Below are 144,179 nucleotides of genomic sequence, written 5' to 3'. Positions count from 1 at the left end.
ATGCTTTAGTTTTTCCCACAATTAGTGAATTAGAATGCTTATGGATCCTTGATACTTCTGTTGCATATTGTTTAACTCTTTCAATTGGTATCAGAGCATCTTTTAAGCTTTCAATTCGATCTAATTTTGACAAGGTGGGTGTTTTTTCATAAGATATATGAAACGGATGCACTGCTATGGTTTTCTCTGTTTTGGCATCTTAATTCTCTTTAATTTCTCAATTAAATTTGTAATTGGCTCTTGTTTGATGAGAATTTATGTGTTAGCAAGAGTTTGTAATTTATTTGGAATCATTAGAGTTGAAATTAAGATGTAATTGAAGAAACAAGTGAAGAAGGTCGAGCTGCTGTTCCAGATTTTTCAGCTTCTGCTTAAATTTGTTGCTGAGGTCCAGTTGCTAAACGATCATTTAGCTCCAGACGTTACACGATGAGAAGAAAATCTAGACGATCGTTTAGTAATATGCACTAGTCGTTGTAATGTTGAACGCTAAACATGTACCTGCGGAAGCTAAGTGATGCGTTTCTTTGCTATACGATAGCATTACATGATCGTTTAGTTTTGTCGTGGGAACTAGACGATACGTTGATTTTTCTAAACGATGACGCTATACAATCTTTTAGCAATGATGCGCGCTAAGCGATGCGATGAAGTGCTATGCGATAGCACTGAGCGATCATTTGGTCGCGAAGTTAAGCGATCGTGTAGATAAATGCTATGCGACGCGATGATGATCTATACGATGGAGCTATGCGATTGTTTAGCTAGGGCAGATACTAGATTACTTGAATGCATTGGGCGATGGTATTATGCGATGGAGCTAAGTGATTGCATTGTGATGGAATTAAACGATCGTCTAGTCCTATGCGATAGAGCTAAACGATCGTCTAGCTTTCAACAAACACTATGCGATCGTGTACTTCCTCTCAACCCAAGGCGATGACACTAGACAATTACCTCCAAGCATTACACAATCGACCTTAGCAGTATATTGAGGTTGGACCGAGAGCAACCAGTTCGACCGGTTTACTCAAAGTTCAATCCGGTTTAGCCTCAAATGGTTGTGGTTGGTTCAGTTCAGACTTTGTTGGTCCGGTTCAGAATAATCCAGCCCGGTTCAAGTTGTTTTGGGTTCGGTTTGGAGCAGTTCGAGCAGTTCAAAGACGGTTATGAAGTTGTTTGTAATAGTTAGCTATCTGTTTGCTTGCTTATGCTAAAACGAAAACCATAACAATTAGTATTTAATTGTTTATGCATGAGATGTATGTGATAATTAAATAAATTCATGTATATACATATAGTAGACCATGTAGATTTAAAACCCCACCGTAAGAAGCATGTGTTGGGCGTGAATGCCCTAGTTTATTGTATTCATATGTTTATTGTACTCATATGTAATATTATTTCTCACAGTTAAATTCAGCATCGTTTGATCCTACTAGAAGTTTTAGTCCAAGTGGGAGTTTGTTGGATTTTATATCCAAAAACTCGTAGTTTGTAATATCATATTCTTGTTCAATAAAGTTGTTATTGAAAATCTTTAATAAAATTAAATTCTATATTCATGAATCCAACAAACTAAGGATCCGAGGCTATTAAGTTTCAGTTTGAACTTTATGTAGTGACATAAATGTGGATCAAGTTCAAATATATAGCCAAAATGGTCAATAGTATATGAATAAGATTGGGCGCCTTATTTTGGGGACACTATGGATGCAGCCCATTTTGTAGTTAGTACAAACGATGTGATCCTAAACCGTTCATGTGGAGACATAAAAGTGGGGGCATCCTATGTAAAGAGTTTACATAAGACTGAACCATGAAATAGTCACTTTTTACGTTCTAAACGCCGTTTTATGTATAAAATTGACTATTTCGTTAATTGATGACCTAGGTAACTTAATCTTAATCCTGAACTAACTATGAACTCCTGTTCACTCGGAATTATCCTTAAATCTACATAGGTGAGGGCAGCTCATTATCGCTGGCCCAATAAGCCTCCCATTTCAGGGGTAAGATCAGGTGGATAGCTGGGAACATAGGGTGCAAGACGGAATTCACTCCTACCCGTTATAGGGATAGTAGATAGGTTGTTCCTTTTAGTACTGAATCCAGGTCTTGAACAAGGAGTCCCACCCTCTCCTTGGCCTGAGAGGGGTTCGGTTAAAGGTTGGACCTTAAAACAATTGTTCATTAGAGGATCAGTGGAACTTAAGGAATAAGATGTAGTCTTGGGGGTAAAACGATTTTTATGACCCAGCCGAGGTTACGAACAACCTGTGAAGGATAAGCTAACTAATCATGGTTATATCATATGGACACAAATATACTATAGTGAAAGGAGTGCAACTATGGGACTATAGTGGAATGACCCGTTAGTTAACGAATGTTGATTAACTCCGTCTAAAAGAGTTTAGCCAGCTAATCTCGGATTGTTGGAGCCCATGATCTATAGGTCCATTAGGTTCCCCTACTAGCTCATATGGAATAAACTTAGAACAATATGATAGAATGATTCGAATTGTTCGAATTAGGTGAAGAGAGAGAAACCGACAAGTATATGTGATATAGTGGTCGATTTTCAGTTTAGAGATTTAGCTTTAATGATTAAATATGATTTAAAAATCAAGAATATGGATACGTTCATATTCGGAAGCTCGAAAATAATGGAAATGGTCAAAGATGTAAAAAGTCAAATAATTGACTTTTGACTTTGAAAAGTCAAACTTTGACCGGCTTTATATTCAAATGTGTATTGAATTTCGAGAAAATGAAAACGGATTCATTCTCGGGAGGTCAAAATTAGTCAACACGAAAAAAATCATAAAAAGTCAAAATGTTGACTTTTCGGTCAAAATTTGACTTTGACAAAACGACCATTTTGCCCTTTGACTAAAGTTAGTGGGAAAATCCAAACTTTTTGTTAGATAATTCTACTAACAAGATAGTGGGCTAGATGTTGGCTTATAGTTTCGGGAGCTTCAAAGGTATGATATGATACCATATGATGTTGGCTTATACCATATGATAGACAAATAGGCATGCGCAGCAGGATTGATGACCAATTTTACTCTAATTGCACAAAAATAACATACAACCTTAAATTAATTAATTAGAGTTTTTAGAAATATTACCTTTGAAGCTTCTGAAATGCTTCTATCTCCACCCGAACACGAACCGGACAACCACTAGAGCTGACCTACAATCCTCTGGACTCAGAATCGGGTTGTGGGACCCGATGGATGAAGAAATCGAGAGAGAGAAAGAGATGGAAATATGAGATGGAACATTCGCTTTCCGCCGCATGTCGTTCGGCCTCAGCAATGCGCCAAGCACGTTCCAGAGGTGCATGATGGCAATCTTTTCAAATTATCTCGAGGACTTAGTAAAAATATTTATGGATGACTTCTCCGTTTATGGGAACACTTATGAAGTCTATCTGGCCAATTTGGAGAAAATTCTAAAAAGATGTGAAGAGACAAACCTGGTGCTCAACTGGGAAAAATGTCACTTCATGGTGATAGAGGGTATAGTGTTGGAACACAAGATCTCTCAAGAAGAGTTGGAGGTGGACAAAGCAAAGATTGACGCAATTGAAAAGCTTCCACTTCCAACCAACGTGAAGGCAGTACGAAGCTTTCTGGACATGCTGGATTCTACAGACGATTCGTTAAAGACTTTTCTAAGATAGCAAGACCATTGAGTGCATTACTAGAGGCAAACAAAAAGTTTGAATTCGACAACAATTGCCTTAACGCATTTCGAATTTTAAAGGATGTGTTGATTATCGCACCCGTCTTAATTGTGCCGGATTGGACACTGCCATTCGAAATCATGTGCGACGCAAGCGGGTATGTGATGGGAGCCGCACTAGTGCAAAAGAAGAAAACAATTTTGCACCCCATCGCATACGCGAGTAAAACTCTGAACCCTGCTTAAATTAATTATACCACCACTGAAAAAGAGCTTCTGTCTGTGATCTTTGCGTTGGAAAAATTCTGGGCATACTTATTGGGAACCAAGGTACTCATTCATACTCATTACTCGACAATCAAATATTTGATGACAAAGAGGGATACAAACCCGAGATTGATCAGATAGGTTCTCCTCCTTCAAGAATTTGATATCGAGATAATTGATCGAAAGGGGACAGAGAATCAAGTTGCGGATCACTTGTCCAGACTGGAAAATCCTGAGGTTGACCACAATGAATCTGAAGTGAGTGTCGTGTTTCCGGATGAGCAACTATTTCACATAGAAGAACTGCTCTGGTATGCGGACATCGTTAATTATTTGGTCTGTGAACAATTTCCTGAAGATTACACCTACCATTAACAGAAGAAGCTCAAGAATGAATGCAAGCATTATTATTGGGATGAGTCGAATCTGTATAAAAGACGTGCAGACCAAATCATTCGATTATGCGTCCCAGATGCTGCTCAACAACGTATATTATCGCAGTACCAAGATTCGCCATATGGAGGGCACTTTGGAGGACAACGTACTATAGCCAAAGTTTTACAAAGTGGATTCTTTTGGCCTTCATTATTCAAGGATGCTACTGACTACACAATGAAATGTGATCGGTGTCAATGTACTGGCAACATTTCATGGAAGAACGCAATGCCGATGAATACTATCCTGGAGCTGGAACTATTCGACGTATGGGGGATTGATTTCATGGGACCACTCCCTCCTTCAAACGGTAAGCACTATATTCTATTGGCTGTCGATTACGTTTCCAAGTGGGTAGAGGCAATTGCATGCGCCGCAAGTGATGCGACAGTAGTTTCCCAATTTCTGAAGAAAAATATTTTCACTCATTTTGGCATTCTCCGTGCCATCATAAGTGATGAAGGATCACACTTTGTCAACCACAATATAAAGAAGCTGTTGCACAAGTACAATATCCTCCACAAAGTGGCCACCACATACCATCCGCAAAGAAATGGCCAAGCTGAAGTGTCCAATTAGGATATTAAATTGAAACTTGACAAGGTAGTCAAACCTTCGCGAAAGGATTGGGCAATGAAGCTTGATGAAGCGTTATAGGCATACCGGATCGCATTTAAAGCACCTATAGGTATGTCCCCTTATGCGTTGGTATTCGGCAAAGCGTGTCATTTGCCTTTGGAGCTAGAATATAAAGCATTGTGGGCGATCAAGAAACTGAATTTCGATCTAAAGAAAGCAGGAGAAGCGCGGAAACTGCAGCTGGTCGAGCTAGAAGAATGGAGGATCAACAGATATGAGAATGCGAATATTTATAAAAAGCGCACCAAGCGTTGGCATGATAAATGCATATGCGCTAGAAACCTCCAAATCAGACAAAAGGTCTTACTCTTCAACTCAAGATTGCGGCTCTTCCCAGGCAAATTAAAATCACGCTGGTCCGGTCCCTTCATCATCAAAGAGGTATTTCCACATGATGCGATGCAACTAATCACTGAGGACAGTAGTCAAACATTTAAAGTTAATGGACAACGGATACAAGCATATTGCGGAGGAGATTTTCAGCCAGAAACAGCCTCCAGAAAGTTGAAAAACCCAGACTATCCCTTACTCAACTCTTGAACATTTAAATCTTCATCACGTGACTACTATCTGTATTTCACTTACCGTTCTCTAAAAAAAAGAAAAAAAAAAAAAAAGAAATACTTGTTGTTTTGTTTGGAAATCATTTGACCCTCTCTTTGTTTGTTAACAAGGATTAAGGCACAGGATTATGGAGATACTACAAGAAGAAGCAAATATTCGGATTCCATCACCGCAATCCACAGCAGCAAAGATTGCCGCAGGGATGGATGCATCAATACTCAATGCGGGCGACAGTGCAAAATTTGGGACTGTATTCTTCCTTATCTTTATTTCAAATTTTGCGCTATCACATTGCATTTTAATTTTCAAAGTTTTATCACTACATCCTCCCTGATTACCGCAATCATTTGCCGAGTAGATAAATTTAGTAGTTTACCGCATGTTGTTCTTCACCAAGTATGATTTCAATGATGAAAAATATGCTTCTATCTCTTTCGTCTATACTAGAGTCAACTTAAATCTTAAGATAGTCACTTCATAAAATATTTCTAGAAGTTAGGAGTTTGCTAGCCTTCTATCAAACTCTCTTTACAACACATTCTATGCCCATTGCATGACTTATTTTAATTTCTTTTGGCAATGAGGACATTGCCGTATTTTAAATTTGGGGGTGAGGTATTTATTTTCGACCTTGCTATTTTCTATTCTTTCTCTAAAAAAAACAATTGAATAACAACTCCACTGTCAATGCAATGGAAAACCCATGTTGATATAAGTTAATTTGTGAAATGCCTTTACCCGTAGTTGGATGTCTGCATGACACGCGTGGGGGCAAGCCAAAACGAAAGTAAGTTACCAGGATCAACGCATAAATAAATGACCATAACTCCACTGCCAAGTTGGTATGAGTTTAGTCTGAGAAAGAGTGCATTGCTCGTAGTTGGATGTCCGCATGACACCCGTGGGGGCAAGTCAAAACGAAGGCAAGGCACTCGGATCAGCGCAAGGTCAGAAAAAAATAGCAATGAAGAAAATTTTTTTTGTGCAAGGATAAATCATTTGACACCCCAGTGAAAATTTTTCTTTTTGAAATAAATCATACGATGTTCCGGAATTCAGTAAAGTCTTTTTGAAAGATAAGCTTGCAATCCCTAAGTCTTAGAGTATTTTAAGAAGAGATTTGAATAAGAATTAAGGAAATTGTGGCATATAGGATTTGAACGAAGTATCCTTGAGAAATCTAGGGAAAGAACTTTGCGGCTAACTTGCTAAAGGAATCCTTAGTTTATGCTTGAGGACAAGCATTGTTTAAATTTGAGGGTGTGATAACGGGCAGAAATGCACATTATCATAGTGCTAAATCCTTAAACAATATTGGATTGCGTTGATGAAATATGTTAAATTGCGTCTATTAAGCATAAATTCTATAATTTGTGGTCGCATGCGTCCAACGCATTAGAGCAGTTGATCTTTATAAAATGACGAAATAGTCAGTTTTATACATAAAATGACGTTTAGAATGTAAAAAGTGACTATTTCATGGTTCAGTCTTATGTAAACTCTTTACATAGGATGCCTCCACATGAACGGTTTAGGATCACATCATTTGTACTAACTACAAAATGGGTTGCATCTATAGTGTCCCCAGAATAAGGCGTCCAACCTTATTCATATACTATAGACCATTTTGGCTATATATTTGAACTTGATCCACATTTATGTCACTACATAAAGTTCAAACTGAAACTTAATAGCCTCGGATCCTTAGTTTATTGGATTCATGAATACAGAATTTAATTTTACTAAGATTTTCAATAACAGCTTTATTGAATAAGAATATGATATTACAAACTACGAGTTTTAGGACATAAAATTCAACAAACTCCCACTTGGACTAAAACTTCTAGTAGGATCAAATGATGTTGAATTTAACTGTGAGAAATTAATATTACATATGAGTACAATAAACATATGAATACAATAAACTAGGGCATATACCCAAAAGTTCTCCCACTTGTCCTAGTTTACAAAACACCATAGACCTAAACTCTATAGGTGGCCCTCAAAAACTTTAGCCGTGAGGATTTTTGTAAAAGGATCAGTAATGTTTTGCTCAGAAGGTATCTGGGTCACTACAACGTCACCACGATGTACGATTTCCCGAATAAGGTGATACTTGCATTCGATGTATTTTCCCCGTTTATGGCTTCAAGGTTCTTTTGAATTTGCAACTGCACCGCTATTGTCACAATACAAGGTGATGGGTAGATGCATATTTGGAATAACTTCCAAATCTGTCAAGAATTTCCTCAGCCATACTGCTTCTTTTGCTGCTTCGTAAGCAGCTACGTATTCAACTTCCATTGTGGAGTCAGCTATACATGTCTATTTTAAGCTTCTCCACACTACTGCTCCTCCGTTAAGAGTGAACACTGATCCAGATGTAGACTTTCTAGCATTTTTATCAGTTTGGAAATCAGAGTCAGTGTATCCAGTAAGGATCAGATCCTTAGCATGATACACGAGCATGTAGTTCCTAGTTCTCCTGATATACTTTAAGATGTTCTTAATAGTAGTCCAATGATCACGTCCAAGATTAGACTGGTACCTATTGACGATCCCTACTGAGTAGCATATGTCAGGTCTAGTACATAATATTGCATACATCAGGCTTCCAACAGCGGAAGCATAGGGAATATTTCTCATATCCTCAACTTCTTGAGGTGTCTTAGGACATTGTTCATTTGACAGATGAATTCCATGTCTGAAAGGCAACAGACCCTTTTTGGAATTTTGCATTTTATATTTAGACAACCTTTTGTCTATATAAGATGCTTGAGACATGGCTAGTGTCCTGTTCTTGCGATTTCGAACAATTTGGATCCCAAGAATATACTGCGCATTTCCTAAATCTTTCATTTAGAATTGTGTATCTAGCCATTGTTTAACATCAGTAAGATATCCTACATCATTCCTAATGAGTAGAATATCATCGACATATAAAACCAACAACACTACAATAGAATTAATGATCTTTTTGTAAACACAAGGCTCGTCAACATTATGTTCAAAGCCATAAGATTTTATTGAAGTATCAAACCTTATATTTCAAGATCTAGAAGCTTGTTTTAATCCATAAATGGATTTCTCAAGCTTACAAACCTTTTGGTCTTGACCCTGAACTATAAACCCCTCTAGTTGAACCATATAGATACTCTTTTCAAGATTGCCATGCAAAAAGGCTGTCTTGACATCCATTTGCCAAATTTCATAGTTATAAAAAGTTGCAATGGATAAGAGTATTCTTATCGACTTTAACATGGCAATGGGAGAGAAAGTTTCTTCATAGTCCACTTCTTCTCTCTACCCTTTACCACAAGTCGAGCCTTAAAAATCTATACTTTACCGGCTTGATCTCATTTTCTTTGGCTCTGAGACCTTTTCCTGAAAAAAAATCTCTTGGTCATCTTTCCTTCAAGACAAGATTCACATAGAGGTAAAGAGTTATCTTCTAACTGACTTAAAAGTCCACTCTTGACCAATCTCCCAATCTTATTAAGATTTATGTGACCAAGTCTTAGGTGCCATAGATAGGCATTGGAAGAAACCTTTTGTTTTTTTTATTCTGAGTTTCTAATGTTCTAAACATTTCAGTATTTTAAACAAAAATTTGCTCTAGTTGGTCTTAACTTATATAAGTTGTCTTCAAGTGTAGCAAAACAAATTTGAATACCTTTACAAAAAATTAATACTTCATTTATATTAAAAGATATTGTATATAATTGTTCTATAATACAAGCGATAGATATCAAATTCCTCTTTATAAGAGGTACATACAAAACATCTTTAAGTACTAGATACCTATCTTCAAAAAACAACTTTAGATCTCCCACTGCTTCAGCTGAGACAACATCTCATGTTCCAACTTTGAGGGTTATCTCACCTTCTTCAAGCTTTTTCCAAGAACTAGTTTCCTGAAACGAGAAACAAATATGATTAGTGGCTCCTGAATCTAGTATTCATGTTTAAGTATCATATTCCACTAAACATGTCTCAACGACCAGTAAATCATATTTACCTTGTGCCGTTTTGAGCTTTAGAGGGTCCAGCTTTGTTTTTAGAGGATGATCCTCTTATAAATTTTTTCTTAGTGGTAGCAACATTTCCTTCCACTTCCTTTCCCTTACCTAAAGTAAGGTTTTGGAATCGTTGGAGCTCATTAAGAAGGGTAGTGAGGTTAAATTCTATCTTATTTAAAGACGTATTTGTCTGAAAAGGTATAAAACTCTTCGGAAGAGATTGTAAGATAAAGCTAATATGATTAGCCTCATCAATGGGTCTGCCATTTACTTCAGCGATATTGAAGTGCATCATCATGTCCAGGATATGTTCTCTAGTAGAGGTCCCCTCCTTCATCTACTTTGTGTAAATGTGCTTAATTGCCTCGTGTCTAGGGACCATGATGGTTGCCCAAACATTTCTCTTAATGAATCTATTATCTCTTTAGCCATAGCTAAGGATTCATGTTTCTTTGCCAAAAATCCAGACATGCTGGCAAGAATGTAAACATGGGCCTTTTCATTGGCTTTGACCCATCGATCGGATGCTTCCCGAACAGTTCGGTTAGCATTTGAGGCTGGGGCATGAGGACATTCCTCAATTAAGACAAATCTTAGATCATCAACTACCAGTATTGTGTTTAGATTTGATTTCCATGCCGAATAATTATCGCCGTTTAGTTTCTCGGAAGCTAAGAGTTGAATTATCAAGTTATTCATGCTGAAAAAGATAAACATATTCTTTTAGAAAAACTATAATCACAAAGAAACATATCTAATTTAGTAACAAAAACTAATAATGTACCCTTCATTATTATATTTTGCAACGATATTTCAAAAGTTTAGAGTAACCTCCACCGAAGGGCAATCGGTTATTCCTCTTTTGAACCAAGAAAATCTTGACTAGATGCTAAACCCAGAATAACTCTTTATTCTTATAGCACTTTAGTTATCGCTACTTTGGTCGAGAATATACTAACATCTTAGTAATTCTTGTAAGTGTAACCTTCCATTTTTGGATTTCAAAGACAAGAATCAACATGCTCTCGAAAGTGGGAAGTCAATATGAAAACTGATCTAAGAGAGCCTATCCAGATTTGGAGTTCGTGGTGTTTCGAATCCTATAATATAACCCTCCAAAGGGAAAGGTCGCTCTAGGGCAGACATGCAGGCGCATTATAGGAATCCCACGGTGCGACCTAATGGAAGAGACCATGGGAAATGTTATTACATACCCCTCACCCACTTACTATGAACTACTTCCCCTATTCACTTTGATATTGATCCATGCAAACACTCTCCAAAGGAAGTATGCTCCTAAGCACAGCCCAAAGCCCTACATGGACCTCACGATGTGAACTCTTAGGGACGCTAGAGCTAAAAGTACACTACTTCTCTTTAGCTGAAGTGTTCTATAACGGTTTAGGGTATAAAGTACACTACTTAGAGATATATTTCGGCTAAATTAAACATATCCTAAGTCTAAGTGATAGATCCATGTATAACTCTTATACTGGATTTTAACCTATGATGTGTAGGTGATAAACAAATTTTATTACCTCACATCTCTCACGCATGCTCATTAAAACTAGGGTTGATTGACTTAGACGCCAATTTGATCTCCAGGTAGGAGATATTCTGTAAACCGTCATCTTAAGAACCCCCAACCTTAGACAAGATCTCCCCGGGTAAGTAAATAACTCTTTGTTTAACAAATAATCGACCTATTCTAACTCTTTAAAAAAGCCGATTAAAATTGTACCAATTTAATCCTAGGTGAGCATGCAACTTTTATCTTTGTTATAGATTTTAAAGTCTAGGTTATTTTATAACAATTAAAAAAAAATTATAAGCATTATAACCCTAGAATCATACATCTATAACATATATCCATACTCAATGATCATGCTTTTAATATAACACTTTATATTAAAAAAAAAAAAAAAAAAAAACTTAACATGCATACTATATACATTATAACAATTATAACATATATCAAATGCATGTACATGTTAACCTATGGTGATATTTTAAATCTATATAGCATACTATATGTACAACAAGATTCAAAAAATAATTAAAACATACATCAACATGTATAATTAATTAAACACCCTAAAATAGATTGGTTTTGGCTCTTAAATTAAGCCAACAACTAAATTATTACAATAATAATTTGGTGTAGTACAAAAAATCGCTCTCGTACCAGCTTCAAACACTTTTGAATCAACTCGAACCAGCCAAAAAACTCTCGAACCGGCCCAAAAACTCCAAAAACCAGGTTGAACTGGTCAAACCGGCTCAACAAAACCGGTCCAGACCATCTGGACCGGCTGGTCAACGCTTGCAGAGGCGGTCAACGGACGCTGGAGTGTAGATCGACTGGAGCGGGCGGAGCGCGCGAGTCGGATCCAGGAAACGAGTCAAGTCTGGGAGCATTGTCTCGGGTCTGGTGGCAATTTCGGGTCTATGAGCTAATTTTCTCCAAATTTAAAGCTGTACTCTTTCACGTAATCAAGCAATTACAGCCTAATTTCAACTCTAATAACTCTAGCAAATTTACAGACCCTTTGCCATACATTAATGCTCATAAACATGTGAGCAATTACAAATTAATACTACAAAAAAAACTTAATTTAAATGCCAAAACCTAAAAACTATTTTAGTTTACAATCTCAATTTTATCTAATAAATTGATACCCACTACATGCAATTGAATAAAATTAAAACATGCTTTGATACCATATGATAGAAAAATAGGCATGCACAGTGGAATTAAGGACCAATTTTACTCTAATTGCACAAAAATAACATATAACCCTAAATCAATTAATTAGGATTTTTTTTTGAAATATTACTTTTGAAGCTCCCGAAACGCTTCTATCTCCACCCGAACACGAACCAGACAACCACTAGAGCTGACTTACAACCCTCTGGACTCAGAACCGGGTTGTGGGATCCGATGGATGAAGAAACGGAGAGAGAGAAAGAGATGGAAATAGGAGATGGATTTTTTTTTTTTTATTGGGTTTGGGTTTTGATATTTCTCAAAAAATGATTATTTTTTTCAGCCCATTTATAAACTAATTTTGGAAAAATTGTCAAAAGTTCTCTATCCAAATTGAAAGCCCAAATTTATAGAAAAAAATCATGCAAAAATTGCATGAAACAAATTCATAAAAACCCAACACCTCAAAATCCACTATCTAAGTGTGCTTGATGTCTCCACTATAAGCCAACACCTAGCCCACCATCTTGTTAGTGTAATTAGTCAAAGGGCAAAATGGTCATTTTGTCAAAGTCAAATTTTGACCGAAAAGTCAACATTTTGACTTTTTATGGTTTTTTCCATGTTGACTAATTTTGATCTCCCGAGCATGAATCCGTATTCATTTTCTCGAAATTCAAATCACAATTGAATATAAGGCCAGTCAAAGTTTGACTTTTCAAAGTCAAAAGTCAATTCTTTGACTTTTTACATCTTTAACCATTTCCATTATTTCCGAGCTTCCGAATATGAACGTATTCATATTCTTGATATTTAAATCACATTTAATCATTAAAGTTGTATCTCTAAACTGAAAACCGACCACTATATCACATATACTTGTCGGTTTCTCTCTCTTCATCTAATTCGAACAATTCGAATCATTCTATCATACTGTTCTAAGTTTATTCCCTAGTAGGGAAACCTAATGGACCTATAGATCATGGGTTCCAACGATCCAAGATTAGCTGGCTAAACTTTTTTAGACGGAGCTAATCAACATTCGTTAACTAACGGGTCATTCCACTATAGTCCCGTAGTTGCACTCCTCTCACTATAGATATATTTGTGTCCATATGATATAATCATGATTAGTAAGCTAATCCTTCACAGGTTGATCGTAATCTCGACTAGGTCATAAAAACCCTTTTACCGCCAAGACTACATCTTATTCCTTAAGTTCCACTTATCCTCTAATGAACAATTAGTTTAAGGTCCAACCTATAACTGAACCCCTCTCGGGCCAAGAAGAAGGTGGGACTCCTTGTTCAAGACCTGGATTCAGTACTAAAGGGAACAACCTATCTACTATCCCTATAACGGGTAGGAGTGAATTCCGTCTTGCATCTTATGTTCCCAGCTATCCACCTGATCTTACCCCTGAAATGGGAGGCTTATTGGGCTAGCAATAATGAGCTGCCCTCACCTATACAGATCTAAGGATAATTCCGAGTGAACAAGAGTTCATAGTTAGCTCAATATTAAGATTAAGTTACCTAGATCATCAATTAATGAAATAATCAGTTTTATACATAAAACGGTGTTTAGAACGTCAAAAGTGACTATTTCATGGTTCAGTCTTAGTTAACGAATGTTGATTAGCTCCGTCTAAAAGGGTTTAGCCAACTAATCTCGGATCGTTGGAGCCCATGATCTATAGGTTCATTAGGTTTCCCTACTAGCTCATATGGAATAAACTTATAACAGTATGATGGAATGATTCGAATTAGTAGAATTAGGTGAAGAGAGAGAAACCGACAAGTATATGTGATATAGTGGTCGATTTTCAGTTTAGAGATACAGCTTTAATGATTAAATGTGATTTAAATATCAAGAATATGAATACGATCATATTTAGAAGCTCGGAAATAATGGAAATGGTCAAAGATGTAAAAAGTCAAAAAATTGACTTTTGACTTTGAAAAGTCAAGCTTTGACCGGCCTTATATTCAAATGTGACTTGAATTTCGAGAAAATGAATATGGATTCATGCTCGGAGGTCAAAATTAGTCAACTCGAAAAAAATCATAAAAAATCAAAATGTTGAGTTTTCGGTCAAATTTGACTTTGACAAAATGACCATTTTGCCCTTTGACTAAAGTTAGTGGGAAAATCCAAAATTTTTGTTAGATAATTCCACTAACAAGATAGTGGGCAAGGTGTTGGCTTAGAGTGGAGACATCAAGCCTACTTAGATAGTGGATTTTGATGTGTTTGGTTTTTATGAATTTGTTTCATGCAATTTTTGCATGGTTTTTTCTATAAATTTTGGCTTTACATTTGGATAGAGGACTTTTTTGACAATTTTGGCAAAATTAATTTCTAAATTGTGTTGGAAAAAATCACCATTTTTTAGAAATATCAAAACCCAAACCCAACCCAAAAAAAAAAAAAAAAAGAAATCCATCTCCTATTTCCATCTCTTTCTCTCTGTCAATTTCTTCATCCATCGGGTCCCAAGACCCGGTTCTGAGTCCAGAGGATAGTAGGTCAGCTCTAGTGGTTATCCGGTTCATGTTCGGGCGGAGATAGAAGCGTTTCGGGAGCTTCAAAGGTAATATTTCAAAAAATCCTAATTAATTTATTTAGGGTTTTATGTTATTTTTGTGCTATTAGAGTAAAATTGGTCCTCATTTCCGCTGCGCATGCCTATTTTTCCATCAGCATGTTAAATGCATTGACAGTATGTTATAATTGTTATAATATATAGTATGCATGTTAGGGTTATGCTTAATATAATGTTATATTAGATACCTTTGTTGAATGTTGTGGATGTTAAGCATGTCTAAATTTTGTAAGTTGTTATAAACTTGGTTAGATGTTTAAAATCCATAACAAAGAACAGTTGCATGCTCACTTAGGTTAATAACTAATTTTAAACGTTAAAATAGATTGTTGCCTTATAAAATACGGTTACAAACTCATATCGGTTCATAAACCTGTCAAGGCTGGGGGTACTTAGGTGATGGTTTACGGAACATCTCCTACCTGGGGATTATGACCGAACTATTGAGAGTTGTTAACTAATTTCATGAGCTTGCATGAGCAATGTAAGGTAATAAAATGGTTTATCACCTAGAAGTTATAGGTTAAATCCAATTACAAGAGTTATATTTGGATAAACCACTTAGACTTAGGTTGTATGAAATTAGCCGTCATGCCCAAGTAAACTATCCAAACATTTAGAACACTTCATCGGGAGATTAACAATATATTTGATATATAGTTATTAGCTCTCACGTCCTCAAGAGTTCACACCGTGAGATCCATGCTCAACTTCTTGTCGATTTTACCTCGACTGCTCCATACGGAAAGTGTTTACATGGGTCAATAACAAGGTGAATGAGGGAAGTGGTTCATAGTAAGTGAGTGAAGGAAATGTGTCAACATTGTCCTACGGCCTCCTCCATTATTTTGAACTGTGAGATTCCTATGGAAGGTTGTAACATAAGATTTGGAACAACCCAGGCTTCAGTAAAATGAATAGGGTCTTATAGTTCCGTCTTGGATATTGTCTTCTCTCTCAGAGGCATATTCATACCGTTCTATAAGATCTGAAAATGGCGGGTCACACTTACAAGAATTACTAAGTGTTAGTAAAGATCTTGACCGAAAACGATAACCAAAAGAACTATTGGGATATAAGTTATTCTTCTGTAAATGAATTCTTGACTGCCCACGATAGCACTTGTTCTAAATCACTTAAGTATTGTTGCAAATAAATAAAGATTTATTGGGTACTCTATTAGTTTTTCTAAAATGGATTTAGATGTATATTTAATAGAATTTGTTTAAGATGTTTCAGCAATGTCAAACTCGATTATACAACTACTTTCTTCTGACAAATTTAAGGAAGAGGGTTACTCGAATTGGAAATCAAATATCAACACAATATTAGTAGTAGATGACTTGAGGTTTATGTTAACAGAGGAGTGTCCTCCAGTTCCCAGTTCAACGGCGACCCAAAATGTTCGGGATGTTTATGATAGATGGGTAAGGGTAAACGAAGAGGCTCGGGCCTATATCTTGGCGAGTATATCTGATGTGCTCAACAAGAAACATTAGGTCATGCCCACAGCTCGTGAGATCATGGCATCATTCCAGGAGATGTTCGGGCAACCGTTATCGTCTATTAGACATGAAGCCATCGAATATATGTATGTGACACGTATGAAGGATGGGACCAACGTAAGAGAACACGTTCTCGATATGATGGTTCATTTTAACATCGCAGAGGCTCACGGGACTATGATAGACAAAACAAGTCAAGTGAGCATGATATTAGAATATCTTCCTAAGAGCTATCTGTCGTTTAGGACAAATGTTGTCATGAACAAAATCACTTATAACTTAACAACATTGTTGACTAAATTGCAAACTTATCAATCGATGATGAAACTCAAGGAAAAGAAAATAAATGTTATTTCTAAACCGAAAAAGTTTTACAAAGGATCTACGTCTGGTACGAAACTCGTTGATGATAAAAAAGCTGGTCCTTCATCTTCTTCTAAAGATAAAACCGTACAGATGAAAAAAAAAAGGAAAGGGAAAAAGGAAACTGCTGCAAAGAAAAACAAAGACAAAACTCCCAAGAGAAAATATTTCCATTGTGGAAAGGTTGGGCATTGGAAGCGTTGTTGCCCAAAATATCTGGCTGAAAAGAAAGTAGAAAAGAATAAACAAGGTAAATATGATTTACTAGTTGTTGAAACATGTATAGTGGAAAATTCTCATCTTACCTGGATATTAGATTCAGGCGCCACTAATTATGTTTGTACTTTTCAACCTTGTTATTTTTATAAACTTCAATTTTAAAAAAAAAAAATTATATAACGTTGAGATCGGATCCTACTCATAGTTGGATGCCCGCATGACATCTGTGAGGGCAAGCCAAAACGAAGGTGGAAATCTGATCAATGCAGAAACCAAGTGATCGCAACTCCGCTGCCAAATAGAGAGATGGGCAAGAGTTTTGACTGAAAAAGAGTGTCTTGCTCGTAGTTGGATGTCCGCATGACACCTGTGGGGACAAACCAAAACAAAGGTTGGGCATTCGGATCAGCGCAAGATCACAAAATGAATATCTAAATCATGCGATGGTTAAAATCATTTGAACACCCCAATTTCATAAAGTTTGAAATAAATCATGCGATGCCCTAGAAATGAGTAAAGATTTTTTTGAAGATTAAGATCGCGGTCCTAAAGATTAGAAATATTTTAGGAAGAGATTAGGATAGAAATTAAGAAGACATTAGTTCAGCAATTTTAATAAGGCACCTTAGGAAGCCTAGGTCAGGTGAAGGAGATTGAAATTTTAAAGAAAACCTTTAGTATATGCTTGAGGACTAGTATTGTTTTAAATTTGGTGATGTGATAACTGGTAGAAATACAAGTTATTGTAGCTCAAATTACTAAAACAATGAGAGAAAACGATGGTAAAAGAGGTGATATTATGTTTGAAAGCACCAAACTAAAAGGAATTGCGATCGCCGATGCTCATCGCATAAAACCAGTTAATTTGCCTATTCTATGTAGGTACAATGCGATGGCGCATATGAAATTGTGATCCAATGGCATAATATGACAACGCGCTTAAATTTGTGATCGTGAGAAGTTTCTCAAAAGCGATCGCATAAAGACATTGCATCAAGGCGATAGCTATAAATCATGATGGGACGTAAAGTTGATAACGGTCAATTTCGAAATTCAAGTGATAGCCATTAAAAACCTTATTGTTGCAAGTACATTGAACTTTCGGTGACTTTCAGACGGCACAACAGAGTAGGGAAATTAATGCTACCCATCATTGCAATCATTAGTAAGAAGAGCTACTTCACCTTAAAATCTATAAATACCCAATGCTACCAAAGAGACAGAGGGTCAATGAAGAGAGAGAAAGGAGACGAGGCGAAGTCGCAAGATCGAGAGACTGTCAGAAAACAATACAAAGAAGAGAAGTCCAACCCTTGTGAGAGCAATACTCCGCAAATCAAAATAGAGATGAAGTGATAAAGAGCAGTGTAAAAGGCCACGGAAAGAAAGACATTGCTTACCTGGTTTTTTATTTCTCAATCCATTTGTTGTTTCGTACTCAACACTTTATTTGCAAAAATGAAAACTTCATTTTGATTTATGTTCAGTCTCTCCACACCATGCATGAGTAACTAAATTTGTGAATGGGTTGAGAAGTACTTAGCTAGCATGACTTAAGCTATGCATTTTATGCGATCATCTTGTCTTATATATGCGTCATTCATCATTTGGAAGTACTTGAGAAAGTAGTCTAAAGATGGAATCTAGGCTTGAGAGAGTCGGATTAGATCGCATATGCAAGAGTAGAAACTTAGAAAAAAGTTCTATCTACTGCTTTCCATACACATTGCATGCGTCCTAAAAATAGGAAATGTGGCATTATACATTGAGAAATGTAGTGCTAATATTTATGTATATCATGATCGCATGACTTGTACACAATCTTGAGAAATGTTAGCTAAATCTCTTCTCAACCCCTTCATCGCATACTTGTTATAACACTACGCTTTCATCACTCCGCGCTCAACTCCATCGCATAGAAAAGTCTAAATCAAAACACCATCTACTTCTTTATCACCATCGCAATAGAATCAGAGAGTCTGTCGCATATCTATTTAGTAGTCCCTGTGTTCGACCCTGGACTTACCAAGAACCTAAGAAGACTTATACTTGGGCTTTGTTAAGAAAACTTGTACGATCATCACATCCACACATCATCACATCCACACACCATCGCATGATAAATCAACGCATCAAATTTTTGGCGTCGTTGCCGGGGACTACGGTATAGATTGCGCTAACATTTGTAGCTTTCGACTCTTTGTTGCATTGCCATTCCATCTGTAGAGAAAGAAGCTAACATCGCATGAGCGAAGGATATACTCTTGAGCCCAACTACGACCCATCGATCGAAAGAACCTTTCGCAAAAGATAGAAAAACAGACGTAAATGACAAGGAAGAGTTCACAGAATGGTTGAACAACCTGAAGAACGAGTAGCAAATGAAAACAACATAATGGCAAATCCTATCCTACTGGCAAATGATCGCAATAGACCCATCTAGGACTATGAGTCACCAAACTTGTATGATTTCTCCCAGGAATCATGAGATCAATGGATGGATCAAGGTCCAAGATGAAGTCAGTAATGTTATAAATGATACAAACAGCAGGACAGTTTGGAGAACGACGTGGTGAAGATCCGCACGCCCATCTATGAAGCTTCATTGAAATTTGTAACACTTTTGTGTTCCCTAATATTTCCCCAAAAGAGGTTCGACTCACGTTATTTCCAATTTCACTATGCGATAAAGCAAGAAAATGGGCTTACTCTCTTGAACCAGGAGATATAACTTCATTGGAGCAAGTGGTGGAAAAGTTTATGAAGAAGTATTTCCCTCCTACAGAGAATGCCAGAAGGAGGAAATTGATCACCAAAGTTGAACAAGAAGAAGATGAATCGCTCAGTGACACATGGGCAGATTCAAGAAACTAGTACGCGACTGCCCACACAATGGATTGTTAGATTTTCTCCAAATGGAGATTTTCTATCATGGACTCAATTCTGCATCGCAGACAGCTGCCAATGCGGCAGCAACAGGAGGTCTGCTGGACAAAAATATGATGAGGCAAGGAACATTCTTGATCGCATCTTGAAAAACCATGAAGATTGACAAGAAAGTGATCAAAGAGCAAAACCCAAAGAAGGTAATGCAAGTAATGGTGCCATCACATCATTGCAAAATCAGATGAATGTGATGATAAATTTGTTGCAAGGTATCGCAATAAACAATTCAGGAACTCGAAGTGGGCAAGTTAATGTGATAGATCAAACAAGCACCAGTTGTGTTACATGTGAAGAATCGCATTCTGTTGAGGAGTGTCCACGAAATACTCAATCAATCTACTTTGTCAAAACCAATCCTTTTTCAAACACTTACAACTAGGGGTGACGAAATCTCTGGAAAAACAACCAACAACAAGGCAGTCAGCCTATGGCTTAGAGAAAGGGACCACTAGGATTTTTCCTAAGAACTAACGGACAACAGCAACAGCAAGCTAGCAGCTCTCAAACACCACCATCATCATCCCTGGAAAACTTGTTAAAAAAATACATCAATAAGAATGAAACAGCCCTTCAAAACCAAGCTACATCCATCAGCAATTTGAAAATTCAAATAGGACAAATTGTAGGAAAGCTAAAAAACAGACCCCAAGGGACATTGCCCAGCTCAACTAAGCTTCCACACAATCCAGGGAGTACAGGGAAAGAACATTGCCAAGTCGTCACCCTAAGAAGCGAAAAGGCGGCGGTAAAAGTCAGGAAAGAGCCTAGCAAGACCAATTCAAAGGAGCAACCTGCGATTGAATCAAAGAAACTGTTGTCGCAAACTAAGTTAAAGGAGTCCGTGACTATGGAACCTGAAGATGCGATCACCTCTAAGCCTCCAGACCATGGAATAGTGAAAGTACAGCTACCTTCATTTCCTCAAAGACTGAAAAAGAAACAAAATGATGAAGGTCAATATCATCGCTTCTTGAAAATATTAAAACAACTACACATCAATATTCCATTTATGGAAGCGATAGAGCAGATGCCAGTGTATGCCAAATTTTTGAAGGACATTGTTTCGAAGAAGAGAAGCACGGAAAAATTTGCCACGGTGGCATTAACACAAGAATCAAATACTATAATCCCACCAAAGATGCGCAACCAGGCAGTTTCACAATAACTTGCTCAATAGGAGGGATCCACATTGGTCAAGCATTATGCAATCTTAGGGCAAGCATAAACTTAATGCCCTTTCAATCTTCAAACAATTGAATGTAGGACAGCTAACACCCACAACGGTGACTCTCCAACTTGCAGATAGGTCCCTGGTACTCTGAAGGAAAATAAAAGGATGTCTTGGTAACAATAGACAAATTCATTCTAACTGCAGACTTTATTATCCTAGATTATGAGGCGGATAAAGACGTTCCAATCATATTAGGACGACCATTCTTGTCTACTGGTCATGCTCAAATGGATGTGCATAAGGGAGAAATCACAATGAGCATCAATGAAAAGAAGCTCAGGTTTAATATTATCAAGGCAATGAAGTTCCCAGAAGAGGAAGGCTTATCAGATTTCGACGATGAACACACTTGCGTTGAAGATTGGGAGTCCGAGAAAGAAAATGAAGAAAGAGAGTATGCGACAGCATCCTTATAAACCTGCCATGCAATAACAGAGACGGTGAACAATGAAGAAATGATGAATTTGGATGAAGGAGAAAAGCACAGAAGCCCTCCCTAGAGCAACCACCTACACTGGAACTAAAAACTCTACTAACCCACTTGAAGTACGTTTTCCTTGGCCAGAATGAAATCTTACCAGTCATCATATCCTCTGCGTTACCTGAAGAAAAATAAACTGCGCTGCTCAGTATTCTAAAGAAATATATTAGAGCAATCGGATGGACACTCGCAGACATCAGAGGTATTAGCCCGACATATTGCATGCATCGAATTCAGCTTGAAGAAAACCAGAAAGGCTCGATAGAACATCAACGCAGACTGAACATTACGATGAAAGAGGTTGTTAAAAAAGAAATCATCAAATGGTTAGATGTCGGCATTATCTACACTATCGCAGATAGCACGTGGATTAACCCCGTGCAATGTGTTCCCAAGAAGGGTGGGATGACAGTAGTCCCTAATGCAAACAACGAGTTGATCGCCATGAGGACTTCACAGGTTGGCGGATCTGTATAGATCACAGGAAACTCAATGCGGCGACAAAGAAAGATCATTTCCCCTTACCTTTCATTGATCAAATGCTCGACCGACTAGTAGGGAATGACTATTTTTGTTCCCTTGATGGGTACGCAGGCTATAACCCAATTATGATCGCACCAAAGGATCAAGAAAAGACCACATTCACATGTCCATATGGAATGTTCGCCTTTCGTCGCATGCCTTTTGGACTATGAAATGCGCCTAGTACGTTTCAAATGTGTATGATGGCAATCTTTTTCGAGTACCTTGAAGACTCAGTTAAAATCTTTATGGATGATTTCTCAGTTTATGGGAAAACATATGAAATCTGTCTGCAAAACTTGGAGAGAATACTGAAAATATGTGAAGAGACTAATCTGGTGCTAAATGATGACGTAAAACTAGTGAACGCAATATGCGATGCATGTCTTAAGCTATGCATTTATACTCATGTATCGGTGGTCATGCGTTGGAATGGAATGTATGCGTTGATCTCATATGCAATGACCATGCGTTCCTGCCACAAGTTTTCTTGCGCTCTCGCCAAGTATAATGGGAACGCAAGTTTCTCAAGTGATCCGAGGTCGAACTCAGGGACTTGTAGCTAAATAATATGTGGTGATGTGCTTGCGGTGGATAAATAAAAGAATGATGGGGGTTATAAGCTATAAACCACTCCTACTTCTAACTAACAGACAAAGCAGTGGGAATATAAATGAGAGGTAGAGACACGGAAACTGTTAATGCGTAGTACAATGCATGGAAAAACATATGAAAAGGTGAGGATGTCTTCACTGCAACACTAAGCTTGACCGCAAGAGCAACCCCAGCCAGCGCAAGCTATGCGATTATGCTACATACACTTGTGCCTAATTCTAGGGCGCATGCGATGTATATGCGATGGTGTCGAGAGGCCTAATTTCTAAGTCTCTACTCCTGCTCATGTGCTCCCACACATAAACAAGATTACCACATACCACCGTATCCTACTTCTGGACGCATGCAATATCCTATCCGTAAGGTGCATACGATGTATAATAGCAAACGAAACTTATCTCTAAGTTCCCCATTCTTGCTTATGCAATCTAATCCGCTCTCTCGAGTCTTAGATCTAGTTTTTAGACTACTCTCCGAAGTATGCCTAAATGATGAATGATACGCTCATAAGACAAGGTAATCGCATAAACCTAGCTGACGTAAGATTATTCCTATCTCTAGTGAACACTTGCTTACATTGCTTAATGCGACCAACCACTTACCCTCCCGGGCAGTTAGTTGCTGCTAATTCTACTCATAGACAAGCATTGCGTCCGCCTATAGACAAGCGTTGCTATAGCTTCACACTAAGCAAATAAGATTTTCTCACAACACTCATGCAACACACACCTCCCGGCGGTTTGCTACATGCTTCATATCCTTAATCCGCATGATTAAGTATGTGATAAGTCTCACTAAGTGATGCAATGAAAGTTAAGGATGCTAGTAAATGAAGATGGAGATGGAGTCGAAAGAAAATATAGAAATGTATTGATCATAAAATGTATTAATTTCTTAAGCCAACATGTAATACAATACAAGGAAAGAAGAGAAATGGAAGGACCAGCTAGAAGGAATGTCTTGCTTCCAACAGATGTCTGTCAAGGTTGCCGGTGGTGCCATGGATGGGTGGTGGAGCATATTCTCTCAAGCTCTAACTCCGGTGTAGGCTCTGGTCATCACTCAGAATCGATGAAGGAGATGAAGAACTCTCAAGCTATCTTCTCACGCTTTCGTCTGGATCAAAAGGATCTGCCCTAAGCCAGGGAGCCTCAGGCGAAAAACCTTGGATGATCTGAAATTTCACTTAACGGCTTCTATTTATAGAGCTTGATCGCTGACAGCATTTATAGACCTGCTCTGAATCTGACACTCACGACGTGATGGTCCTTTTCTGAATCTCTACTGCTAACAGCGTGGTAGGTGAAATATCAACATCATCTTTTGATACTCCCGAGGTATGTGTTCATGTTTGCATTCCACCAACCTTGCGGTCATCCCTCTATTATGGTTATTATTATGTAGCCACAACCTCTCTGCGATAACCACATTCGCTTGACAGCCGCAACTTCTATGCGATGGACACATTCGCTCGACAGCCACAACACCCATACGACTAACGTATGTGATCACTGCATGCGATTAATGGACGCAATATTCATGCTTCGAACGTATGCGTTCGCCTCTACGATGGAGAGATTCCCCACATGCAGTCGTCTTTGTGATAGCCTGGCTTCCGCGCATGCGATCGCTTTCTGCGATTGCTACAAAATAGACAATTGAACGCATAATGATGCATAATAGTGGGTTAGCCGAGATTCTTAATGTCGATCGACGCAAACTCATTTTCTGATGAATTCTTAACATAATCGCCGCATATTTTACTTAACAGCCCTCATAATTCTAAATAAAAGGCCTATAATGACGTGCATTTCTGGCCGTCATCACACCCACAAACTTAGAATCATGTTTGTCCTCAAGCATGTGTTATACTCAAGAAATTCAATATTCACCCTCTGCCTTTCCTTTGCGATGACCAGCCTCTCAGAATATAATTTACTCATACCTCTAACCATAACAGCAATGCTCTCCTCCACTTTGGTTGCTTTTTCAAAAAGATCTTTTCTAAGCTTAAATTCGGAAAGCCTTTGCTCAAAAACTTTTTATTCATTCCCCGCAACTATGCGTTTAGCTTTTAAGAATGCATTCGTTCAAAAAAATTCAAAGCTTTGCAATTTCTTATTCGAATGCGGCGTTGAACCTGGTTACGCTCTTCGGTTTGGCTTGTCCCCACGTGTGTCATGCGGACAGCCAACTTCGGTTGTGTACCATATTTAACTCCACTCTTGTCTTGGCTTAATTTGGCTTGCACCAGACAGAGGAGTTGCGCTTATGCGTTGATCCTGGCGACTTACTTTCATTTTGGCTTGCCCCCACGTGTGTCATGCAGACATCCAACTTCGGGTAAGTGCCTTTCACAACTTAACTCTTATCAACATGGGTTTTCCCATTGCATTGATAGTGGAGTTGTTGTTCTCAAATTTTTTTTTTTATATAGAAAATGATCACAATGTAGTGAATGCATTTCTCTGGGATCGCTGCCACCCCCAAACTTAGAGGTTAACAGTGCTCTCGCCACAAAGCTAAAGACAAACTTAACAGGAATGCGGTAACAAATGTTTGAACAGAGGTTTGCTGTAAGATAAAAATGGAATGTTGTTATATTTTGTATGTTTTGTATCGCTTATGCACACTACTGATGGATGAATGATACAAGCTCATGTTGCCATAAACTCGTAACCAATATTTAATATCTATCTTTATCTATTGCGCTGTTTATGAATGAAATTGATGATGTGCTATGCGCTCAAGTGCTTTGCGAGAAAGATATTTTGCGATACTACATTCTAAGTGTATGCGTTGATGATAATATGCTCGTAGTATATGGTGATGTAATGCATGTCACAAGTTTCTTTGCGCTGGAACCAAGTATAATTCTAACGCAAGTTTCTCAGAATGACCTGAGGTCGAACACGGGGATTGTTTGTCGTTTAGATGTGATACTAATGTGGTAAATGCGACCGATTTTCATAAAGAATAAAGAATTTGGTTTGACAGAAATGTAAATTGTGTTGAAAGTAAAATGCGTTGCAAATAAATGTCTAAACCTACTATGATACAAAGTGAGGACTGGCTGTGAAGTTGTACAAAAGAATCTAATGAATGCGGTGGCAAGTCTTGTGAATGAAGCAGAAAGAGAATGAGTAGAGAGAAAGGACATCGCAAGTTTGTCGATCTTGTTAAGGACGCAACTAAGGTTCCGCTTTCTCTTGACATACACCTTTCAGTGATTGGTCACGTTTCCATATGTCTATGGTGAAACAGAGATGAACATAATGAACACAAGGTTGTTTCTATCTCTGGAAATACTTCTCGCTTTAGTTAACACATTCTTAAAACCTTCTCTCGATAGGCGAAATAACATCTTCACTTCCGCTCTCACAGGTGAAGATGTCGTCGAGCATGCTAAACTTAGCCGATTACCTTAACAAAGATTAACTCACTTGCTTAATTCTTCCTTTTTACCTAGGGGATTAAGAACACATGATGGAGAAATGGATGATAAATGTATAGAAAGGAACAGAGAGATGATAATGATGACGATAATAGCATTTAAATCTAAAGATAAGCGTTTGATACATGATTTATGAATGAAAGATTAAAGAAGATGAATACAGTAGATGAAATGAAAGATTAAAGAAGATGAATACAGTAGATGAAATGAAAGAATAGAAACAAATACGGAAAGAGTGTCAACATCTTGACACAGATCCCGATCGGAGACTTGTGCTTGCCGATGTATGGATGAACTGGAGAGGAAAGTTTCCCTTTCAGGTTTGCTTTCCTGGTAGAAGTGACCTCTTGCACAGAGCTTCACCTTCAGGAATCGGAAGAATTCCGTGCTCGGAAACTCACTTTTCTGCCTTGTCTCGTCGTTCTCCCAAATTTTCTCTGTAAAGTCTCTTCAGACAAGCCTCCTTTGTAATAAATTTAAGGAAGCTATTTATAGACAAGACCTTGGCTCTTTGAATTGGTGGTCCCACTGTGTAATTCTGATAATTCCTGCTATGATGTAGTGGAAACGTCTGCTCTGCACCACGATCAATCTATCAGAATCGTACAACAGAAAGCTGTACACTTGTCATAATCGCCCGCGAATGCATTGCTCTTCACATCTTCGATCAATTGCCGCATGCGGTGTTGTTGTTTTGAATACCGCATGCGGTTGAAATGCGTTGATCGCTAGAGTCCATGATCGATCATCGCATGCACCGCCATTGCATTGATCATTTCTTTGTTCTTGATCGATTGGCGCATGCAATGTAGATGCATTGTACATTTTGTCCTCGAGTCATTAACGCATACGGCGACCTATTTCCTGCAAAACAGAGACTTGGACATTCTATTTCGCCATCGTAATGGGTTAATGGGTGTGTTTACGACACTTTATAATTTTCGTATTTCTCAGCCAATTCTTATACTATCGACGCAACTTTTTCTTCTTTTTGCCGCATTATCTAAATAAAACAGCATAAATAACTTGTATTTCAACAAGTTATCATTTGCGCATAATAAAGCTTAGACTGTCAAATTTTGAAGAAGCTATTAAAAGTAAGGTGAGCCTTGCGATGCTTAGTTAGCGGATGTAGTGAATTATATGTACCATCATACATGCATCACAAAGGAAAGCAATCGGACAAGGAGAATTTCAAAAGGATAATGCTTAAAAGATGACAAGAAAAGAACCTTAAGTGGAATAACGCATACGACTGTGCCTTGGAATTCTTGCAGTCGAAGCCAAGGAAGGATTCTTCCATTGGAATTTATACGTTGAATGATGGGGAGGATTCTTCCTTTGTAACTGCGCATCGAGGAGAATTATTGTCGCACCTACAAGAAGCAAACACACCGCAACCAAGGAAGCAGCCGCATATCCAAAATAACAATAAAAATAAACTAAACTAGAAAACAAGGTAAAGATAGAGTAGAAGATATCCCTGGAGAAATTGGAGTATTGTCACCACAAGAAGTCTTCCATGCAGAAGATTGCTCTCAACTACTTAGGTCAAGAGGCTCACCCTGACCATTGCAACTTCAGGCAATTGGTGGGCGCATGCCGGCCATCATGCGCCTAGAGCTACCTTCAGCTCATGCAACTGATTGCCCTTCTATCTTGGGGTTAATACTAGTTTTCAGTACATCGCCTACACATCAATATTGTTTGCAACTTGGTCGCACAAGCTACAATACTCCCAAGGTAAAAAGGTTGCTTGCAGAAACACAAAACTCAACAAACTATTAGCTGCCAAGTCTCCGGCAACAGCACCAAAAACTTGATGACGTAAAATTAGTGAACGCAATATGCGATATATGTCTTAAGCTATGCGTTTATACTCATGCACCGGTGGTCATGCGTTGGAATGGAATGAATGCGTTGATCTCATATGCAATGACCATGCGTTCCTACCACAAGTTTTCCTGCGCTCTCGCAAAGTATAACGAGAATGTAAGTTTCTCGGGTGACCCGAGGTTGAACTCAGGGACTTGTAGCTAAATGGTATGCGGTGATGTGTTTGCGGCGGATAAATAAAAGAATGATGGTGTTATAAGTTATAAACTACTCCTACTCTTAACTAACAGCCAAAGCAGTGGAAATATGAATGAGAGGTAGAGACACGGAAACTGTTAACGCGTGGTAAAATGCATGGAAAAATAGATGAAATGGTGAGGATGTCTTCACTGCAACACTAAGCTTGACCGCAAGGGCAACCCCAGCCAGCGCAAGCTATGCGATTATGCTACGCACACTTGTGCCTAATTCTAGGACGCATGCGATATATATGTGATAGTGTCGAGAGGCCTTATTTCTAAGTCTTTATTCCTGCTCATGTGCTCCCACACATAAACAAGATTACCACATACCACCGTATCCTACTTCAAGACGCATGCAATATCCTATCCGTAGGGTGCATATGCTATGTAATAAAAAACGGAGCTTAACTCTAAGTTCCCCATTCATGCTTATGCGATCCAATCCGCTCTCTCGAGTCTTAGATCTAGTTTTTAGACTACTCTCTCAAGTATGCCTAAATGATGAATGATACGCTCATAAGACAAGGTAATCGCATAAACCTGGCTGACGTAAGATTATTCCTATCTCTAGTGAACACTTGCTTACATTGCTTAATGCGACCAACCACTTACCCTCCCGGGCAGTTAGTTGCTGCTAATTCTACTCATAGACAAGCATTGTGTCCGCCTATAGACAAGCATTGCTACAACTTCACACTAAGCAAATAAGGTTTTCTCACAACACTCACGCAACGCACACCTCTCGGTGGTTTTCTACATGCTTCATATCCCTAATCCACATGATTAAGTATGCGATACTCTAACAGTCTCACTAAGTGATGCAGGATGCTAGTAAATGAAGATGGAGATGGAGTTGAAGGAAAATATAGAAATGTATTGATCACAAAATGTAATAATTTCTTAAGCCAACATATAATACAATACAAGCAAAGAAGATAAATGGAAGGACCAGCTGGAAGGAATGTCTTACTTCCAGCAAATGTGTGTCAAGGCTACCGGTGGTGCCATGGATGGGCGGTGGAGCATACTCTCTCGAGCTCTAACTCCGGCGAAGGCTTCAGTCATCACTCAGAATGGATGAAGGAAATGAAGAACTATCAAGCTATCTTCTCACACTTTCGTCTGGATCACAAGGATCCGCCCTAAGGCAGAGAGCCTCAGGCGAAAAACCTTGGATGATCTGAAATTTCGCTCAACGGCTTCTATTTATAGAGCTTGATCACCGACAGCAATTATGGACCTACTCTAAATCTGACACTTGTGATGCGATGGTCCTTTTCTGAATCTCTACTGTTAACAGCGTGGTAGGTGAAATGTCAACATCATCATTTGATACTCCCGAGGTATGCGTTCATGTTTGCATTCCATCAACCTTGCAATGACCGCATTCTGTTGACGACCGCAACTTCTATGCGATGGACGCATTCGCTCGACAGCTGCAACACCCATACGACTGACGTATGCGATCACCGCATGCGATTAATGGACGCAATATTCATGTGTTGAATGTATGCATTCGCCTCTACGATGTAGAGATTCCCCGAATGCGGTCGTCTTTGTGATAGCTTGGCTTTCGCGCATGCGATCGCTTTTTGCGGTTGCTACAAAAATAAATAATTGAACGTTAATAACGCATAATAGTGGGTTAGCCGAGATTCTTAATGCAGAACAACACAAACTCGTTTTCTCATGAATTCTTAACATGATCGCCGTATATTTTACTTAATAGCCCTCATAATTCTAAATAAAAGGCCTATAATGACGTGCATTTCTGCACATCATCACTAAACTGGGAAAAATGCCATTTCATGGTTAAAGAAGAAATTGTGCTTAGGCACAAGGTCTCAAAGAATGGGCTAGAGGTGGATAAAGCAAAAATTGAAGCTATAGAAAAAATTACACCTCTCGCAAATGTGAAAGCTTTAAGGAGTTTCTTAGGACACGCAGGGTTTTATAGAAGATTTGTGAAGGACTTCTCCAAAATAGCTCGACCGTTGAATGCGTTGTTGGAAGCTGATAGACCTTTTGACTTTGATCTGCACTACCTCACCGCATTCAAAGCACTAAAGGACGCCTTAATTACAGCGCCAATTCTGATCGCACCCGATTGGGCAAAGCCATTTGAGCTAATGTGCGAAGCCAGCGGATATGCGATGGGAGCAGTCTTGGCACAAAAAGTAAAGACAATGTTACACCCCATCGCATATGGTAGCAGAACATTGAACTCCACGTAGACGAATTACACCACCACAGAGAAGGAACTTTTAGCAGTAATCTTTGCGATTGAAAAATTCAGATCTTACTTGTTGGAATCAAAAGTTGTAGTCCACACTGACCACTCGGCGATAAGATATTTAATGACCAAAAAATATGTGAAGCCTAGATTAATCCGATGGGTTCTCTTACACCAAGAATTTAATATGGAGATAATTGACTGAAAGAGAACAGAGAACCAGGTTGCTGACCATTTATCGAGGTTAGAGAATCCTGGAGTGCATCGCATCCAGTCAGAGGTGAACGCATCATTTCCTGATGAGCAGTTGCTTAAGATTGAAGAACTACCCTGGTATGCAGATATTGTCAACTTCTTGGTCTGCAAACAATTTCCTGAAAACTACACATCCAATCAAAAGAAGCGGCTCATTCATGAATGCAAATTTTACTATTAGGACGAGTCAAATCTCTATAAAAGGGGACCAGACCAGATATTGAGACTCAGTGTTCCAGATACTACTTTCCAGTGCATACTTTTTCAATGTCATGAATCAACCTATGGAGGGCATTTCTAGGGACAGCGCAAGGTGGAAAAAGTTTTGCAATGTGGGTATTACTGGCCCACTCTGTTTAAGGACGCACGAGAATATTCCATGAAATTCGATAAGTGCCAACGCACTAGAAGCATTTCAGGAAAAAAATGTGATGCCAATGAACATCAAATTGGAGGTGGAACTATTCGACGTCTGGGGTATAGATTTCATGGGACCATTTCCATCATCAAATGGTCATAAATACATTCTATTGGCCGTCGACTATGTTTCCAAACGAATTGAAGCTGTTTCATGCATTGCAAACAATGCGGCAACAGTCTCTAAGTTCTTATAGAGAAACATCTTCACTCGTTTTGGCACTTCTCGTGCCATAATAAGTGATGAAGGGACCCATTTTGTGATTCGTATTGTTAATAAACTATTAATCAAATACAATGTCAACCATAAGATCGCCACCGCATATCACCCCCAAACAAACGAACAAGCAGAGGTTTCTAACAGAGAAATCAAGTCAATTTTAGAGAAGATGGAGAATCCATCGTGGAAGGATTAAGCCATGAAGCTTGACGATGCCTTGTGGACATATAGAACTGCTTATAAGACACCCATGTCACCATATGCGTTGGTGTTTGGAAAGGCTTGTCATCTGTCGTTGGAACTAGAGTATAAGGCGATATGGGCAGTTAAGAAGCTTAACTTTGATCTTAAGGCTGCAAGGGAAGAGAGAAAATTTCAGCTACTAGAGCTACACGAATGGAGATTACAGGCATAGGAGAATTCCAAAATTTACAAAGAACGCATGAAGCGATGACATGATAAGCATCTTTGTGAAAAAAAATGTCCAAGCAAGTCAGAAGGTATTACTGTTCAGTTCTAAGTTGCGTCTCTTTCCGAAAAAATTGAAATCGCGTTGGTCCGGGCCTTTCATAATTAAGGAAGTATTCCCGCATGGAGTGGTAAAATTGACAAACGAAGATGGGACCAACGCATTTAAGGTAAATGGACAAAGAGTAAAGATGTATCATGGAGGAGATTTCCAACGCGAGAAAACCTCCGTGGACTTGAGGAAACCAGAATAAAGAAGAAACTCTTAGTCCCTACGATGATAAGTGACACACATTCATCAGGGACAAAGTATATCCTTTTTTAGTATCCTTTTTGTTTTTCTTTCAAGAATCTATCTTAATTTTTTCATGGTTACTACTCTTTATAATTGCCAGCTCTTTCTTTCATACTTTTTATCTTCTTGATATTCATCACACTAATCGTAGTAAACGATTGTGATTGAGCAATGTGATAACCTCAAAACACGCAACCGGTTCAATCAGCCTATCGCAATCAAAGAATCAGCCCACCACAGGAAAGGATGCGATCAAAACGATACGGGCGAAAAATTAAATTTGGGGGTTGTGTCCTTCCTTGCCTCATCTTATTTCAATTTTTGTACTTCTCAAATTTCAATTTAATATTGCTGAAGTCTACTATAGCATCCTCTTTCGTTTGACTCAATCCTTAATTTTTTATTGCTTTATTTGGTCGCCACATTCACCCCTACCCATGATGAAATTTATGCATCTTTTCTTACCGCATGTATTAGAGTCAGATTAATTTCAGGACAATCAATTCACAAAACATTTTTTAAATTTAGTGGTCTATCAGCTTTCCGTCGAAACTATTTTTACAAAATTTCCTGAGTCCATCGCATGAATTATTTCGTCTTTCAGCAATGAGGACATTATTGCGTGTTAAATTTGGGGGTAGTAATGTTATTTTCAACCTTGCTATTTTTAGAAACTTTGATTTTAAAAAAATTATATAATGTTAAGATCGGATCTTGCTCGTAGTTGGATATCCACATGACACCTATGGAGGCAAGCCAAAACGAAGGTGGAAATCGTGATCAACGCAGAAACTAAGTGATCACAACTCTGCTGCCAAATAGAGAGATGGGCAAGAGTTTTGACTGAAAAAGAGCGCCTTGCTCATAATTGGATGTCCGCGTGACACCCGTGGGAGCAAGCCAAAATAAAGGTTGGGCACTCGGATCAGCGCAAGATCAAGAAATGAATCTCTGAATCGTGCAAGGGTCAAAATCACTTGAACACCCCGATTTGATAAAGTTTGAAATAAATCATGTGATGTCTTAGAAATGAGTAAACATTTTTTTTTTAAGATTAAGCCCGCGGTCCCTAAAGATTAGAAATATTTTAGGAAGAGATTAGGATAGAAATTAAGAAGGCATTGGTTCGGCAATTTGAATACGGCGCCTTGAGAAGCCTAGGTAGGGTGAAGGCAATTGAAATTTTTTTAAAAAAAAATGGTTTATGCTTGAGGACAAGCATTGTTTTAAATTTGAGGTGTGATAACTGGTAGAAATACAAGTTATTACAGCTCAAATAAGTAAAATAATGAGAGAAATCGATGGTAAAATAGGCAATATTATGTTTGAAAGTGCCAAACTAAAAGGAATTGCGATTGCCAATGCTTATCGCATAAAAGCAGTTAATTTGTCTATTCTGTGCAGGTACAATGCGATGGCGCATATGAAATTGTGATCCAAGGGCACAATGCGACAATGCGCTTAAATTTGTGATCGTGAGAAGTTTCTCAAAAGCGATCGCATAAAAACATCACATCAAGACGACAGCATAATAAATCATGATGGGACATAAAGCTAATAACGATCAATTTCGAAATTCAGTTGATAGCCGTTGAAAACCTTACTGTTGCAAGTACATTGAACTTTCGGTGACTTTTAAACGGCGCAACAGAGTAGGGAAATTAATGCTACCCATCATTGCAATCATTAGTAAGAAGAGTTGCTTCACCTTGAAATCTATAAATACCCAATGCTACCAGAGAGATAGATGGTCGATGGAGAGAGAGAAAGGAGACGAGGCAAAGCTAAGAGAAATCGTTTTCCGGAAAGATCAAGAGATTGTCGGAAAACAATACAAAGGAGAGAAGTCCAACCCTTGCGAGAGTAAGAGTCTGCAAATCAAAATAGAGTTGAAGTGATAAAGAGTAGTGTAAAAGGCCACAGAAAGCAAGACATTGCTTACCTGGCTTATTATTTCTCAATCCATTTTTTGTTTTGTACTCAAACACTTTATTTGCAAAAATGGAAACTTCATTTCGATTTATGTTCAGTCTCTCCACACCATGCATGAGTAACTAAATTTGTGAATGGGTTGAGAAGTACTTAGCTAGCATGACTTAAGCTATGCATTTTATGCAATCATCTTGTCTTATGTATGCGTCATTCATCATTTGAAAGTACTTGAGCGAGTAGTCTAAAGATATAATCTAGGGTTGAGAGAGTCGGATTAGATCGCATAAGCAAGAGTAGAAACTTAGAAATAAGTTCTATCTACTACTTTCCATACACATCGCATGCGTCCTAGAAATAGGAAATGTGGCATTATGCATTGAGAAATGTAATGCGAATATTTGTGTATAACATGATCATATGACTTGTACACAATCTTGAGAAATGTTAGCTAAATCTCTTCTCAACCCCTTCATCGCATACTTGTTATAACACTACGCTTTCATCACTCCGCACTCAACTCCATCGCATAGGAAAGTCTAAATCAAAACACCATCTACTTCTTTATCACCATTGCAATAGAATTATAGAGTCCGCCGCATATCTATTTAGTAGTCCCTGTGTTCGACCCTGGACTTACCAAAAACCTAAGAAGGCTTATTCTTGGGCTTTATTACGAAAACTTGTATGATCATCGCATTCACACATCATCGCATCCACACACCATCGCATGATAAATCAACGCATCATCCATTCCAACTCACATCACCTGGAACACCACAACAAAACGGTGTTGCAAAAAGAAGAAATCGATCTTTGTTGGACATGGTTCGGTCTATGATGAGTTATGCTCAATTACCTCAATCCTTTTAGGGATATGGAGTACAGACTACAGTTTATATTCTGAACGTTGTTCCATCCAAAAGTGTTTCAGAAACACCATATCAATTGTGGAAAGGACGCAAAGCAAGTTTATGTCATATTCGTATTTGGGGTTATCCAGCACACGTGTTGGTACAGAATCCTAAAAAATTGAAAATACGTTCGAAATTATGCCTATTTTTAGGATATCCCATGGAAACAAAAGGAGGATACTTTTATGATCCCCAAGAAGATAAAGTGTTTGTATCGACAAATGGAACTTTCTTGGAAGAGGATCATATTAAAAATCATCTGCCTCGCAGTAAACTAATATTGCAAGAACTGTCTAAAGATACTGCAGAAAAATCAACAAGAGTTGTTGATCAAGCTTGTCCATCAACAACGGTTGTTGTCCTGTCATGTCCATCCCAAGAGTTGGGAATGTCACGTCGTAGTGGGAGGGTTATTCAACAACCTGAATGCTACAGAAACTCAAAACATCATACAAGATGATGGTTTAAAGGATCCATTAACCTTTAAGAAGGCAATAGAAGATGTTGACAAGGAACAATGGATAAAAGCCATGGACGATGAAATAGAGTCTATGTACTTCAACTCAGTCTGGGAACTTGTAGATAAACCACAAGGTATTACACCTATAGGTTGTAAGTCGATCTACAAGAGAAAACGAGACCAAACTGGCAAGGCATAGACCTATAAAGCTAGGCTTGTAGCAAATGGTTTTACCCAAAGAGAAGGAGTTGATTAAGAAGGAACTTTTTCTCCTGTTGCCATGATTAAATCAATAAGAATACTTCTTGTCATTGCCACATATTATGACTATGAAATATGGCAAATGGATGTCAAGACAAATTTTCTGAATGGCTATCTTAATGAAAGTATTTTTATGTCTCAACGAGAGGGCTTCGTCGCAACAAGATAGGAACAGAAAGTCTGTAAGTTTAATCGATCCATTTATGGATTGAAACAAGCATCCAGATCCTGGAATATAAGATTTGACACTGCGATCAAATCTTATGACTTTGAAAAAAACGTTGACGAATCTTGTGTATACAAAAAGATAGTCAACAAAACTGTAGCATTCTTAGTTCTGTACGTTGATGATATCTTGCTCATTGGGAATGAGACAAGCTTTCTTACTGGCGTAAAGAGATGGTTAGCATCAAAGTTCCAAACAAAATATTTAGGTGATGCTCGGTATATTTTAGGAATACAGATTTTTCAAGACCGAAAGAATAGAATATTAGCACTGTCTCAGGCATCTTATATTGATAAGATGTTGTCAAGGTATAATATGCAAAATTCCAAGAAAGGTTTATTACCTTTCAGGCATGGAATTCATTTGTCGAAGGAACAATGTCCTAAGACACCTCAAAAGGTTGAGGAGATAAACAAAATTCCATATGTTTCTGCAGTTGGGAGTTTGATATACGTTATGTTGTGTACACATCCCGACATATGTTTTGCAGTTGGAATCGTCAACAGGTTCCAATCTAATCCTAGACACGGTCATTGGACTGCTGTCAAAAATATCCTCAAGTATCTTAGGAGAACGAGGGACTATATGCTTGTGTATAGACCTAAGGATTTGATCCTTATTAGACACACTGATTCTGATTTTCAGACTGACGTAGATTCCAGGAAATCTACTTCAGGATCATTTTTCACTCTTAACAAAGGAGCTATTGTTTAGAGAACCATCAAGCAAAGTTGTATCGCTGACTCCACCATGGAAACAGAACACGTGGTTGTATGCGAAACTGCTAAGGAAGCAATATGGCTACGCAAATTCTTAGTTGATTTGGAAATCGTTCCAAATATGCATCTGCCTATCACACTGTATTGTGATAACAGTGGTCTAGTTGCTAACTCAAAGGAACCCAGGAGTCACAAGCGTGGAAAACACATTGAACGAAAGTACCATCTCATCCGGGAGATCGTACATAGAAGAGATGTGCTCGTCACAAAGATAGCCTCTGAAGACAACCTTGCTGATCCATTCACCAAGGCCCTCTTGGCTAAAGTTTTCAAGGGCCACCTAGTTAGACTAGGACTCCGAGTAGTGTAATCTAGGGAAAGTGGGAGAATGTCTATGGTATTGTAGATGCCCTAGTTTATTGTATTTCTCCCATTATGTATCTCAACATTATATTGTATATATTTTTTCTCACTAGAGTTGTAGTCCAAGTGGGAGATTGTTGGGAACATCCTAGAACTCGTAGTTCGTGTTAAAATTCAATGACTTGTTGATTTTGCATCTTATTATAAAAATCCAATAAACGCATCCTTGGCTATAGTCTAAATGTTGTAACTTTATGTAGTGACATAAACAGGATCAAGTTGATAGCATATAGCCTAAATGGTCTAATGAGTATATGGATGAAATTGGGTATCTCATCCCGATAACACTATTGGATGCGGCTCACTCTGTTACAAGAAGTTGTAAGGTGCTACAAACAATGTGATCCACAAATCGTTCATGTTAAGACATGAGAGTAAGGGCATCCTATGCAATGTGTTTGCATATAGACTGGACCACAAAAAAAGTCACTTTTCTTTATAACAACCGTTTACTGTTAAAACTGACTATTTCATTTATTATATAACCTAGGTTAACTCGATCTTAATCCTGAGCTAGCTATGAACTCCTGTTTGTTCGGAATTATCCTTTGATCTGCAAATGGTGAGAGTAGTCCAACAACACTGCTCAATAAGCTTACCATTTTGGGGATAAGCCGGATGAATAGCTGGGAATAGCTTTGCAAGATGGAATTCACTCCTACCCTATTTAGGGTTAGCAGATAGGTGGTTCTCTTAAGTACTAACTCTAGGTCTTGAAAAATCGAGATGTCGCCTTCTCATGATAGAGAAAGAATTTGATTCATAAAGATTATGAATCAGAATTGTTCATTAGAGGACCAGTAGGAACTTAAGGAACAAGATGTAGTCACAGGGGTAAAACGGTATTTTTGACCTAGCTGTGACAACGAACAACCTGTGAAGGATCGACTTACTGATTATGGTTATTAAGTGGACATAATATATCTACAGTGAGGGGAGTTTAACTGTCGGCTATAGTGAAGTGTCCCATTAGTTCACGCATAGAGGTTAGATCGGACTAATGAGTTTAGCCCATTAATCTCGAATCGTTAGAGCCCATGATCTGTATGTCCGCGAGGTCCCCTTACTAGCTCGTAAATAGATAAGCTTTAGGGTAGCTTGAAAAATTAATTTGAAACGTTCAAATTAAATGGAACAACAGAATAAATATTTAAATATGATTTAAATATATGAAGATGATTATTATACAAAAATTAATTTAATATTTGATATCAAATTAATTAATATTTTAAATTAATTTATGAAATTAATTTTAGAAAATCATTTTTTGAATTAAAATCATTTAAAATCATTTTTTGTTTTAAAATAAAATGGAAAAACGTTTTGCATAGTTGCAAAATATGGAAAATGAATTTTCTCCATTACCATAATCTTTATGCTCACACAAAAGTCATTATCCTCTCTACTTTGATTCTCCAAGCATGAGCTACAAGCCATGCACTCCATCTCTTTGCATGTTCATCTAATATATATAAAGAAGATTGGAGTTGATTGAAAAGGGAAGATGAATGCAGAATTTTGAGAGAAAAATTTCTGTGAAGAAGAAACTGTCTTCTTCAATCGGCTACTATGAGCTTCTGTTGCTTCTTCATATCTTCAAGCTGTTCTTGAGTCCCACAACTCTGCCTAAAGCTCCAAGAGCATAGTAGGGAAGGCTTTGAGGTGGTTCACGGTGATATCAAGTGAAGACAGCAGCTGTACAAACGTTTTCTTGAAGAGTTCATCAAAGGTATGTTCTGAAAACCCATTTTTTAAGAAGAGCATGCTTTAGTTTTTGCCAAAATTAGTGAATTAGAATGCTTATGGATCCTTGATACTTCCATTTCATGTTGTTTAACTCTTTCAATTGGTATCAGAGCATCTTTTAAGCTTTCAATTCGATCTAATTTTGACAAGAAGGGTGTTTTTTCATGAGATTTATGAAACTGATGCACTGCCATGGTTTTCTCAATTTTGGCATCTTAATTCTCTTTAATTTCTCAATTAAATTTGTAATTGGCACTTGTTTGATGAGCATTTATGTGTTAGCAAGAGTTTGTAATTTATTTGGAGTCATTAGAGTTGAAATTAAGATGTAATTGAAGAAACAAGCGAAGAAGGTCAAACTGTTGTTCCAGATTTTTCAACTTCTGCTTAAATTTGTTGCTGAGGTCCAGTTGCTAAACGATCGTTTAGCTCCAGACGTTACATGATGAGAAGAAAAGCTAGATGATCGTTTAATAATATGCGCTGGTCGTTGTGATGTTGCAATCGTGTACCTGCAAGAGCTAAGCGATAAGTTTATTTGCTATACGATAGCATTATGTGATCGTTTAGTTTTGTCGTGGGAACTAGACGATACGTTGATTTTGCTAAACGATGGCGCTATACGATCTTTTAGCAATGATGTGCGTTAAACGATGCGATGAAGTGTTATGCGATAGCACTAAGCGATCGTTTGGTCGCGAAGTTAAGCGATCATGTAGATAAATGCTATGCGACGCGATGATGATCTATACGATGGAACTATGTGATCGTTTAGCTGTGATGGATACTAAACGATAACTTGAATGTGTTGGGCGATGGTGTTATGCGATCGCTTAGTACTATGCGATGGAGCTAAGTGATTGCACTGCGATGGAACTAAACGATCGTCTAGCTTTCAGCAAACACTATGCGATCATGTACTTCCTCTCAACCCAAGGCGATGACACTAGAAGATTACCTCCAAGAGTTACACGATCGGCCTTAGCAGCATATTGAGGTTGGATCGAAAGCAACCGGTTCGACCGGTTTACTCAAGGTTCAATCTGGTTCAACCTCAAATGGTTGTGATTGGTCCAGTTCAAGCTTTGTTGGTCCAGTTCAAACTCATCTAGCCTGGTTCAAGTTGTTTTGGGTTCGGTTTGGAGCCCTTCGAGCGGTTCAAAGACGGTTATGAAGTTGTTTGTAATAGTTAGCTATCTGTTTGCTTACTTATGCCAAAACGAAAACCATAACAGTTAGTATTTAATTGTTTATGCATGAGATGTATGTGATAATTAAATAAATTCATGTATATGCATACAGTATGCCATGTAGATTTAAAACCCCACCGTAGGAAGCATGTTACATGCATTGACAGTATGTTATAATTGTTATAATATATAGTATGCATGTTAGGTTTATGTTTAATATAATAGTTATATTAGATACATTTGTCGAATGTTGTGGATGTTAAGTATGTCTAAATTTTGTAAGTTGTTATAAAATTGGTTAGATGTTTAAAATCCATAACAAAGAATAGTTGCATGCTCACTTAGGTTAACAATTAATTTTAAACGTTAAAATAGATTGTTGCCTTATAAAATACGGTTACAAACTCATATCGGTTCATAAACCTGCCTAAGGCTGGGGGTACTTAAGTTGACGGTTTACAGAATATCTCCTACCTAGGGATTATGACCGAACTATTGAGAGTTGTTAACTAATTTTATGAGCTTGCATGAGCAATGTGAGATAATGAAATGGTATATCACCTAGACATTGTAGGTTAAATCCAATTATAAGAATTATATTTGGATAAACCACTTAGACTTAGGTTGTATAAAATTAGTCGTCATGCCTAAGTAAACTACCCAAACATTTAGAACACTTTAGTGGGAGATTAACAATATATTTGATATATAGTTATTAGCTCTCACGACCTCAAGAGTTCACACCGTTAGATCCATGTTCGGTTTCTTGTCGATTTTACCTCGACTGCTCCATACGGAAAGTGTTGTCATGGGTTAATAACAAGGTGAATGAGAGAAGCGGCTCATAGTAAGTAGGTGAAGGAAATGTGGCAACATTGTCCTACGGTCTCCTCCATTTGTTTAAACTGTGAGATTTCTATGTTGTGTCTGCTGTCGTTTTTATGCGATACTAGCTAGTCATTAACTGCGGCGATCCCTACGAAGGCATTCACTCCTTTCCCGAAGTAGGGATAAGCAGAGAGATTGCTCCCTTAAGGGCTGATTCCAGGGCTTGAACACAATGGTCACAGCTTCTCTTTGGAAGAGAGAACTCAGTCATAGTAGGACTATGACTTATGTTCATTAGAGGAATCAGTGGTACTTAAAGAGACAGATGTAACTATAGGGGCATAACGGTTATTGACCGAGCTATACTTACGAGCGATTTATGAGGGTTATCGCACTGTTCATTGGTCAAGATGAACATATAATATATCTATAGTAAGAAGAGTTTAACTATCGGTATTTAGTGGAGTGTCTGGCAGTTAACGAATGGTGCATCCCGTGACTAAAGAGTTTAGTCAGTTATTCACGTACCGTTAAAGTTTCGAGCTACAGGTCCATAAGGTCCACTTGATAGCTCAATGGATTCAGTTGCGAATCAGTTCTTGGTATTGATTAGAAATGTTCAAATTGACAAGAGGTTTTTTTTTATTATATATGATATAATCGGTTTGATGTATGAGATACATCTAGTGGAGGATTGATGTAAATGATATTTACATTAAGTACCAAGGAATAGAAAAAGAACTATGATTTATATGTTTCATGAGATAAAATATTAAAACTATAAGTTATAAATATAGTATGATAAGTTGGTTATCGTTTATATTTATAATAATATTAATTATTGGATAATTAATTCTTTTTCTTTAAAATCAATTGAGGGGTGGTTATTGGTGATTCATGGTAACCGTGAGATAAAAGAAAAATGGTTTTCTTAATTTTAGAAAGTTTTCATAAAAAATTTTCATAAAAAGTTTTTTTAGATTTCTCTCTTGCAAAAAGGATCTCAGGGAGTTGTCAAGTAAATACAAATTTACTAAACGACAACTTGGACGAGCTAAACGATCATGCAGTGGCAAGTTAAACGATCGTACAGTATTTATTAAATGATCACATAGCTTTTGCTAGATGATCGTTTGCCCAAAATAAACGATCATGTAGTGTTTGTAGGTGACAAACACCGAGCTAAACGATGAGCTAAACGATCGCATAGCTTTTGCTAGACGATCACATAGCTTTAGCTAAACGATTGGGCATCAACCTATACGATAGGTCTCCCCCATCTCCCACTTGCCCAGTCGTATACACAATCGGTGTTTCCTCCTTCGTCTGCCTCATACCAAGTCAAAACAGAGCCCACTCTTTGGATTCTCACACCAAGAATATCAAGGTAGCCTTCTTGGTGGTGTCTTACTCAACTCAACACCGGCGAGGTTCAGTGGAGGTCGTTCGTGTTGCTGAGGAGTTCGTGACCAAGGCGATCGCTAAGTTCAAGCGCGAAGTGTTCATGCTGTATTGCGATCGTGTAGATCGAGCGTTCGAGGTTGATGTTGTTCGAGTGGTCGTGCGCAAAGAAGCATGGAGACGCAACTTCAAATGTTCGTAGAGTTTTCTCTTTGTTCATTTGAGTTTTCATGCTGTAATTTCTATATTAATTGTATAACCGCATGTTTCTGTACGACTGTAATTTGTATTGTTCATTCATGATTGTAATTTGGAATGTTCTTATTTCCGCTGCTCATGGAAATCTCGAGTTCGATTTCCTTCAATTCTCTTCAGTACTGAATCCAAGTCTTGAACAAGGGGTATGTAATACCCTAACCCTAATTTGGAAGGCATGAGGAAATAGAATATTAAAAACAAGAAATATAATTAAATTATGAGGAATTTAGATGCGGGAAAACCAAGATAAATGAATTATGAAATAACGCAATGGTTTAAGTATTGTCTACGTGTTGCGAAGGGCATGTGGTGATGGAAATGTTGGACCAAACAATTATCCTACGCGTGATGCCAAGCGAGAGTGAAGAGAAAATGGGAGAGAGCGACACCAGCGAGATTGGAGAGAGCGACACCAGCGAGAGAATGGGAGAGAGCGAGATTTATTTGAGCGAGAGAATGGGAGAGAGGTAGATTGGTTTGAGCGAGAGAATGGGAGAGAGGTAGATTGGTTTGAGCGAGAGAATGGGAGAGAGCGAGATTGATTTGAGCGAGAGAATGGAAGAGAGCGAGATTGGTTTAAGCGAGAAAATGGAAGAGAGCGAGATTGGAGAAGAGCAAGAGTTTGAGTGAGAAAGTAGGAGAGAGAGAGAGTGGAGAGAGCGAGATCTGCCAGCGAGAAAGTGGGAGAGAGCAAGAGCCATGAGAGCGAAACTAGCGAGAAAGTGGGAAAGAGTGAGAGCCACGAGAGCAGAACCAGCGAGAAAGACAAAGAGAGCGAGATTGAACAGACGGACGCATTTTAAAGGGGCTAGACGTATTCATTAATAATTTGGATAATTAATTTGAAAATTAAGCGGTTGATGTGGCAAAGGGAGATTTCATGCAGGAAGACTTAAGGAAGTAGTGTACGGCTAAGATTACATGCAAATTAAGGTAATTTTGGTTGGAAAACTCAGAATTAGACAACTCAAAGCTCGATTAGCCCAAGTTAGCGTGGGTAGCTTAAGGAGAAGCCATTTGTATGGTGAGTTGTCGCACAGAAAAGAGCTGGGAACAGCTATAAATAGGAGGCCCCGGCTGAAATTTAAACTCATTCCAAAACAAATTCCAGTAGTAAAAATCCTATAGAGAGAGTGAGTTTTTAGTGAATAGGCTGTCGTTGGTCTGGAAGGAAGGAAATTCGAAGGAGGTGCTGCTCAAATTCCAATTTGGTCTGAGTAGGGAAGATATTTATGAGTAAATTGCATTAGGAGGATTTGTTGATGGTGAATGGTTACTATGTGTTATTTTGATTTATGTATATGTATATATGAACCTTGTACGTGGAGGGTAATGTCAAATGTGCATGAGTAGGGATGCATGAATTTTGTTGTGATTGCCGTGATATTGCAAGTTATATTGTGATGGAAACTAGAATTATACTCGGGATATGGTTAGTATGCTTGAAAAGGGTACTTGGGGGGAAAATATGGTCGGCTTCAGTCGGTGACGACCGGCGGAAAATATGGCCAAGTTACCTAAGCATAACTAGCGGGAAAGAAACGGTCGATGTGCACATTGGTGGAAAAATGGGGTATAGGGAAAGTTTCCACAAAATTGTTGTTGTTATGTATCAGGAAATGATTTCAGTGGCTTAGCTGAGGGAATGAATTTGAGATGATATTAATGTGTTGTTGATTGCATGCTGTTTTCCCCAAAAGTTTATTTTTGATAAGCCAAGGTTTCAATTATAAGAAAATATACCACTCACTGGCTTATTAACTCATGTTTTCCAAATGTTTTCTTATATCCTCCCCCCCCCCCCCCCCCAGGTAGCAAAGCGGAGCATTCGAAGAGGAGTCCATCACCCACCACCACCAGCTCAGGATTTGGTAAACTCTCGGGGCACGACTCAGACCATGAATAGAAAGAAAATTTAATTATATGTATAGATAGATAGGGGGAATGTTGTAAACTTATTAAAATTTGTAATAAATATGGGGGGGAAATATTGAACATGAGTACTGTCTTAGGATACTATTAGTCACCCTCACGCTCCCTTCCCGATCTTGGGGTTTAAGGCTTGGGAGGGGGTGTGACAGGGCCACACCCTCTCAGTGGTCTAAGAGGGATTCGATTTAGTAATTGGATCACAAACTAATTGTTCATTAGAGAATCAGTGGAACTAAAAGAGCAAGATGTAATTACGGGGTAAAACAACATTTGACTTGGCCATTATTACGAACAACCTATGAATAGTCGACTTACTAATTATGGTTAAATCAAGTGGACAGAAATATACCTACAGTGAGGAGAGTGGAATTATCGACCTATAGTGGTGTGTCTCAGTAGTTAATGAATATTGATTAATTCGGTTTAAAGAGTTTAGCCAATTAATCTCAAATCGTTGGAGCTCTTAATCTGTAGATCCATAAGGTCTCTCTACTAGCTCGTAAAACACGAACACCTTGGATTAGTAAGTTGAGTGATTTTAAAATGTTCAGAATCAAAATTAAGTTTTCAATTTGAAGTGTTCAAATTGAACTTTAATGTGAAATGTTCAAATTAAATTAGGGTTTGAAAAATTATATTTGATATAATTAAACGTTTAATTTATTGAAATTAAACGAAATTAAAGAGTTTAAAATATTTAAATCATATTTAATATAATTTACATGAATAGGATGCATATTTAAAATTAGATGTTTGATTAATTTAATATTTGATATTAAATTATTATTTAATTAGTTAAAATCAAATTAATATTTTCAATTAATCAAATCAATTTCAGAAATTGAATTTTTTAATTGATTTAATTTTAAATTAAATCAAATGAAAAGATAAATTTGGTTTAATGGAGAAATCCACATTTTTTAAGTAGCTTTGTGGCATCTTCTCATTCAAACACTTACTCCACTTTTTTAATCCAAAATGGAGTGGCATTCAGCTTTTTAGATAAAAGCATGCATGTTTGAGATATATAAAACACTTCAATTTTTCAAATTAGAAGAAGAGGAAGAAGTTGAACTCTCACATGGAAAAAATATTGATGCAGAAAAGTGTTTTTTGCTGTAATCCTCTTTATTTCCGTCACAATTCACCTCAAATCTGAGTTCCATCACACAAATTCAAGGCTGAGAATAGTAGATAAGAGCTCCTGGTGGTTCACTGTGGATTTGAAGCTCAAAATTTGTGGAGAGCCACTCGGATTTTAGGATTCTTAAAAGGTATAACTTCTTAAAACCCTTTTATGTAAAAACTGGTTTTTACATATTTTTAGACTCAAATTAAATGTAATTAAAGTACTTATTGATTCTAATTGCTTTTGTTGCATGCTTGTACATTCCGTCACATCTCACATTAACTTCTTTCAACTTGTTAAACCAACAATAAATATCAATCAGTACATAAAGTTTAAACATGGATGTTTTTCTTTTACAACACATCTTTCATAGAACATTCATTGATAGAACATACCTAGCAAGGATGAAAGATACGTGAATGGACCATAAGAGACATACATTCTGGACTTACATCGTAAGTCAGTCTACAAAACCTAAAACTTGAGCTCTGATACCAACTGTAACGATCGACCTTTCGAGATCTCCATCAAGAGTCGTTACTACATAATTACACATTTACATCCAAAACATGTTCACCATTAAAGAAAACTTTATTAAAATAGGGATGACATTCTCAAAACAATTTATTAAATTAATAAATAAAATATTTACTCGGGGTCCCCTAAAAACATTTACAAAGAAATCAGTCAAAATAATAAAATTTTCTGTCCACACTAAGACCTAGTTCAAAACATTCAAATAACCAAAAAAAAAAAAAACATAGACTGAGCGAAAGCGATTTTCTTGTCCAATGTGGCACGATCACGGGTCCTTCCTGTCACTCATCAGCCTATTTCTATCCTTATCTAAAAACATAAAATAAGAAAGGGTGAGTATGAATTAGTCAGTAAGTGACCCACTACTGATCCCTCTAGGTAACAGGTTAACCTTTCTATCTAGGCATCGGTGTACAACCTATAGCATATCAGTCGCGATGATCCCAAAGGAACAGAAATCAGTCGTAGGTATGATCTTGAAAGATCACATTTTAGTCATAAGTGTGAACCCGAAGGAACACAAATCAGACATAGGGGTGATCCCGAAGGATCACATATCAGTCGTAGGTGTGGTCTCAAAGGATCATATATCAGTCATAGGTGTGAACCCGAAGGAATATAAATTAGTTGTAGGTGTGATCCCAAAGTTTCACATATCAATCATGGGTGTGATCCTGAAGGATCACATTTCAGTCATAAAGAGTACACCACCAATAAGAAAGTTAACAATCATCATCAATTCTAGCATGCATCAAGCAACCATTAAACCTCATAATAACATTAAAGTCACATTAACTTAGTCATCATATTCAGTGTGCAGAATGTAAACATAAGGTCTTATTATGTTCACACCAACATAACTCAAGATATATCAGATCGCCCACAGTCATTACATAACCAAATCTAGAAAGAGGTTTGAAGATGCTAAACATCACTTCCCTGATGATATTTAGTATCCGACTAATCAACTCAACCTATACATAAACTTACGATGATTCACCAAAAGGAAAAAAATGAAGACCTGAGAGAATTTGAAGGTAACAAACTTAGTGAAACTCGTAAAGGAGACTCATGGATGAATTAGAATGCTCGGAGTCAAAATCAAAGAAAAAGTCAATGGTCATCGGTCAAAGGTCAAAAGTCAACATTTATAAATTTTGAGAAATGGATGGTTTTGAGGGAAATTTTGGAAAACTCACTAACTACTTATCCCATTAAACCAAAAATTGTAAAAGAATTAGAGAAAAAGAGGGAAAACCAAGAAGGATAAGAAGGAAAAAGGGTTTTGATGAAGTGTGAAACCTGAATGTTTATCTATGTAATTTAGGTTAAATATTGGTTAATTAAGAAACTTGTAGGGGAATATAAGAAGAATGCCTTTAGAATTGGGAAAAAGAAATAAACCTAAAGGACTAAACGTTAAAGTAAAGGTGTTGGGTGATAAAATTTGACTAAGTATTGGAACATACAAACACCTAGTATTAATATGTTACCAAGGTTAATTGAAGTTTAAAATATGCTACTTGACAAGCCCATGTTGGACGCATAAAGGCCTCATGCATTGGTAAGAGGCGCGATCAAGCTAGGAAAAATATGATGTTTGGCAAAGCAAAGTGAGCACCAGGTAGCCATGCAATGACATGAGAGCGCTGGCCAAGTTGCTTATGCATTCGAATGCCGTTGGGCGTGGACAAGGCATGCGACAGCTAAGGGGCTTGCGAGGTTAGTAAGCATGCGGGCAAGGTATGTTGGGCATTGGCGCAAGGCTAGGCACTGAGCCTAGCGCACACGTGCAAGTGCTAAGCAAAGGCTTGGGTGCATGGTATAGGCGTTGTGTGATCGAGCAGCGAGGAAGGACCATCGAGCAACGAGTATAGGTAAGGTGTTGGCGAACGCGCACGAGCAGGACGGTTGACGCAAGGCATAAATGATCGGTCGCACCGTGGAGTCACACGTGAGCGAGGGCACAAGGCACCAAGTGTGGGGGCGTTGCACGGAGAGTAAATGCATGGTTAAGCGCAAAGCGCTCAACAAGCGATGAAGCCATGCGATGGCTAGGTTGTTTTAAGGTTGGGGAAACCTCCGGAGCGCATACAGCAAGAGTGGCCTAAGCGTGAAGGTTGCCTTAGAAGTGTGGTATGCGACAGCTTAGGTGGAGGGGTCATGTGCATGAGTATGTGATGAAGTCCATCGTTCACCAAGTAGAAGTCATCGTGCGTCGAGAAATGGCTATCGTGTAACAAGTAGAGACCATCGTGCATCGAGTAATAACCAGATGCGAGCGAGGAAGCACTTGGTTATTTTAGAAATCTTGAGAAATCCAATGTTTTGGGCTGTTAAATTATGATTTGAGGGGCAAGCGATGGATGAATGCACCAGCTTAAGTGTTGGACGGATTGAAACTAGGAGCCGTTAGTTGGAAATTTAAGGGTGGAATGGAAAAAATTAAGGTATTGCAAACTAACTCTTTTTAAATAATCTGATAACATGATGCAATCTTAAACACAGTGGCTACCACTAAGGCCAAACAAACATTAACTATTAAACACAAACATTTACAGAGTTTACAACACAAGTCTCATAAGTCCCAACTCCCAAACTTAGTCCCTACATGAAACAACTATAACATGTGTACAAATATTTACAATAACCACCTAGTTGACGGGTTACTAGAACTTCTGACATTAAGCAGTAGAGCAGATGTTGAGCTATCTTCGGAGGATTTGATCGCTACCTGAGGAAAGAAAACATTTGAAAAATAGAGTGAGCTACTAGCCCAGTGAGTGACTTAAGAAAGAAAACATGTTCTCATGCATAAGTCTCAATAAAGAGATCATACTGAAACATAAGTCTTTACAGTAACCTTGTACTGAAATGGAAACTTTACAGTAACCTTGTATTGAAATGTAAACTTTACAATCAATAAACATGCAAAGTTGTTTTCATCATAAAACATTAAACTGATCCTTAGTTGAGAGTAACCCTGCTATGGTTAAATCCCAACGTCAATTCCTTAGTCAAGAGAGAACCCTTTTGCTCAATCTCTGACGTCAAACCCTTTTAGACCTTCAAATTACAAACCCCGAGCTCTATTTTCCCTACTTAAGTATGTTTAATAATGTGATTAGATTGATAAATTGGTTAAAATATGAGTTAATTCTAATTTGTAGGGAAATTTTGAAGAATAAAAAGAGTGTTGAAAGAAGGTGCAAAGAATTGCAAAATGTGGGCTTCATGTGGATAGAAGTAGCCTAGCAAGTAAGAAATTCAGCTAAGGGTGGAGCTAGGCATAGGATGCCACGAGCGTTGGTAAGAGGCTTAGTGGGCAATGACCTTGTCATTGGAGGTTAGGTGAGCTTGTCGATGGCTAAGTTGCGGTCAGTGTGATGAGGTTAGGCGATCGTGATGTGCAAAGCAAGGCATGGCTTGAGGTTGTGGCATGGCTAGACAAGGGCGAGTGAAGGCTGCCTAGGTGATGGCCTAAGGATTGGTGATGGGCTTATGCAAGTGACCATGAGTGTGGGCTAGGTGGCAATTTAGTAAATAACAGCAGCTCACAGGCTTAGGTATAAGTAGGTAGGCCAACTTTAAAAGGTCATTTCGAGAAATCTACTCGTGCTATTGAGGTGATTCTAAAGGCATCCAAAATCTGAGTGAGTCTAGTTTATGAGCTAGGGCTACCGGAAGGAAACTCCAAAGGAATTGAGTTGAAAACTTAAAAATTTGTAGAAAGGGCAGATTCGCGGGTGAATCTGGGCCAGTGTCGAGGGTTTGAAGTTCCCGGCAAAACCATGAGAAGTTTTTAGCTGAAATTTTAAGATAAGATTTTTAACTCAATTCTAAACAATGTTGTAGAAGAAACTTTATTAAGATGAGGTCTAGAATTCAAGTTATTTACTCTAGAAGTTGAACCTGGAAATTGTTGAACAAGCACGCAGCTGCTTGGGAAGGACAAGCAAGCAGCTCAACTTAAGAGGCTCGGTTTGGAAAATTCCTCATGCTATCTGAAAGATTCTAGTGCCATTTGAAAGCTAAAGAAGTCTAGTTTGTGGTGTGGGAGTGCTGGAGAAAAACCTCAAAGGAAGAAGGCCAGAGAACGAAGAAATTGTAGAGAGGTTAAGTTCTCGGGTTAATCGAGGCCAGTGGTCAAGATCTGAAGCTCCTGATCAAACGAAGAAGAATTCTGAGCCCAAATTTTGACGTAAGCTTTCTAATACAATTGTAAACAAGTTTGTAGGAGAAAATTTCCTGAGATAAGGTCTATATCATGAGTTATACGAATTATAAATTGAATCTGGAAATTTTTTAACAAGCAGGCAGCTCAAGGAGACCATGCATGCACGGGCTATAGCGAGCTTCAGCGTACCTTGGGCTGGCCGTGGGGCTGTGTAGCAAGCATAGGTGGCCTAGACATCCAAAGGAAGGCTCTTGCAAGGTTGGACAGCATGTAGGACACCTAGGTTGGACGATTGATGCTCGGTTGGTGTGGTTAAAGAAAGGATTGTCACATAAGCCATGTTAACACCTAAAGAAAAATCCTAAGTGTTCAACACATTAGGAAGTTGGAATTGGAAGGATTGATACCATTGCTAGAAGCATATCAACCTTTAAGGAGTAGCCCTAAAGTTGTGAGTGACTAAGTATTTACAATGTTTTTAAAGAAACCATGATTTTAAGAAAGATTATTCTCAGCTAGCTAGTTTACAAAGTGGTTTTTCCAAGCAAACTATGAGTTTATGTTTTCAAACGCATGCCATGTATGAAAGTATGTTGTAAAACTGTTTATGTGTGCTCATATGCACAAAGCATGCGTTAGTACCCTTAAATATATGTTTCTATGTGTTTGGCTTTACATGCTTTAAAGAGTAAGTCTTAGTATGACTAACGTTACTTCAAGCTCGATACCGAAGGACATTAAGAATGTATTTGAGCAGCTCGATACTGAAGGACACTGAGAAGATATCTGAGTAGTAGTACCTAAGGTATAACGGTACTTAGTTATAACCACGTGCACGTAGGTAGTTCGACGTCAAAGATTGAGCAAAAGGATTCTCTCTTAATTAAGGAATTGACGTTGGGATTTAACCATAGCAGGGTTACTCTCAACTAAGGATCAGTTTAATGTTTTATGATGAAAACAGCTTTGCATGTTTAATGCTTGTAAAGTTTACATTTCGGTACAAGGTTACTGTAAAGTTTACATTTCAGTACAAGGTTACTGTAAAAACTTATGTTTTAGTATGATTTCTTTATTGAGACTTATGCATGAGAATCTGTTTTCTTTCTTAAGTCACTCAATGGGCTAGTAGCTCACTCCGTTTTTCAAATGTTTTCTTCCCCCAGGTAGCAGTCAAATCCTCCAGAGATAGCTCAGCATCTTCTCTTCCGCTTAAAGTCAGAAGTTCTAGTAACCCGTCAGCTAGGTGGTTACTGTAAATATTTTTATACATGTTGTAGTTGTTTCATGTAGGGACCAAGTTTGGGAGTAGGGACTTATGAGACTTGTGTTGTAAACTCTATAAATGTTTGTGTTTAATAGTTAATGTTTGTTTGGCCTTAGTGGTAGCCACTGTGTTTGAGATTGCATGTTGTTATAAGATTATTTAAAAAGAGTTAGTAAGCAGTAAGTGTCATACGAGGGTTGATAACTGTTGCAGTCATGTCCTTGCCTGTGCTAAGAGAGTAGTCTGAGAGGGGGTGTGACAAATTGGTATCGATTAAATAATATTTTTAGATTAATTCCCTAAATCTATAAATTAATTTAACTCGATGAAGTCATTTAGAGATGAAAAAGATAGGAAAAATGAGAAGAAGCCACATAAAAAAACAAGCAAGCAATTGGTTGATTCAAAATGATTAAATGAAAAGGCAATTTTTTGCAGCATATGAAGAGCCTGTTTGGAAGGCTAGTTCTTCTAATTTACCCATGATATCTTCATGATTTTTGGACAAAATGAAAGCTTATTAAGTGTAGAAGAAACCTTAGGGTTGCCGAAGTGATTAGAGATCAGAAAGATTGAGAAAACTTGAAGAAAACGGAGTTTGTTTGAAAACCGGGTAAGTCTGAGCTTGCTGTTGATAATGGGCAAAAATGCATGTCATCATAGTACTAAGTTCTTAAACAATGTTGGATTGCATTGATGAAATATGTTAAATTGCATCCATTAAGCATAAATTCTATAATATTGCGATCGCACGCGTCCAATGCATTAAAGCAATTGATCTTTATATTTTTGTGCAGAATATGCGTTAACGCAATGCAGAGATTGCGATCATAGGAATACATTGGTCAAGCGCAACTTCACCGTAAGACTTTGCGTTGATCGTGCTCGCAAACATTCACCCAAGAAGAATCACCACAACTTGGTCGGCGCAACATGGTGGGCGCATCTGGGTGAAAGGATAATTAAGATCGATGGGACAGAAAGCTGACGGCAGTCGGATCCAAATTAAGTTAACAGTCGATAACGGTCACAAAGTACATTCAGCTTTATCAGTGACAATTATCTGACGCATCAGTCAGGAATTAAAGTTATCCCATCTGTACAACCGAGAGAGAGAAGTCGCCTTTCACCATGGAAACTCTATAAATACCAAGTGCATTCTTCAGAGAAGAGGTTAAGCAGTCGATTACTTCATCACGTTACAAGTTCACGCCTCTGTCTATAGTTTTCTTCCATTTTAAGGCGGACGCGAGGAAGAAGGTGTGCCGATAGATCGTTCCGGAAAGCTTGGTAAGGCAACGGAAGCTCCAAGACAGAGAGAGGGCCGACGTCTGCGGAAGCAGGAACATTTGTAGATCAGAATAGAGATTCAATGTGAAAAGCCTCGGTTAGCAAGGAATTGTTACCAGGCTCTCTACCTTTATTTTCCATTATCATTTTGTACTCAATTCAGTTATAAGAATGAAATGTCTTTCTTTATATCTGTTCACTATCTGTTATTTAAGCATGAGTAGCTAAATTAGTTGAATGGGTTGAGAAGTAGTTAACAAGCATAACGAGGGAATCTTCATCTTTGCGACTATCTTGTTTATGTATGCTTCATTCGTCTATTAGAGATACTCGGGAGGGTAGTCTAAAGACAGGATCTAGACTTAGGAAGGTCGGGTCAGAATCTAGGTTTGGAAGAACCAAATTAGAACGCATAAACAGGAGATAAGCGCTTAGGAATGAGCACTATTTGTTATTAACGCATCGCATGCATCTTAGCAATAAGGTATGATTGTATGCGGTCACCTTGCTTTCATGCATTTTGCATCAACGCATAGGACAAGAGTAGAGACTTAAGGATAAGCTCTATGGACATTCTGCATTCAACACATTCGTCCTAAACTTAAGAGCGTTGCATTTACATTGGGAAATGACTTGCTATGCATGGTTGTAACATGATCACAAGGTTTGATGCATTCTCGAGTAACACTAGCTAAAGATCTTCTCAACCCGTTCATCGCATACCCATTGCATCTATCAACACAACTATCTTTCTCAAATCCGCTGCCTTTATTTACTTCTTTTTCATCAACGCAACAACACACCCATACTTTATTTATTTGCTTGGTTACCACAAAGCTTTCATAAACATTACCAATGCAACTATTTTCACAAGTCCCTGTGTTCGACCCTGGACTTACCAGAAAACTCAGGGGAATTTACACTTGAATTCCGCAAAATTCCCCTGAGGAAACTTGAGTGCACAACTCATATCATCCATACTTCCACTTAATAAAATTAACGCATCAGCTGTTTTAGAGGAGTTTTCAAGGCACTTAGAGGAGGATTTTGGTGCCCAAAATTTTTTGCATAGTTAAAAGGTCCCTCTTAAGTTCCATAAAATTTATTTGAAGTTTATTTTATTAGAAATGGTGTTTCAAAGCTCTAAAAAATGGGGTTGAAACAGGAAAATTACTAGCTGAAGACAGCACACTGTCCACCCCACCCTAGGCGCTCAGTGTCGCCCATGCATGCCCAACTCCGCACGGGGCTGTCGCGTATGCATGTCTCCCGCCCACTAGCCACACCCACACATGCCTCTTGATGCGGCAGCGTCCCTCAGCACGTGTCCCACACCCACACCCACGCTCAACTAGGCCCACCCATGCCCCCTGTTGTGTGCACACACTTATTTTTTGTGCCCATTTGCTTGTTTTTTAGCATTTTGGATATTGGTGAGCATTTTTGAAGCGCAATTAGGATTTTCTTGATATTTTTACTCTAAAATGACGAGTTTTTTAAAGTGACTTTTAGGTATTTTGGATAATTTCAAAAAGATGGGCTTAATGAGTAAAATGTGAGGGTTTAGGAGTTAAATTGAGTTCAATTAGTCTCATTAAATCACTAAGGGTTGATTATGGTTAATCAACCTCTTGTAAGTGTCTAATAAGCCTGAAATTTTGTTTCACGGAACTTGTGTCCGTGATTGTGAGTGGTTTGTTTTTTAGTATTTTGATATGAAAATTATATGTGTATGATAGTATACTATGATTTGTGAAATGTAATAGCATGATCTATTTTACTTGATTATTATTTTTAAAAAATGCTTGAATCTTTATTTCTGAATTCCCATTGATTTGATATGAGCTGGATTTATAAAATATAGTTTATAACCTGATTTTATGTTATTGTGATTTGTATGGTTTTGTAAGAAAACCTCTTGATGGTGGATTTAAAGAATGTTGAATGGTTTGTGAAAGTGATTTTAAATTACTAATTCTTGCACCCGAGAAATGGTTCTTTCTCATGCTACTTGAATGTGTTTCAGTAGCACGACTCAGGCGATCAAGAGGCTATCGGGGTAAGATGTAGCCAGAATATATTGGGAAGTCCAGAGGAACCTACACCTGTCGCACCACCCATGCTATCAGGGGGCTACCAGGATCCGATGTGGCCAAAGCATACCGAGAAGTCTAGAGTAATCTGGGACTGTGGTATGTATTTATATTTAGCCTTTAGGCAGCTGTATGTGCACATATGACCTTGTTATTTGGTTTACACCACGGAGGCATTCCTTGTCCAGAGTAACCCGCGATGGTAAATAAGTATTTGGGTATAAGTATGCTTTTCTAATAACTCCTGAATGTTTTATAATGTGTTTTCTATGAGATGATCATGTCACTGTTTTACTAGCACGTGTATGAGATGTTACTCAATCTTTTTACTTCGCTGATGATTTACTAAATGATTTGACCAACTTTACTGATGATTTAGGAAGAGAAAACCTATATTCATATTAAACTACCACTCACTGGGTTTTAGCTCATGCTTTTCAGTGTTCCCCCAAGGTAGTGTTAAAATTCCAAATTCAAGCTGAGTTGTTAACTGTCACATGACGAGGGTCTCCTACTACATTGTATGTCTATATGTTTTGAAATTTTGTTGTAAATAGTTTGCATATCACAAACCATATGTTTTCGAGTTTTGAAAGCATGGGACAAAAGTAGTTGTTTGGTTGTATAGTTATAAAAATTGTTTCTATGGTACCTAAACTTTGTTGATGGTTTGTATATAACAAGAGATGTAAAAGCTATGAAATGTGTTGTGAATGTAATGAAATGGAATATGTTGAATGGAAAATAAAGGTATTAAATAATCATTGTGTAATTGTTTAGGTTCATGTACAAGTTGAGTTGGTTAGTCGAATGCTACTTTTTTCAAGATTAGGTGAGTAATCTGGGAGGGGGTGTGACACACATTCTTATCATCATCATTTTGATTAGGACGACTGGTTTGATAGCAAACCAGTAGTAAGACACTTACCTTAATTAAGTGCAAATAGGTCCAAACAAGCTTATTTTTTATTGGATAAATAAGATCACGAATCAAGTCTTATGACATAAGCCAAACTTAGAATTAACAATTAAACCAAAATTCCAAAGCACCCAGTTATCCAAATATTCCAAATAATCTTACTCGAAGTGTGGTTCGATTCGAATTCACCTCCAATCCTCCAACTTCAGTCGAAATATTTATCCAAACCAAAACCAAAATCTTTTCTATCTTAAATAAAAACGTCTTGAATCAACTCCTAAATACAATTTGAAATTAGCTTTAGACAATTAAGGCTTAAGCCAAATATAAAATTCACTCCTAACCTTCCCAAACAAGGTTACCCAAATGTTGCTTGATCCAAAATCCTTCCATGCTACACAAACAAATTCCCATCTAAGTACAAGCCATAATTAAGGGGTTCAAAATCAAATTACAACAACATTAACCAAATTCAAAAGGGGTCCAAAATCCAATACTGACCAAAAATCACCCAACGCGATCAATACTCTTGCTAGACAACACATTGAAAACCTTCAAACTTCGAATCTAACATCCACCATCAAGATTACAGCAGCAATTAAACACCTCATTTTGGCATCCAAAATCTTGAAGAACTCGAGAAGGAATTTACCCACCTAAAACTTCGGCGACCGGCTGCGATCCGCGGTGGTGGAGGACAAAGCCAACGGCCGAATGTGGCGCACGTTGGATTAAAAAATAAAAAAAAAAAAAAAAAAAAAAAAGTGCACGCTTCCCAAGAAAGCCTTTAATATAAATTAACTTTTCCCTTTTCTTCATCTAACCCTAACCATTTGATAAATATATTTATATTAAAAAACTTGTTTTCTTTCTTTTATTAAAATAAATAAATAAAACCCTTAAATCCAAATTCTATTTGGATTTCAATCAAACATATACGCATAAATTCATATTTCTTTCCAAAATTTCAATTTCTCAAACTTCTACCAAAATAAATTCAAACTCTAAAATAATTTATCTAAGTTTCCTCAAATTAAATTCGAATTTTCAAATCTTTACAAATATCACTTAAATTAATCACATATCTCACAAATTTAATTTTAGCATCAAATTAACAAAATAACACCCAAATAATTGGGGATAGTTAAATAAAAATTAACTAAAAATTAGAGATGTCACATTTCTAAGAAAGATATTCATATATAAATAAAAATTAATATTTATTTGATAAAAAAACGTATTTTTTTAAGAAAAAAATATATAAAATATAATTTATATTGATTCGAAAGAAATTCAAATTAATAAAGACAAATATTTTAGAGTTGTTTTCAAATAAAGAAAAATGAGCTAACTTATTTACAAATATAGAAAAATTCACTATCAATCAATAGACAGTGATATTTTGGTGTACATGAAAATATTCCCAACCATTTTACCATTTAAAACAATTACCTAATATTTTATATAAATTTAAATTATACTAATTACTTACAAATTATACTAATTACTTACAAATTAATGGATAGTTTTTTTTAAGACTGATTAATGAATAACTAAGGACACAACATCTTTTAGTTATAATCCTAAAAAACAAAGACGATTATTCACGTATTCTTTGTTATTTGAAAAAAAATATTCCTACAAAACAAATATAGTTATTTAAACATGTCGGACATTTATTTTTTAAGAAAAACAAACATCCCTCTACAGCATTTGAGAGGGAGAGTAAAGTTGTAAATTTATGGTCCACGATGAAAAAGTTAATAAGACATAAAATTAATATTTTTATTTTTAATATGTACACAAAACTCCATGACCAAAGGACACCTGCACTCCCTCTAACACGACCCTCCCAACTCCATAGGCCAACCCATCCCCTAAAGTAATATGGGATGATGTATGGGGTTGAGATGGCAGCCCAAATGCATAAACTAGTGAGACCCATTGGAGTAGTGGGTTTTAGGCCCATGGCCATTTTCAAATGTCCAAAATTTGTAGAGCATATCATTTACCATCCACCAAAAACAAATAACGAGAAGACATAAACTGGGAGAATAGTATAGAACAACCAAGAAGTGAAAAGAAACCTGGAGGATGGGATTCTAAAGTTCTGAATCTGGTTGTTGTTGTTGTTGTATTTGAAGCGTTTCAGCGGCAGCTTTGGCTGAATCCTCCACCATTTCCTTCGTCTTTTGGAAGCTCTTAGTAACAGCTTCCTTCACATTCCCATTCCCATTCACACTCACTCCGCCATCTTCCACGGGCTTTCCTGGTCGAAAACTGAAACCCAAACCCAAACTCCTTAGTAAACTAAACTGACAAATTAAACAAATTAGAAACCAAATGAATGGTGAATACTGACTCTATTTTGGGAGGGAAGAGATAGGCGTAGGCTTTATTGACTAGCTTTCGCACTTTCTTCCAGTAAGAGTTAGGATTAGGAGGCGCAGACGATGCCGCTTCTGCTGATTTGACTGTTTCTGAAACTATCTTATTTGGTGCTTCTCCATCAGCCTTCCCAACACCAATAATGATAATCAGCATCATCATTATCCATAATACCAAAACAAAAACACCCATATTCTCCTTTCTCTCCATTATTGAGAGATGTTGCTAATTATGTCATGGTTTTATGGGTAAATAAGGGCGGGGGGATTGGGTTTGTGAAGTGGAAGATGGGGTTTTTAGCTTCTGGGAAGTTCCCCAAAGGATTGCAAGGTGGACACTATATCTTCCAGTTTCCCTACACGTATCATCTATTTGCTTTACATCTTGTCTTCTTCACGTTATCGACAACAGTACTCTTCTTACTGAAACCCATAACCCATTTTTTTCTTTATTCTAACCATGAGAGCCTATTCGAATTGTGCAGTAAAAGAAATGGTTTTTAAGACTACATTTTCATTTCAACATTTTTCTATTTTAAAAAAAAATAATTGTAAACACTTTGATTGTACCATTACACTTCTTTTTCAAAAATATAGTTTACCCTATATTAAAAATAAAAATGTTTCTACAAGTGTCCAATTACTATACATTATGAAGAATACCTCAAATCAAATTTAAGTGGTTGACAAAGTTGGTTGTCAGTCGTTTGTATCATTGATCTCTACTAGCAACTAGAGCTAGAGATCATTGACCTACAACCGAAACTATGATTGGTGATTGGAATCAAATATCAGAGACTCCTGTGTTAACTATTGACCATCGACGATAGTCACTAGTCCCAATACTCCATTATTGTACCATAAGATAACCACTTAAGAGGTGTTCAACTCCCCACCTTTGATCAAAGGAATTTGAAGGCTCCACAATAAAAATTAAAAAATAAAAAATAAAAGTGCCAATTTTATGCTTGATTACTCTTTTATACAACAAATTTTACAACTCAACTTCTAGCCAAAACACCCCCTTAATAACTAATAAGAAAAAACCAAGTCCATACAAAATTCCATTCTAATTCATAGATAAAGTGGGGAGTAGGTCGAATTCAAGCCAATCTTAGGAATCAGGATTCCAAATTAGAAAGTGTGTGGTGGTATGTCACATCTTACTTGCCTCTGATACACCAAACAGACCAGTACAAGCGAAATCCCATATTCGCTCATTCAACTTTCAAGCCGTTCCCTTGCACAATGAAAATATGCGTGAAATCAAAGCCGTGAAGAAATGGAAAAAAAGGGAACTTTCAATTTCCATATCAATCAAGCTCAACTTCAAGATACCTGCCCGTTCTCCAACTACATTATTATTTTGGGTTATTTCCCCCATCCATCCACACCTGAAGGTGAAGATTCACGTGGAAGCAAAACTAGAGAAGGTAGTTTTCATTTTGGATTGTCTATTTCGCATATCTTCCACCTGTCCAGTAAGTAAAGATATTTCCTAATAGCAGGCACTTGATCAAATATCAAATGCAACTTCGATTCAAGAAGTTGAAGAGCATACATTAAGTATATAAAATTCACACACAACATTTTCAACCAACCCATCAACAGCTTAATTAAGAAATCCCAATATTTCTCCATGCCAATATGGGTACAGCCAGAATCCACCTGTAATATAATAATAATCAAATACCAGATGCGTTCAAAGGGGGAATAATAGTTGTACTGGCATCCACACAAACAAGATTTGCGACTGTACTTTTAGTTTTGAGTCTTTGACCATCTCACCATCTAAAAATGATGCCAAAATATATCTGCACAGCCATACAAGGACTAGTCCATTCAAATAAATCATAAAATTAAACAATATCACTTACTTTATTCAATCACGCCATATCCCACGTCTATACATGTCTTTCTGGAAGAAACCAGTCAACCCTTTCCCCGGGAGAAAAAAACAGGAAGACTTTGAATGCCGTATATGATTTGGATCAAATTAAAAACTCTTATCAATTCACTGTGCACGGATACTAGCAGGCAAACGCACTTCTGAGTTCTGTGACTAATCATACCCCATTGTGAGAGAACCAGAGACGGGAAAGTATTAGACTTGTACTGGCATCCATACCCCACACCCCATTGTGAGAGAACCCGAGACGGGAAAGTATTAGACTTGTACTGGCATCCATAATTTCATTCATGAAAATAAAACAGGACCATCCATGGGAAATAGAGAGAGAAATTTTACTTAGTAATTCTGTTAGTAGTTGTGCCAGTACCTTCAGCTTGAGATACAAATCAATTTGAGAATTTGTGTTCCAGCTTCTAATACAAGGGCATCAGTGTTCGTTTGATTCGCTTTCTAAGGGCTTAAAAAATGTTTGTATTCAGAAAGTCAATCCAATCATGTTCTAAGTAAGCTACATTCACCACTAAGGGTTTTTAAATGACTTTCTAAGTACAAAAGTGTTTAAAAGTATTAAAAGGTCCACCTTCTAACGGACTCTAACTTCATTACAACCCTTGTATTCTTGACTCATATGATTGATATAACATCAACATTAACAAACATAGTAATCGGGCCAACTTCTAAATCATTCCACAAGCTATAAGTAAAAGTTGGGTAGGAAAACTGGTGAAAAGTACTACAGCAGATGACAATTTACAGATAACAAACAAATTCAAATATATCAGCCCTTTCTATGTATGAAATGGAAACTAACATAAACATGAACGATCACCTCATCGAACAAATGCTTTCATTAAAAGCTGTCAAAATTCAAATATTTTAACTAAAATTTACAATCATGTCTCGCAAATTCAAAGCCCCTGAAGAAAAAAAAAACAACTTACGGCATTAAAATACAAAGTATCCAAAAACCTAAACTCAAATCCAACTTTCCATGAATTGAATTATACCTTACTCGTCGTAAATTCCGCCACTAACCAATCAGCCAACCAAATCCACTCATCGCCTCCTTCAATGAATGCCCCTGCTATTGTTCAGAACTGACCCTAATGTGCCCAGAACCGCAAAAGCCAAAAGTGGGCTAACATCCAAGGTATCGAATATTGGAGGAATTATATTCCGAAACAGGTTCAAGTACGGATCACAAAGATCCCGAATTGCAGAGAGTGGCTGCCGGTCCCAAGGGATGTTGGGGAACCAACTCAGCAAAACCCTAACCATCAAAACCCCACTGTAAATATCCAGCCATTTGGCCAACCCTGCAGCCACCACCGTCAAAGGCGTATTGAGATATCCACCGGGGCGATCACGTAAAGCGGCGAAGAACAAGGAGCCGGCCGGCTGGAGGGCACCGAGCCCAGCACAGGGATTTACGAGACATTGAGGAATCAAAATCGGCCAAACATTCTGAACCAGTTTGACAATTAAGGTCGAAAATGCAAGGGAAACAGAGAGAATAGTTGCAAGTATCCGGGTCGGGCCGGTAAGGAGTGATGCAATCGGGATTTCTTGCGATTGATGGGAAAGTTTTGATGAATAAGTGGAAGGCGATGAAGAAGCTAAAACCCTAAGGCCAAGATTTGGAGACTTGACGGTGGAGAAACGGAGGAGGGGCGGGGAAGGTAGTGGGCGGTGGGGCTTCGGAGGGAGGAGGGGCCGTCGAAGCGGGAGAGCTTGAGAAGCGATTAGCGAAGATGCCATAGTTGGGTGTTGTTTCTTTATCGGGAAAATTGTGGCCGCGGATATGTGAGGGAAAGATAATGTGGGGTGTTTTGTTTATGCATATGAACTTAGAAACGCACGGACGCAAAAATTTCCGCTACAAATTAAATTCAGTTCCCGAAAGAAAAAAACATTTCCAAAGCCAAAATAGCATCCACTAGAGATGTCCAATTTCTCCAACTCTCCACGAGGTCCATCCCAAACGGGATTCTCCAATTAGATAGGAATGGAGAAAAAGTGGGAGAAAAAGTGGGAGAAAAAAAAAATTTGTGAGCTAAACGGGGACGGAGACGAATAATATATTCCTCGTCACTGTCCCCGCCCCGATTAGCTTTTACATGTTTATTTAGTATAGTTATCTAATATTATGTTATTATTATTATATAAATATTACCAAAAGATTTTAAATTTGATTATTCATCAAAAAGATTGAATATGTTTAAATTAAATGTTTAAATTTAGATTATATATATGTGAATAATTTGATTTATATTTAATTTTTTCTACTAACAAATTAATTAGCTTTTTTAGGCCAAAATTTGAATAATTTATCTTTAAATTTAAATTGTCATATAAAACTAATCATAATAAATAATTTAATGATAAAGTTAATTATTTAATTAAAATTTGATTAAAAAAAGTAACGGAGAATAGGACTTTGGAAAATTCGAAGTGTATAATAATAATAATAATAACAACAAAAACGATGATATTATACTAAAATGAGTTTAGTTCAACGATGGTTAAAATGTATTCATCTATTGAGGTAGGAGGTTTGTTTGATCTCCATTACTATAATTCCGTTAATAATACAAATATTCTAAACACATCATATACCTTTTCAATTTTGTTATATCTATCTTACATCAAAATGGTCTAGCAAATATTTCTTTGTAGTTAATGATTTAACAAATAAATATTTCTTTGTAGTTAATGATTTAACAACTATTTTTTACTTATTTTATCATTCAAACAGTTAATTATAAATATATTTTTTTTCTTTTGTTTATAGTATATGTATATCTAGATTCTAAATTCGAAAAGGACAATCGTAAAACAAAATAGTCAAATGAAAAATGTCTAATTTTTCTTTTTAGTAGAGAGTGAATAAATTTATGGGGCTATTTGGGAGTTCATGAGATGGTAATCCTATATCACCTATATCATCTCATTATTTTGAAGCTCATTATCCTATCTCACCGATTTTAATTGTTTGTAGATCCATTTTTTAATCGTGTTTCATATATCACCATCATTTTCCTTTCGTGTATCGTATATCATCTTAGTGCTTGAACATTCTCGATTAGAACTCCTCAGACATCAGAACTCTACAGACATCATAACTCCAACGCCGCAAACAGCCCCTATGTTTCATTTATGCCACCTTAGTATATCCTCATATCCCTCTCTAACTACAATCGGCTATTTTTTATTTAAAAAAAAAAAAACAAATAATAACAATCTCCCACCAAATTTTGCTCACCTCCATAGAACTTTGGATCTTGAAATTAGTTGGAGTTCAGTTAGCTTTTAAATCTATTAATTTTCAATGTTTCATCATGTAGAAGACACAATCAACCTTTAAGGAAAGAAAAAATAAGGTAGACAATAAACAGTGAGGAAGAAGAAATCCAATGCATTTTTTTGAAGCAGAATTGGCAGTAGGTGTAAGTACAGATACTTATGAAGGTGATAGGAAATAATGATAGAGCAGTGATTATCGACTCGGTTTGGAGCATTCAACAATGTAAGATTGGAAGTTGAGAAAGACGAAAAGATGAAGTTGAAAATTGAAGATACTCAAACGCACAATGAGATCTTAAACCAAGTGAGTTCTTTTTTAAAAGATGGTAGGTTATGATTCGAATGACTCAAATCCTGCAATAAAGGAGTTAGCAAAATTTGTGGACCTTATATATCAAATAAGTTATTCTTTTGTATAAGAAGTCGTTCACCTTAAACACGTTTTTAATATAAATTTATGAACCTACTATACACCAAATTGGAAGCTTAAGTCCTCTTAGATATATAAGACAACCTTTTTACGATCATATAATATTCAATTTGATATTTAATACCTTAGTCTTCTACGCTAATAGAGTTTAAGAAGTTTATGGACATCTGCGATTATTCACTTTTTAAGTTTAAAAAACTATTTTGAACTAAGGTCACATTTACTCACCTATAAAGTGTGGCCCAGTTAATTATATTTGTTGTTGTTTACTAATATTCTATAATCGTAATGAATGGTGGGACGCATAATGAAACTAGTAATCCCGATCTATAATCGAATTGTAGAGGAGAGGGTGACCAATTTGGTTACACCATGAAAAATTACATGGGATTCATTACTTTTTCTTTTCTTTTCTTTTCTTTTTTTTTTTTTTTTTTTTTTTTGGTGTGTGTGAACATTTGATGATTGTCAAGATTTCCTCCCATGAATCATTACTTATTGATGTGAGTTCAGGCCACCACAAGTGCACGGGTCAAGTTATAGTAAAATGGTTAAAGGATCGAGTATCGTCATCTAGAGATCAAATGCATAAATTATAATTAGCTATTCTAAAATTATCTCGATTTTATCAAAGGAGCAAAATTGTGATTATATTTTAATTTTGAAAATAAAGAAAATAAACATAAAAATAATGGTGAAATTTAAGAGATAGAGAGGTTCAAAGGTGTTGGTTTCCTTAATTACTTCATTAAGTCGTGCATAGTGTTTATATGAATTATTATGCTAAAGACATATTTAAGTCTAGAAACTAGTGTTCGGTTATCTTCTAATAACAATATTTTCCCATGCTAACCTAATTGATAACTAATTTTTTTAAAAAATAAAATTAAGAAGTATGGCATTAGAGTTAGTCATAATTAACTTTCATTAGCAACCTAACTATTCATATGATAGATTAACTGATGATCTAATATTCTAGATCCAATTAAACATGCAGTCTTTCTAATTGAACATTCAGCCTAACATACATCTACAATCAATCGATGTAATAAGCACAATAATATTAAAAACAATCCATAACATACATTCATAGAAAATACACTTGCAATTAACTTAAATCTATAAATAAGTCCATCAACACCCTAGAACTAAAGCTTTGGCCACGCATCATTACTACAAACATATTCTCATACATTGCTACAATCATAATCAGTAAAGAAAAACAAAGGAAACGAAGAGAAAACCACTTTCAAAGCTATTTGCACCGTTAAAGTCCATCAATCTCACCTCGATTCGCACATCAAAATCTCAAATGGCCTCCAAACAAACCTCTAATTTTACTCACTTTCTCTACACCAACAATTCTCTCTAAGACTCTGATTTTCGTGATGTGGTGTAATCTTCTCGGTAGCCAAAAACCTAGGAATATATATATATATATATATATATATATATATATATATATATAAACTTTCCAAAAAACTTTATTTTTTCATAAATGGATTGGTGCCGCGGTGTCGTTCCCCTGCCACGCACATATGCCTTTTCTGTTGCAACACTGGGTGTTGTGCTGCATTGATGCCCCCTTTTCTTTGCTTTTGGGTTAGAGTGTCGAAGTGCAATGCCAAACCAACGTTTTGGCATTGCCCTATTTTTAGACAACTTGACTTTTTCTCGTCTCTTCCCGATATATAGCCCGGGATTGATTTTCTTGGACATATTTTGGTTTTTTTTTTTTTCTTTTTGCTCATTTTAACATTGAATTGCTATCTCGAACATAACTTTGAAATTCACTAGCAAACACATCAAATCTAACTAAATCATATTAGAAACTATCATAAATCAAGGTTGTAAATGCACATTTTAGGTGTATTTCACTTACCATCCAAACAGTTTTGGATGCACCTAAAATTAGTAATGGTAGCCGTAACTAAATGGCCATATACCGTTATTGGTAAAATGATATTAAACATCAATGTCGACGATACCGATATGTACGAGCGATAACATTACACTTGTGTTGTCCCTTACTTTCTGTTTCCTTACTTTTTTCCTACTATCTAGTTCGTATATCAAGTATTGATATCGATATCCATGAACATTACTTTGTTTACATGGAAGTATTGTTTTGATTTGGTCAGTATGCGTTAAGGTATCGTTTTGTTAGTTGACAGTTAAACAGTCATGAAGCATACGTTGAACATGTACTATAAAAGGAAAATTTTCATTTCTTAGAAAAATATTGCATAATTTTTTTATTCATCAAGTTGGGAGACAACAAACAAGAAGGAAGAAAAACATGGATCCTACTCATAGTCCTCCGAGTCAATAGAGATGATGACCTGTGGAATGTATCCGTGTTTTTTTTCTTTCCCTCCCAACCACTTATTCCATCATCGGCATGACACTTTTTTGTCTCTCCTTCCTTCTCCTTACTCTTTCATAGTGGAAGGAAGTTGACAGTACTGAGAGATTTTTGTTTGAGAGATGATTGATTCACACTTTGTTGTGACCCCAAAGGAGCTAACACCTCGATGGTTGGCAAGGGAAATGGATGAGGATGATCAGACTAAAAAAGAGTTGAGCAAAAGGAGTTGAGCTTCCTTGTGGAAACTAGTGGACGATGAATCCTCCCTTTAAATGGAGGATTCAGGAGTCATTGGCAGTGTTGAAGGGCTCAACAGGTTGAAGCTGTTTGTGAACAGGGCGAAGGAGTATGTAAAGAACCTTTCATCCTCAAAAATCTAGGTTAATGTCTAACCATATTTTGTTTGAAAAATGATCTATATCTTTTATCTATAGTATCACACCCCTTTCCGAGCTTGACATTTTCCACTCAAAAGGAGGCGTGAAGATAGTAGATCCTACCGTTTTGTAATATCTACTATCCATCATGCCCTATTTCCACTTAATAAATCCTAGAGTCAGAAGCATTTAATTCAAAGATAATTTGATTACCACTACTTAATGTTTGTAAAAAAAAAAAAAATGTTAACATCCAACTATCTTAATACAATTCTAATTCCCAACAATTCTCTAAAGATAAATGAATCTAGACGTCGTTCTGTTGACGTGACATACCCTAACCTTTGGTAGCACTCTGGAACGTTCTGCTCCTGCTACCTAGGAAAAAATAAAATATTTAAAAAGTATGAGCTGGGGAGCCCAATAAGTGGTATCCTTTATATGAACATAAGTTTTGCTTTTGAAATTATTTTTCAAAACGATTGGAAATCAAATCAAAATATTGAAATACTTAATAAAATGTCACTACACGAGCATCAACCAATAAAACATATCAAGTAATCAAATGGCATGATCACAAGAAATTCCAAAACCGAATCTATAGAAAACTAGTTCCCAATATCCAAAACAAACTCAAATCAATTTACGAGGAAATAATATCAGTACCCAATACAACCTATCTAATGTGCACATATCAACAATATCCCATTAGAGGTGCTTGAGATATGCTAACATTTTCCATGGTACAACCCCAATTTCCTGTGATTGAAATCACATTCTCTCAACCACATTTCAGAACCCAAGTATCCAATCAAATTCAAATAGCAAATTCAGCATAAAACATGCTTTTAAAACAAATCATTGATAAAATATTTGGAAACACAAATCCATGGAACTCAGTGATTTCTGATTTAAATTTCAAGAAACCAAATTCAATGATCATGCCAAATTTTCTAAATCATACATATAAATAGTACTATACATGTATATTAATTCAATAAAAACATTGAAAATGAAACCATTTACAGTTCACTAGCAAGTATTTCCCTTTGCTATGAGTTCTATGGTTTCCTCCGATTTCCTCCTAGATCCCGAGCATGTATTATTTCAATAATCAACTTAGAATATCATGTTTAGGGTTAAAATAACCTTAGAATATCTTTTTAACCCTAAACTTATCTTACCAACCCTGATGGGTACAAAACTAAACCTTTTAATTGGCAAAGAAAATTGTGGATGCAAGGTTTGGTCTCCTAAGCATGGTTGGACGCAAGGTTGCCTGAAATAGCCAAGTTGGACGTTTGATTCCTTTCTCCTCAATGCATGGACAACTTGTTGGACGCTTGGTTGCTCGACCTCAATGAATGAATCCTAATTTCAACCTTTATTTTCCCTCTAACACTTCCCTCTTGAGATTCTCTTGAGAAAATTGTGAATAGGGAGGTGAAATGAGATCCTCCAGGGTATTTATAGGCCTCAGCAACCTATCCTTACCATCCTCTCATACTTTCAACGCATGACACCTCTTCCTTGCCTGAAATCTAAGTGTCTTCTTCATGTTGAGCCAACACTTACTCTTTGCCACCACCTACTTGCATGTAGACTTGATGTGTCTTCTCCTAACAATGTCCAATATATGCTTCCTTTTGAAGTGATCATCCCATGTTTTGTATGCTCAACTTTGCTCTTCAGCCATCCACCACCTACTTAGCTTTCTAAGGTTTCATTTGGTTGAGCCACATATCCCATGTTGTTGTCATTCATCCTTGCTTCCCACGTAACACTACAAGAAAATATCTCTTTCCCGACACTTGAAATCGCTGAGAAATTGTGAAAATGTGCGGGAATTCATATAGTCGTAAGTTTGGTCAGTATATATCTATCGGAAGATCATCTTCTGGCGCTCATATACATATTGTTAGGAGTTAATGATAACTCTTGATGCCTTGTGTATTGCGTCGGGAATTATCTACTCCCAACAGATGTATATTTGTCGTTAAGAGTTCCTTGATTTCTCAAGGATTTTTCTATCGTTAGAAGTTTGATTCGGAAACCCAATTTCCTGAAATCAAACTCCCGACGATTTACCAGTTGTCGGGAGATAGTGGAACACCCGATGCCGTCCTCAGGAGATCAAACTCTTACCCCTTTTCCCCTTTTTTGTTATTGTTTAAAATTTTGATATGAATAACTTAATATTTAGAACATTATTAAGCAAATCAAACGTACTCACATAAAACAAATAAATAAACAAAGTCGATGGTATTTTTTATAACACAATAGAGAGAAAAGTTAGCAAAGATGGTCTACAAAACAAATGTCTTGACGAATACATAGAAGAGAGTTTGATGACATCTCTAACAACATCTCCAACATCTCTAAACAACATCTCCAAAATAGTAGTTTACCTACAATTACATTAATTAGAGGACATTATTATATATATCAATATTAAATATAAAAAAATTATAAGACATAGTGAGTGAATACAAAAAAGGTAGTGTTAATAAAGTCTGAAGAGAAACTCAAAATCTAAGAGAGAAGTTAACAAGAGTTAAATTGACACATCGATCTGCTCCATGCTTTTAAATGGTCTAGGTTATATAGATCTCTCCCATGACCAATAGGTTATCTCAAAGTCACCACCTAAAATCAAATCGTTGGGAAAGATACAAATCTTCGACAAAGGTGCTTGTTGCTTCCAAGCAAACGGATGAGCAAGAAAGAACCTTCAATAACATCAACGACTAGATAACCAAATCTTTCCAAAGAACATGACTGTATAAAGAGCTAATTTGAGAGAGGTTCAACAACAATGGTTCAACTACAGTAACAACAACCAAAGCACAAATAATGAAGTAGACGTAAAATTTCCTTTAAACAATTCTAAAATGATCAAGCATGAACATCTTCTCATGGAAACTGAATCCAAATCCATCACTAGATTCTCCAGCCTTCATTAGTAGACTTAGACTCATGTCATTTTGGTTAACAAGGACAAGGAAGTCTAAGTAATACCAAAGGAGATGAATCGTCCCAAAACGAGTATAACTAATCTCAATCCACCCCACACAACATTCAAATTTCATAATCTCCTCAGACACACAAAAACTCCACAAACACATAAAAATTTCGCAAAACACATGAAAAATCCAGTTGTTCTCTACCACAAACCTCCACAAATACACAAAACCCATAAGTTGAACTCCAAAACTAGTTTAACTAATATCAATCCATCCCACACAACATTCAAACATCATAAACCTCCATAAACATACAAAAACTTCACAAAACAAGAGAAAATCCAATTGTTTGGCTACCATAACTACAGTTTTTTTTTTTTTTTTTTTTTAAAGTGCAAAGTTAATATATTTTGAAGTTTGAAAAAGGGAAAATGTGACTCCAAACATAAATGTTTACAAAATAAGAAAAAAAAATCTTTTAAGTTTTAAAAAATTTTCAAAAAAAGGAAATAAAACAAAAAGAATAAATCTACAAGTCAAGAAAAGCCATTTTCAAATGTGCTCAAAATGTGAAGCCAATCACGTGTGCAAAATGCTCTCATCTTCACAACCAAAAACCTGTTTTTGGCCCCTATCTTCCTCTATAGATTTCCACTTCTTATTGCCACTCTTCAAATAATTCTTCATACTCTTCATCAAATTTATCTTCTCATATTCTTTTTTAAAGTTAAATATAAGAAAAGAGCAATCTTCATCCTCTTCAAAAACCTTCCAAAGGTTGGTCATCTTGGTGCTGAAATTACGTCTACAAAGTCGAACTCAAGAAAGAGAAGATAATTCTCCAATTTTTGTATCTTTTTTAATTTTCTTTAGAGTACTATAATTCATGCCGAGAGCGCGTAGAGATTCGAAGGCGCCCTGGAGATTTAAAAAAGATTGCTAATATATTAATTAATTTTGATTAGTGTAATAATATTTAGCTTTAAGAAAGTAACATTTTTTTGTGTGTATTTTTCATAGACAAGTCCACCACAAGATGGGTCAAAAACCAAAGATGTCATAAACCCATGAGAAGATCAGTTATGGACATAGTTTTCCATTTGCAAAAGCTCAAAGAAATTATCCTAAACAGAATCCATCAAACACATCCATGTAAAAAGAACAAACAAACTCTGATTTCACCATCAAAATCCCTAAACAAACCCTGATTTCACCATCAAAATACCTTAAACACAACCATGAAAGAGAGAGATTACCTGACATTGATCGATGGTGGTGTGACATTCAACGACCTGACATTGATCGACGTTCGAGCGAGGGGAGAGACAGAAGAAGAAAGGGGATTTCGGAGAAGAAAAAGACGATTTTAGATATGATATTAGAGTTACTAACTCCTGATGGGTATCATGTAACCGTCGGGAGTCAGTACTAACTCTTGATGCTTAAAATTACTTGTCAGGAGATATGCATAATTCCCGACACTAATTTTACGTTGTCGAGAGATACACTTCACGAGACATTGAGTTTGAAGATAAGTATCTTCCTATGCGGACGATTAAATAAAGTTGTCTAGATTCTAGTTATGCTAGAAATCCTTGACACCAAAGGTATAGTAAGGTGGTCAGGGCCCAATTCAGCTTTACGTACACGTATGACCTTGTTATTGAGGTTGGTGAGATCGAGCAAAAGGGCTCTCACTTTAGCCTAGGCAAAAGTTTTAGGGATTGTGTAAAAGGACTCTCCCCCATGTTCTGACAGTGGAGTAGTGATATTTTACAACATGATAACGATGAGCTTTATTTCAGGGATTTTCAGTTAATATGATTCCACGTTTTCAGTTTTATTTTCCAACCCTGATTGGGAACACGAAGATGCTTTATGTGAAAGCATGCTTATGATATTTATGAATCTTAAATGTTTTTCATGATAGTCACTCACTGAGCATATTTAAACTCACGCTTTTTAAAAATGTTTTCTTTCAGGTAGTGGTCAACGTCCCAGAATCGAGTAGATCTGCCAGTTAGTCACTTAACAGGATCTTCCTAAGGCGTTAAAGTGTAGGTGGTCCATTAAGTTATTAGAACCCTGATTGTATATGTACATGTTAAGGGCTCAAAGTAGAGGCTTGATTCTAAGATCGTGAAATATTAATGTAGATTCCCAATATGATTGTTTATGTAAATGATTGTGAATGTCGAATGTTGGTACCTGTGATGTTAAGTAGTTATAAAGGTGGAGCATATCTGGTACAAGTTTTACACTGTCTATCAGGTTAACAGGTGCTTAGGAAATAGGTTGCAGAAGTTAGTAGAACAATAATTATCAAAAAAAGGTAGGCAATTGTTATTTCACATCTCTTCTTGGATTAATGGGTAATTCTGAGAAAGGATGTGTCATATATAATAAAGAGAGAGAAGAGAAGAAGAAGAAGAAGAAGAAGAAGAAGAAGAAGAAGAAGAAGAAGAAGAAGAAGAAGAAGAAGAAGAAGAAGAAGAAGAAGAAGAAGGTTGGAAGATTGAGCAATAATATCCAAAGTGACAGTGAAGACCGGAGAGGAAGCAACCTTCTTATACGCCGAAGCTTTGGTTTTAATAATTGTTTATTCCCCCTTTAATTACTTAGTTAGCACTTTAATGAAATGATAAATCTAGAGCTTCATTTGTTATAAAGTTTTGATTATCTTACCTGGCTGTTATACATTAATACATCCGTTCCTTACAGCTATAGATACCATGTAAAGTTCATTACTATTTGTCTACATGTGATGATGTAGACACTGCTTGCCCTTCCATTCTCCTTCTTCTCCCCCGTCTCTCACACCCTATTTTCCCTTCCTTTTATAATAAATATTAAAAAAGATTCAATTCAAAAAATAAACAAAATAGAAAATAATAAGAGAAATTTTCACTGACAAACAAATGTCAAATCATTTACAAAAATAGTGAAAAAAATAGATATGAATAAACTTCTATCAGTTTCTGTCATTGATAAATATTGATAGACTTCTATTGATCTTTATTTAAAAAAAATTAAAATTTTATTATTTTGTATAAATAATTTTATTTATTTTTATTTTTAAAAACCTCTCTAATAATAATAAATAATACCGTTTCATGAAATTAGGTTTAAATTGTTGCTATAATTATTGTGACTTCAGGGAGGTTTGGTAATTTTTCGACTTCTTCACCAAGAAAATCCCATCTTTGGGTGAAAATGAAGACAAAAAAGGAAAAAGGAAAGAGTTTTCTTTGGACCGACTCTTGAGATTAAAATAAATAAATTACAATTTTTTAATATTAATTTATACCTCTGAAACTATTAAAATTTATACCAATGATTGTATTAATTTAAACATTAAACTTTTATAAATTCATTTAGAAATCTATGCTAGAATTTTATTTTAAAAGTCGATGCATAGTTTTCACTGCGTATAAAACTTCAAATAAAGAGAAGAAACTTTCCATAAATACAAATAAAATTTTAATCCTCTCTTATCTATCTATTTTTTTTGTACTCGATTAGAAAAAAAAGTGAGATTTTCTTGCTATTTTGATAGGTTTTGAGAGGAAAGCAAGTTTCTTTGAATTTTTTTTTTTAATTCAACGATTGGTGGAAGAAAATCAAACAGTCGATCTTTAGAATGATAATTGGTGTCCTCTGGACTATGTTCAGATTGAGTTTATTTTATAATTTGAATTGCTACAACTGCTAAATTGACATAATCTCTAAATTTCAATAAAAATTAACGGTAAATAAGTTTAGGTCAATTATAATTGACATAACATTTCTCTACAAGATATTGTTTAGAGCGTTAGGTTAAGTTTTGAAGTCTGGAGTTATAATGTTGGAGTTAGAAAGTATATATTAAGGTACAAAATTATGTAGTTTGTAGGTGAAAAATATTATAGGAAAAGAGTGTGTAAGAGAGAGATGAAATTAATCGATTAATGTGTAATTTTTAATAGTGAACATGTGGAAGAGATTCATAAAATTTAGTTATTTAATACAATTTATGAAATCGGTAGACGAAACAAATTCTGGAAAAAGATTCCATCTCCAAAATAGTAGATTGTTGTACTAAAAAAGATCACAAAATTAACCATGGACAAAATAAAAATAAACTGAAAATTGAGGGGAGAGAGAGAGAGAGTGAGAGAGGTGGGATGTCTCCTCCCAGGTGAATAGTTAAATGGGATTGTTGTTTTGCTTGACCTTTATACTCCGTTTGGTGGTTTTTGCCGGGCCAGACAACCTACCAGTTGTTGCGGCTCTTTGAAGAGAGAGAAATTCTTTTTATACACACTCAAAACTCAAACTCACGCACAGAGAGAAAGATAGAGAGAGATGACCCTCTGCTATGGAATTGGGATCTCAGTCTCGTCTTCCCAGCTGAATCAGTAGCGCCATTACTTCCACCGATACCTTTGATTCACTCACTCACTTCTCTGTCTCAAGCCTTACAGGTAACTTTCTACTCTTAATCAATCATCCACCCCTTATCCGCATTCCTATTTCTGCTTCTCTTTTTAGATCTTTCCCATTTCCCATCACTTTCATACCACTACCTGACGATTTTCTGATCTGGGTTTTCGATTTTTATCGTTTTGAGTTGAGTTCTGACTGTAAATGGGTTTATCCTGAAAAGGGTTACTTTTGAATTTTCTGTTCAATTGCCATCCGCTATGGAATCCACCATTTTCACATTCCTGTACAGTTGGATACCTTGGTTTTACTGCGTTTCTTTGATTCGAACTCTCTGGATTTCTTCAATTTGACAAAATGTGGTCTGTCTTTATTTCATTCCTTTTTTTTGGATTTTCTCTTTGAGCTATGGATCTGCTACCTCCTTACACTTTTAGATTTGAAGTCGTCGGAGAGTTGTCATTATGGAAGATGTTCAGTAAAGAAAATTTGTAATTTTAGAAATCTGCCTTCACTGTGAATAACCTCATGAGAGATGAATTTTTTCCTCACTCGATCCAGGAGAATGTATTTGAAGCTGAGTTTTCTTTTATCCCTGGACTTTTTCAACTACTCAAGTCCTGCTACAAACTTTTCTTTTCGGGTGTAAAAAGTTCAAACAAGTGATAACTAGATCTCCTAGCAATTCACAGTCTTTATCTAGTACTTAATTCTTAGTTGTAATTCCACCCCCCCAATTCTTGATGTACGTACCATGCTTGCCTTGGATTGGAGCAATTTATTGCCAGAGACTATCATATTGACTCATTCACTCTGAAGAATTGGGTAAAACGATAATCATCTAAAGTGTCCCTTTCTGTTTTGTTTTTGTGATGTAGAAAACTTTCTTTTTGTTGCTTTCATTGTTAGAAGAAAAATGTTTAGAAAAATCCTTCTTTCTGTTGTTATCACTGCTGAAATAGAATTTTGGAGCGTTTCACCAATGGTTATATACTTTTTATTTTATCTAGCATGTATAACACATCTATAAATATTGGAGTTTGTACAATTCTATTTTACTTTATTTTTGAAAAAAATATGGGTAAATAGTTTATGCACCATTATTCTGGTAATCCTAATGAATTGAACTTCTCTCGCATGTTGGAATTCCACCTGCTTATGGCATTTATGGCTCCCTGCTTTGCTTTTTGTAAATTGAAATGGTTCTCCTAGTCTTCTCTCTCTCTCTCTTATGCTATTGGTTTATTCTTGTAGGACAGCGGACTTCTAGTTTGACATTTTGCTTTGGTCCACCTGAGTTTCTTTGAACTAATTGATGGGTTCCAGATTCCCATCTCATCAACTCAGCAATGGCCTCTTTGTCTCGGGGAGGCCAGAGCAACACAAGGAAAAGGCTCCAACGATGAGTTCAGTGGCAATGCCCTATACCGGTGGCGATATTAAGAAGTCTGGAGAACTGGGAAAGATGTTTGATATTCCTATGGAGGGCTCTAAGTCTAGGAAATCTGGGCCTCTCAATGTTGCTCCTACAAGGACTGGATCCTTTGGAGGGGCTGCGACTCATTCAGGACCCATCATGCCAAATGCAGCTCCTCGGGCGGGTTATACCACCTCTGGTCCTATTTCTTCTGGCATGATGACTAGTTCAACCTCATTCAAGAAGTCCACTTCTGGGCCACTAAACAAACATGGAGAGCCTGTAAAGAAGGTATCTGGCCCTCAATCTGGTGGAGTGACACGCCAAAATTCTGGACCTATTCCTCCAGTTCTTCCTGCTACTGGACTCATCACATCTGGCCCCATTTCTTCTGGTCCATTGAACTCATCTGGGGCACCTAAAAAAACGTCTGGTCCTTTGGAATCAATGGGTTCGATGAAAATAAATGGCCCTTCAATAGCACAAAATCCCGCAGTGACTACCCTTAGCCCAGATGATGAATATTCTTTTGGAAAGAGCTTCCCAAAATTAATATTGTGGTCTGTTATTCTCATATTTGTCATGGGGCTCATTGCTGGTAGTTTTATTCTTGCTGCAGTCCACAATCCTGTTCTTCTCATTGTTATTGTTCTACTCTTTGGAGTAGTTGCTGCAATATTTACTTGGAACAGCTGTTATGGAAAGAGAGCTCTTATTGGTTTCATTTCTCAGTATCCAGATGCTGAACTCCGAACTGCAAAAAATGGGCAATATGTCAAAGTTTCTGGGGTATGTAGCCTAACTAAGTGTGTTTTTATAGTGGTGATAATTGCTAATTACTATTCTTGATAGCAACAGCTATTTCCTAAGACATTGAATGAAATGAAATGCATTTAAGTATTTTTCTTGCTTTTAATTAATTTAACTATCAATAAATATGGTCAGTAAACTATGAAGTAGGCGTACTTCCCGTTGAGATGTGAATTTTGGGTGACAGTCTATTATAAATATTACTTGAACTTCCAAGGTTAATCTGTTTTTTCTTTTTTCTTTTTCTTCATATTTTATTTTATGATAAGTTTTTTAAACTTTGCAAGAGGGAATTCCTTATTGAAGTCACAGTACTTCTTAAACTCTGCAGGTTGTTACATGTGGCAATGTGCCTCTTGAGTCATCCTTCCGTAAGGTTCCTAGATGCGTCTATACATCCACAAGTCTATACGAGTATCGAGGGTGGGGTTCAAAACCAGCCAATCCTGGACATCGCCGATTTACATGGGGACTGAGATCATCAGAGGTAATATGCCCACTACTTGATTTCATATAATGCTAGTCCTTTGTTGTGATCAAGTAAAAAAATTGTAGGGTGTTTTATATTTCTTTTTGGCGAGATTCTAAAATATATTGAGGATAGTTAATACTGCTTACAATGCACAATCATACACACATTGGTGGTGGGGCTTTTAAGATGATTTGGACTTTGAAATTCTGATGATCCATGGCTGATGAATCCGGTTTTCAAATATTCCAATTGAAGGTGTTAAAAATCAATCAGAACCAGTCTTTTGGAATTATCAAATCCACGTGGGGTAAAACTGCAAGTTGTAACACATGTTTTTCTTTAACTAGTTTATTTGATGGAAAATCAACTTTCATCCAGCTGAAGTAAGTCACACAAGTAAGGGCCATACAAAAGAGAGCCGTAAAATCAGAACAAACTGAGGCTCCAATTGCTTAGATTTAGAATAAGAAAACAAAGGACAAGGACAAGTACTCTTTTCCCTTTTCCTTTAATGAGAATCTGATTTTGATCTAGACAAATAAAAGTGCAGCAGATTCAATTATGTTATGGGCTTGTAACTGAGGAGGAAGGTACGGATGATTAGAGCAAGGGAGTCTTCATAAAATCTCCATGGAGGATTATGGCAATGGCAAGTTAAGGAATTCCTGCCATGATTGGATTTTGCTTTTCTGGAGCACGGCAGTACTGACTTGCCTTGATATGAGGACATACTCTTTTAACACATTTATTAAATCTTAGTGTGAGAAATGTATTTCTCCCTACATTTCAGATGTTATTTTGGATCTGTTTTCTTGGTATGTAAATGATTGATCAATGATTTGGTTGATAATTACACTCTCTCCTTCTCAAACTGTATTTCCATCTTGGAAAGACTTGGAACGATCTTTTTTGGGAAGGTTAGCAGGAAGGCAGTTTTATCTGATTAATTAGGAAAGACAAGAAAACCCTGGAAAGGTGAAAATCTTTCTTTGGGAGCTCCTGCAAGGGGACATTAACACCCAGGACATGATCCAAGCTAATTTTACACATACTATAATTATTATGAATGATAATATCCTAATTTTGTAAATCTGTTCTATAATTGAACTCCAAGATCAATATCAATAAATTTATTTTGTGCTCATGTTTTTCTTCCATAGAGACACGTGGTCGACTTTTACATCTCTGATTTCCAGTCCGGATTGAGAGCATTGGTTAAGACAGGCTATGGTGCTAGGGTGACCCCATATGTTGATGACTCTTTTGTTGTTGATGTTAATCCATCAAACAAAGACTTATCGCCAGAGTTTGTTCGATGGCTAGGAAGGAGGAATCTTTCAAGTGATGATCGTGTAATGCGATTAAAAGAAGGGTAAACTACTTTTTTTCTTCTCTTACAATTCGACGTCTCTGATGTTACTAAATACTTCTATATTATGAATTTTATTCAATTCATTTAGGCCCTGTCTGGTAACCATTTGGTTTTTGGTTTCGAAAATTAAGCCGATAGATACTATTTCCATTTCCAATTTTCTTCCTTTGTTATCTACTTCTTACCAATGGTTTAAAAAACCAAGTCAAATTTTGAAAAAAAAAAAAAAAGGTAGCTTTTAAAATTTTGTTCTTGTTTTTTAAATTTGGCTAAGAATTCAACCATTGTAGTTAAGAAAGATGTATATCATTGTAATCTAAGAAATTAGGTGAAAACAGGCTTAATTTTCAAAAATAAAAAACAAAAAACGAAATGGTTACCAAATGGGATCTTAGTTTTTACCCAATATTTGATTTTCAAAGAGGAAAATTACATGTAGACTCCCTGAATTGCCTGAGTTCAGTAAACTCATGGTTATGCCCTGCTTTTTTCTTTCCCTACCACCGTAGTTCAATAGTTTGTTTTTGTTCTCTTCTATAAGTTTGCCCCTTGCTGTTCCTCTATCTCTTGTTTCTATTCCAACTGAGATATATTGCATCAGCATCAACTGGCTGACTCAGTTTTGCTTCACCCAATTATTACATCATCCCCCTGCTAAAAGAGTTTTCCCAACATCAGCTGGTCAGTCCAACAATTCTAATAGCTGGCAATAATATTCAACACCCACTTTGGCTCTTTCCTCTTTGAATCACAGAGATATTGTCTCATGCTCCTGTCAACCCATTACTTTAGCTTCTTATTCCACTCACTTAAAATAAATTGGTTAAAATACCATTTTGGTCCCTATATTTTGAGGTTTGTTCAATTTCAGTCCCTATTACTTTCAACTGTCTAATTTTAGTCCTCCCACTTTTAATAAAACTTAAATTTAATCTCTCAAATTTAATTTTTATCGCAATTGGCTAAATAATAACAATATTTTTCATGCAAGGAAATATAATGTGTGAATTTGTTATCAAACTTTAGGTGAATGCTAATAAGTGACAAATAGTTCTTTTACAAAATCAACAGTAAACAACCAATTAGACTAAATTTAAGATTTTTTTAAAATACAGGGACTAACTTTGAACAAACCTCAAAATACAGGGACTAAAATGATATTTTAACTAAATAAATTTATTTTGAACCTGAGGCTTGCCCAGGGAGAAAAACTGTTGCCTTCATTTCACTTCACTTTCTCAAACCTTATTCATCCTTTGTAGATTATTAGAGGATTGTTAAACACCCTAACCAGCAAATGTCTTAAACATTGATGGTATTTTCTGAACTTTAGATGAATTGTCAGTGATTGGAACATCCAGGCCGTCCAATAACCATGTTGTATTTGTTTTTCTTGTTTTGAAAATTAAGCTTACAACATAATTTTCTTGCTTTACTATCTATTTTTTAAGCATGTTTTAGAAAACCACCAAATTTAGAAAGAAAAAAACTGCTTTTTTAAGGGTTTTCTATTTTTTTTAAATCATTTTTTAATTTAAAAAACGTAGAATTCAAATGTGTTAATAAAGGTGAAAAACTTACTAAAAGAATGGTGTGGAAACAAGCACAATTTTCTAAAGCAGAAAATAAAAAACAAAATGGTTATCAAACGGGGTCGTAGTTATTAATAAGTAAGCATTGTTCCAATAACTATTGATGTGGAAATCAGAAATGAGTATTGCTGACTAGTTTCACATCTCCTGTACATGGCATTCACTAACAGATTATAAGGTCCATTCGATGATAGAATAGGAAAATTAAGTTCCAGTTTGATAGTTTCAAGTATTTTTGTGAAATGATATTGATTATTTAGTGAGTGTGTTACTGTAAAATCAAATGCAGGTACATAAAGGAGGGTAGCACGGTTAGTGTGATGGGAGTTGTTCAGAGAAATGACAACGTACTTATGATCGTCCCCCCGTCCGAACCATTAACCACAGGATGCCAGTGGGGCAAATTCATTTTTCCAGCTAGCCTTGATGGTATCGTCCTCAGATGCGAGGACTCATCAAAAATCGATGTCATCCCTGTGTAGTTATATGTGCGTAAGAAACTTGTTGAGGTATTACGGTTTTTTGAACGATATTTTGATGGTCATGGTGCATCCACTGGACAACCAAAGAAGACATAAGGCATTTTTTCTGCTCCCCACTTCTCTTCTCCTGGCTTGATGTATAGTTTGTATTCATATTCCCTTTATATCTTTTTAGAGCTTGAAATTATATTGTTGGGTTTGTTTTGGTATGATATGGAAAAGAAAAACATTAAATCTTGAGCTGACTGGTAGAATTATGTGAAGTAATGCAAGTATTTTTGGTGTCAGATATGGTGTTTTTCCTTCTATTTTGCAAGTCCTGCTAAGGATTTTTCTGCTATTCTCATTGGAAAATGTTGTGTTTGGTACTGTGCTGACTTTTACGTGTTTGCAAAGTTAGAAACTACTAGCAGGATATGAAGAATGATCGAGAGAATATTGAGAAATGGAAAGTATAGAGCATAGCTTTGTTGAATCTGTGCGGTACATACAGTGGAAGGAAGGGTGTTGTTAAATCAATCGTTCAGTTGAAGAAACCAAAAGCGGTCTATATTAAAGGGATAGAATTATCCTCGATTGGGTTTACCAAGGCACCATCACATATCAAAGTAAATAATAATAATAATAATAATAATAATAATAGTAATAATAATAATAATAATAATAAAATAATAAAATAATAAAATAATAAAAAATAAATAAGGATCATAATTTATCTGTGTTGGGGAAATCATTGCTTTCCTCTTCATTATACTATTTTCTTTTAATCAACTTTCTCATACTTCCATTGACAAAAATATGGGTAGCATTTGAAATAATTCAAAAACCCTTTTTTTTCTTTAGTTCAATTTCACGTGGTTGGTATTTGAATATATAACATTTTGATTGAGAATAGTCAATTGAGCTAGGTTGAAGTTGATTTAAAATTTTTTGTTAACCTGATTTAATTGTATGATATCATGTTGACATTTTGACACTACATTATTGATCATGTTATTTTCTTTTTCTTTAGTTTATTTATTTCCATCATTAATTTGGTAGGATTACATAGAATAAAAAATGATAATAAAGAAAATAATGAAGTCGAAAAAACACATCATTGTTAAATTCGTTTAATTTTTATCGTTGAAAATAATATAGAAAGCAAGTATAGGACTACTAATTGAATGAGCTATTCATCCTTGAACTATTCATCTTCCTAATCTCGAGGACAAATATTGAAGGAAAAAAAAAAGGGAAAAAAGGTTAAAAAAAAATGAAGGGATAATTTAATAGATTGAGGAACTCAATTAGTTAAAACTTAACTTCAACTAAAAGCTGTAACTCAATTGGTTAAAACTTAACTTCAACTAAAAGCTAGAAGGTACGAGTCTTCCCACTCCTCTACAATGAAAAAAATTTGATAAATAGAGATGAAGTGGAACAATCTGTAATATGTGGATGTTAAAAACCTTGGAAAAAATATTATAGAGAAATATCACTTTACACACTCTAAACCTGAACTAATAATTATTTCAATTTAAATCTTGAATTTTTGTAAGATTATGTGGGATTTATAATTTTATCCATTAAAACTTTAAACTTTCACAAACTTATAATTTTATCAATTAAATTTTTGGACTTTTGTAAGCAAATCAATTTAAACTACCAATAAAGATTTTATTACAATTATTCATGTATTATAATAGTTCATTTATTAATTCATATTTGAAAAAATTTACACTTGTAAAAATTGAATACATGAATGACTTTTAGATGTAATATTAATAAATAACGTGTTAAATAATGAGTGAATTGATACAATCGACGTAAAATGAAAAGTTCCCTCAAAATTCTCCCATGTCATTATGATTTTTTAATGAAAAACTTTAGTTAAAATGTTTGAATTTCGAGAAAGATGAAAATTGAAAATTGAAAGTAACCTATTTATGAGGTCATAAATAGGAAAAAGGAAGAAAAAAAAAAAAAAAGAAAAGCCCTAGCCGATCTTCTTCCTCTCCCTCTTCCTCATAGCCGCCAGCGCCCCCACCTTGTGAGCTCAGTTCTCCTTCTCCGGTGACTCTACGAACCAATGTCGACGACCACGTACCTCCGGCGATTGACGCGAGCAGACACCCACGCGAACGCCCAGCTCTGTCGTCGAAGACGTTCTACATTCATCCACGAATCTGACTAGTGACGTGATCGCCACTTCGAGCGGCTGTGTCTCTTCTTCGTTCGATAATTCCCGCGCGTACAGCAGCTGTTCAACACGTTTCTGACGACTGTGTTTTGCAGCGGCGTTTTTGGCTTGGGGGCAAGCTTTCGACTGCTCTCTACAGTCCGATTAGCTTTAAATTAGTGTACCTATAACGTTTAAGGTCCAGATCTGCAAGTTCGGTCATTTTCAAACACCAACCAGCTAGGTTCGGGGACTTTTTGTAAGATTCGGTAAGAACCGTTTCTTTAATTTCCTTTTCAAATTGGATTTAAGTGTTCGAATGTTATGCTGAACTCTTGAAACTCATCCATTGTTGTGTTTGGGTCAGTTTTGAAGTATTTGATTCAGGTTCTATATGTATTAGCATGTCTTGAACTGTTCTGGACTCGATTAGAGTGTGTTTCATCAGTTTTTAACCTGTGAAGGCTTGCTGTTTGTCGTTTTAGACTAACTCGAACTGAATGATTAAGGTCTATGATCTTTTTCTTGTTGATTTTGGGTAAGGCTATTCTCTCTATATAGTCACTCATCGTTGATTAAGGTTTTTGAACCGAGTTCTAACACCTAAATGTATCTTTATTGTTTAAGCTTTTAGTAACTTGATATTTGTTCTAGGAAGTTGATTTTGGATTGAGAATTGTAGGATTGTAGGATTGTTGATCAAGGTATCTAGTTTCCACATCTCTTCCAAAATATATAGTTTGATAAAGATATGTTTTGACTATCGTGATATGATAAATGTTTGAAAATATGTTTTATATGATTTAAGGATCGACGTAAAGTGTTTTATATATGTTTGGTTGATTTTGTCAAATGAAAGTATTCGAATGTTTTGAATGATAGTTGGAAGTAGTTCAACTTATTTCAAATTGAGAGTGTTTCTATTTTAGTTTTGTTACTTCTGATAATTATCGAAGAGTTCAAATGGTTTGATTTGATGAATTCTTATGCTGAAATTGCTTTTTGAAATTGTAAGTTTTGTCCAAATGTTTATGTAAGAATTTTGACTAATTCGATAAGGGTTGGATAAGCCAATTTTGTTTTGGGATTTTATGTTTATTGTAGTAGCCAAATGTGGAATTAAGGCTATATGATATGTTTGAAACTTATTTGTTGGAAGGCACTTATTTGTGGTTTGGCATTCCATTGAAATGAAGATTCATTTGTGTGTTATACTCATATGGCCTCCACACATAAGTAATTAACTTCTGCTTTGGTTGATTGCTAATCAACATCTCTTATAAATGAACGAATGACCGGTGTTATTGACAAGTAACCACATATGTTGTGCTACTTCAACTATGCATCTTCTTTCATATTCTGCAACTGAAAGTATTGATTGATTGAAAGCTCTATTGAATGGATTTATTGAAAGCTCTGTTAAATGAAAGTATCGATTAATAGTTCTGTTTGATTGAAAGTATGGACCAATTGAAGGTTATGTTTTTGTTAAAAGTATGAGAGGTTTTAGTTTATTGCAAGACTATTTTAAAGTTATTAGCTTAAAACTTGTAGTTTCTGAAAGCTTATTTGTTTGAAAGATTTTGATTGTGAAAGAATCTCGTTGAAAAGTTTTAGTTGAAAGTTTTTTCAATGATTTGTATTTTTGTTTACGCAAGTTTTGAAAGAAAATGAATTTCAAAGCTTGATATGGGAATTGCTTATTGAGTACTTTTGTACTCATTTTTGCTTTTCCAAAATGTTTTTAGATGAAGGATCAAGTGATAGTTCTGAAAAAGTGAAGTTTGACGTTTTGAGACAAAACATCAAAGGATGTTTATCTTAGGATCTGATAGTTTGACTTAGAAATTGTTTTTAATAAGCTGCTTCTACTGAATTGTGTAAGTTGTAAAAGTTTATAATGGTTATTGTTTGCATTTTTTTGTTTAATAGTTGTATTGGGACATATGGGCTGTTATAGATGGTATCAAAGCAATGGTTATAAGGTTATGTAGAGTCTGGTAACATAAGGTTAACTTATACCATAATATAAGTTTGGAAAATGCAAAAGGACATGGAGAGACATTATGGAACACATGCATCTTATCAAAGGAAAAGTCAAAATTCAAGTGGGCAACAGGAAGAATACCTCTTTTTTGGTGTGACAGATGGATCAGAACATCTCTCAAAGATGCTTATCCCAAATTATACCGCATTTCTACACAAAAAGGGTCATCCATCTTTGATCTGTGGAATCCGGATAGGGATGGTCTTCACTATAGAAGAAATATGAAGGATGATGAGATTGATGATGATTGACTTGATCTTATGATTTGCCTACATGGTGTTCACCCATCCTCTAACAAGTATACATGGATATGATTTCCCTTCGCATCAGGCTCCCAAATTATACCGCATTTGATCTTTGGAATCCAGACAGGGATGGTCTTCACTATAGAAGAAATATGAAGGATGATGAGATTGATGATTGACTTGATCTTATTATTTGCCTACATGGTGTTCACCCATCCTCTAACAAGTATAAATGGATATGGGAGCCTGATGCGAAGGGAACTTTCTCCATTAAATCTCTATCTAATGATCTGGGGATAGATTTGAGTTCGTTGGTCCACCCCTTCCATGATGCTAAATGGAAGGACTCTACCCTAAAAAGATCAAATTCTTCGTCTGGGAAGTTAGTCACAATGCCATCAATACCGCTCTCCCTACATGGCCATCTCTCCTTGTTGCTATCATATTTGTAAGTCTGGTCCTGATACATCTAGCCACCTCTTCATACATGGCCATTTCGCGGTGAGATTTTGGAAGGAACTCTTACTTTCACTTGGTTGGCTCACTGCCCTCCCAAATGACACTATCGGTTTCCTCACATTCACTCTCATCGGTCATCCTTTCACCAAGCAAAAGAAAATTATGTGGATACATCTAATTTGTGCTTTCTTATGGATTACATGGAATGAGAGAACAAACGCCTCTTCACTAACAAGGGAAATAGCTATTTTGATCTTATTATCTTTCATGCTATGACTTGGTGCAAATGTACTTCTTTCTCTAATTCACACACCCTTTCTTCCCTTTTGACCAAGCCTTTTTTTGAAAATTTCATACATCAATGAACTCTGTTTCCTATTAAAAAAAAAAAGAAAGAAAAGGAAAGAAAAGAAAAGAAAATGCAAAAGGACATTGATATCTTTCTAAGTAACACATTCTGTGGTATACCCTTCAATCATAATTAAGCCATGCTGTCTTTTCTAGTAAGTGCTTGGTTTGAAATCTTTCTAAAGGTGTTAATATAAAGATTTCTTATGGAAAGAGGTTTGGTATCTTTTTGTCTTAAGATATATTTGGTACTAAAGTGTTGACAAGAGAAGTTAATAAGAATTACTTGTAGGAATGCTTTCTAGCACAAAGTGGAATGAAATTCTATATCTATGTGTTCTTGATGGAAAAGAATTCATGGTGGCATTCCTAAACACAGTGTGCTTAATTTGTGGTCAGAATAAGAAAACTTTCACCACTCATTTTGAAGGAAAAATTGAAGGAATTGAAGAGATTGAAATTCCTGGAACTAAGTAAAAAATTTTGGGACTAAGAATCAGTATTTTGATGGTTACAAGAAGTTATTTTGTATATAGGAAAAGAGAGTTTCATAAGCGTCATATTTCAAGAAAAGGACCTTGATTATTTGTTTGGTTGAAAAGGTTTGAAAATGAGTAATGAAACTCCTGGTTTATGAAGATACTTTTTGTCAAGTTAGTTGGACAAGGCAAGAAGTCTAAGTCTATTAAGTTGGTGCTTTGAGTTAATTGAGGATTAGATCAACTTATCAGAATTGTTTCAAATTGTTAATGGCATCATTCATTCCACAAATTTGATTTGGTTTCATTAGATTCAAGAGGATTCAAGGTAATTGAGCATCATCAATAGTGTTGAGTATTGATGTTCAACTTTTGGTTGTGAACAATGATAGTGTTGGTGCTAAAAAGAAAGCTCTACCGATATTAAGCACATGCTTGAGCATGAGGTTGAATTAAATGGGTACACTTTAGGAAGAGGATCATAAAGAGACTAAAGTTTGTTTTTTTTTATGTCAAATGTTTCAAGATATTGTATTGAAGATGATCTCTCTTGAATAAAACTTTCAAATGATTAATATCCATTGGCGGAATTGCCACATATGAAATTGAGCATGATTTTGCAAAGAAATAAATCACTTGTTTCATGAGAAGAGATGGGAAACATGCTCAATATCATTTGATTGAAAAATGTTTTAAAAAGCTATTGAGGCTTATGCCTTGAGGCTCGCCTTGAGGCAAGGCTCTAAGTTTTAGCCTCGAAGACTTGCGCCTTTGTGAAACGCCCTGTGGCTTAAAATCTCTATGCCTTGCCTGGTGCTTAGAAAAATAATAGTGATTCACCTAATGCTTAAAAAATATTAAGGTTTGAGTTTTGACAATTTGAACTAAGACCATCTTTACTGTTATGACCTTAAGAATGCAGGGGCAAAACATTTATAATATAAATCAATCCTATTGATGATAATAGCAGTAGTAGTGATGATGAAAATGTTCTTTTAGAATTTTTTATTAAGTGAAAATTGTGAGGTGAAGTTTCTTTATACACTTTTATATGACTATCATATTTAGCCGTACTTGTTCATACCAATTTAGGTATTGTCAAATGTTTTTAATTCACTATTTGAGGCTTACGCCTTGCCTTCTGAAGAGGAAAAAGTTCAAGGTCGCCTTTTAAAACATTGACTAGTTGACCCAACTCCTTGTTATTTGAAGAATCCCTTCACTTCAAGCGGTATTTTTTTTTTCACAAAAAGAAAACGTGAGATAACAAATCCATCTTTCACTAAGATTTCAAACAACTCTCCCAATTCAAGTTGATTATGTTTTGCCTCTTCCTCGGCCTTCCATTTCTTTTTGGCATTCATTAAAGGAAGAAGAGATCGTTGAATTCTAGAATTTAGTTCAACTCACATCAATGCTTAGAGTTACTATATATGATGATTCTTGAAAATGGTCCATTGATTCCTCTGGAAAGTTCTGAGTAAAATCATTGACAAGGTTTTTGAATTTTTCAATGGAAGTCTAAAAGTCCCAAGAAAAGTAATATTCTGATTTGGATTATTCTCAATGGTAGTTTGAATATGACCGAAATCTTACAATGAAAGTCTGCTTACCAGTGCTTACATCCTTCCATGTGTTTCTTATGTTATATGGCGGGGAGTCTCTCAATCATTTATTTTTTGAGTGCTCTTATGGTCCTTCATGCTGGTTTAAGCATTTTCATATTTTCAACATTTAATGGATCTTCTCATTATATCAATGAAAGGTCTTGTTTCATTTTTTTAAAAAAAGAAACATTCAATGAGTCTTCTCAAATATTTTAAAGGATAATGTCCTTCAAATTCTTGTTGAAATTAGGCTGGCTCCATTGGCTAATCTCCTTTGGACTAATGTAGTTAAAGCACTTCTTTCAGAATCATGTCAGGAGAGAAATTAGAGAATTTTTCAGAATTCTTCTTCATCTCATTTTGATCAGTCTGATTTAGCCCATAATAAAGCTTCAACTTGGTGTTCTCTGTCAAAGCTCTTTGGCGACTCTTCAAGATATTTCTCAAAGTTGGGGGATACTTTTATTTTTCCTTGTTTTTGATTTGTTATCCTTTTGTCCTTATTAGGGCCTATTGTTTTGTTATGTTTTTGGCCTTTTTGAAACTTTATTTCCGATTGAATTTTTTTCCCACTGTCTTGTTCTTGTATCTTAGCTCTAGTTTCTTTTCATTTTTTTTAATAAAAAGTTTTATATCCTATTAAAAAAAATTACCTTTGCTAAGTTTATGTTTTGGTGGACTAAGTGAGATAACTTGGTTTCTTGTGCTAAGCCCAAAAGATTGGGAAAGGGTAAAGATGAAGTTCAATATGAGGGTCCCTCATTGAACTACATTAACTTGGTGATGTGATATTGATGAGAGCCAAAATAGCTCGAGGGAAGAAAGGGGTTGTAAACTTAAAATAGAAAAAGTAAGTTGTGGAGTTGAGAGGAAAAGTCATTTACTTAAAGATATTTTAGTTTATTTGCATTTTGCCTATACCATCATTGTAAAAAAAATCCTACATGTGATTCAATTTAGAAACTCCAAGTGTAAGATCTATACTAGGATTACATTTTGAGGCATACTTTGTGGGATATTGAGAATAAGTCTAGAGACTTGTGCAAAGTTTAAGAAGGGTGAGTTTTTGGTTCAATAAATCTCAATTGCACCATTTTATGGCAATTGGTTGCAAAAAGGAAATTTCTATAGATCCAAGCAAAGTTGAAGTCGTCATTGTATATGTTGGTCATGACCCACTGATGTTTGAGAAATCAATGTTTTCTTTGTTTAACTAGTTATACACTACAGGAGATTTGTGGGAGGATTCTCCAAGATCCTTATTCCGTTGACTTAGTTTACTAGAAAGAGAACCAACCTTGTTTATTTTCCTTAGAAGGGATGAAAAGCTTTGTTCGACATCTAGAATTGTAAAGTCAAGCAATTTTAGTGAAGAAACCATTTTTATTGTTATGCTTCTTCAACCATAAGGTGGCACCATCATCAATAAGTTTCCTGAAAAACTTGAAGTTGCACGGGTCTTTGGAGAGAGCGTTGTAGGAAAACGCAAGCCATTTAGGAGCTCCCCATGATAAGCAAAGGCATTGTGAAGTAGAAAGCCCCGTTTAATAATTCTCGCTTGTTGTCCTTTGGTTGCGTTGTCTTGAATAATTGAATAGATCTTGTGGTCAATGAGGATGGAATGAGTGGAGAAGTAGGGGGAAGGTTTTTCAGTGGTTGTCGTGGTGGCTGGAGTCAGTTAAGGAAGGAAGGCCCGGGGAAACGGGAGGAGAGGGGAGAGTGCATTTCCATTCTAGCATATTTTGGAGTTGAACTCCATTTTAACATCTTAATTACTTTATGTTGATGTTTCCCCAAGTTTAGTGGTAGTCGTAGATAGGTGTTCGTGTTTCTTTCTCATTTGACAATCTTATGATCATGCCCTTAATTTCTCTACTTATCAAGTAGGAACGTGTGTTTGAATCTAATTTAATGTTACATGCTGAATTATTAAGCGGCTAAACCTTTTGCGTTCTCTTAATAAACTATTTAGTGCAAAATACACTTTTGATTCATGAGGTTTAAGTTTGGTGTCTATTGGTCCCTTGAGATTTTGAAGGGAATATTTTAGTATTGAGGTTTGAAAAATAGTCCTAAATGATCCTTGAACTGTTAGTTGACTAATTGAAAATAAGGTGTCATGTTGAGTGTATAGTGTTGAGTTGGCAAATTTTTTTAATTTAATATTATGTTTAGTGATACGGATTGTCCTCTCCACCTTCCTCCCTTCTTCCTTTCCTCCTACTAAGTTCGCAATTGTCGTTGTCTTCCTCCTTTCTCATCTTCCCGTATAATTGTAGCCATTGCGCAATCATGAAATTTTTCTTCTCCTTTTCTTATTGGAGTGAAGGAATCATTTCATTCTTTCGTTCAAAATCTAGAACAAAATAAGAGCTCGTCCCTCAATTCCAAATTGAGGAATGGCGCGAAGGCAATATAAAGTATGGAACAGCTTAGTTGATCACAACTCTCAATAAAACTGTCTAATTTTTTCTTCCTCTAATGGTTATTATATATATGGACCTTCATACCCCAATCATTCAAATGATCATGAAAACAAGATAATGAAAATTGAGGAAAATCCAAAGACTTTCAAGGTCTATTAGGTCAACAGAAGCTAACAATGGGTTGTTGTAATCTTCCTCCATCCTTCCATTTCCATGGTCAAATCCTTGCATGTACTGTGAAATCTCCACCTTCAAGCTTGGTTTTTTGATTCGTAAGCAACACTTTCACAATGGAATTTCCAGGCATCTATACTCATTATGCAAGGGTTCAATGGTGGCATTGAGTTGGGAAAAGAGAGCGAAGGTGAAGGATGAGTGGAGGAGGAAGAAGAGAAGTTGCGGGTTTTAAATTTGTGAATAGTGGTGGCGGTTTAAGGTTTGTTTCGTCCATGAATTGGAGAATCTTTCTCCATCATTCCAATTCCATGGTTGAATCCTTGCGTGTACTGTGAAATCTCCACCTTCAAGCTTGGTTGTTTGATTCTTAAACAACATTTCACAATGGAGTTTCCATTTTCCAGGCATCTAAACAGAATCTACAGGATTTTATGGTGGCATTGGGTTAAGAAAAGCGAACGATGGTGAAGGATGGATGGAGGAGGATGAAGAGAAGTGGTGGGTTTTAGTTTGTGAAGAGTAGTGGTGGTCTAAGGTTGGTTTTGTCCATGAATTCAATCTTCTTCCATCATTCCAATTCCATGGTCTACTGTGAAATCTTCTTCTTCAAGCAGGCTTGTTTGATTCTTAAGCAACATTTTCGTAATGGAGTTTCCAAGCATCTAAATGAAATCTATAGGGTTTAATGGTGGTGTCGGTTAGAAAAAACGGTGAAGGATGGGTGGAGGAGGAAGAAGAGAAGTGGTGGGTTTTAAATCTGTGGTGGTCTAAGTTTTGTTCTGTTCATGGATTGGAGAATCCCACGGACACGTGCTTTGCACATGCCCCATGCGTCGTTAGAGTATGGGGTTTGGAAATGGGAATAGTCCATTAGCAGCGACAAAGCTAAGGGAGTTCATACAGTGGATCGCAAGCTTGGCCAAAAAAGAAGAAGAAGAAAGGAGAAGGGAGAGAGGTGAAGCCACCTTATCAAATAAAATAAAATAAATAAAATTGGCAACTCAGCATTACACAATTGACTTAAATGCTTGTCATTATCCATTAGTCGAAACGGTCCATATTTCGGGGACTAAATTATTCATTTTGAAACCTTAGAGATCAAGTAGATGCTAAACCCGAACTTCATGGACCATAAAAATATCTACCCATCTATTTATTTAGAGCTAGTCAATTCTAATTTTATTGGAAACCCACCAAATACATTATCTGAACAAATACATCAATGCAGTTCTTTGGCATCCATGCTTTAAGTTCTCATATTCTTGATAAACTTTACCTGTTGCTCATTATCATAACTCTCAAGACATTTGTTTTGATTTTCAGGCGCATGTTTTGTCTCTGGCTCATTATTGTGTCTGGCTCATGTTTTGAGCAAGATTGATTAAAAAATTTTGGTCCTCAGGAGAGACTTGAGTATTACATCAGCTGCTGATATTTCTGTTGTGTTAATTCCTGTGGATTATTTTGAAGAGGCAAGATGAGTTCCAGAATACCATCTCATCAGCTTAGCAATGGCCTCTACGTATCAGGTAGGCCTGAGCAGCCTAAGGAGAGAACCCCAACGATGAGCTCTGTAGCTATGCCCTATACTGGTGGAGATATCAAGAAATCAGGAGAGCTAGGGAAGATGTTTGACATCCCTGTGGATGGCTCCAAGTCCAAGAAGTCAGGACCTATAACTGGTGGCTCCTTGAGGTCTGGATCTTTCGGAGGTGTTGCATCTCATTCTGGACCTATCATGCCAAATGCTACAGCTCGTACCATGTACACCACCTCAGGTTCTTTACCTTCTCAGGGCCTTTCTGGTTCTGCTTCGTTGAAAAAGTCAAATTCTGGACCGCTGAGCAAGCATGGGGAACCTGTAAAGTTGTCTGGTCCACAGTCTGGTGGAGTAACACCTACCGGTCGTCAAAACTCTGGGCCTCTTCCTCCTGTACTACCTGCTACAGGCCTTATCACATCAGGACCCATTTCTTCAGGCCCTCTAAATTCTTCCGGAGCTCCACGGAAGGTTTCTGGTCCTTTAGAATCAATGGGATCTATTAAATTACAGGGTTCTGCAGCTCATGGTCATGCTGTAACTACTCTTACTCATGATGATGATTATTCATTTGCAAAGAACTTCCCAAAGATAGTATTATGGTCATTAATTCTTCTATTTGTGATGGGTTTTATTGCTGGGGGCTTTATTCTTGGAGCCGTCCATAATGCGATCCTCCTCATTGTGGTTGTGGTTCTTTTTGCTGCTGTTTGTACACTTTTCGTTTGGAATACTTACTGGGGTAGAAGAGCAATTATGGGTTTCATTGCTCGCTATCCAGATTCCGAACTTAGAACTGCAAAGAATGGACAATTTGTGAAGGTCTCTGGGGTATGTATGTTTCTTTTCTTTTCTGTTTCCCAGTTTAGATATTTACACAAAATTTAGCGTAGAACATACTGTTTTTCATAACTACATATATGTGGAACCAACTTCACTGGATTTGGTCTAGGTAATTATTTCCAAAGTTCATTTATTAAATATATTGATTTAAAAAAGGGAATCTGTCAGACTGTTTAGTGTGCACATTGAGAACTTTTTGGCTATTGACATCTGATAGTTCTGATGCATTCAAAACTATCAGAACTTTTTGGCTATTGACATCTTCTGATAGTTCTGATACCATTCAAAACTATCGGAATTCAGAATTTTTTGGCTATTGACAACTTCTGATAGTTCTGATGCATTCAAAACTTTTTTTCTGAAAAGTTTTGTATCCTTTTAAATAAAAGATATTTTGATGCATTCAATTGTCAGAGATGCCTTATCCATGCCCATTGTCTAATATGTTGGAGACTGATTACTAATGTATGTCGTTGACTAATTTCTTTTTTCCTTTAGAAGTGAAATGTCGCAGTTCCTCAAATGAAAAAAAATACCACTTCATCTTGTTCTGATATATCATTATACTTGTTTATTTGGTTATTGTTAATTTGTTTTGGTCATGTTCTAAAGGTGGTTACCTGTGGCAACATGCCCCTTGAGTCATCCTTCCAAAAAGTTCCAAGATGTGTATATACATCAACCAGTTTATATGAGTACCGCGGATGGAGTTCCAAAGCTGCCAATCCTACACATCGTCGTTTCACTTGGGGGCTCAGATCACTAGAAGTGAGTGACTGTGAAGACTCAGTTTATTGTTATGGTTGATTAATATTATTATCCTTGAAGTTAATTTTTGTCTTCCTCTACTTTCTCTCTTTTGTGTGTTTGGGGTTTTGAAAGGGAGGGGTTGAGAATTATGGGATATTATGGTTCACCTTTTCATATAATTTTCCTTAGAAATGAGTATTAAGGTTCTTTTTCCGATGAAATGTATGATTCACTAATTCATTTGAAACACAGTGAATCATTACCATAAAATATTGCCGCACCACATACCTTGTTTCCATGTAGGTATTAAATTATCTGCAGTTTAAAGTTGTCTATAAATGTCCTCGACTACTTTGGTGCTTGATTTAAATGTTATATTTTGTTATTGAGGCCATTTACAGCTGGATTTTTTTGCTGTTATTCACAGAGACATGTGGTTGACTTCTACATCTCTGATTTTCAATCTGGTTTAAGAGCATTGGTAAAGACTGGTTATGGAGCCAGAGTGACTCCTTATGTTGATGATCCAATTGTTATTGATGTTAATCCAGTAAAGGAAGAGTTATCTCCCAACTTCGTCAGGTGGTTAGGGGAACGAAATCTTTCAAGTGATGATCAACTAATGCATTTAAGAGAAGGGTAATGTACCTATCTTGTTGGCTCTTTGAAATTCATGCCTACAGATTATACTTCACTACTGCTAAAGAAAATTAATAGATATTTTCAAAAAACAAAAAAAGAGAAAATATATATTTTTGTGGACGGTTTTCTTTTCTATTCATTATTTGTTGGAACTTGGCAAAATGAAGAAGCCAGAACTATAGCTGGTGTCAAATAAAGTTCTTTAAAGGAAATCTTCGGTCTGACATCTTTTTGCAATTTAGGTTATTAAAAAATTAGTTAATTATAAGGGTCTATAGGACAAATGGTAGTCCCAGAATCAACACTTTAATCCCATCAGTAATTTCTCTTCTGTTGGATAACGTTAGTCATGCGGTTCTTTCTTAGTGACATTGGGAATTGTTTAGCCAATAAGATACCTTTTGAATTAGATTTTCCAACGTATGATCATTCACAATATGCAGGCTGCCGCTAAATGCAAATTGTCCACATCGGTACCTAGTGAATTTACGAGCACCTGTTAATTAGTACAATGTATGATCGAAGAACAGTTATGTGGCAAGTTTTAATATTTGTTATATCTGCAGATATATCAAGGAAGGAAGCACGGTTAGTGTAATGGGAGTTGTTCAGAGAAACGAAAATGTGCTAATGATTGTCCCTCCGCCTGATCCAATCGCGAGTGGTTGTGAATGGAGCAAGTGTATTTTTCCAGCTAGTATTGAAGGTATTGTTTTGCAATGTGAAGACACGTCAAAGAACGATGTGATACCTGTTTAGCATCATGAATTCGCAACTCACGTAAGATCTTCTTTCCTCATTTAGTATTTGGCTTCGGTTGTAGGTAGTAGGTAGGTAGGTTAGGACTGATGAATTGACAAAGATTGCGGATGGTTTGAGAGGGATGGGGCGGTGTTGTTTTTAGTTTTGATGTATAGTTTTTCGAGAGTTTCTTTTCCATGTTTTTGGTGTGAAGAGAAAGGGCATGAGAAGGCTTCTTGTAATAGGGAATGAGGTTTGGTGCTGTGGAGAATTCAAACTAGTTTAAAGCAGATCGACTTATGTTAAATAGAATGAAAGTGAAAGTGTACTCCCACAACCAAGTTGGCGTGGATCCAAGGTCATTCTGGCAACATTTTCGATTGTAGTATATCCACTCTACATGGAATAGAGTTGACCGAACAAGGGGTCCCACTTGGAGATTCAGTCGAACTACTATACCTTGTACGATTCGAGTGGTCCGATGTCTTCTTTTATTTAAGATCGATCTTCCTTCCCCCTTACCTTTAGAGCTAATAGGGCAACAAGCATTTCTATTGTAATCTCTTACTTTGGAACATCTTGTTGCCAATACCAGCAACAAAGCACAACCTTATTTGAATAGGATCTGTTCTATAGATTGGTCAACTTTATCCTTGAGCTCTAAGGAGACAAGCTAGACCTTTGTTTGCACACCGTGACTAACATATATCCTCTGGTCAGCTTTTTCACCTTGCATCGACCTTTTCAAATGATATCTACATTAAAAAACTAGTTGGAAAGCTATGCTTTTTTATATAAAAAAAAAATTATTGGAATAAATACACCTGCTATTATTACTTTTAAAATGAAAAAATATTAAAAATAATAAAATCTTCTTTTTTCTATTATTTCTCTTCATCTAATTTCTCTTTCTTCTTTTTCCTTCGCTCCATCCTTGCCACTGCGATGGAGGATTTTTTTTGTAAGCGGACACATCCATGGAAAGGAGAAAGGAGAGGAAAGAGAATACATAAGAAAAAAAAATAAAAGATGAAGCCAGCGGTGGTGAATGTGGGGAGGAAGGAGAAGATATAGAGAATAGAAAAAAGAATAATTAAATAAAAGTTTTTAATTTTCCTTTAATATAAGTAATAATAATAAATAGTTTTTTGTCATATCAACCACTTTTAAATATAAAATTAAGCTCAAAAAATAAAGTAGGAAAATATGAGTGTAGCTAAAATCCGAGTGTCGAACTGGAAAATAGCACCAAATTGACAATGTATTTTAGTCAAATCGACGTCAATGTGACGTTAAAATTTACATTGTATTGGTTGATTTTTTTTCTCGTAATTATGTCCACATTTATCCCTGGTAGAAGGTAATTCAGGTAATGTAAAAAGTGAATTTCAGATGATTACTTTTGTTATTTACCTGTGAGTTGTAGGGTCTACCATGAAATATGTAATCAATTCGTGCAATCTAATTGTTATAATTACTGTTATCGTTAGTGCTATAGATATTGCTGTCCCATTTATTATCTTTACTTTTACTGTAACAGTATAAAAATTATGACCTTAATGATAATGGTAATAATAAAATGTGATAGATTTATTCGAATGGTCTTAGCTTATTTTTAACCACACCACCGTATGTTAAAATTTTATCGTCCCTTTTGATGTTCCCTGGTTTAATATTTAAATCTACAAATTTGAGCCATAAATCAGTGTTGGAATTGGCCACCATGAAAAATGTGGCTAAATTTGCAGCCGTGACAATAGAGTTAGCTCAAGAACATTATGAACAACGGAAAATATACGACCAATGTGGAGAGAGTGAGCACTGGAAGATTAGAACTAAAAAACCAATGTGGAGAGAGTGAGCACTGGAAGATTAGAACTGAAAAAAAAAAAAAAAGGGAAAAATAATCCTTTTTGATCCTATACTTTGGGTTTAGTTTTTATTTTTTGTCCCATGTTTCAAAATGTTATACTTTTAATCATTATATTTTAAGTTCGATTTCAATTTAATTGTAAGTTTTAAAATATTACAATTTTATCAGAGTTTAAGATTTGTTTCAACTTGGTCCATAGGTTTCAATATTTACACTTTTAATTTTTTTTTTTTTTTTTTTTTTACTAAATATTTAGAGACCAAATTGAAACAAAACTTAAATCATGACACGGCTATTAGTTAATTTAAAATAATTATGAAATGAAATATTAAATTTAATTATAATAGTGATTTAAAAATAGTAGAACTTAACTAATTTTAGTTAAAAATAATAATAATAAATTAATAGACATTAATACTAAATACCTGATCGAGTAAATAGCTCAACAAACTAGTGAATCGGATCAAATTGAAAAATGAAAGATTTGTACAACTATACACAAATTAAAAGTGAGTATTTTGTGAAAATTTAAGTTAAAAGTATAAATCTTTAAATTTAGGGAGCAAATTGAAACAAATCTCAAATCTCAAGAATAAAATTATAACATTTTGAAACCTAAAGACAAAATTGAAATCAAACTCAAAATTTAAGGACTAAAAATACAACATTTGAAACTTATGTCTCGTTTGATAACGTTTTCTTTCCTATTTTTTGTTTCTTGTTTCTTATTTCTTATTTTAAAAAAATTAAAAATAATAATATGTTTGATAACTATCTTGATTTCTTTTTTTCAAGCGAAACTTGTTAGATAATTATTTCTCGTTTTTTTTTAATTTTTTTTCCTTACTATTTTGGGGTTTCCCTTGTCATAATTTAAATATAGTCTAGTTATATAATATAAAAATATATATAACATGCATAAAATATATAAAGAAGAATTATCAAAGGTTTATATTATCTAATACAAATAAATATGTACTAAACAAATAATAATACAAATAAATTTCGACACAAATTAATAACAATAATACAATTATTTCTATTGTCATCCAAATTCGTCTAATTATCATTCGTGTTATTTGCCTTCAAGAATGTCGACTTAGTTCCAACTATACTTTTTTTTTTGTAATCGTCATGGTTGTAAATATCAAAGTGAGACTACATGTATGTTTAAATGATCAAAATTACTTCTTAAAAAAATTAAAATTTATGTATTGCAAAATTCTAACCGATTCTAAGTGTACTAAATAAAAATTCAAAATTCAAAATTAAAATATTATATAAATATACAAAGTAAAATTTTTTTAATTAATATATAAATATAAGTACTCCAAAATTTAAAATGATATATAAATAGTTTAAATTCAAAAATTAACATAGTATACACATCTGTAAAATTTAATTTTAAAATAATAATAATAAAATAGATTTTAATGTTGTTTCGAGAACAAATGGGTTGATAATGAAATAATAGATAATATAAAAGATCGACAAATGATTACGAACTAAATATTTCATTAAATCTTAATCACAAGATCAAATACAAACTTTAATAATAAAAAGATGATTTAAGAAGTCGTATTAATCTAACAGTAGCACTATTTATTTGATCATAAACTCGATTATTTCCTAATAATTGCTGTAGCTCCCAGTCATAGTATACTCAAAATTTCTAAGATAGTTGGAAGCAATCCACAAGTCTCAACATCAACTTCGATGATATACTAATGGGAGAATAACTTGGATCAAACCAAGTTCCATCCAGATGAGGATGTTGGAAAGAATGTAGATAATATAGAGGTTATAAGTCTGAGTTTACATCACTTTCATAAGGAATTTGTGGTTCACTTATATAGAACAATGTGTTACACCCATCACTATAACCATAGGAATCATAGTCACTTCAATAACTATAGTTACTATAGGAATAGCTATAATTACTATTGTTATATGTTGGGAATGCAACCAAAGTTTCACATTGGTTAGATAAGGGAAGAATCGTAAGTATATAATTGAGGACAATTATCTCCATTGGTATGAGGTCTTTCGGGATAAAACCAAAAGTATCTGTGATATTTTGGCAAAGTATCCACGATTTCGTTGAACTGCGAGTGACTTTTCCGTTAAACGATATATCCTAATTTTTTTAGGAAAAAATGACCTTACGAGATATAGGATTTTGTGGATATATTGTCGATATATGAAGTAGATGTCACGGTTTTTCTATCTTTGGTTTTACTCAATCTAGATATCATATATCAATGCATTTAAAATTACATTTAAATGAATATTAAACAAAAAATTTAGTCCCTTAATTTTGAAAATTGTTACTAATAAATTCCTAAGTTTTCAATTCCAAACTCTAATCCCTAATGTCTAATAAATTTATAAAATTAATTTTTATACTTGATATATTTCATAAATATTAAAAACGTTTAAAAGTTAATTGCTTTATAAGGAAAAAAATAGTTTGGGTAGAATTCAACCTTAAATTTTAAAATTTGTAGTTAATAGATAAATTAAAATTTTAAAATTGTTTAATAAGCATAAAATTAAAGTTAATGTCTAATATAACATTTACTTAGGTCTAATATCACATTTACTTTTTAACATTTTAAAATATGCAAAGACTTATTAGACGCATAATTGGTATTTTAAAAATCATTTAAGTACAAATATCGAGAATTCATTGACCTATTAAACATTTTTTAAAGTTTAGAAATTATATATAAATACAAATCTAAAAATTTATGGACTAAACTTCTAATCCTGTATATACATTTGTATCCTAGATATGAGCTTCTGGGTTTGCCACCGGAAACATGCACACTTCCGACAACTAACAAGGCAAAAATGAAACTTCTAAAAATAACTATATAAATATGAAGAGAAATATAGAAAAAGAACTAAATTTGGCTTCCTTTTAAAAATGTTTTTTTTTTAATATTTAGAAAAAAAAAAAAGAAGAAGAAGAGATAGGTTAATTTTTAGGTCCTATTTGATAATTGGCAATTATTAAAAATGAAAAACAACCAAAATTTTGAAATGGTTAAAATAGAAACTAAATTCAAAATTGAGGAATTAAAAGAAATATTTATATATATTTATTTAAAAGAAAATACAGGGGAACTCTGTGAGATGAAACAAAGAATGGCCATTGTTAAAAAAGAAAAAGAAAAAAAGAAGGCAGTGCAAGATGTAAAGGAAGGCAACAAAACATGGGGTTTTATGACACTGTTTGGATGCTATATAGAATGTAGAGAGTTCTGATTGAATATGAATAATAAATATATTTAAACACTGAAAAATGAATGAAACAAATTTCGAAAATGATTTCGGATGGGGATATATTATGTGATGTTGGTCCAAATAGCCCCTCGGACTCATATCATATGTGTTCAAGATCTTCAGAGGGAGCGAGAGAGGGCGAGGGTGCCCAATACACATACAAATCCTCTGTTTCACAGATCTCCTAATCTGCTTTCCCCACCGACGCGCATGAGCCATGGCGAGGCCCTCATCAAAGCACGCATCACTCAAGTTGGTGCTAATATGCTTGGCGCTTCTTGGATTTGCTCTCATCGCCGACTATATGTGGGCTTCCTCATCTCGCTTCTCTTATTCTTTATCCATTGCATCCAATTGGGCTCCTCCTTATCGCTCCGATAGCAGTATATCAGTTCCCACAAAACCAGACCGTATAAATCCCGGCAAGGTTAGTTTCTCTTTTCTGAGATTTCCCTCTTGATTTTAAGCGTGGATCTGGTAAATTGCACTTATACTTGAGTTGAGTAGAGTGAAACCTTAAAAAAATTTAGATATTGATTTGTGTTTGTGTGTGGACTTGAAAACCTTTCATTCTTGTGCGAAGGGTTAGCACTAGCCGTCGCATTGCCCTCTTCTTTTCCGATTTGGATTCTCCTTCTGCATAATGTTAGTACTTCGCTGTTTATTGAATTTGATATTACGCTCTTTTGTTTTTTTAGGATTTGAGTGAACCCTTATCCATTCTGGTGGGTTAACCTTTTCACTGTAGACCATTTGGTACCCATAATTTCTCGTGAAGTACATCGTCTTCATTGTTCAATCAGAAAACGCCGGGAAGATATAGAACTAGAACGTTTAATCTTTGGATAATATAGGAATTTGAGAGAACAAGCATTACTACTATGTGTGGCTTAGCCACTCTCATTAAAAAAAGAGCCTAGGAGTAATGATTTCAAACCTATCAGTCTCATCACTAGTGCTTACAAGATTCTAGCTAATGCCATTGCAAACCATGTAAGGAAAGTGCTCCCTTCAACAATCTTTAAGGCCCAAGGAGCTTTTATAGCTGAGATGTAGATTCTTGATCATGCATGTATTGATAATGAGGCCATTGAGGATTATAGAGCCAAAAAGAAGGAATGGGTGATCTTTAAAATCGACTTTGAAAAAGCTTCTTAAGATCATGTTGATTTGGACTCTTTGGACAGGGTGATGGAAAAGAAAGGTTTCGATGGAGAATGTGGATGTCAGGTTGTGTCAGGAATGTGAATTACTAGACCCTCATCAATGGAACACCGATGGGTCAATTAAGGGTTCTAGAGGTTTGAGACTAGGGGACCCTTTATCTCCTTTCTTGTTTCTTCTGGTCGTGGATGTTTTAAGTCGTATCATCCTTAGGGGGTCGAAGGTAGCATTTCTAAGCCTTTTAATATTGGATCTAAAGAGGTCGCTTTGTCTCATCTTAAGTTTGTAGAGGATATGATGTTCAGCTTTGGCAAAGAGGACTCTTTCCTAATTCTGAATCATATTTTGGGGTTCTTTGATGCAATGTCAGGGTTTAAAATTAAGGAGCAAGTGTCGGATCTTGGGTATCAACTATGAGTAGGAGGATCTCAATAGATGGGTGGGTTTGATTGGCTGTGAAGTTGGATCATTTCCTTCCTCCTACCTTGACCTTCCCCTTGGAGGAAATCTGAGAGCCATCTCTTTTTGGGACTCCTCATTGAGAAGATCTGGAAAAGATTAGCCTCATGGAAGATTTTTTTTTTTCCTCCAAAGTTGGCAAACTTTCCCTGATCAGATCGATGGCAAGTGGAATTCCTATCTATTACCTTTCCCTTTTTCGTGCTCCAGTTTTGGTTTGTAAGAGCATTGACAAGCTCATGAGACTTTCTTTAGGAAAGGGTGGAGGAAGGGAAATGGTTTCATCTGTTTAGCTGGGAAGTTGTGGGGAGACATGTGAATGAGAGGGGTTACAACTCAAAAATTTAAGATTATGCAACAAAGCTCTCTTGGCTAAATGATTGTGGTGTTTTGCACTCGAGCTCGAATCCTTGTGGCATAGGATTATTGTGAGTGAGCATGACCCCCATCTCTTTGAATGGGTGGTGAAGGAGGTTAAAGACACGCACCAAAGTCATTGGAAAGATACTTCTTTTCAGCTCCCTTCTTTTTCCCATCTTGTTTGTTGTGTTGTGGGGGAAGTTAGGGAAACGTATTTTTAGGAAGATCAATGGTGGGGGATAGATCCTTGTCATCTGCGTTTTCTTGGTTTTATCATTTGTCTTCCTTTAAACATTGTCGTGTGTCTAATTTTTTGTATGGTTAGGGAGCTCTATGTCCTTTGGTTTCCGTCATTCATTGTCCAATAAGGAAACGACAGAGGTGGTTTCTCTTCTTTCTTTGCTTGAAGAGTTTAACTTATGCTTGGGAGATGGGATGCTCGTGTTTGGAGTCCTAATCCTTTAGAGGGATTTTCTTGTAAGTCTTTTTTTAGTTTTTTATTGGATCTCTCTCTTGCTAACGAGTTGGTCTTTGATATTCTATGGAGGATTAAGATTCCAAAGAAAGTTAAAATTTTTACTTGGCAAGTTTTGCTTAGTCATGTTAACACGACAAATAAGTTTTTGAGAAAGATGCCTACGTTAATGGGTTTTTTTTGTTGCATCCTTTGTCGGAAGGCGGAGGAAAACCCGAATCGCCTTCTCTGATATTGTCTGTTTGCGAGCTGTTTGTAGAATTGGATTTTGTGTTAGTTCTTCAACATTTTGTGCGATGATCGAGGAGTTCCTCTTCCATCTGCCTTTCAAAGAGAAAGTTCATTTCTTGTGGTGCTTTAAGGGGACAGGAACAATTGAGTATTGAGAGGTGAGGATAGAGACCTTAGTGAGGTTCGACCCTGGTGAGGTTCCATGTTTCTCTCTGGGCTTTGATTTCGAAGATTTATTTTTAATTATTCTCTTGGTAACATTTTACTTAGTTGAAAACTATTTCTTTAGTGGGTTTTTTGTGGGCTTGATTTTTTTTCCTTTCGATGGAAGCAATTGTTTCTATTAAAAAAATCTCAATAAAAAAAAGAAAAGAAAAGAAAAAACCATGTGTGGCAACTACCTGAGATTTATATCCTGAGTATAGACTTTCAGTTCACATTCTTATAATGAGCGTAAGAGACGCAGACAAAAGTTTTGAACAATCTGAATTTTCTTTTTCAGCAATTAACGGCCCACTTCTATGGTTATTGCAGGGAGAGGCTGCTAAAGGCGGCAAAGATGATAATCCCGGCAGAGCCCTGTCAGCAACCTTTGCTGATCTGCCAGCTCCAGAGTTAACGTGGAAGAAGATGGCAACTGCTCCTGTGCCTCGCTTGGATGGTGCTGCAATACAGATCAAGAATCTTCTATTCGTATTTGCTGGATATGGCACCATTGATTTGGTGAGAATCTTCCCTTGTTTTCAGTTCTATTGGATTCATATACAGGGAACAATAAGTTCTGCAGCTAGATTCTAAGCTTCTCTTTATGGAAAATCTGCTCATTTAGTTCCATTTATTATTTTAGCAATTACGAAATTGTGATTTAGTTGAAAGATTGCATCTGAATCTAGAAAAGCCGTTTGTTTCTTCATTTAAGTCTTCTCTGTTGTTGTACGAGAACAAGAGGATTCTGGCAGAGCAAAATGTCCATCCATACTTCTTTAAAACTATTTTATGGGCGAGGGTAGTGGAACCTGTGTCATTACAACTTGCAAATTTGCTTAAAAGTAATGTGGATTTCTTCAAATATCTTGCAACCTGCTGCAATATTTTGTTTCCTTGAACTTTTGTATAGTATATATATATTTTTATTTATTTCATTTTATTTTTTATTTATTTTATTTTATTTTTTATTTTTTTGGGACAAAATAACAGTTTTCGTTGAGAAAAAAAATGAAAGAATACATGGACATACAAAAAAAAAAAAAACCAGCCCACAAAAACACCACCCCTAAAGAAAGGGGCTCCAACTATGCAAAAATACTATCTATAGAATAACTACAAAAAGTTTTCGAAACCAAAGCCCACGAAGAAACTTGAAAGTGAATAATCAAAGTGAAATTATTGTCAAAACTCTAAAGAATCGATTTTTAGTTTCTAGCAAAATTTAGGTATAATTTTCCGATGGCTGAATAGGAGATTATCCTTTAAATTCATCACACTTGATCTCACTTAATAGGTTTGCTGTGTTTTTTATTTCTTATTTTTACTATTGACAGAGGTACATTCAATTATGGATATTTTCAACAATCTCTAGTTACGTAGGAAGATTTGGCAATGTTAGTATCTGTTAGTAGGCTCTTATTTTTGTATCTTCTTTCTGCTGGTGGATAATAGGTACATTCACATGTTGATATTTATAATTTTACTGATAATACATGGGGAGGAAGATTTGACATGCCAAAGGAAATGGCACATTCACATTTAGGAATGGCAACTGATGGAAGGTACATTTATGTAGTCACAGGGCAATATGGTCCACAGTGTCGGGGGCCTACCGCTCATACATTTGTTCTGGATACTGAGACGAAGCAGTGGCAGGATATGCCCCCATTACCAGTCCCTAGGTATTTTTCTTTTTTATGATGCACATTGTGATTTTATATAGTAGAATTCATATACTATTAAATGGTTTTAACATGATGAGCCATTTGTAGGTACGCACCAGCAACTCAACTTTGGAGAGGTAGACTCCATGTGATGGGTGGTAGCAAGGAAAACCGACACACACCTGGTGTGGAGCATTGGAGCCTTGCCGTGAAGGATGGGAAAGCCTTAGAAAAGGAGTGGAGGAGCGAGATACCTATTCCTCGAGGAGGACCTCACAGGTCTTTGTGGTGTTTTTCATCATGACTAATTGTAATTTTGATATACATTTTTCCAGTTTGTTGATGAAGATAAGCCTTGATGACTTACCAGTTCTGTTCGGTATTTCTTTTATCCATGCTACTCTAGTCTTTCTCTAAGACCTCAAAAAAGTTCGACATATTCTTAACTTCTTTTTGCACTCACTATATTGTTTTCTCTTGCATTTTATTAACTATTTTTGGTTTGTTGCAGGGCATGTATTGTTGTTGATGACCGACTCTATGTTATTGGAGGTCAAGAAGGTGATTTTATGGCAAAACCAGGATCCCCTATTTTCAAATGCTCCCGCAGGAATGAGGTAAGCTCATATTCTACATCTTTGCCCCCTAGTTTTGTCGATATATCTTTATATAACTCCGTTGTTCATTTACTTGTGTATTTGAAAAGTGTGGTCTATTTCTACTGTTACGTTGTTAACTTTTTTTATGTCGCATACCCTTTTTCCCTCTGTTAAACTCAATTAATTTGAGTCTATAAAAAGTGCCATTGACCGGTTTTTGTGTACAATTGCGTATTTATTTTGATCTCTATAAAAGATTTTGAGGTTTCTCAGTGTCGTTGAGATAATATCTAGTTGTAATACTCTTTATGATTGGAAAAAAGGCATTAAGCTAAAATGCAAGAATGTTTTAAACTTGTGTATTCTTATTGCTGATTAAATCTTCTCGGTTAAGTTAGGTGGTTTACGGCGATGTTTATATGCTGGATGATGATATGAAATGGAAAGTGTTGCCATCAATGCCGAAACCAGATTCCCATATTGAATTTGCTTGGATAGTGGTCAACAATTCAATTGTTATTGTTGGCGGCACGACAGATAAGCATCCTCAGACCAAGAAGATGGTTCTCAATGGAGAAGTATTCCAATTTAATCTGGATTTACAGGTATCACTTATTTTATATACTGCTTTGTGTACTTTATAAATCTATATACATTTTCATGGACATGCTGATTTTCTTTCTCATCCTCCAACCCGATCTTAGAGGGGACATTTGGGCCTCCAAGTTGAGTGGACTATTGGGTCGTCCCTATTACTATAGATGAAAATTACAATTGTTTTAACCTACCATTAACTATAGTAAAAATTATTTGAAAACCTTCTTTAGCTACCGTGAAACTATTTAGAGACCCTCTTTAACTACAGTGAACAACATAATGTATTTTTTGCCAAAACACTTTTGTATGATTTTTGTTTGGTTTTTGTATGTTCAAGTACATAGAAATATATGCACATAATCTTGAATGGCTTTTCTATTTCCACTTGATATAAAACCACTCAATTACAAAATAATTTTTTCTTAAAATAAAGTATAAAAAAAATGCAATTACAGAAAAAAATGAAGAAGTTTCAACTCTGACCCTTTGTTTTCTTTTTTTGTAGTTTTAGTATAGTTATAAAAAATTGAAGTATAAAAGAAATGTATTCAATTTTCTTCCTTAAATTAAAGTATAAAAAATTGCAATGACAAAAAAAAAAAATCTTCTTCTTTTTTGTAATAATTTTTATTATTTTATTATTTTATTTAAAGTTTTAGTATAGTTATAAAAAGTAAAAACAGAGCACAAAAACATGTAATCAAATTCATTTATTGAATTAAAGTATAAAAAAAATGAAAAAAGTCCCAACCTTTGATTTTTTTTCTTTTTATTTTAGCTTTAGTATATTTGTAAAAGATGAAGTGTGTGTATATATATATATATATATATATATGAATATGTATGTGTGTATGTATGTATAAAAGTAATCAAATTTCATTCTTAAATTGAAGTACAAAAACTGTAATTAGAAAAAAATTGAAAAAAGTTTCGTCTTGACATTTTTTTTTTTAGTTTTAGTAAGTTATAAAAACTGAAGCATAAAAAAATGTAATCAAATTCATTTCTTATATTAAAGTTTTAAAGAAATTGAAAAAGTTTCCAACTTTGACCAATTTTTTTTAATATTTATAGTTATAAAAAATGAAGCATAAAATAATGTATCAAATTCCTTTCTAAGCCAAAATGACCTTGACTCAACAGTAATTGGCATGACTTCCATTTTAGAAGTGGGACGTTCGATCTCCCACCCCACAGTTGTTGTACTAAAGAAATTTCTTTTTTAAATTAAAGCATAAGAAACGTAATTGTAACAACAAATAATAATAATAATAATAATAATAATATTAAAAAACTTAAACACGAATTAAAATAACTTGTACCCTAATTATGGACTATTATAACCCAGACTGAAATAGTCTGCACTCTAAACAGACTATTATAACCTATAAATTATAATATAAGTACAAACTATAATAACAACTCAGCACCCCAAAAATAAACTAACTCAAAACAGAGTTCACCTCTTTTTTTTTTTTTTTTTTTTTTTTTTTTTTGTGTGTGTGTGTGTGTGTAGAGAAGCTCGAGTGACACGATGCTGTTGGCTTCATACATGGGATTGAATTGGACTTTCATTTCAATTTAATTGAATAATTCATATTACGAACTAAATTGATTAGTTAAAAGCTAAAATAAACTGAAGTGTTAAGACGAAAACATTAAGAATGGTGAAGCCAAAGGACTAGTATTGTCAAGGTAGACGATTTAGTTGAGCATTTATGCAAGTCATGTTTTTGTTGAAATTTCTGTTGCAGCAATGGTCAGTGATAGGGAAGCTTCCATTCCGTGTGAAAACGACGCTAGTTGGATATTGGGACGGATGGCTGTACTTCACGTCTGGACAACGAGATAAAGGACCAGACGATCCCTCTCCTAAGAAGGTGATTGGTGAAATGTGGAGAACAAAATTGAAACTCATCTTATGACATATCTTTCTATTTAGCAGTTTCAAATCGTATCTCCAGCCACCTATTTGACATTTTTTTTTGCCCAAACCGCTTCTGCATCTTCGTTTTGGCTGTGCCTTTCTTGTAGAGCGTAGAGGTTAATCAAGAAGAAAAGAAATCTCCCTCTCTTACTGTTAGATGTATTCTTTCTCCGACTAAATATTGTGTTGCTCCCATTGTATACAGAAATAGAAATATTGTACAACTTCCCATTTAGATGGGAAAATCTCTTTCATTTCCTTCGTTTTGATAATCTTTTATTGAACCTGCACAGGCTGCTCCTTAGTTCTCTTACTACAATAACACTGCATTTAGGGGAGACCCAATTCGAATGGGAAGATGATACAACAGCTTTCCAGTAAATTCCTCTTGTTGAATGATAATATTGTGTGAATTTATATTGCCACTAAATCCTGTATAGGATGTTTGGCTTATTAACATGAGTTGAGTTGGTATAATATATCAACTCATTATTTGGTTCACCAATATTATATTGGTGGAGTTGAGTTGGTATATTTTACCAACTCACTCCAACTCTAACTTATTCTAATGTTTTCAATGACTTCACCTATCGTCTACTGTCATATTATGGGAACTAACAAAGAGCTTTAATAACTACCTTCGATGAAAACTCTGGTGACCAACTCTGAGTTTCGACAATCACCTCCGATGATTATTCCAATGACGAAATTTGAGCTTTGACAATCATCTACTGTTCCGACAACCAACTCCGGGTTTCGACAACCTTTGCACGACCAACTCCGACAACCAATTCCAAGCTCCAGCAACCACCTCCAGATTCAACTTTGACGACCACCTTTGTGCTACCAACTCCGATGACCAATTTCAGGCTTCAACAACCACCTCCGACTACAATCTCCAATGAAAAACACCTTCAATGACCACCTTTGAATGAGCAACTTCAACAACCCACTTGGGGCTTTGACAACCACCTCTGACGATAAACTCCGACAACCAACTCTAATACCACTTTCATGCGACCAACTTAAGGCTCCGACAACCACCTCCACTACAAACTCTAGTAAATCATTTTCGATAATCAACTTCGACAACCACCTCCGGCCATTACAAGATTGATGACTGTTAAAATATGTTGTAGCGTTGTTGATTATATATATAAATTATTATTTTATCTATATTAAGTATAATATTTATACGTAAAAAAATGTAAAAAAAAATATTTTCATTTAATTAAATTAACATATTAAATGAGTGTTAATAAATATTTAGACGAAAAGTAAGTATGTGTTGAAAGTATGTAACATATAAAAAAAAAAACATAAAATGAATTTTTTTTTCCTAGAATATTTTACAGCAAAAAATTGTGAAAAATAGAGATTATGATCCTCCAAATTTAGAGAAATTGAAAATGAAATTGTTGAAAAAATGTGATGACATTTCAAGATGATGAGAGATATTTAATTTAAAAAAAATAATTACATAGTAAAAGTATTGAACAAGAAGAAGAAAAAGAAGAATATAATGAAATTTATGTAGAAAAACTAGGAATCAAAACTTTCTTTGGTTTCTCATTTTATTTAATCATATTTCTACAAGAAATATAATGGGTTAATTGTTGTTCATTGCCAAAAAAGAGAGAAAAGTTTTAACAATTAAAAGGAAAAAATTACAATTTATATTTTATTCAAACAAAAATGACCATTACTGAATAAAAAAGTTATAAAACAAAAATAGTAAAAACATATTATTTAGAGTTCAAAAAAATACATAGGCCAAATAATGTGTTAATAACAAACTTCTACCGGATTATAATATATCAACCCTTTTTAGATTCCATTAGATAAATGTCATGTAAGGCTTATATTTTTTTCAATTAAATTCTTAAGTAATCAACAAGTAAACCAATTTACATATTTTATTATTAAGATTATCTTTGAAATCGTTGATGGTTCTCACACGATAATTCAACTATTAGAATTGATACATACGATTAAAATTGATGCATGAACAATTTTTAAAGCAAATCTTAGCTAAAAATCCAACATCTTAACTAAACCGTCCAAATTAGCACAACAAAAATTTAGAGATTTAATTGACAAAACTATAATCATCACAAGAAATTGTATAAATTGATACATCAACCCTCCAAAAGTCAAGAATATAAATTAAATTGATGTTTTCCTTCAAAACTTTAATAGCTCGTATAGATAAAAGTTACTTTATATATTTATTGAATAATACTCGTATACTTATCTCCATGCATCGCTTCAATTACAAAGAAAAAAAAATATTATACTATATATACATATATATATTTAAAAAAGTTCATCCAGTGACAATTTATGATTACTTTGAAATATATTTCAAATCGACATGATATCTAATCTATTTACTTTGAAATCGTTGGCAATTACTTTATTAGCAGCAGTGATTAATCGACATGCTTGTCATGTTTTTCTGCAGCATCGAACTGATAGACCCTTTACTAACCAAAGTATATGAAAGAAGAAAGAAAATGAAAGAAAATAAGTAAGTTAGGAAAATATTGAGAGAATATAAGGGCTAGGGAATATTGTTAGTTAAAGGAGGAAAAAAAAACATAAGAAAAAAAAAGAGAGAGAGAGGGGCCCACAGGAAGGGGGAGCTATTTGTAAGGTTCATTGAGGCCATGAGAGACATCGAAAATTTTGTATCAATTCTTATATTTTGAGACTGATGGGAAAGACTTAAAATCAGGTTATCATAAATCCGAGTTCACCCAAGGGACATCCACAAAACTGCTTTTAGAACAATGAGGGCCACTATGAGTTTTTGGTAATGCCCTACGGGTTGAGGAATGCTCCATCGACTTTCCAAGCCATCGTGAATGAAATCCTCAAACTGTATCTTCATCAATTCGCTTTGGTCTTCTTCGATGACATTCTGATTTATAGTAAGACATTAGAGGAACACATGAGCCATTTATCAATAGTCTTGGAGGTATTGATTGAGGACCAGCTGGTAGCAAAGTTGAAGAAGTGTCAATTTGGGGCAATGAGCATTGAATACTTGGGGCATATTATTTCTGCACAAGGGGTATCGACCGATCCATCCAAGTTGGAAGAAATGAGTAGCTGACCTACACCATGTAATGTGAAGGAATTGAGGGTCCTCAACCTCACAGGCTATTACAGAAAAAGCCTCGGCCTCACAGGCTATTACAGAAAATTTGTTGCCAACTATGGCGCTATAGCCTTGCCACTGACTCAGTTACTAAGGAAGGGAAGTTTCCATTGAAGTGAGGAAGCAAAGGATGCATTTCAACGTCTTAAATCCATCATGATGTTTGTACCAGTGTTGGGATTACCAAACTTCAACTAGCCTTTTGTTGTAGAGACGGATGCATCAAATGTTGGGGTAGGGGTTGTGTGATGCAAAACAAAAGACCATTGGCGTATTTCAACCAAGCACTACCCCCTACTCATCATTTCAAGGCAATATACGAGTGGGAATTAATGGCCATGGTGTTTGTGATTCAGAAATGGAGACCTTACCTTCTAGAAAGACATTTCATAGTCAGGGCAGACCAGAAAAGCTTAAATTTTCTTCTAGAATAGAGGATAATCGCCGGAGAATACCAACATTCGATCGCCAAACTCATGGGATATGACTTTAGCCTTGAATACAAGCGGGGAACTAAAAATTCAGCCGCAGATGCTCTCTCTCGACTACCAACCTCTTTGGAACTTGGAGTGCTCGATGTAATGAAGGGGTTGAATACCTCTATTTTTGTTGAACAGGTGGGTGCGGATGAGGAATTGAGTGGGATCCGACAAGCAGTCAGCCTACTCCAACCAGATACAACATTAAGGGTGAACTGCTATACTATAAAGGAAGGATCGTACTACAGGTCACTTCACCCACAATACCCCCTATTATTACATGAGTTCCATAATAGCCCCATAGGAGGACACCAAGGAAGCTTGAAGACTTGCAAGGATGTATATTGGAAGAGAATTTAGAAAGCTTCCTTGGAGACTTGCAAGGATGTATATTGGAAGAGAATTTAGAAAGCAGTTCAGCATTTTGTGGCAGACTGTGGAATCTGCCAACAGGCCAAGTACCTATCCCTTTCACCAACGGGCCTCCTACAAGTTCTACCTATTCCTGACAGAGTAGGTTGACATCTCCATGGACTTCATTGAAGGGCTAACAAAATCTAAAGGATTCGATACCATCATGGTAGTGGTAGACCGGTTGTCCAAGTATGCCCATTTCATCACCCTCAAACATCCATTTGTGGCTGAGGTCTTTGTTAAAAAAGTCGTACGCTTACATGGTTACCCTCGAAGCATTGTGTCTGATCGTGACAAAATCTTTACTAGTTTATTCTAGGAAGAGCTCTTCCGTATGATGGGAACTCAGTTATGTCAAAGTATAGCTTACCATCCCCAGTTAAGTCGTACGCTTCCGTATGATCGTGACAAGGGTATTTTTTATAATTTAACCAAAAATTTAACAAAGCATCCTAATCCTCCTATTATTTCAATCAAACAAAAATTGAAAAGATAAAACTGCGATCAGTATGTAAAAGCTCTCAAAGAGTAGTAAATGTGCTGACAATTTTGAAGAAACGTTATAAATTGATAAATGAAAAAGCCTCAAAGGATTTAAAAGAAAGTATCTGACACAAACAAAGTGTACGCTGCTTAAATGTTTCTACTTCCAATGATTGGGCTAACTTTGTGAACAAATTAGTTTCTACTTCCAGTGATTGGACAAAACAAGAATCAATGACAACAAAATTGTTCCTCATCTAGTTCATTCTCCTGATAAGCTCATTGATATAATTTTCCCGATTACCTGCATCTCCCCCTTCAACATAGTGATTCCTCTTCTTTTCCAATCCGCCCAAAGGTGCCTTCAACTTGAATGGCCATAGGAAGTTATTTGCCTCCTTAAAGTGAGGTCCAACGGTCATGATCTCGTGGACGAGATCTTCCATGCAGATAATGCCGTATTTACCCAGAGCCTTCATTTAAAGAGAGAATATAAGAAAACTAACCATTAAAACTTAGCAGAGTAAGAGAGGGGGAAAGAGAGATACCTGCTCCACAATTGAGTTGTCAGTCAATGCTACTCTCCGCTTGTTTAGCTTCCCATAACCCCTCTTGTAAATAAGTTCTTTAACGCTTTTCAAATTCGGGTAGCTGCAAAAGCCACATTAATATTTCAAACAGTCTTATGGAGGAAGAAAGTTTTAAGAAACAAAATCTCTAAGACGAAAAATACCCATAGGTCACATAAGGCTCGACCCTGTGCAGCATATTCAATGTTGCTTTATTGACTTTGAGGAAGACACCGTTGAAAATCTGTAACAAGAAAGGTAATTATCATACAAACAACTACGAACTACAAAGAACTAACTCAACCATGTTAAGATTTGATATTGTACCTGCCTCAAACGCAGCAGCTGCAATATCTTTTTTGTCTTAGGGTGCATGGCATTGATACTGATTTCAACAAATTTTGAGACATCAGAACATAATATCATATATAGCAGAAAACAAGTTCGCTCAAAAAAGAGACATACCCACGGATGCGAGTGATAAACAATAATTTAGCCTCAGGGTCAACATAAAATCCTCCTTTTAATTTTGCCTCACGCTTCAGTCTAATCAGCTCTTTTTCCTATTCAAACTCAAAAAAGAAAAAAAAATGTAAATGCTCTAAAAAGAAATGATTCAACTTAAGGGATTCTAACACAATAAAATAAGAAATAAAGGGGGGGGAGTATACCTTCTCTTCATACTCCTGTGAATATAGCTTAGCTCTGTTATAAATCAACTTACGATTCTCTGCATTCTTCTTTTTGGCGGCTTCAAGTTCTTGCTGCTTTGACAACGTCCATTCTTCATTCCTCTTCCTCTTCTTCAAGACTGACTCTGGAATCAATGCCTTGACTTCTTCACCCATAACTAAGAAAACATATATTGAACAAGCTAATCAACTTCCAACGAAATATGATATTCCAAATCACTTTCTCGCTTAAGCTCAACAAAATACTGATGTCATTATGAAATTTGTAGATTGGTTGCATAAACCGGTTTTCAATAACCAATATCAAGAAAAAGAAGACAGAAAAACTGCAAACACCTATTGAATGTGTTCACATACATATAACCAATGGCTATATTGCAAACCTTATACTTGCCACCAGTTCAACTGTTACAACGAACATCAATTATGTTAACTGGACTGGCGACAGTGAAGATGATAGGGAAGAAAAAGAGAGAATATCCACATAACATAAACTCTTTTTTTTTCGATTCTCAAAAATAAAAAAGTAGGAAAATCCATATTTCCTCCTCTTTCTTCTCTCAGGCTAACTGCACACATCCAGAATCACATTCCTGAAAGTCCATTGTTCAAAATGAACTCGAAAAAATCCTTCTAAACACAAATAAAAGAATTGAACCACAATAGCTACGAGGGAAATACAAAACCACACCTCTATTTCCAAATGCACAGAATATAATCAGAAATCCATTTAGAAACCGTGGAAAAAGGTATTATAAGCCACAGTGAAATCGAATTGAAAAGAGATGAATAAAGATTGGATAGAGTCGAAGTACAGGGAGAAGCACTACTAACCGGCCACAGAGCTGCTTCTGATTACGTGCAGGTTCAAGCAAGGCGAGATTAGGGTTTACTCCGGCCGGGTAGAGAAGACGAAAGAAGAAATTACGACTATATAAGGATTGGGCGCATATGGGCCTCGGCGATCCAACTTTTGGATGCTTAAGGCCCAAAGTACCCAAAATAAGTACCGGCCCATTAAAACCCTCTATTAGGCCCAATAAATTTTCCTTTACTACGCCCCTAGTTGTACCAACTACCAAGCCATGCTATAATCCGCCCGTCATCTTTTTGAGAAAGTGTCCGGGGGGTGTTTGTAATACCTAGTAGAATTTGAGAAAAAAATCCAAAAATATATTACATCTTCAAAATATTTGTAAATATGGATGAGTTGATTAGTCAATCTTTGCATTTTTGTTAATTTTAATTTCTCTTTTTTTATTCTTTCCTTTATCTGATTTTTACTTCTTTTTTCTATTTAATTTTCTTTCTTTTCTTCAATTTTTTCTTTTCATTTTTTTTTCAAAAGAATTATGAGGCTGGGTTTCATACCCAAGACTTGAAAATACTCAATTCATAAATAATAAATATAAATAGCAAATGAAAGTATATCAGTGATAGTCACTAATATTTTTTATCATAGCTTAATCTTTGATTATATTTTCATAGTTAATAGCCACTTATAGAAATCTATCATCGATAGCCAACTTAGTGAATTTAATTAATAAAGTTGAATCTCGAACTAAAATGTAAGTGAAAGGGGAAAAAATGTGTTCAGTGGCTATGATTGATAGAAGCTACTACTGATAGCATGTTACCGGTGATATAAGCTAATACTTATAACATGTTATCGATGATAGAAACTACCCGATAGCACGTTATCGGTGATAGAAGCTACTCGATAGCATGTTATCGGTGATAGAAGCTACCACTGATAGCACGTTATCGGTGATAGAGAACTATCATTGATAGCATGATATCGGTGAGATCATTGATAGCATCTTATCAATGATGTTATCAGTGAAAGAAGCTATCACTGATAACCACAATATGAGTGATATTAGTGATATCGTTGATAGAACTTAGGTGATATCTATATATCGAGTTTCTTTTAAAGATGATAACTAGTTATAGAAGTCTATCATTGATAGTCTTAAGTGTTAATATTTCAAAGCTGATTCTAATTGATGAAAATTTATCAGTGATAGCGACTGATAACTGGCATCGGTGATAGTCATGATAAAAGATTATTAGTGATAGCTACTGTGGTAATCAAAATTGTTGGTCTTCTTTCAAAGTTAGTCACTATTTATAAATCTATCATTGATAGCCACTGATAGCCCTGAGTATTGATATTTCAAGGTTGATTCTAATTTATGAAAGTGAATTAATGATAGCTACTAATAATTGATACCAAATTAAAAGCAAATATTTCAAGATTGTATTAATTTTTCTCAAATTGAAAGCTATCACTGAACGGGGAAAAAGCGAGCAAAATGGTGGCTAGCATGGGTTTTTTAGTCTTTTACCATTTTTTTTTATCTATATATGCAATTATTTTATCATTATACTACATATTCGATTATTTTGGGCTTGAATTCTATTTATGCCGCTAGCCCTAAATAGGGAGTGATTTTTAAGTATGAAATATTTTAGATAATTGCAATGGAGAACACTTTTATGGATAATAATTAAGTATATAGTAATATTTTTAAAGAATTGTAAATATAACAAAATCTACTCTATCACTGATAGACTCTTATTATGATAAACTTTATAGCCGATAGACTCCTATTAGTGATATAATCTATTACTGATAGATTCAAGGAGTTGGATTTAAAATTTTATGCAATTTTTTTTTTGCATTGTATATCTGTTAATACTTTGGTTTTGAATGCTATATTTGCAACTATCCCAAAAGTTTTTTAGTCACTAAGCTTGCATAAGAAGTTAATTAATAATGTTATCAGTTGTGGGCCCACAAACTCCTTGGACTAAATAAAGAGTTACACTCTGATAAGAAGCTGACCATCATAGGATAATACGAAGTGTTACAAGAGAAAAATGAAGCTCAACAAGCTCAATTGAAGCTGATGCTGAAAATCCATGGGAGAGCTTTCCAATTCAATTTAATCATGAGACAATTATTATGCCCAAAAACCAATGATGAGCTTGAGCTAAAAGACTTCTAGAATGATTCAATGCTTGCTTTGAAGATAAGTTTCCAGCCAATGGTGAAGAGTTACAACCATTGAAGCTTCAAGAGTCCTTTGGTCATCCAAAAGCCATCATGAATCTAAAAATTCAGATTCTTTTACATTATTAACAAATGATAAAGGGAACTACCTCAATCACGTATGAGAACCCTCTTTATTCTAGGCGAACCACCACAACGATAATAAGAATAACCCCCAATAAACGAAATGATAGCAACCCCAAGAAAACTAAACAGATTTGGTTTCAAAGATTGATCGATGATCAAGAAGAAAGGAGAACTTGTTCCTAACTTTAAGATTTTTAACTCTTCACATTCTAATTGATCAAACTAGATTGAAAGTTCTAATACATGCATTTTAAACACAAGAATACAAAAAAAAAAAAAAATAATAAAAAATAAAGCTTGAGAGAAAAAACTCTAATGAAATTTCATTCAAATTCAAAGTATTCTTTATGGCTCCGTTCCATGCCTCATTTCATAGAGAACCTCAAAGTGGCTCTATTTCATTATATTCCATCCATGTTCGTAGCCTTCGCAGTAGCTTCATCGATGTTACCTACCAAATAAAAGGCTTGTTCGGGAAGACCATCTAATTCTCCGGAAAGGATTAATTTAAACCCTCTAATTGTTTCTGCTAGGCCAACGTATTTCCCGGGGGATCTTCAAGAAGGGTCGTCGCTCCCTTCATACGCTTGAACAAGCAAGGGCTAAAAGCTTCTTTTACCCAGTCTTCTCCCATAGGCGATGAAGAGGGTCAATACGATCCCTTTAAGATAAGAAAGAACAAAAAAATGTAGAGATTACAACCTTATTGGCTACTCTAATAGACACTATGAAAGGATGCAATCTTTCATCTACATTGGCTACATTCATCTAACACCCTTTCAACTACTCTAATAAATGTAAATTCATAACATTAATTAAATACATGAGATGTTAATAATGTAAATGAATCTGAATTTTTAGATTCATGATGGCTTTTGGATGACCAAAGGACTCTTGGAGCTTTAATGGTTGCAAATCTTCACCATTGGCTAGAAACTTATCTTCAAAGCAAGCATTGAATCCTTCTAGAAGTCGTTTAGCTCAAGCTCATCATTGGTTTTTGGGGCATAATAATTGACTCATGATTAGATTGACTTGGAAAGCTTTCTCATGGATTTTCAGTATGAGCTTCGATTGAGCTTGTTGAGCTTCATTTTTCTCTTGTAACACTTCGTGTTATCCTATGATGGTCAGCTTCTTATCTTTCTCCCATTCTTCAAGAAGATTCGTCCTCAAATCTTTAAGATCACTTTGTAAAGCAACTTTGTAATCATCGTGTCGAGCTCTTTCAAATAAGTGGAGTAACATATTCATTTTTATTGAATATGAACTTCATGTATTGAGCCATGTGCTTCTTTCGCCATGTCGTCAATGATCCATTAAGAACACGAGAAATAAATTTGGAAAGAACATTAGTTGGATAATAAATCCGACATGCATGATTTTCTTTATTTGATTTTTTTTTTTTTTTGCAACTCTTTGGTGTTTCTTTTGTCTCACTTTTGTCTCTTGTTTTACCCTCTTCTCTCTCCTCACTCCTATCTAATTTCTTAGACTTCATATTGTCTTTACTTTTCTTTAGAGAATTGGTTATGATCTCATTCCCTACATATACTTCAAATATTTCCTCACTCTCCATAACAACTTTACCTTTTGATTCCTCTCCCAAACTTTGATGATCAGAATCATTTATCTCAACAACCCCATCATTGGAACCTTCCTTTCTTGTTGGTGGTGCATTTCTCTCATCTTGAAATGGTTGATCAATTTCTGGTAATGTATCATCTTCTTGATTTTTAATAGCTCGCATGGCATGATTCCTTCTTGCTAGCTTTTGCAACTTTAACTTTTCATTCAATCGAGATATGTAATCCATCGAATTACGTAACTCAACTAAACTTCTTCGAATATTCTTCCAAAAATTATCATCACTATTGTCGGACGCACGATGATTTCTTCTTTTGTGAAACATACCATAAGACTTCTAGTATCTCAAATTTTAGCAAATCTTATAGTATTCTTATGAGAATCATGCAAGAAATTCCAATATAGCCTAGAATGCGAAAAGTCACAAATCTCGAAGTTTTTTCTTTAAAAAAAAAACTTATGGAAAGATGAAAAAGACAATTTCTTTTTCTAATTTTTCTAGCAAGTATAATATCAAGGAAAAAAAAAAGAAGATGAAAGGTCACTTCTTTTTTCACTCCTTCCGGTTTTTTTTTTTTTTTTTTTTTTAGTCACAAGAAATATAGAAATAGATGAAATTAAAGAAAGAAAGATGACTAGGAAAATAAAACAAGTAAGGATATAATCTCTTTAGAGCCAAAGTTCTGATACCAAATGATAAAGAGAAGTACCTCAATCACGTATGAGAACCCTCCTTTATTCTAGGTGAACCCCCACAACAATAATAAGAATAACCCCCAATAAACAAAATGATAACAACCCCAAGAAAGCTAAACACATTTGGCTTGGAAGATTGATCGATGATCAAGAAGAAAGAAGAACTTATTCGTAACTTCAAGATTTCGAACTCACCACAATCTAATTGATCAAACTAGATTGAAAGTTCCAATACATGCATTCTAAACACAAGAATACAAAGAAAAAGCATAACGTTTGAGAGAATAAACTCTTATGAAATTTCATTCAAATTCAAAGTGTTGTTCTTTAAATGTAGAGATTACAGCCCTATTGGCTACTCTAATAGACACCATGAAAGGATGCAACCTTTCACCTACATTGGCTACATTCATCTAACACCCTTTCAACTACTCTAATAAATGTAAATTCATAACATTAATTAAATATATGGGATGTTAATAATGTAAATGAATTTAAATTTTTAGATTCATGATGGCTTTTGGATGACCAAAGGATTCTTGGAGCTTCAATGGTCGCAACTCTTCACCATTGACTGGAAACTTATCTTCAAAGCAAGCATTGAATCATTCTAGAAGTCTTTTAACTCAAGCTCATCATTGGTTTTTGGGGCATAATAATTGCCTCATGATTAGATTGACTTGGAAAGCTCTCCCATGGATTTTCAGCATGAGCTTCGATTGAGCTAGCTTCATTTTTCTCTTGTAACACTTCGTGTTATCCTATGATGGTCAACTTCTTATCACACACTATCAACTCCTACTATTTGACTAAATATATAGGGGACGTTTGAGGCATTGTCGGTTATATAATATGTAGTTATTATGGTCAATGAGTTATGATTGAGTTTGGGGCGCAAACTATTTTAGTTTGGATAAGAAATAATAAATATTGTAACAACGAGAGAAAGGAGAGATGAATAGGAAATAATAAACATTATAATAATAAATACTACAACAAAGAGGAATTTGAAATAGTATTGTTGTAGTTAATCGGGGGCATTTGGGGCAATGAGTTAGTTATATAGTCCAAGATGTTTATAGTTGAGTTACGATAGTTTGTGTTTGGGTGTAGATTATCTTAATTTGGATTATAATAGTATGTGTTTGAGGTAAACTATTTTAATTTGAGAAGAAAATAGTAAAAATGGTAGCAAATAATAAAAAAAATGATGAATATAAAATAGTAAAAATGGTAATAAATCGTAAATACGGGGGTTTTGAAATAGTGTTGATTGTAGCTAATTGGAGCAAGAGGTGATTATTATATTTTGATGATAACCCTTGCTCCAAACGCCCTCTCATAGGTTATAATAGTTGGAGTTAAATTACATTTTAGTCTTTATTAAAATTTTTAACTTTAAGAAAGTATATAATAGATCCATATTTGTTTTTATTTGGTTTTCAAATTTTAAATAATGATGAATAATTATTTAAACATTGAACTTTGTCCAATCGGTCTTGAAATGTTTAATTTCTTTCAATTAGCTCATTGGGAAACTGCCACATGGCAATTTAATTTTTTTAAAAAAAATTTAATATCCTTTTAAATATGTAAGTAAGGGAGAGCATGTTAGGTACTGCCTATTAATAGTCATAGTATTCCAATGGAATAATGCAACCCTAGCGGCCTGACGTGTTCACACTGGCATGGTCCACTCAGAATTTCCTTTTGAATGATGGCGAAATTTCCATCCTTTGTCTTCTCTTCTCTTACTTCTCTTACTCAAAAATCAAAATCAACGTTTCGTGGTTCTTCTGAATTTCAGCTGCAAGTTCGAAGAAATTATTAAAACAACTTTCACGAAAGTAAATTGCAATTTTTCATCAATTCTCAAATGACTAAACTTTCGTTTCTACCTAATTTCCATGCCTATTTATATCACTTTGAAACCTCATCAGATATCCACCATCACCAATAACAACTATAACCAATCCTTTTCTCTTCCACATCCTCCTCCACTTCTCACCATGGACATTCAACTTCCTTCTTGGCTTTTTTCTTATGCAGCTGCTTGGATAGCCACTCTGGCCCTCCTCCTCCTCTCCCGCCGTCTCCGCCGCCGCAAGCTCAATCTTCCCCCCGGACCGAAGCCGTGGCCATTGATCGGAAATCTCAACTTGATTGGCTCTCTGCCCCACCAATCCATTCATGAACTCTCCAAAAAATACGGCCCCATTATGCATCTTCGTTTCGGGTCCTTCCCTGTTGTGGTCGGATCCTCTGTCGAAATGGCAAAGATTTTCCTCAAAACACATGATCTCACCTTCGTGTCCCGCCCCAAAACGGCCGCTGGAAAGTACACTACCTATAACTATTCCAACATTACTTGGTCTCAATACGGTCCTTACTGGCGCCAAGCTCGGAAGATGTGTTTGATGGAGCTTTTCAGTGCTAGACGGCTTGATTCTTATGAGTATATACGCAAGGAAGAAATGAATGCTCTGCTTAAAGATATTTACAAGTCCTGTGGTCAAGTGATTAAGCTTAAGGATTACTTGTCTACAGTGAGTTTGAATGTGATAAGTCGGATGGTGTTGGGAAAGAAGTATACGGATGAGTCAGAGAATGCGATTGTTAGTCCAGATGAGTTCAAGAAAATGTTGGATGAGTTGTTCTTGCTGAGTGGTGTGCTTAACATTGGGGATTCAATTCCATGGATTGATTTCTTGGATTTGCAGGGTTATGTGAAGAGAATGAAGGCGTTGAGCAAGAAGTTTGATAGGTTTCTTGAACATGTGTTGGATGAACATAACGAAAGGAGAAAGGGAGTTGAGAATTATGTGGCTAAAGATATGGTGGATGTTTTGTTGCAATTGGCTGATGATCCTCATCTTGAAGTTAAACTTGAAAGGCATGGAGTCAAGGCGTTTACTCAAGTAAGTTGCTCTCCTTTTCAAATAATATTAATGCTCAACAATCTTGGGACTCTCGAAGTTCACTTTTTTTTTTTTTTTTTTTTTTTTTTGCATCAACCTAATTGTTTAATAAAAAATACTTAGGTGTTGTTTAGGCTACATCAATATTTATGCTAGATACCTATACAATAAAAAATTGTTACGTGACAATTTCTTTAAAAATATTATTTATTTTTTTTGTGTGACAAAGAAAGGTGAGCATGAGATTAGGTACAACTTAATTATTGCTCTTGTTAATTATAGTTTGTCACCTCTTAAAGTCTTTTTTTTTTTTTTTTTTTTTTTTTGTAAATATGATTTAAAATTTTTTATACTATGTAATTGGAGTGAGGTGCAAAAAGATGAATTGACTATTTGATGAACTCAAGTATTGCCTCATGCCAAATTAATTTCTAAACTTTACCAAAAAAAAAAAAATCATAGATATTTTTTTTGTCAAATGTTGAAAATATTTTACCTTTCGTAGCTAAAGTGACAAGTGATAGTGACAAGTGAATATAACTCAAAAGTGATTGATGAATACTACTTCCCTTCCCATGTACTAGTAGTAATCCTTTACACTTCATAAAGATTTAAAAACTAGCAGCAATCCACCGTTAGAATATTTGACAAAAAACTGAGGCTTGAAAGGCTATTAAGGGAGCCATCGGAGTAAAGAGCTGGTTATTATATAGTCTAGATTATTATAATTTGGTTATAATAGTATATGTTTGGGGTGTAGATTATTTTAGTTTGGATAATAATAGTTTCTGTTTAAGGTATTAACTATTTTAGTTTGAGAGAAAATAATAAATACTATAGAAAAGAATAAAAGAAATGATGAATGTAAAATACTAAAAACTGTAGTAAATAGTAAATATCGTAGGAAATGAGGGTATTTTAAAATAGTATTAACTGTAGTTAATTGACGAATACAAAATAATATAGCAAATAGTAAATACCATAATAAATGAAGGTTTTGAAATAGAATTGAGAAATACAAAATAATATGTATGGTAGCAAGAAGTGGTTATGATAGTCCTTGGATAATCTTTGTCCCAAACAGACTCTAAATAGTTGACTTGAAAAAAAAAAATTTGAGGTCCCAATTTCCTTAAAAGAAATTAAAATGAATTTCTATTTCATTGGTAATTTAAACTCAATGACAGTATGACCCCTTTCAAAAGAATCAAAGTATTTCTTACACACTAGCTTTTTTTTTCCCTGTAAAATTGTAACTATCAATGCTTTAATAATAATAATTACTATTTTTTCAAAAAAAAAAAAAAAACTTGCAGGACCTTATAGCAGGTGGAACAGAGAGCTCAGCGGTGACAGTAGAATGGGCAATGTCAGAGCTTTTGAAAAAGCCAGAGATATTGAACAAGGCAAGAGAAGAGCTTGATAGAGTAATCGGAAAGGAAAGATGGGTAGAAGAGAAAGACGTTGTTAATTTACCTTACATCGATGCAATCGCCAAAGAAACAATGAGGCTTCACCCTGTAGCTCCAATGTTAGTGCCAAGAATGAGTCGAGAAGATTGCCAAATTGCAGGGTACGACATAGCCAAAGGCACCAGAGTGTTAGTGAATGTATGGACCATTGGGAGAGACCCAACAGTGTGGGAAAATCCCTACGAATTTAACCCAGAAAGGTTCATGGGAAAGACCATTGATGTGAAAGGCCAAGACTTTGAGCTTCTGCCATTTGGGTCTGGAAGAAGGATGTGCCCTGGATATAGTCTTGGTCTTAAAGTTATTCAGTCAAGTTTGGCTAATTTGTTGCATGGGTTTTACTGGAAGTTGGGTGGAGATATGAAGAAGGAAGATTTGAATATGGATGAAGTTTTTGGTCTCTCAACTCCTAAGAAATTCCCTCTTGATGTTGTGGCAGAGCCTAGGCTTTCTCCTTTTCTTTACTCCATATAAGCAAGCACCAATACTTAAAGTAAAGGAATTGCTCTAGTTTCTCTAAGTCAATCAAAATAATTCAAATGAGAAGAGATATCATATGGTTGCCAATGTGAAAAATAGTAAAGATAGTAAAATGTGAGTTTGTTTGCTTTTTCATTGAGTTTAGTTTGTCAAGTAGGTGATAGATATCTCTATTATCACAACTGATCTGTTACTTAACATTTCTGTTCTTCAGTTGTATATTTTGTTATACGTTTTGCCTCTATACAAAGAGATGTGTGCTTCGTCACGTTATTCAATGAAAAGAATTCTATTTTCTGTGATCATTCAATCAAACAGACTTGTAGGATGTATGGTTAAAAATCTTTAAAATATAAATTTATAAATGAATGTACATTCGATTAATTTGAAAGTAATGAAAGAGATAAAAGACTAAAAATTTATATATGTTTTATTTGGTTAATTTATAATAAATAGAAAATGCATTATAAATTAATAAAAATTGGCCATTAGCCAATTAAGCTCTAGCAACTTCCTAGAGGGAGTTTAAAGCAACTTAAAAAGTATAAGCTGGAATAGTCTCGATGATGACTTTAATAAAAATATATTTTTCCAACTTTTGAGAACACATGACCTTTCCATCCTTAGAATCGAGATCATGATATAATTCAAGGTAGTGATCGTTCTACGACATAATCTAGATTAATATTTGGTTCTAGCATTAGTAACTACAATATTTAGTCAAACTTGAAAATCAATACTCAAAATGACGACCCTTAATGCATTATACTAAAACTCGAATTCATAATTCGTACACTTACTGTTTTACATGGAAAGTAGGGTTGAAAGGAAAAGTATTAACAAAAATATCATGATTTTTAGTGGGGGGGAAATTGTGTACCTGGTAAACGACTATGGTTTAATCTAGTTACCACCTCGTGGACGCTAGATGGTTGTAATATTAGCAATGTGGACTTGGTCAAAAGACCAAACTCGTGGACAAGGTCTATGATTTTAGTTATTTTTCTCTGATTTTGATTTTTTTTTTTTTTTTAACTTTTAACTAATAATTTTCTTCTTTACTTGTTTTGTTCTTGTTCTTTTATATCATACTCATTTACCAGATTTAGTGTCTCATGATAAAATGTAATTTCATTAGTTTTTTAATTTCAAAATAGGAGTTCACATAAAAGTTTGAATTACAAGTCACTCAGTTTTCCATAGAACAGTCATCTTTGTGTGCCTCTAAAGTAGCTTCACCTTATTGCCATTATCGTCTACGACGAATAGGTCTTCGATTAGTGTCAACAAAATTGAATCGTCTTGTCTACTAAATAATACTTTCTACATTTACCAAGGGTTGGTTATACATTGAATCCAACTCTGGTAAATTGTGATGTACTGAATACTGTTGTACATCTTGGACAAAATTATTTTGTATGATGAAAAAAATTAATACTAAATAATGTTCATATCGTACATTTGGGAAACTTAATATAATAAAACTCTTACCATGCAGTAATAGTAAGCACTGTTAGGTGTGATAAATCATCTCAGGATTGAATCGTATTAGGAAAAATAGTCATCTGATACAGCTGGACTATTTTTTATTTCTCCCTGTGCACAACGATCAATTATATAAAAAAAGTCCATTACATAACAAAGTCATCAATAACCCGTAGAGGAAGCACCTAAGGTATGTTGTGGACAAGTAAACTTGTTATGTCCTTTTCCCTAGCAAATTGTACATCAAACTTTTTGTCTAGCCTCTCCCTAGTCTATTTCATTATGAATTTACGTACTTCTATCGTTTCCAAATAATTCATCAAGTTCTACGTCAATATCACTATCCCCATTATTTCTAGGTTCAAGAATGACTAAATCTTCAAGACACATGATCCAATCCTGATCATTCACATGGAGACAAAATTATCCGATCCTGATCATTCATGTGGAGACAAGTGAGCAGGGGTATCCTATATAAAGAGCTTGTATAAGACCGGACCATGAAATAAATAGTCTCTCTTTATAACACTGTTGCTAGAAGAGACTTACATTTCACCAGGATGACCATAGGTGACGTGATATGAATCTTGAGTGAGTCATGAACTCCTACCTATGAGAGCGGTCCTTTGATTTGCATGGGTGTGAGTGGTCAGTTTCGTCAACTTAATATGCTTATCATTTTGGGGATTCGTTTGATTGGGGAGCTGGAAACACGGCTACACAAGAAGAAATTCATTCCTTCCCGATCTTAAGAAAAATAGATAAATTGCCCCTTAACAGCTGATTCTAGGTCTTGAACAACGAGGTCTCAACCTCTCATTGGCTCAATAGGTGTTAGTTTATAGTTAGACTATAAATTGTTTGTTCATTAGAGGAATCAGTAGTACATAAAGAGTTAGATGTAACTATAAGGGTAAAACGGTAATTTGATCCAAAATTGATCCAACTGTAGTTATGAACAATTTGTGAAGGATCAACTACTATTGACTGGTTATGTCCATGACGCAAAAATATATATGCAGTGTGAAGAGTACAACTATCGGTCTTTAGTGGAGTGACCAGTAGTTAATGAATATTGATTAATTAACTTAAATAGTTTAATTAATTAATCTCATATCATTGGAGCTTCTAATTTGCAGGTCCATAAGGTCTCCATGTTAGCTCGCTAAGGATAGTAATGAGGAATTATTTGAATCGTTCAAATTACTTAAAAGAATTTTACATAAAAATGATTAATTTATAGTGTATTCTGATACATTATATAATATGATTTATTATAGATATGATCTATAATCCAAATTATATAAGAGAGGTATATTTGAATGAGATTAGAATACTAAATTCATATGAATTGGATTCATATAAAATTACAGTATTAGAGAGATATATTTTAATGAGATTCGAATATTAAATTCATATAAATTAGATTCATATAGAATTACAGTATTAGATAGATGTATTTGAATCAGATTCAAATATTAGATTTATATGAATTGGATTTATAAAGAAATATATGCATATAAGTATGTGATATTTATATGTTAATTAATTAACTCTATATTAAATATGATCTATTATATGGTTATTTAATTTATATGTTAATTGATTAATTAATTAACAAATGATGGAAAATGGAGGCTAGTAAAATATGTGATATTTATGTTAATTAATTAACTCTATATTAAACGTGTTTTGATATATAGTTATTTAATTAATATGTCAATTGATTAATTAATAGTTAGTTAATTAATTGACAATTGATGGAAAGCAAAATCTTGGAGAGGCGATTACGCTCTCCCTATAAATATACCATTATAGCCCATTTAGGGTTAAAAGATTTTTGTGAAAATTTGCCCTAGCCTCCACTCTCATATTCTCTCTTTTCTACTCTCTCAAGAACATTCCTCAACCTTCATTCTCTCTTCCCAGGTGTTACAACCCACACATCTAGTGTTGGGAATGTCCTAGAACTCGCAGTTCGTGTTAAATATTCTATTTATCAATAATAATAAGTTGTTAATTTTGCATTCTATTATGAAAATCCAATAAACATATCCATGGCTATAGTCTGAATACTTTAACTTTATGTGGTGACATAAACAAGATCAAGTTAACAAAATATAACCGGTCTAATAAGTATATGGATGAAATTGGGTATCTCATCCTGGTAACACTATTGGATGCGACCCACTTTGTAGTTGTTACAAAGAGTTGTAAAGTGCTACAAACGATATGATCCACAGATTGTTCATGTTGAAACATGTGAGTGGGGGCATCCTATGCAATGATTTTGCATATAGACTGGACCAAGAAAATAGTCACTTTTATTTATAACGATAGTTTACTGTTAAAATTGACTATTTCATTTATTAAGTAACCTAGGTTAACTCGATCTTAATCCTGAGCTAGCTATGAACTTCTGTTTGTTCGGGATTATCCTTTGATCTGCAAAACGGTGAGAGTAGTCCAACAACACTGCTCAATAAGCCTCCCATTTTGAAGATAAGACCGGGTGAATAGCTGAGGACATAGCCCTGCAAGATGGAATTCACTCCTACCCGATTTAGGGTTAGCAGATTGGTTGTTCTCTTAAGTATTGATTCCAGGTCTTAAACAATCGGGGCCCCGCCTTCTCATGATAGAGAAAGGACTTGATTCATAGGTATTATGAATCAAAATTGTTCATTAGACAGTCGGAACTTAAGGAACAAGATGTATTTACAGGGATAAAATGGTTATCTTGACTCAACTGTGATTACGAACAACCTGTGAATGATCGAATTAATGATTATGATTATATCGAGTGGACATAATATATCTATAGTGAGGGAGTTCAACTATGGGTCATAGTAGAGTGATCCATTAGTTAACGAATGGGGGTTAATTCGGTCTAATAAATTTAATCAATTAATCTTGGATCGTTGCAGCCCATGATCTATAGGTTCGCGAGGTCCCCTACTAGCTCGTAAATGGATAAGCTTTAGAATAGCTTGATAAGTTAATTTGAAACGTTCAAATTAGAATTAAACGGAATAAGAGAATTTATATTTAAATATGATTTAAATATATGAAAATGGATTTGTGTAAAAATTAATTTATTATTTGATATTAAATTAATTATAATTATTTATTAATTTTATTGGAAAATTAATTTATGAAATTGATTTTACAAAATTTATAATATTTTCAGTTTTAAAATCAAAATTAATCTTGAAATCTTTTTCCATTACCATCTTCAACTTGCTCACACAAACATCACTTACTTTGACTTCAATTACTCATGAGCTGCATCTCATGCAGTGATCTTCTTTGCATGTTCACCTGCAATAAATAAAGAAGATTGGAGTGAATTTAAGGCATGCATTCAAAGAGATTTTAGAGAAAATTTCGTGTTGAAGAAAGTGTTCTTCAAACAAACTGGTGTAGTAAGCTTCTCCGTTGTTTTCCATCGATTCAAACTGTTATTGAGTCCCACAACTCATTCTAAAGCTCCTAGAGGATAGTGGGGAAGATCATGAGGTGGTTCACGGTGAGTTTTGGAGAAGACAACTGTTGAGGAACAAGATCTTGAAGAGTTCTACAAAGGTATGACTACAAACTCTCTTATATTAGATGAGCATGCTTTAGTTTCTGCCAACATTAATGAATTAGAATGCTTATTGATCCTTGTTGCTTCCGCTGCATGTTGATATACTCTTACATCTAGCCCCTTGGAATCCTAGAGCATAATGGGGAAACTTTTGTGGTGGTGTGTTTGTTTGTTGAGATGTTCAATCTTGAAGAAAGGGGAATCTTCAAGGGTGAGTTCTATTCTTCTCTTTCTTCCTCTTTTGAAGCATGCTTAAGATTATTTAATGTTTATCCTATATTTATGAATTTGTTCACTGATTTCTGTGTTCTATAAAATCAATTTTCAAATTGCATGACGATTACATGCTTCCATGGGAATCAATTCCCTTCAAATATAACACAACATAATGAAAAAGAAAGAAGAAAAAGAAAGAAGAAGAAGAAAACTCTATAAGTTGATAGAGATTGAGAGAAAATGAGGAATAACTTGAGATTTGAGAGTTAGCATAAGACAAATTTTCTAATATAAAATAGAAAATGTATTTTTTAATAAAAAATTAAGTATGACGTCAACTTTATTAGAGAGACCTTTAGTGCTACTAAAAAGCAAATCTCATGACTAAATTGTTAAATTTGAAATCTTCTAATGGTAACATTGTTCGCACGAGATTTCAAGAGAAATTTATTTCGTGGAACTTGAACTATGTATTTGTATTAATTTTGTAGAAAGTGAGTACAAACTCTAACACATAATACTTTGATGCTCTTAAAATAAACTATACTTTTTAAGCTGGTTGATCTTTTTGAATGATCGGCCTTTGGGCTTGTTGATCTTCTTGGATATCGGCCTTTGGGCTTGTTGATCTTCTTGGATGATCGACCTTTGAGCTTGTTGGACTTCTTGGATGATTGACCTTTCGACTTGTTGATCTTCTTGGATGATCAACCTTTAAGCTTGATGATCTTCTTGAACGATCGGCCTTTGGGCTTGATGATCTTCTTGAACGATCGGTCTTTGGGCTTGATGATCTTCTTGGACGATCGGCCTTTGGGCTTGTTGATCTTCTTGGAGGATTAGTGTTCGCACGAGGCTTCCGGATAAACTTGTTTCGTGGAGTTAAACTTAAGTTGGTGTTGATGTTGATGCTGATTTGATGCGATGTGATTCGATCTCTTGATCCTCTGATTCTCTCTCGGTTGGGTGGATGTGCTTGACTTGAAGAAGAAAAGCACCGAACGTTCTTGAAGTAGAAGCCTTGTAAGAGTGTTTGTGTCTTCAAGAGTCTTCTGTCTTCCAGGAGTGCAGCTTCAGGAGTCTTAGAAGTCTTCTGCTTGTTGATGAATTCTCTCTGGGCTCTCTGAATGTAAAATTGCTTGTAGAACTTCAGTCTTCTGAATGCTTGTATCTTCAAAGGACTCCAGTCTTCAGAAGGCTTGCATCTTCAAAGGACTTCAGTCTTCATAATGTTTGTATCTTCGAAGGACTTCAGTCTTCAGGTGTGGTCAACTTTAGGAGTCAAGGAGTCTTCTGATTGTAGAAAATTTCTTATAAGCTCTTTGAAGTATAGAATTGCAGACCCCTCCAAATGAGGAGAGTTTGAGTTTACAGGTGGACTTGGGTTTGGTTGATCCATAGGTCTGGCCTTTGGACTCAATTAGTTGGACTTGGGCTTAGTTGTTCCATGAGTTTGGCCTTTGGGCCCAATTAATTGGATTTAGACATGATTTGACCTTTGGTCAAATTCACGCTTACTTGGAGTTTGACCCAAATAATAATATCAAATTGGGCCAAATTAATCAGATAAAATTTGTCTTAACTTTAATTTAGAACATATGTCAACTCCTAATTGAACCCAAATTTAATTATTTAGAATTTCGTCATTAATTTAGTAAATGACATGACAATTTGTGATTATCCAAAATTTCTCATTCAACAAACATAAACCAAATCTCATGACTGTAATTTTTTCATTGATAAATAATTAGATTTACCAAATAACTTCAATGGTTAACATACCACCAAAATAGTTTTTTATTTCTATAATTGCAATCCTAAACGGGGTTAGTATTTTTCCTCCCTAATTTTTTTCACTAATACCGAATGCTAATTTTCTTTAACATTAACTAATAGCTAATAGGAGTAAAGATTCTCTCTTTTCACATGCTTGGATGGGGTAAAGATAAAGAAAAAAGATTATTATTTTATTTCAAGCACGAAAATAGCAAAATAAATATTACTAAACCTTATCTCTCGATCAATAATCCCCTTCTCTCTATCTGTAATATTTTCAGCCAATTTACGGGAATATTTTTTTACTTATATTCACATTAAATTATGCGTTATTTAGTTTTTAGTTTTTAAAATTTTAAAATCTTTAATTTTTTTTATTATTTATTTAGACCAATATTTTTAGAAACCAAGCTAAAATTTAAAACTAGAAAAAGAAATTTTTAAAAACTTGTTTGCATTTAGTTTTTACCCTTAATAAAAATGCAAATCATAATAAGAAAATGAATTTAAAAAACTAAAAAAAAGAAAGTCGTTAGTTTTTTTTTTTTAAAAAAAAAAAACAATTCTACTAAAATATGGTCAAGTAAATATTGTCGGTTACATTTTTTTTCCTTATTTACCCTTGTTGTTGTATAAGAGATATTTAGATTAAATATTCATTAAATCTTATCAAATATCGATTCCAAAATTCAAATGCTTGTTTATAAATCTACAACTTTTTCTTTTCATTTTTTTAGACAAATCATTTAACCCCTTCTCCCCAATTGTTTTATGAGAAGTTCCTAAGGGCTCATCTACGTTTTTAATAATAAATATAGCTTTTCCTTTCGACGGGATATGATATAGTTTGTATCTAGAGAATGTAGTATTGCGATTCACGTTTCCCAATTTTCTAAAGAAATTATGGTTTTGGATTGGAAGGAAGATTTTAGGTTTGTGGTTTCTTCAACAAAGGTATATTATACATCTTGTTTTAATTTTATTGTCTCATATAGTTTCCTTTCTTTTCCCTTTCTTCTAGGATTGTTTATGATTAAATCTTAACATTCATATATACTTATGATTAATTTATGTTTTTGTTTTTTTCACTCCTCATTTACAGTAAACTTGTTTTCCTAAGCAACACAAATAGAAGGTAAATATTATACCAATTTCTACATAGCTTCTTACTTTCATTTTCATATATGTAGATTTTTAGTATAGGGTGTTTATGTAGTTCCATCGACGATTTTTTTTAATATATATTATTTCCATTATTTGAATGACTCAAATAGTATGGGTAAAAGGTATTTGATAACTATTTTGAATATAAGATATTTGTTTATTTTATGCATAAATTTTGAGTTATTAATTACAATTAAATATTCTTGATGATTAATGTTACTTTTTTGGTGAAAATAAAGTCTAAATTTTCTACTTTTCAACATTAATTTCTAATTATATATATATATTTTTAGATTTTAAATCTCTTCCTTTAGTTTTGATTGCGTGTGATATTATTTTTTTTAGAATTAAGGATAGATTTTGGTGGATAAGTTTGTTAGATCTTGTTTTAGATTATTAGTTTTCTTTTTTAAAATACAATATAATTATAAGAATTAGATTATAGGGGTATTTGTGTCCATTATTAAAATTTAAATAATCTCAAAATTAGTCCTTTGCCGTTTTAATAAAGAAAAATAGGCTGGACCAATTTTCAAAATTATCATTCTGTTAAAAAAAAAAAAAAAAACTACAAAATAGGGCTTAATTATTAACCTTCAGAATAAAAACAAATACAATCCGAATAAAATTCCAAAAATGTTTTCTAAGAATAAAATAACAAAATAATAAACTAGATAGTAAATAAGGCTTGATTGATAAAAAACCAAAAACGCAATGGAATAAAAAGGACAGCTTACATTTTGTTCCACCATACACATTCATCATGAGAGAATTAAACTAAATCTGAAAGAAATGAGTATTATTTTCTTGCCTAATTCTAATAAAGTAGTAAATAGAAGTTGAAGATTGGGCAATTAGTCTCCCTATTGATAGTATTCCCACCATTCATTTTTGTTTTGTTATCAACCATTCTTTTTAGGCGTTTTCAAATTCCAAGTTAATTTTTTCAAAAAAGAATCTAGGACTTATGTGATATCCATTTAGATGCCATTCTATGATTATTTGATTTTTTATTTTTAAAATTGTGTTTGTTTTCTCACCATTTTTTTTATCATGAATTTTATATTTTAAACATTTGGATTATTAGTCAATTTTTAAAAACAAAACAAATTTTTTTAATATTATTTTTTAGTTTTTAAATTTTGGCTTTAATTTTGAAAACACTTCTAAAATATAGACAACATAATATAGAAATCAATAAATCAAAGTGATGTGTATAGTCTTAATTTTCAAAAATTTAAAAAAAAACTTAAAGCCTCGTTTGGTAACCATTTTGTTTTTTAAAATTAAACCTATGATACTACTTCCACCTCCAAATCATTTGTTATCTACTTTTCACCCATGGTTTGAAAAACCAAGCCAAATTTTGAGAACTAACAAAAGTAGCTTTAAAAAAAACTCAATTATTGTACTTAAAATTGTGGATGAAATAGGTTTTTTATAAAAAACAAAAATAAAAAACCAAATGATTACCAAACGTGTCCTTATAATTACCAAATAGGGCCTTAGTTTTTTAAGCTCAATTTTGTAACCATTTAGTTTTTTTTTTTGAAAATTAAGCATCTAAACACTACTCCTACCTCCAAATTTCTTCCTTTCTTATCTACTTTTTATCAATGGTTCAAAAACCAAGCCAAAAATTGAAAATTAGAAAAAGTAGCTTTTAAAAACCATTGTATTTAAGAAAAATGCAACTCATTATAAGAAATAGAGAGAAAATAGACTTAATTTACAAAAGCAGAAAACAAAAAGGGAAATGGTTACTAAACGGGACCTTAGTTTTTTGTTTTTGATAATTAAGCTATAAACCTTAGCTTTACCTCGAAATTTTATATTTTGTTATCTACTACTCGATCTTCACTAATATTTTCAAAAACCATGCTAAAACAAAAGACTAAAAAATAGTTTTCAACGATGTAGTTTTACTTTATTTTTAGAATTTGATTAGAAATTGAAGTGTTTTTAAAGTCGAGAGAAAATAATCCTAAATTCAAGAACATAAAAAAAAAAACAAAACAAAATCATTGAGACCATAGTTTTTAAATTTTGATTTTATTTTTAGAATTTAACTAAGAATTCGGAATTGCAATTTTCCAAAATAAAAAGCCTAATAACTATATATGAAATGGAGGCTAAATCATGAAGAAGAAGCTTTGAGATTGAAAAGGTAGAGAGATTTATGAAGTTGTAGCAAGAATACTGGAATGAGTGGAGAGAGAGACACCCAGAATTGGAATTGCAAAAGAAGTCTCCATGAGAAGCCTGTGTTGATATGAGTCAGCAGCATACCCATATGCTCCTCCTTCCATTATATCCTTCATCAAGCTTGTGTAGTACTTTTTAATCTTCTTCACCATGGCTATGCATTTCACTTTCACCCATCTCAGTCTTATCTTCCTCAGCATCCTCCCCCACGCCACGATCCGCCCCGATCTCTTCCCCCCGAGCCGTGCCACGGGCATTCGTCGCCTCCGAAATTGAATCCCCCGACGCATCCCCCACCGCAGCCCCGCCGCAGGCTGCCCTTCTCCCTGCTCATAGCTTTGAGCCATATTTTGATGGAGAAGAAATAGAGAGAGATGTGTTTGGAGAGGCTGATGAACTAGAACTTAGGCTCAATATATGTGCATTGCAATTGTTTGTACTAATATTAAGATAATATACATTATTATTAGATCATACTTATATTCATATACCCTTCAATATATATGTATATATATTTCTTTATTAGTTAAGAGCCAGCTTTGATGTAATGTAACTCCATAAAATGGAGTTGAAAAGCTTGATTTGATTTTAAAATATTGTTTATGCATAGAAATGTATTTTAACTTATTCCTAATTTTCTAAATTATTTGTAATATTCTTATTTTCAATCTTCGACTATTTTATTTTATTTTTTATTTTTTAAATTTATGTTGATCTGTACATGTCAAGTGGACCTTGGTGGATTGTATATAAAAATGAGAGGGCAAATATGCTTTTGGTAATTTCTTAAAGTTTCAGTTCGATTTTATTTAAATCTACGTATTTTCATACTCGTTGTTAATTCATGAAAAATACTTAAAAATATGCCGTTCCTTTTTAAAATTGATTTTTTATTTTATTTTTAAGAAAAAATATCTTTTTGGTCTATAAGTTTGGGGTATAGTTTCTATTTAGTTCATAGGTTTTAAAATATTACACATTTAGTCCTTAAGTTTGAGTTTGATTTCAATTTAGTTTTTAGGTTTTAAATGCTATAATTTTACCATTGATATTTGAATTTGACTTCAATTCGGTCTCTATATTTCAAGATTTCCACTCTTAACCTCAATTTTTCTCTAAATACTCATTTTTCGTCTTTAGAGCTATTTTATATTAATAAATTAAAAATCATTTAAAGAATTGTAATTAATTAAGTTTCACTATTTTTGTGACTTTTAAAATTAAATTTAAAATTCCATTTCATAATTTTTTAATTAATTAATATAAATTGACGTTAATTATTGAAAATAAGTATTTAATGAAAAATTGATATTAAAAATGTAAAATTTTGAAATTTACGAACCAAATTGAAACAAAACTCAAATCTTAAGAGATCAAATAGAAACTAAAGTCAAAACCTATGGATAAAAAGATATTATTTCCTTACTTTTATTATATTGAAAAGGGAGTCGTGAATTAGGTACAACATAATCGTCGACCTTAATTCATGAAACTCAATTTTCTCCGAGGCAAACAATATAGAAAGGTAGAATCTTATTTTATCATTTTGTTAATAGTTGATGTGACATTTAAAAATATATCTTAAAATTAAAATTGAAGTAAAATTTCAAAAAATATATATGTTTTCTTATTCATTTTCACTTGTTTTTCATCCTCTCGTCATTATCGTCTATCATTGCTGCCTCCGAGTATGAAAAAGGAAGAAATGGATGGGAGGAAAGAGAAGAAAAAGGACGACATTGAAACTATTTTTTTAATTTTAGTTTTAAAATATTATTTTTAATAAAGAAATGCAATGCCAACTTAATAAAATTTTAAAAAAATGAAATTTAGTCAGCTTTCTATTGGTTATAATAATAAAAAAATGGCAGGAGAGGAATTTTTTTTTTTCCAAATCTTAAAAAGTTATGTTGTCGGATTTGAAAAAACTCACAAACATAGTGTTTGGAGTGTTAAGTTAGTTATCATAGTTTGTGAGTTATAATAGTCCGTTGGTTATAATAATTTAATTTGTTTTTGCAGTACAGACTATTTTAATATTGCTATAAAATATTAACATCGTAACAAAGAGAAAAAAACAAAATGCATAGAAAATAGTAAATACTGTAACAAATAATAAAAATGGTAACAAAGAGGGATTTGAAATAATCATACTATAGTTAATGGTAGATTAGAATACTTAGAAACACCAACTATTATAGCTGGAGTCCCAAACATGAAGTGGACTATAATAGCTCACTACACCCAGTTGAAGTTGAGGCCTAAATAATCCTTTGACTTGACAGTCGTAGATTAAAAAAAAAAAAACCATTGCCATATGTATAGTCTTTTTTTTCTTTAGAAATGATAATTAAAAGAGAAAGGGAGACAGAAAATGTATACATTATTAAATCGCACCTCCAATGCACATATAAATAATTGAAACAATATATAAATAGAGAGATAAGATAATAATGAGTAAATTAGAGACTTCAAAATCATAAAATAATATTAATAGAATATTAAAAAGGTTGCATTATTGGGGTTGATGGAGCTTTGTGTGACTCACATGGTGATGTGATGCAACATATATACATTTTCCAATTTCATTAATAAATTTGATGATGGGAATATATATTATGGGATAAGCTCTACTTCAAATGTGTACACAACTTTGCCTCTTTATTCTCATATTATTGTTCTTATTATTTACAACACTATTTCTTCTCATAATTGGTTGTAAACGAATCTTAATTCAATTGGGCCTCAGATCCTATCTCATTTTCTTTACCAATAGAAAGGTGTGTTTTGATTAATTTGTTTGTGTGTCTTTTTAAAAAATGTTATATTTTTAATCTTGTGAATTGAGTTTATTTCTATTTGATTCATAAATTTTAAAATGTTATATTTTTGTCTTTAAATTTAAGTTTTATTTCAATTTGGTCCATATGATTTTAAAATTTGTACGTTTAACCTTAATTTTTTTTTTATTAAATATGCCCACTTTTAGTCCTTAATACTAACGTGGATTGATTAGTTTAAAATAATTAAATTAGTTTCCACTAATTTTGCATCACAATGATTAATTCAACTTAATTTAAAAAGTTCACATCATAATTATTTTAAATTAGTTAACTGAAAGTTAACGTCAAATTCTATAGTGAACATTAGCAAAAACTCAATAGTAAAAGTGCATAATATTGAAATATATGGATTAAATAAAAATTAAATTAAAAATTATAAATATAACATTTTAAAATCTAGATACCACGTGGAAGTGAGACTCGAAACATAAAAATAAAAATTTAAGATTTAAAATTTAGAGACGAAATAGAAACTAAACTTGAAATCTAAGACTAAAAACATTTTGCTAATAATTTTATTTTAGGTCAGAGAGGAGTTCAATTTTATGGGTAAACTTATCCCACTAACCTCATGTTATTGAGACATCCAAAGGCCATGTTGACTTGTTTACAAAATCTCTTTCCATTACACCTTTTTTTGTATCTGAGAACCAAACTCTTGTATCAATTGCAAGCATTTATTTGAGGGTGATAATAAACCAATTAGTGTGTATTAATGGATTAGTTTTTAGAAAATCTACATTCTGTTTTATGTTTTCAGATTCATTTAATTCAACGAATATGTGTTTTGCAACAATCTAAATTCTATTTTTGAAAATCATTTTCGAATTCTATGATCGAATGGTATAAATTTTGAAAACAATAATTTTATGTTTTCATTGTATCTAGATTGAGTTTTGAATTTTAAAATAAAATAAAGACAAAAACACTTAGAACTACAATATGACATGTTATAAACTAATTAATTTTTTGAAAAGTAAAGTATGTATTATGTAATATATTATCAAATAATAATTATAGAAAAGAATTAAGATAAAAGATATTTATAAATAAACTAATAATATTTATTGTTAACTAATATTAGTGGATGACTACAACAAATTTTATGATTTATAAATATAATATCAATTACTTAAATTATAATCCAGTTTCTGAATCTGCTACCAAACACATATCTGAAAATATGAATCCGATTTCTACCAATCAGACCCTTAATAATTCAAACTAAATGAGAAATTATTTCTTCAAGAGAATAAACGATATTGTTGATGCTAGAATATAGGTGGGAAAAATGAGTCTAACCTTTTAGTGACAACAACGGTAAATTTGTTTGATAGAGAGAAGAATGTGACTTACATAATATTGAAGAAATTGGCACAAAAAAGAAGAGAGACAATCTTGGAAAAAAGAAACTTTTATTTAAGAAAAAACAAAGATGGACACTTTCGAGATAATACTTTTTTACTCTCTAACCCTCACTCACTTTTCTTTGCTAACTCTCTAAACTTTGCTTTCTTTCTTTCTTTGTTTGCTTTACAAATGAGGACACAACTTCTATTTATAGCCATGAGACCTTGGAGTCCTAGTAAAACTATATCTCTAGATTATTCTTAGGCTCTAAATATCTAAATATTTTGTTTATTCTTATTTAAAGGAATTCTCGAATTCCTTAACATAAAAAAAGCCTAGGATATTTCTAGACTTTTATTTGAGATATTTATTTACATACTTCAACATAATTCTAGAGAATTTTAATTTACATAACTATGTCATATAGTAGATACTTCAAGAACCTTCTAGAATAGTTAGTGTGATCTTCTACTTCAACACAAAATAGGAAGTGCACACCAGGGTAGTCCTTGCTTACACATGCTCTAATGCTTAAGTCAAAGAGTAAATGAGGACAACAAATTTTCTTGAATGGAAAGTAGACTTACATCGTCTGAAATTATAATGATATATTTATAGATGATCCTTCATCTCACTGGATCGGACCATGTGAGGAGCATGCCCAATTAATCATCTTGCTAGCTAGGCTCTTTGCCCTATGGATCAAATTCTGGCCTTAGGTACTACCTCTGACTCGAATCCTATTGTTGTCTTAGGATTTTTATTATTCTTCTTATTATATGTGTTAAATGTAATAGAAAAGGTAATAACTAAAAATTTAATTCTAATATTGGTCATTATGAACTTTTTATTCCCTAGTCAATACATTTATTCCTTCCCTTAATTAAGATTGGATATTCAGAATCTCACTCCCACATTTATTCTAGTTAAAAAAAAAAATTCAATAAAGTTTTTATTGTGAAATTGAGGAGCAGAACGAGAACATGGATATGGAGAAAATATAATATAATAATATTAAATATATAAATTATAATATAAAATAAAATAACTAAAAACATAAAATAACTAAAATTATAAAATTGGATAATATGTAAATTAATGGAATTTTGAAGTGGAATTCTCACCAATGTATGTGTAATTTTAAGATTCACCAAATACATTATTTTTTGGCAAAGTGGCAAGTAAGATGTGAACTTACATGGATACCAAATATGAATAATTACAAGGCATATGGACAACATGAAGGATGACACATAGCTTTGGGACACTAAGCAATGGACATCTATTTATTATTATAATATTCATAATACTCCCCCTTAGATGCCTATATATGAAATATGTCTCGTTAAAACTTTACTAGGAAAAATCCAATGGGAAAAAATCATAGTGAAGGAAAAAGAGTACATATTTCATATAATAGATACTCCTAAAAGAATACAATATATTTACTCTCCTCACAAAAACATCACTTAAGATCTCTGAGTCGAAACATTCTGATGTTGTACACCATTTTTTCAAAAGTTGTGGTTGGTAATGCTTTTGTAAATAAGTCTGCCAAATTATCCTTCGAACAAATTTGTTGTACAATAATGTCGCCATTTTTTTTCAAGATCATGAGTATAGAAAAGTTTCGGTGAAATATGTTTTGTTCTATCTTCTTTAATATATCCTCCTTTGATTTGGGCTATGCAAGCTGTGTTGTCTTCGTATAATATTGTTGGAAGATTTTTATTAGGAGACAAGTCAGACGTTTCATGAATGTGCTAAGTCATTAACCTTAGCCATACACATTCTCGACTAGCCTCGTGAATTGCAAGAATTTTAGCATGATTTGAGGAAGTGATCGTTATAGTGTGGTTCATCGATCGCGATGATATAGTAGTTTCTCCACATGTGAACAGATAACATGCTTGAGATCTAGCTTTATGTGGATCAGATAAATATCTAGAATCTGCATAACCAATAGATCAAAATTTGATTCATTTGAATAAAACAAACCCATATTGATTGTTCTTAAGAGATAACGGAGTATAAGCTTAATTCCGTTTCAATGTCTTTTTGTAGGAGAAGAACTATATCTAGCTAATAAATTGACTGAAAATGCAATATCCAGTCTTGTATTACTAGCAAGATACACGAGTGCACTAATTGCACTAAGATATGGTACTTCAGGGCCAAGAAGTTCTTCATTATCTTCTCGAAGTCGAAATATATCTTTCTTTATATCCAATAAACGGACTTCCATTGGAATATTTAATGAATTTGCTTTGTCCATATAAAATCTTTTCAAAATTTTTTCTTGTATAAGTTGACATGAATAAATATTTCAACTGCTTCAAATCAAGGAAAAATTTTGTTTTTCCGAGATCTTTCATCTCAAATTCTTTCTTAAGATATTCTATTACCTTTGAAAGCTCTTCAGAAGTTCCAATTATATTCAAGTCATCAACATATACAATTATATAGCAAATCCCGATTTTGATTTCTTTATAAAAACACACGTACATATTGAATTATTTTGATATCATTCTTTCAATAAATATCCACTCAAGCGATTGTACCACATCCGTCCTAATTATTTCAATCCAAATAGTGATCTTTGTAATTTTATTAAATACCATTCCTGGGAATTTGATGTATATGTTTCAGATACCTTAAATTCTTTTGGGATTTTCATATAAATATCATTATCAAGAGATCCATACAAGTATGTTGTGACTACATCCATAAGATGCATATCCAAACTTTTATACACAGTTAAGCCAATTAAATATCTTAGTGTAATTACATCCACCACTGGAGAATATGTTTCCTCATAATCAATACCAGGTCTTTGTGAACTTGTGCAATTAGTCTTACTTTATATCTTGTGACCTCATTATTTTAATTTATTTTCCTCACAAATACCCATTTGTAGCCCATAAGTTTAACACCTTGTAGTGTTCGGACTACTAGTCCAGAAACCTGACGTTTTGAAAGTGAGTTTAATTCTGTCTCGATTGCTTCTTTCCACTGAAGCCAATATTTTCTATGTCGACATTCTTCAACATATTTTGGTTTAGAATCCTCACTTTCAGATATAATATCAAGAGCAATATAATATGCAAAAATGTTGTCAATAATTATATTAGTACGATTCCATTTTTTTTCCTAACATGACATAGGTTATTGAAATCTCATTATTATCTTTAGGTATTTCATCTTCCTCACTAGTCATGTCGAGGATTTCTTCATGGGTATTTACATCCTCAACCAAATCTTTTTCACTATTAATTATTTTTTGCTTTTGAGGATTTTTTTTGGAACCCACTGGTCTACCATGCTTCTGGCGTGTTCCAGACTCATCAGTCACAACTTGTTGTGTTGATTTTTGATGAAACATTTGCAGTTGTATATGTGACCTAGTTACTTTCTTTGCATTTATAAATGTATCTGGTAATTGATTTGCTATTTTTGTAAATGAATTATTTTCTAAACTTCAAGTTCACACTAATCTATATGGGGATCTAAATGAGACAATAACAATGCATTCCATGTAATTTCTTTTTTCAACTTCTTAATTCCCCCTAATGTTGGAAAATTTGTCTCATTAAAATGAGAATCAATAAATTGTGCAGTAAATACATCACTCGTCAGGGGCTCAAGATATTTAATAATTGATGGGGAATCATATCCAACATATATTTCTAACCTCCTCTGAGGACCCATTTGAGTGTGTTGTGGTGGAGCAATTGGAACAAATACTGCACACCCAAAAAATCTCAAATGGAAAATATTTGGCTCATGACCATAAGCTAGTAATGGCGAGTACTTATGATAAGCTACTAGCATAATGCATACAAGTGATGCTGCATGCAAAATAACACGTCCCCATATAGATGAAAGAAGCTTAGCTCTCATAAGTAATGGTTTTGCAATTAATTGAAAACATTTTATAAATGATTATGCTAAACCATTTTGTGTATGAACATGAGCTACAGGATATTCAACAGTTATCCCAATTGACATACAATAATTATCAAAAGCTTGGTATGTAAATTCACCGACATTATCAAGATGAATGGTCTTAATTGTATAATCAAAAAATTGTGCTCTTAACTTAATTATTTGAGCAAGTAATCTTGTAAATACAAGATTTCAACTTGATAATAAGCACATGTGTGACCATCTATTAGATGCATCTATTAATACCATAAAATATCTAAATGGTCCACTTGGTGGATTAATAGTTCTACATATATCACCATGAATTTGTTCTAAAAATGCAGGTGATTTAGTCTCCACTTTAGCTAGTGATGATCTAATTATCAATTTTCATTGAGAGTAAGTATCACATGATAATTTATTAGATTGAAAAAACTTCTGGCTCTTTAATGGATGTCCATTGGAATTCTCGATAATTCTCCTCATCATTATAGATCCTAGATGACCCAATCGGTCATGTCAAATTGTAAATATGTCTGGATTCATGAATTTCAAGTTCATTGTTGTATATGTTTCAATTACTCGTATATGAGTATAATATAATCTAGAAGATAAAGTAGACAACTCTTCCAATATATGTTTTTCATTTGAGACAGTGGATATGATATATAGATATTCCACATTATTCTTACTATCAGTCTCAATATGATAACCATTGCAACGTATATCTTTAAAACTTAGAAGATTTCTCTTTGATTGACTAGAGAACAATGCATTGTCAATTATAAATTTTGTTCCTCTAGGTAAAATAATATTTGATTTTCCAAAACCTTCAATCAAGTTTGCAGAACCTGATATTGTATTTACTTTTGCTTTCAGCATTGTCAATTTGGAAAAATATTTTTTATTTGTAATTATTGTGTGTGTAGTTGACTGTCTCCCAGATATAGATATTTTTTGCTCATTTTTTAATCACCCAACATATGAAAATGATTCATATTTCTTCATTAAAAGAAAATAATTACGATAAAAAAAACAACACTTAAAATATACAAAAGTTACTAAAAAAACATGAAGATAGGTAAAAGAAAACAATAACATTAAGTCTAGATATTTTCAAAATCAAAAGAAACTCTTGATATTCCATCAACTGCGCCAATCTTTTCTTCAGGAGATTCAAAGAAGTCCACTACATCTAAATTTGTCATATGAGATGGGTCAAATATATCATTATCATGGTATGCAAAATTTGCTTCCATGTTTTTTTCCTTTTTCCTTCAAGGAAGCTTGATAAAGGTCAACTAAGTATTTTGACGTATCTGATCAATGCCCAGTCTCCGCATCGGAAGCATTTATTTTCAACACTTTTTGAACTCTTATTTTGTGGAGCTTTTCCTTTGTGATGATCATTTTGTGTGGTTTTTTTAAAATTTGAATGATTAAAACGATCACCATGAAAATAATAATTATTTCTTCCTCTGCCACGATCACGACCTCGATCGCGACCACGACCTCGACTACGATTATCTTTAAAGTTCACAACATTCATTTCAGGGAATGGTGTCGTTCCGATTGGTTGAGATTCATGATTTTTCATCAATAACTCGTTATTTTGTTCGACCACGAGAAGACATGAAATTAATTCAGAATACTGTTTAAAACCTTTCACTCGATATTGCTGTTGTAGGAGCATATTCGAGACATGAAATGTAGAAAATGTCTTCTCTAACATATCAGCATCATTATTTTTTTCTTTGCATAACAACAATTTGAATTGATTTTAAATAATGCAGTGTTGTAGTCACTTACTAATTTGAAATCTTGTATCCCCAAATACATCCCCATAACGATTTATTATTATAGTATTCATAATAACTTTAAATATAAAAATGGTATGATAAGTAAAGGAAATTTTAAGAAAATCAAATTAAGTCTATTGGACCAATAATAACATCTAAACCTAAACTATAAATTAAAATATCATTT

General features: G+C 34.7%; 8 protein-coding genes and 1 pseudogene across 17 annotated transcripts; 4 read left to right on the top strand and 5 right to left on the bottom strand.

Annotated features, from left to right (window-relative positions):
• Positions 1–7,587: 7,587 nt before the first annotated feature.
• On the bottom strand, positions 7,588–8,382 carry LOC150038737 (secreted RxLR effector protein 161 pseudogene; annotated as a pseudogene).
• A 40,296-nt stretch (positions 8,383–48,678) lies between these two features.
• On the bottom strand, positions 48,679–59,105 carry LOC150038736 (uncharacterized). 5 transcript variants are annotated; one of them, XR_016531012.1, is made up of 4 exons: positions 58,293–59,105; positions 58,018–58,210; positions 56,432–56,497; positions 55,945–56,324 (listed from the first exon to the last, which is right to left on the bottom strand). XR_016531012.1 is itself a non-coding variant. In XM_090315968.1 (3 exons), the coding sequence occupies exons 1-2, from the start codon at positions 58,526–58,528 to the stop codon at positions 58,033–58,035; spliced, it is 414 nt and encodes a 137-aa protein (XP_090172094.1). In that variant the 5' UTR covers positions 58,529–59,105; the 3' UTR covers positions 48,679–48,918; positions 58,018–58,032. The 5 variants fall into 5 exon arrangements, 4 of the variants coding, with proteins under 4 accessions (XP_090172094.1, XP_090172093.1, XP_090172095.1 ...); XM_090315968.1 differs by lacking the exons at positions 55,945–56,324; positions 56,432–56,497 and adding an exon at positions 48,679–48,918; XM_090315967.1 differs by having other exon boundaries at positions 55,945–56,497.
• Positions 59,106–59,258: 153 nt separating this feature from the next.
• On the bottom strand, positions 59,259–62,269 carry YLMG1-2 (YGGT family protein). 4 transcript variants are annotated; one of them, XM_090315965.1, is made up of 3 exons: positions 61,237–62,134; positions 59,656–60,131; positions 59,259–59,557 (listed from the first exon to the last, which is right to left on the bottom strand). In XM_090315965.1, the coding sequence occupies exon 1, from the start codon at positions 61,985–61,987 to the stop codon at positions 61,298–61,300; it is 690 nt and encodes a 229-aa protein (XP_090172091.1). In that variant the 5' UTR covers positions 61,988–62,134; the 3' UTR covers positions 59,259–59,557; positions 59,656–60,131; positions 61,237–61,297. The 4 variants fall into 4 exon arrangements, with proteins under 4 accessions (XP_090172091.1, XP_038895912.1, XP_038895908.1 ...); XM_039039984.2 differs by having other exon boundaries at positions 59,656–59,985; positions 61,237–62,121; XM_039039980.2 differs by having other exon boundaries at positions 59,259–60,131.
• An 11,502-nt stretch (positions 62,270–73,771) lies between these two features.
• Positions 73,772–80,524, top strand: LOC120085501 (protein SHOU4-like). Of its 3 annotated transcripts, none has more exons than XM_039041505.2 (5): positions 73,772–74,133; positions 75,347–76,298; positions 76,651–76,806; positions 77,952–78,163; positions 80,045–80,524. In XM_039041505.2, the coding sequence occupies exons 2-5, from the start codon at positions 75,408–75,410 to the stop codon at positions 80,235–80,237; spliced, it is 1,452 nt and encodes a 483-aa protein (XP_038897433.1). In that variant the 5' UTR covers positions 73,772–74,133; positions 75,347–75,407; the 3' UTR covers positions 80,238–80,524. The 3 variants fall into 3 exon arrangements, with proteins under 3 accessions (XP_038897433.1, XP_038897443.1, XP_090162709.1); XM_039041515.2 differs by having other exon boundaries at positions 73,778–74,133; positions 75,352–76,298; XM_090306583.1 differs by lacking the exon at positions 73,772–74,133 and adding an exon at positions 74,429–74,917 and having other exon boundaries at positions 75,352–76,298.
• Positions 80,525–82,062: 1,538 nt separating this feature from the next.
• LOC120083044 (protein SHOU4-like) lies at positions 82,063–95,392 on the top strand. The gene is made up of 5 exons (XM_039038554.2): positions 82,063–82,667; positions 91,510–92,557; positions 93,182–93,337; positions 93,747–93,958; positions 94,528–95,392. Exons 2-5 carry the CDS (start codon positions 91,664–91,666, stop codon positions 94,718–94,720), a joined length of 1,455 nt encoding a protein of 484 aa, XP_038894482.1. The 5' UTR covers positions 82,063–82,667; positions 91,510–91,663; the 3' UTR covers positions 94,721–95,392.
• Positions 95,393–99,819: 4,427 nt separating this feature from the next.
• Positions 99,820–107,928, top strand: LOC120069695 (kelch repeat-containing protein At3g27220-like). Its single transcript, XM_039021481.2, has 7 exons — positions 99,820–100,290; positions 103,087–103,275; positions 104,212–104,441; positions 104,532–104,702; positions 104,935–105,040; positions 105,421–105,627; positions 107,374–107,928. The coding sequence occupies exons 1-7, from the start codon at positions 100,081–100,083 to the stop codon at positions 107,542–107,544; spliced, it is 1,284 nt and encodes a 427-aa protein (XP_038877409.1). The 5' UTR covers positions 99,820–100,080; the 3' UTR covers positions 107,545–107,928.
• A 4,221-nt stretch (positions 107,929–112,149) lies between these two features.
• On the bottom strand, positions 112,150–114,308 carry LOC120071367 (large ribosomal subunit protein uL30y-like). Its single transcript, XM_039023614.2, has 7 exons — positions 114,181–114,308; positions 113,326–113,504; positions 113,120–113,217; positions 112,982–113,039; positions 112,819–112,898; positions 112,634–112,736; positions 112,150–112,558 (listed from the first exon to the last, which is right to left on the bottom strand). The coding sequence occupies exons 2-7, from the start codon at positions 113,500–113,502 to the stop codon at positions 112,343–112,345; spliced, it is 732 nt and encodes a 243-aa protein (XP_038879542.1). The 5' UTR covers positions 113,503–113,504; positions 114,181–114,308; the 3' UTR covers positions 112,150–112,342.
• Positions 114,309–120,563: 6,255 nt separating this feature from the next.
• LOC120068854 (dimethylnonatriene synthase-like) lies at positions 120,564–123,951 on the top strand. Its single transcript, XM_039020497.2, has 2 exons — positions 120,564–121,689; positions 123,006–123,951. Exons 1-2 carry the CDS (start codon positions 120,679–120,681, stop codon positions 123,633–123,635), a joined length of 1,641 nt encoding a protein of 546 aa, XP_038876425.1. The 5' UTR covers positions 120,564–120,678; the 3' UTR covers positions 123,636–123,951.
• Positions 123,952–133,907: 9,956 nt separating this feature from the next.
• Positions 133,908–134,557, bottom strand: LOC120080455 (uncharacterized). The gene has a single exon (XM_090310873.1). It carries the CDS (start codon positions 134,421–134,423, stop codon positions 134,049–134,051), a length of 375 nt encoding a protein of 124 aa, XP_090166999.1. The 5' UTR covers positions 134,424–134,557; the 3' UTR covers positions 133,908–134,048.
• Positions 134,558–144,179: the final 9,622 nt, after the last annotated feature.

This window comes from Benincasa hispida, chromosome 1, assembly GCF_027475165.1.
Source record: "Benincasa hispida cultivar pf3 chromosome 1, pf3_genome.v1.1, whole genome shotgun sequence".
NCBI lineage: Eukaryota > Viridiplantae > Streptophyta > Magnoliopsida > Cucurbitales > Cucurbitaceae > Benincasa > Benincasa hispida.
The sequence above is the reverse complement of the archived record's forward strand: the minus strand, read 5'-3'. Positions and strand labels throughout refer to the sequence as shown.

Excerpts from the sequence above, each read along its gene's own strand:
- LOC150038736 (XM_090315968.1), bottom strand. The coding sequence starts at position 58,528 with ATGGAGAGAAAGGAGAATATGGGTGTTTTTGTTTTGGTATTATGGATA. Across the intron at positions 58,211-58,292 it reads CTCTTCCCTCCCAAAATAGA|TTTTCGACCAGGAAAGCCCG; the intron begins GTCAGTATTCAC and ends TTTGGGTTTCAG.
- YLMG1-2 (XM_039039964.2), bottom strand. The coding sequence starts at position 61,987 with ATGGCATCTTCGCTAATCGCTTCTCAAGCTCTCCCGCTTCGACGGCCC.
- LOC120085501 (XM_039041505.2), top strand. The coding sequence starts at position 75,408 with ATGGGTTCCAGATTCCCATCTCATCAACTCAGCAATGGCCTCTTTGTC. Across the intron at positions 76,807-77,951 it reads GGGGACTGAGATCATCAGAG|AGACACGTGGTCGACTTTTA; the intron begins GTAATATGCCCA and ends TTTCTTCCATAG. Across the intron at positions 78,164-80,044 it reads GTAATGCGATTAAAAGAAGG|GTACATAAAGGAGGGTAGCA; the intron begins GTAAACTACTTT and ends AATCAAATGCAG.
- LOC120083044 (XM_039038554.2), top strand. The coding sequence starts at position 91,664 with ATGAGTTCCAGAATACCATCTCATCAGCTTAGCAATGGCCTCTACGTA. Across the intron at positions 93,338-93,746 it reads GGGGGCTCAGATCACTAGAA|AGACATGTGGTTGACTTCTA; the intron begins GTGAGTGACTGT and ends TGTTATTCACAG. Across the intron at positions 93,959-94,527 it reads CTAATGCATTTAAGAGAAGG|ATATATCAAGGAAGGAAGCA; the intron begins GTAATGTACCTA and ends TTATATCTGCAG.
- LOC120069695 (XM_039021481.2), top strand. The coding sequence starts at position 100,081 with ATGGCGAGGCCCTCATCAAAGCACGCATCACTCAAGTTGGTGCTAATA. Across the intron at positions 103,276-104,211 it reads GATATGGCACCATTGATTTG|GTACATTCACATGTTGATAT; the intron begins GTGAGAATCTTC and ends GGTGGATAATAG. Across the intron at positions 105,041-105,420 it reads AATGCTCCCGCAGGAATGAG|GTGGTTTACGGCGATGTTTA; the intron begins GTAAGCTCATAT and ends CGGTTAAGTTAG.
- LOC120071367 (XM_039023614.2), bottom strand. The coding sequence starts at position 113,502 with ATGGGTGAAGAAGTCAAGGCATTGATTCCAGAGTCAGTCTTGAAGAAG. Across the intron at positions 113,040-113,119 it reads TTTATCACTCGCATCCGTGG|TATCAATGCCATGCACCCTA; the intron begins GTATGTCTCTTT and ends TGTTGAAATCAG. Across the intron at positions 112,737-112,818 it reads GAGCCTTATGTGACCTATGG|CTACCCGAATTTGAAAAGCG; the intron begins GTATTTTTCGTC and ends TGGCTTTTGCAG.
- LOC120068854 (XM_039020497.2), top strand. The coding sequence starts at position 120,679 with ATGCCTATTTATATCACTTTGAAACCTCATCAGATATCCACCATCACC. Across the intron at positions 121,690-123,005 it reads GAGTCAAGGCGTTTACTCAA|GACCTTATAGCAGGTGGAAC; the intron begins GTAAGTTGCTCT and ends AAAAACTTGCAG.
- LOC120080455 (XM_090310873.1), bottom strand. The coding sequence starts at position 134,423 with ATGGCTCAAAGCTATGAGCAGGGAGAAGGGCAGCCTGCGGCGGGGCTG.